At 47.4% G+C, this 139,365-nt stretch overlaps 4 protein-coding genes, 1 long non-coding RNA gene, 13 other non-coding genes and 1 pseudogene across 25 annotated transcripts in view; 12 read left to right on the top strand and 7 right to left on the bottom strand.

Moving 5' to 3' along the window:
- POLR3GL (RNA polymerase III subunit GL) overlaps positions 1-5,962 on the top strand; it is a 21,884-nt gene extending 15,922 nt beyond the window's left edge. For 2 of the 3 annotated variants that reach the window (XM_039460216.2, XM_039460214.2), the window contains exons 2-8: positions 74-240; positions 1,086-1,215; positions 3,378-3,446; positions 4,099-4,155; positions 4,386-4,459; positions 4,592-4,705; positions 5,316-5,791. In XM_039460216.2, the coding sequence (XP_039316150.1) occupies positions 115-240; positions 1,086-1,215; positions 3,378-3,446; positions 4,099-4,155; positions 4,386-4,459; positions 4,592-4,705; positions 5,316-5,402 (657 nt within the window). In that variant the 5' untranslated portion in view covers positions 74-114 and the 3' untranslated portion in view covers positions 5,403-5,791. The other variant, XM_039460215.2, reaches the window with a different exon arrangement.
- A 16,615-nt stretch (positions 5,963-22,577) lies between these two features.
- Positions 22,578-26,749, bottom strand: TXNIP (thioredoxin interacting protein). The gene is made up of 8 exons (XM_003944377.4): positions 26,171-26,749; positions 25,553-25,625; positions 25,301-25,448; positions 25,088-25,190; positions 24,696-24,952; positions 24,433-24,589; positions 24,165-24,316; positions 22,578-24,035 (listed from the first exon to the last, which is right to left on the bottom strand). The coding sequence occupies exons 1-8, from the start codon at positions 26,418-26,420 to the stop codon at positions 24,000-24,002; spliced, it is 1,176 nt and encodes a 391-aa protein (XP_003944426.1). The 5' UTR covers positions 26,421-26,749; the 3' UTR covers positions 22,578-23,999.
- Positions 26,750-26,862: 113 nt separating this feature from the next.
- On the top strand, positions 26,863-70,798 carry LOC141582259 (uncharacterized). Of its 2 annotated transcripts, XR_012515074.1 has the most exons (4): positions 26,863-27,117; positions 43,748-43,798; positions 64,196-64,705; positions 69,809-70,798. It is a non-coding gene; the product is annotated as an uncharacterized LOC141582259 (long non-coding RNA). The 2 variants fall into 2 exon arrangements; XR_012515073.1 differs by lacking the exons at positions 26,863-27,117; positions 43,748-43,798 and having other exon boundaries at positions 60,702-64,338; positions 64,435-64,705.
- On the bottom strand, positions 49,092-53,421 carry HJV (hemojuvelin BMP co-receptor). Of its 4 annotated transcripts, none has more exons than XM_010332293.3 (4): positions 53,134-53,421; positions 51,836-51,941; positions 50,751-51,292; positions 49,092-50,311 (listed from the first exon to the last, which is right to left on the bottom strand). In XM_010332293.3, the coding sequence occupies exons 3-4, from the start codon at positions 51,066-51,068 to the stop codon at positions 49,688-49,690; spliced, it is 942 nt and encodes a 313-aa protein (XP_010330595.1). In that variant the 5' UTR covers positions 51,069-51,292; positions 51,836-51,941; positions 53,134-53,421; the 3' UTR covers positions 49,092-49,687. The 4 variants fall into 4 exon arrangements, with proteins under 4 accessions (XP_010330595.1, XP_010330593.2, XP_010330594.2 ...); XM_010332291.3 differs by having other exon boundaries at positions 51,682-51,941; positions 53,134-53,418; XM_010332292.3 differs by having other exon boundaries at positions 51,682-51,886; positions 53,134-53,418.
- Positions 65,569-65,640, top strand: TRNAE-CUC (transfer RNA glutamic acid (anticodon CUC)). Its single transcript has one exon. It is a non-coding gene; the product is annotated as a tRNA-Glu (tRNA).
- On the top strand, positions 67,402-67,473 carry TRNAG-UCC (transfer RNA glycine (anticodon UCC)). Its single transcript has one exon. It is a non-coding gene; the product is annotated as a tRNA-Gly (tRNA).
- Positions 68,342-68,413, top strand: TRNAH-GUG (transfer RNA histidin (anticodon GUG)). The gene has a single exon. It is a non-coding gene; the product is annotated as a tRNA-His (tRNA).
- On the top strand, positions 69,335-69,407 carry TRNAK-CUU (transfer RNA lysine (anticodon CUU)). The gene has a single exon. It is a non-coding gene; the product is annotated as a tRNA-Lys (tRNA).
- Positions 70,799-72,777: 1,979 nt separating the features above from the next.
- On the top strand, positions 72,778-72,941 carry LOC120360272 (U1 spliceosomal RNA). Its single transcript, XR_005576842.1, has one exon. It is a non-coding gene; the product is annotated as a U1 spliceosomal RNA (small nuclear RNA).
- A 3,036-nt stretch (positions 72,942-75,977) lies between these two features.
- On the top strand, positions 75,978-76,141 carry LOC120360274 (U1 spliceosomal RNA). The gene has a single exon (XR_005576843.1). It is a non-coding gene; the product is annotated as a U1 spliceosomal RNA (small nuclear RNA).
- A 7,628-nt stretch (positions 76,142-83,769) lies between these two features.
- Positions 83,770-89,619, bottom strand: LOC120362974 (coatomer subunit gamma-1-like; annotated as a pseudogene).
- A 140-nt stretch (positions 89,620-89,759) lies between these two features.
- Positions 89,760-89,923, top strand: LOC120362975 (U1 spliceosomal RNA). The gene has a single exon (XR_005578733.2). It is a non-coding gene; the product is annotated as a U1 spliceosomal RNA (small nuclear RNA).
- A 1,128-nt stretch (positions 89,924-91,051) lies between these two features.
- On the bottom strand, positions 91,052-91,215 carry LOC120362976 (U1 spliceosomal RNA). Its single transcript, XR_005578734.2, has one exon. It is a non-coding gene; the product is annotated as a U1 spliceosomal RNA (small nuclear RNA).
- A 6,312-nt stretch (positions 91,216-97,527) lies between these two features.
- LOC141582377 (U1 spliceosomal RNA) lies at positions 97,528-97,690 on the bottom strand. The gene has a single exon (XR_012515243.1). It is a non-coding gene; the product is annotated as a U1 spliceosomal RNA (small nuclear RNA).
- A 306-nt stretch (positions 97,691-97,996) lies between these two features.
- TRNAH-GUG (transfer RNA histidin (anticodon GUG)) lies at positions 97,997-98,068 on the bottom strand. The gene has a single exon. It is a non-coding gene; the product is annotated as a tRNA-His (tRNA).
- Positions 98,069-101,127: 3,059 nt separating this feature from the next.
- Positions 101,128-101,198, top strand: TRNAG-CCC (transfer RNA glycine (anticodon CCC)). The gene has a single exon. It is a non-coding gene; the product is annotated as a tRNA-Gly (tRNA).
- A 5,690-nt stretch (positions 101,199-106,888) lies between these two features.
- On the bottom strand, positions 106,889-138,626 carry LOC141582130 (NBPF family member NBPF8-like). 2 transcript variants are annotated; one of them, XM_074389561.1, is made up of 20 exons: positions 138,410-138,626; positions 133,368-133,638; positions 128,856-129,029; positions 127,861-128,029; positions 124,778-126,406; positions 124,468-124,677; positions 123,189-123,293; positions 122,419-122,628; positions 121,143-121,247; positions 120,371-120,580; positions 119,090-119,191; positions 117,644-117,716; positions 116,974-117,185; positions 115,091-115,195; positions 113,642-113,714; positions 112,993-113,207; positions 111,168-111,219; positions 110,219-110,382; positions 109,502-109,553; positions 106,889-108,930 (listed from the first exon to the last, which is right to left on the bottom strand). In XM_074389561.1, the coding sequence occupies exons 6-20, from the start codon at positions 124,640-124,642 to the stop codon at positions 108,687-108,689; spliced, it is 2,097 nt and encodes a 698-aa protein (XP_074245662.1). In that variant the 5' UTR covers positions 124,643-124,677; positions 124,778-126,406; positions 127,861-128,029; positions 128,856-129,029; positions 133,368-133,638; positions 138,410-138,626; the 3' UTR covers positions 106,889-108,686. The 2 variants fall into 2 exon arrangements, with proteins under 2 accessions (XP_074245662.1, XP_074245663.1); XM_074389562.1 differs by lacking the exon at positions 128,856-129,029.
- LOC141582321 (U4 spliceosomal RNA) lies at positions 111,649-111,789 on the top strand. The gene has a single exon (XR_012515190.1). It is a non-coding gene; the product is annotated as a U4 spliceosomal RNA (small nuclear RNA).
- On the top strand, positions 115,625-115,764 carry LOC141582334 (U4 spliceosomal RNA). Its single transcript, XR_012515203.1, has one exon. It is a non-coding gene; the product is annotated as a U4 spliceosomal RNA (small nuclear RNA).
- Positions 138,627-139,365: the final 739 nt, after the last annotated feature.

The raw sequence follows: 139,365 nt of genomic DNA, 5'->3' as shown, positions 1-139,365 counted from the left end.
AATGTCTTGTCTGTCCTTGGCTTCCTGTCCATTCGACTACATTTCTTTTTCTCTTTCTTTTTGTCTTTATCAGGTTTTCTCACTGGATCTCTGAATACCCAGGCCCCCTCCACTATGGCCAGCCGGGGTGGGGGCCGAGGTCGTGGCCGGGGCCAGCTGACCTTCAACATGGAGGCTGTGGGCATTGGGAAGGGGGATGCTTTGCCCCCACCCACTCTGCAGCCCTCTCCACTCTTCCCTGTGAGTCTCTTCACTCCCTTCCCCGACTCTCACGTGCCCCTGGCCGACTGCATGATTCTGGGTTCCTCCTAGACCATCATAAAGTCACTTCGGGAAGCTGAGGCGGGTGGATCACCTGAGGTCAGGAGTTCAAGACCAGCCTGGCCAAAACGGCCAAACCCCATCTCTAGTAAAAATAGGAAAATGAGCCGGGCATGGTAGTGCATGCCTGTAATCCCATCTGCTCAGGAGGCTGAGGCAGGAGAATCACTTGAACCCAGGAGGTGGAGGTTGCCGTGAGCCGAGATAGTGCCTCACCTTGCCCCTCTCTGTCTCTGTACTCCCAATGCACAGGGGATGTTTTGCAGACGAAGAAGTGTCCGCCTGCACTTCTCCCGAGCTTTCGAAATGACACGTTCCTCCCCTCATTCTCTTTTGGCCTCTGCTCAGCGGGAGTATTAGATTAAATTGGGAGGGCCGGGCGCGGTGGCTCAAGCCTGTAATCCCAGCACTTTGGGAGGCCAAGGCGGGTGGATCACAAGGTCGAGAGATCGAGACAAGCCTGGTCAACATGGTGAAACCCCGTCTCTACTAAAAATACAAAAAACTAGCTGGGCGTGGTGGCGCGTGCCTGTAATCCCAGCTACTCAGGAGGCTGAGGCAGGAGAATTGCCTGAACCCAGGAGGCGGAGGTTGCGGTGAGCCGAGATCGCGCCATTGCACTCCAGCCTGGGTAACAAGAGCGACACTCTGTCTCAAAAAATAAAATAAAATAAAATAAAATAAAATAAATTGGGAGGAGGGGTCCTCCCAGATTTGTACGAGCATTTTTCTCCCTGAACTGACTACTGCCCCCGCCTCTTTAGCCCCTGGAGTTTCGCCCAGTCCCTCTGCCCTCGGGAGAGGAAGGGGAGTATGTCCTGGCATTGAAGCAAGAGCTACGAGGAGCCATGAGACAGCTCCCCTACTTCATCCGGCCAGCTGTCCCCAAGAGAGGTCAGTTGGAATGCCAGCATCACGTTCTGAGTGTCTTCCACGGGCAGTGCCCTGTGCTCGGCACCGCTGGGGGCCAGAGAGGCACAAGAAGGGTACTGTCTAACTGGGGAGATGATAATAGTTACTTCCGTGTCTGAAATGCATTATAGTTTTCATGGTTTGTTTTGAGTCTCATAATAGTCTTGGTACTTAGTGGGTGGGTGATTAAATACTAAAATCCCATTTTACATGTATAAGTGAGGGGATGTATTTTGTAAAAATTTATATATTTTGGCCGGGCGCGGTGGCTCAAGCCTGTAATCCCAGCACTTTGGGAGGCCAAGGCGGGTGGATCACGAGGTCGAGAGATCGAGACCATCCTGGTCAACAAGGTGAAACCCCGTCTCTACTAAAAATACAAAAAATTAGCTGGGCATGGTGGCTCGTGCCTGTAATCCCAGCTACTCGGGAGGCTGAGGCAGGAGAATTGCCTGAACCCGGGAGGCAGAGGTTGCGGTGAGCCGAGATCGCGCCATTGCACTCCAGCCTGGGTAACAAGAGTGAAACTCCGTCTCAAAAGAAAAAAAAAAAAATTATATATTTTAAATTTTTTTGTAAAATAGAGATGGAGGTCTCCTTATGTTGCCTAGGCTGGTCTTGAACTTCTGAGCTCAAGAGATTATTCCGCCTTGGCCTCCCAAAAGTGCTAGGATTACAGGCATGAGTCACCACACCCAGCAAAATGTTTAACTATCTGAATATTACAGCCACCAACCAACAAGGGAAGACAGACCCTGGTTTCTTTTTTTTTTTTTTTTGAGATGCTCTTGTTACCCAGGCTGGAGTGCACTGGCACGATCTCGGCTCACTGCAACCTCTGCCTCCTGGGTTCAAGCAATTCTCTTGCCTCAGCCTCCCGAGTAGCTGGGACTACAGGCATGTGCCACCATGCCCAGCTAATTTTTGTATTTTTAGTAGGGACAGGGTTTCACCATGTTGACCCGGATGGTCTCGATCTCTTGACCTTGTGAGCCACCACGCCTGGCCCAGACCCTGGTTTCTTATTCCCTACCGCACTTTCCACTACACCATACTCTTTCTTAATACAGCCATGCCTTTGAACTAAGGGATGGAAAAAAAAAAAAAAAAAAAACCATCGTGGCCAGGTGTGGTGGCTCATGCCTGTAATCCCCACATTTTGGGAGGCTGATGCGGGTGGATCACTTGAGGCCAGGAGTTTGAGGCCAGCCTAGCCAACATGGTGAAACCCTGTCTCTACTAAAAATAAGAAAATTAGCCAGGCACAGTGCCATGTGCCTGTGGTCTCAGCTACTCAGGAAGCTGAGGCACAAGAATTGCTTGATACCTGGGAGGCGGAGCTTGCAGTGAGCTGAGATCTCGCCACTAAAAAAAAAAAATTGGCCAGACACAGTGGCTCATGCCTGCAATCCCAGCACTTTGGGAGACTGAGGCCAGTGAATCACCTGAGGTCAGAAGTTCGAGACCAGCCTGGCCAACATAGGGAAACCCTATCTCTACAGAAAATACAAAAAATTCGCCAGGTGTGGTGGCAGGCACCTGGAATCTCAGCTACTTGGGAGGCTGAGGCAGGAGAATCACTTGAACCCAGGAGGCGGAAGTTTCAGTGAGCTGAGATTGCGGCATGGCATTCCAGACCAGGAAACAGTGCAAGACTCCATCTCAAAAAAAAAAAAAAAAAAAAAAAAAAATTAGCCTGGTGTGGTGGCATGCACCTGTAATCCCAGCTACTTGGGAGGCTGAGGCAGGAGAGTCGCTTGAACCTCAGAGGCAGAGGCTGCAGTGAGCTGAGATCATACCAGTGGACTCCAGCTCAGCTGATAGTGCCAGACTCCCTCTCAAAAAAAATTTAAAAAAAAGGCTGGGCGAGGTGGCTCATGCCTGTAATCCCAGCACTTTGGGAGATGAAGGCGGGTGGATCACTCGAGGTCAGGAGTTTGAGATCAGCCTGGCCAACATGGTGAAACCCCGTCTCTAAAAAAAAAAAAAAAAAAAGAATGATAAGGTCCTCACTGAAGCTGACCCCCTGGGCTCTGGGTTTGGGGTAAGGGGACAGATAATTGCTGAGTATTGAGGTGGCTGGACTCTCAGGGGCAAACCCTGTTCTGGGTCTCTGATGAAACTTTGATCCTTCCACCCCTCAGATGTGGAGCGGTATTCAGACAAATACCAGATGTCAGGTCCGGTTGACAATGCCATCGACTGGAACCCTGGTAGGTGATGGGCCCTTTCGTTAACTGCCCTTCTTTCAAGTGCTGCAGATGCTTCAAGCCATTGCCATCAGCCCCATGTCCCCACCCCATTCCCTCATCCAGCATCTGCAAGCTAGAGCCTTAATTATGTTCCAAAACACTCTCAGATTCTACTTGGAAAAGCTATTCAACAGTTCCCACTACTCAGGAGATATCCAAGCCACAGTTTTATTATGAACAGCTTGGACCCGGCCCCTTTCTTCCTCTCCTTTGAAACCATCACCCCCTTTAAAACCAGTCATCGGCTGGGCGCGGTGGCTCACGCCTGTAATCCCAGCACTTTGGGAGGCCAAGGCGGGTGGATCACGAGGTCGAGAGATCGAGACCATCCTGGTCAACATGGTGAAACCCCGTCTCTACTAAAAATACAAAAAACTAGCTGGGCGTGGTGGCGCGTGCCTGTAATCCCAGCTACTCAGGAGGCTGAGGCAGGAGAATTGCCTGAGCCCAGGAGGCGGAGGTTGCGGTGATCCGAGATCGCGCCATTGCACTCCAGCCTGGGTAACAAGAGCGAAACTCCGTCTCAAAAACAAAAACAAAAACAAAACCAGTCATCATTTGTTGGAGACCCCAGGCAGGGTCCTATTGACATTTACATTCCCGCTATTCCCAGATTGGCGGCGTCTACCCCGGGAGCTAAAGATCCGAGTGCGGAAGCTACAGAAGGAACGTGAGTGTATCTGGAAAAAGAGGGTTCCTCCCTCAGCCTGAGAGCCAAGGCTGCTGTGGTCTCACATTCCCTCCCGGTTCCTCTAGGAACGACCCAATCCCCCAAGTGTTATTGCTAGACGCCATAGTGGCCACATGAGGGCAGCAGCGTGACATGTTCTTTGCAGGAGGATGGGGTCAAAAGCGGGCAAAATTTGCTCTCTGATGGTTCACCTTTCGATCCCCCACCAGGGATTACGATTCTTCTCCCGAAGAGGCCTCCTAAGACCTCGGAAGACAAGGAGGAGACGATACAGAAGCTAGAGGTGAGGAGGAAGCGTGCATAGAGCCCTCCCGAGCCCTGCAGCTGTTCCCTCTCTTGGCCCGCGTGTGCCTCCGTTTTCCCTCCTGTGAACTGAATCTGAGTTTCCGTTCGTTCCTCTTCATCCCCACCTGAGACCCTGGAGAAGAAGGAGGAAGAAGTCACTTCAGAGGAAGATGAGGAGAAGGAAGACGAAGAAGAGAAGGAAGAGGAGGAGGAAGAAGAATATGATGAGGAAGAGCATGAAGAGGTGAAGGGGACTCCTTCCACCTTGGCCCCCCTCACTTTACCCCCTAACCTCTGGGGATCTCAACTGTTTTTTGTTTTTTTTTTTGAGACAGAGTCTCACTCTGTCGCCAGGCGCCAGCCTGGAGTGCGATGGCGCGATCTCGGCTCACCGCAACCTCTGCCTCCCGGGTTCAAGCAATTCTCCTGCCTCAGCCTCCTGAGTAGCTGGGATTACAGGCACGCGCCACCACGCCCAGCTAATTTTTTTTGTATTTTTAGTAAAGACGGGGTTTCACCATGTTGGCCAGGATGGTCTCGATCTCTTGACCTCGTGATCCACCCGCCTCGGCCTCCCAAAGTGCTGGGATGACAGGCGTGAACCACCGCGCCCGGCCTATCTCAACTCTTTACACCAGGGATGCTCCCCTCAGAGGGCTGGCATGCCAACAGCGAGAGCTCCCCTCTGGGTTGGGGCGTCCCTCGACTTCATCTGTCCCTTCTCCAAACTACAGCTAGAAGACACGTCTCAGGCCTGGGATGTGTGACGGGGAGGAAAGGGGTCTGGTACACAGGAAGGAAGGTGAACGCCAAAAGCAGGCTTGACTTTTAATTATTTTTTTTTTCCATTTCAGGAAACTGATTACATCATGTCCTATTTTGACAATGGAGAGGACTTTGGGGGTGACAGTGATGACAATATGGATGAGGCTATCTACTGAAGAAGGACTCGGACCCCTGTATGTTTCTTGAGGATGCAGAGAGTAGCTGTCCCTGTTATTTGGTTTTCCAGACAAACAAATCATTTGGTCAGAGTTCACGTCATCTGTCCGGTCCCTGGAGATGGGCTGGAGGATGATGACAGTTTCTTTTCTCTGCCTCCCCTCCTTCCACATTTGCATCACCTCTGATATCTTGAGGAAAGTGCAAAGGACAAATATCTCAATTGCATGGAGAAAGGAGAATTGAAAGAAGAACTAGGGTTGTGAGAGCTGAGATGGCTTTACCGCTCCCCAATTTGTGTAGCTCTTTGTGGAGAGCATTAGGGACGGGAGCAGTTTGAAGGAGTAAGACTGGTTTTATATTTTTAAATAAAGTGTTTTTCTCTGTCTCTCTGTTCTAGGTGAGGCCTGGTGAGGGAGGGCTGGAGGAACGAAGGGAGTGCCTAGCTGAGCAGGGTCCGGTGTGACACGGTGAAGGGCCACAGCCCGCTTGTCCTTCGTGCCTTCCCTCCTCCCCCCACGGGGGGACACGGTCACAATCCAGCCCCCAGGAAATATCCAAGACCTCATCTGTAGGGCTGTGAAAAGTAAGTTGTAGAAGCAGCCTCTGTCCCCCGCAGAGCAGCTGGCTTCTGAGCCTCTGGTCCTCGGGCCTTGATGACATGATTGTGACTGTTCACACGTTCCCAAGGACACAGGCCCTGTCTTTGCCACACTTGACCTTGATCTTGTCCTTATTTACAAAGGATGATTACAGCTATAAAAGGGAAAAAAAAAAAAAAGAGCCGGGTATGGCGGCTCATGCCTGTCATCCCAGCACTTTGGGAGGCTGAGATGGGCGGATCACCTGAGGTCAGGAGTTCACGACCAGCCTGACCAATATGGTGAAACCCCATCTTAAAAAAAAAAAAATGAAAAAAAGGAAAGAAAAAAAAGGATTGCATCTATTTTTGTGGGGAAAGTCAAGAAAACCAGGTATGAGGAAGGAGGAGGGGCTGACTGACCCGGCATACTCCCTCTTCCCCCAGACCCTGGAGATGCCATTTTGAAAGCTATGTCTATGCAGAGGGCGCCCCCTAAATATCCTGTTCTCCAGTTACAGAAACCAGTGTGTGGCTGAGTTGCGTTTCTCTTTTGGTTCTACCCTCTGTGGAATTTAGTTAGCTTTTCTCCCTTTCTTTGGAGGAAGGGAGGTAGGCGGTGGTGTTTAACAGGAAGTAAGGAGGGTGGGGAGGAAGGGAGTGACAGGGACACGCGCAGATCTGAGAGGTGCATTCTCGCCCACACAGCGCTCCCTTGTGTGAGGTCACTTTCCGAGGCTCTGATTGGCTTCTGAGGAAGCGTTAGATGAGCTGATTGGTTCCAACCACTTGACATGCAACAGTCACGGGCAAGCTGCGTGTCCAGAATAGGAACTGAATAAGGAGGCCTGCTTCATGCTATCATAGCAACCCTACTGAGCATTTGAAAGTAAGACGGGATATGGAACAGCCTTCAAAAAATTCCCCAACTGTTCTCAGGCAGGCCGACTGAATTCCCTGCAGCATCCAGTGATTAGACTGGCAATCTGAGGTTGAATATGTCTGACCCCATTGTACAGAAGGAAGAAAGGCTGTGACTCCATTGAGAGAAAGCACTGTAAAAGCCTAGTTTGGGTGTGTCCGTGTTTACACAGAAGCAGTGGCAGGCGCCATGGCTCAAGCCTGTAAGCCCAGCAGTTTGGGAGGATGAAGCAGGAGGATTGCTTGAAGCCAGGACTTTGAAACCAGTCTAGGCAACAAAATGAGACCCTGTCTCTGCAACAAAAATATCTGAAAATCTTTAAAACAGCTGAGTGTGGTGGCACTCTTTTTTTTTTTTTTTTTTTTTTGAGACGGAGTTTCGCTCTCGTTACCCAGGCTGGAGTGCAATGGCGCGATCTCGGCTCACCGCAACCTCCGCCTCCTGGGTTCAGGCAATTCTCCTGCCTCAGCCTCCTGAGTAGCTGGGATTACAGGCACGTGGGTGGCACTCTTTAATAGTCCCAGCTACTAGGGAGGTTGAGGCAGGAGGATCCCTTGAACCCCGGAGTTGGAGGCTGCAGTGAGCTATGATTGCACCACTGTGCTCCAGCCTGGGCAACAAAGCTGTAACCTGCCTCTAAGAAAAGAAAAAAGGAGTAGAAGCAGCGAAGGAAACAGGAATAGAAACAGAACATTCCGGAGTCATTGAGCAACTTGTGATGACTGATGTGTTTTCCTTTTTTAGTCCTCCTGAGGTGTATCAAGTGGCAGGAAGGAGACGGGGGACCTGCCACTGGGGTTTCCCACAGCTGTACTTCACCCTGTGATTATAGCTGGGGGAGATCAGCAAAAACCAAAGTAAACGATACTGAAAATTTTCCTTTTGCATTGTTCCCTGCATACACACACCACGTCCTAATCTGCTCAACTAAAGGTGTCTACGTCGGGGGCACAGCCATCCCCTAAAGCCCACCAAATGTCAGCCTGGGAACTTAAAAGAGTGGGAACAAAGAAGATTCTGGAAAAGCAGCAGTAGAGGAAGATGGGCACCACGTCCCCCGGTACCCACCCAGCCTTTTCCCATGCAACCGGGGAATGAGGACAAAGGTTGGAGTACCGCTCGGGATCAGTTGCACCACTTCAAAGTGGCAGAGAGATCAGACCATTCTTGGACTCTGCCCTGTCTGCAGGTGACCTTGCTGGACAAAGCCAGGGACACGGGACCCAGCAGCTTTCCCAGATTCTGAAGCGGTTCCAGGCATGAGCTAGACTTGTTTCCATTGACCTTTCCCCTACTTTCCATAGGTACTATCGGGCAGGCCTGAAGCCCAAGGCCTGGTAAATAGGGTCACAGTTCCTATTCTTCCCTTTGGAGGACCCTCTGAGAGGTTAGGGGTGAGACCCTGCTCGGTCTGGTACTACTCGCCTGGTAGGGGTTATGTTGAACAGATTGCTGGCATGTGTACAGCCTGGGCTGCGCTGGCCCCAGGCAGGGTGGGTTCTCTAGCACCAGGAAAGGTAGTAATCCTTTCCTGGGCCATGGTGACTCCCACCTGTAATCCTACCACTTTGGGAGGCTGAGGTGGGAGGATTGCTTGAAGTGAAGAGTTCGAGACCAGCTTGGGGCAAATAGTCTTCCCTAAGTTTGTCTCTACAAAGGGGAGGGGAGGGGAGGGCAGGGCAGGGGAGGGGAGGGGAGGGCCCTATCTTTCTCTGTGCTATGTTCCATCCCTCACCCCTTGATTCTGTCCCATCTCGGGTAGGCAGCTTAAGAGGGGTCTGCAAACGGGCTCAGTGGCTCAAGTGGTTTGAGGGCGGCTAAACGGCAGAACTAGAAGCAACATGCAATTTAGATTGGGAGTGGAGGCCAAAGAAAATTGGAGGATCAGATGAATAAGGTAATTGGGCACCTATAGTTAAGGAAAAGACAGTTCTTTTCCTCAGTTCATTTTTTTTTTAAGAGACAGGGTTTCACACTATTTGTGGTCCTGGTGTCACTAGTCCATAGCTTTGCGCCCTTGGGAAAGTCATGTAAGTCTCCACGCCTCAGTATTCCTCATGTGTGAAATATAAATTTGGACCAGATTTGTCCACTAGGAGCCCTCTTAGCTCTCACATAGTAGGGCTTCTGCTGATCCGTCAGTAAGAATAAATGGCCTGAGAGCTCTGGCTGAACACATTCCATTTGGCTGGATTTCCCCACCTTATTTTCGGCCTAGGCAGACTAAAGATACCTCAGGCTTCTGGCCAGCCGTTTCCAAGAACCTGCTTCAGCTTGGGTAGCAAGATCAGCAATTCCATCAACTAGCATGAGAGGGACACCCCCTACAGCAGAGTTCAAGGTCACAACCTGCAAACCAGGACCCAAACAGGCCACCAGTGATTTCTGACTGCAGAAGGGGCTGGTGGGCAGATCCTCTTCATCTCGCCTCGTGTATCATGTCCAGCCAGAGGATGGAGAAGAGACATGAGCTCAATGGGAATAGTTCCACTAGCTAATCTGGCCAAACTAGCAGTGAACCTCTTCTCCACTGACCTTTCCCCTACTGGGATTCACATTTCCTCAAGGTCATTTGGGACCACAAAGCTGGAAATAAGTCCTAGCTTCCTGCTGTCACCTCAGAAAGACCTTTGGCTCATCTCCAGCAGGCTGTAATTTGCCTCTTTGTATCTAGGAAAGAAGGGAGGTCCCCCCTCATAACCTTAATGGGAGCCAGTGAGAAGACTCTGATTCAACTTAACTGCAGGACCTTAATGGCTACGTGCTCTCACCTTGGTTATCCAAGATGTTGTGGAAGGAACCCAGATATTCCTCAGGCCTGATCTCAACCCATGCAGGAAGGGGCTAGGTCCCCATGACCTCAGAGCGTGGGATTATTCTCCACTCTCAAACCTCTCCTCCTCCCAGGATCCTCAGCTGGGAGCTGTGCTCCCAGCCCCTTCCTAAGTGTTTCCTATCCCTGTAATCCCACATTGATCTTGCTTTACAGTAGAGAAAGGGGGAAAATAGCCAAATCCTGTCTCTAATATTCTTTGGTACGCTCAGCGCAGTGTTGATAATATTGGAACAGGAGGGAGTTAGTCAGAGCTACTTTTGTCTTACCAAAAGGGGCAGCGGGAAGAAACCTACCTAAGTCAGGGGTGCAGATTCGAGGTGTTTCCTGTCTTGGAGAGAGTAGGTGGATTGCCATCCAGACAGGGAAAGAAGCCGTGGTACTCATCCTCCTTAGGCTCTGGTATGGCCAGAGATGTAGCCACTTTGGAAAAGAAATTCCCTTGTCAAAGGAGGTCAATTTCATGTTTTTAACCTCATTTTTCTTAGGCAGAGTGATAAGAGGAAGTGAGACAACACACGTGGGCTCAGTAGGCGAAAGGGCAAGAGCTGATCAGGCCTCCTCCAAGTCTTCCATTTCCTTTTCCAAGCCTATTTCCGGGCGCCTGCACAGTCTTTCCCATCTGACCATACTTGGCTGCTCTTGGTCCCTCACCTCTCCCTTACTTGGCTTCGCTCCTGTTTCGGGTCTTGCTTTCTATCCGGAGCCTCCACACTGACACCTGTCCAGAGACATCAGGGATGTTTACTCACTTCTCAGTGGCCAGACTGGGCCAGGCCGGGAGGGGTTGGCTGAGGACCAGATGGAGAGCTTATCACTCAGACGCATACTTGTTGCGTTTCAAATTCTTTTCCTCTTTTCAACTCTTTCTCCGTGTCTTTTCTCCATGTCTCTCTTTGCATCATGCCTTTATACGGTGCTGTTTAAATTGGATTATTGCTGGGGTGATATGGTGAGGACTATTTGGAGCCACAGAATACACAGGGCACATCTTCCAGAGTGTTAATTTTACTTTTAAGATTTGCTGGGGCAAGATAAATCATTTTTATACCAAAACCAACACAAATATATTATGCAGTGTAAATCAAAATTTGCATTTTTTGAAGATAAAATAGGTACTTCAAAGACATTTCGTCGGGCGCGGTGGCTCATGCCTTAATCCCAGTACTTTGGGAGGCCGAGGCAGGCGGGATCTCGAGGTCAAGAGATCGAGACCATCCTGGCCAACATGGTGAAACCCTGTCTCTATTTAAAAAAAAAAAAAAAAAAAAAAAAAAAAAGACATTTCTGGTTTATGACAGTCTACTTTAGACTGCTCTGAGAGCCCTGGGGGAAATGGTTCACTCTCTTGTATCTTAGGGGTCCTGCAGAGGAAATACTTGAGAAACTGCTTAGAGCAGAGGTAACAAGCATAGACAAACCTAACACTAAACAGGAGTCAGGCAGACATAAAAGATCATAGCAGGTGAGTGTAATGAGCCAGAGAATGGTGAGAACTGGCAAATCAGGGCTTGCCCAGCCCCTTCAGCTCCAGCTGGTTAATGCCGGGAAAGAATGTGACTCAGTGTTACCAAACCTGACCACTTTTTAAGAGACACCAGAACTGTAGATTTTAGTGAAATTAGATTTTTAATTATTGTATTTATTTATTTATTTTGAGATGGAGTATCGCTCTGTTGCCCAGGCTGGAGTGCAGTGGTGTGATCTCCGATGACTACAGCCTCTACTTCCCCGGGTTCAAGCGATTCTCCTGCCTCAGCCTCCTTAGTTGCTGGGATTACAGGTGAGCGCCACCACGCCCGACTAATTCTTTGTATTTTTAGTGAGATGGGGTTTCACCATGTTGGCCACGCTGGTCTCAAACTCCTGACATCGTGATCCACCTGCCTTGGCCTCCCAAAGTGCTGGGATTACAGGCATGAGCCACCATGCCCGGCCGAAATCTGATTTTTTTTTCTTTTTTTGAGATGGAGTCTCGCTCTTGTTGCCCAGGCTAGAGTGCAATGGCACAATCTCGGCTCACTGCAACCTCCACCTCCTGGGTTCAAGCGATTCTCCAGCCTCAGCCTCCCAAGTGGCTGGGATTAAAGCCATCCTCCACCATGCCTGGCTAATTTTTGCATATTTAGTAGAGGTGGGATTTCATCATGTTTGCCAGGCTGGTCTCGAACTCCTGACCTCAGGTGATCCGCCCTCCTTGGCCTCCGAAAGTGCTGGGATTACAGGCATAAGCCACCTTGCCTGGCCAGAAATCTGATTTTTAAATGTTTACAGCCAATTCAAATGTTTAGGAAGGAAATACAGGTTTATTTATTTTGTTTGAGTTTCACTCTTGTTGCCCAGACTGGAGTGCAATGATAAAATCTCGGCTCACTGCAACCTCCGCCTCCTGGGTTCAAGCAATTCACCTGCCTCAACCTCCTGACTAGCTGAGATTACAGGCACGTGCCACCACGCCCAACTAATTTTATATTTTTAGTAGAGATGGGGTTGCGCCATGTTGGTCAGGCTGGTCTCGAACTCCTGACCCCATGTGATCCACCTGCCTCAGCCTCCCAAAGTGCTGAGATGACAGGCGTGAACCACCCGCCCAGCCGGAAATAGAGGTTTCTAAATGTCTGCAAGCTGGTTTGGCCTATGGGCCCCTGATTTCCTGCCTCTGTTTTAGCATTTCCTCCAGCTTTGCTTTGGTTCATCATCAGCTAAAATCAAGACAAAGGAAGAGAAACATGAATCACAGTGTGATCTCCCTTCCCTAAGTGCATTTCCCCACCAGCTTCCCATCAGTTCTGGAGCCCTTATGTCAGGGATTCTCTCCTCCACTCACGAAGCGGGGTGGAGGGGGGCAGTATCAGAGATGGTGTGGAGATAGAGGAAAGAACAAGAGGAGGGGAGGGAGCACTCTTTAGGTATGGATGGTATTCAGTTTAAAGAGAAGACCAAGGGAAGATGAAACTCCAAATAGGGAATCATCATAATTTTTGTCTTTCCTTCCTCACTTTCATTCCTCCGTCACTGTCAAAAAGATATTCTGGGCCGGGCGCGGTGGCTCACGCCTGTAATCCCAGCACTTTGGGAGGCCGAGGCGGGTGGATCACGAGGTCAAGAGATGGAGACCATCCCGGTCAACATGGTGAAACCCCGTCTCTACTAAAAATACAAAACATTAGCTGGGCATGGTGGCGCGTGCCTGTAATCCCAGTTACTCAGGAGGCTGAGGCAGGAGAATTGCCTGAACCCAGGAGGCGGAGGTTGCGGTGAGCCGAGATTGCGCCATTGCACTCCAGCCTGGGTGACAAGAGGGAAACTCCGTCTCAAAAAAAAAAAAAAAAAAAAAGATATTCTGAACTTGCTAAGGATCGACCTCCCCGGTGACCTAACTTTCCCCCACCAGAGACAGCAGATCTGGTCTTGTCATACTTGGTCACCATTTCCAACCTCCCTGACCTTCACGATCATTTCTTCTTCTTTCCAAAAGTCTATGAAGCACAGGCCTGGGCTTCTATTCTGTTCCCAAGAGTTGGGGGCAGTGGGATGCATGAGGTCGCAGGAGAGTTTGGAGGTTTCCTGCGGGACAGCTTGAGGAAGCAGAACCGCGGAGAAGCCTCTGAGTGTCTGAGTACCACAGGCAGAATGACACCTATCTCCAAGGGAAGCAAAAGAGCCATGGGTCCCTGCCCAGCCACCCTCTTCTGATCTACAGGGCTCTGAAGGTAAAACAGAAACCAGAGTTTCCTCAAAGCTGGAAGGTAAGGCAAGCATGAAAGGGAATAAGGAGGCCGGCTGTGGTGGCTTACGCCTGTAATCCAAGCACTTTGGAGGCCAAGGCAGGTGGATCACCTGAGGTCGGGAGTTCAAGACCAGCCTGACCAACATGGTGAAACTGCGTCTTAAAAAATAAAATAAAGAAAGGGAATAAAGAGACAGGGGAGCAGGAGACAAAGGATTAGCCTTGAGTCTGGCTAGATGGAGGAAGTCAGAATCAGACAGGAGAAGTGGAGAGGGAGGGATCTTTTTTTTTTTTCTTTTCTTTTTTTTTTTCTTTTGAGGTGGAATCTTGCTCTGTAGCCCAGGCTGGAGTGCAATGGCACAATCTTGGCTCACTGCAACCTCCACCTCCCAGATTCAAGTGATTCTCCTGCCTCTGCTCCTGAGTAGCTGGGATTACAGGAGCACGCCACCACACCCGGCTAATTTTTTGTATTTTTAGTAGAGACAAGGTTTCACCATGTTGGTCAGGCTGATCTCAAACTCCTGACTTCGTGATCTGCCTGCCTCGGCCTCAAGAGGGAGGGATCTTTAGCCACAGAACCATATAAGGGAGGCACAAATGTTGGCCAGGCGCGGTGGCTCAATGCCTGTAATCCCAGCACTCTGGGTGGCTGAGGCAGGCGGATCACCTGAGGTCAGGAGTTCGAGGCCAGCCTGGCCAACATAGTGAAACTCCATCTCTACTAAAAATACAAAAATAGCTGGGCGTGGTGGCAGGGGCCTGTAATCCCAGCTGCTCAGGAGGCTGAGGCAGGAGAATTGCTTGAACCTGGGAGGTGGAGATGCAGTGAGCCGAGATGGTGCCATTGCACTCCAGCCTGGGCGACAAAGCGAGACTTTGTCTCTCTAAAAAAAAAAAAAAAAAAATGGGCAGCACAGTTCCCATGCCCCTGAGTATCCCCTCCCCTCTCAGCAACTGAAATCCATGCTCTAGCCATCTGTCCAAGAGGTTAAAAATATCGAGGCTGGGAACCCAGCCAGACATTTCCAAGAACCTGTTTACTGACCATTTGATTGACTTTAATTGTCAGCAACTTCATAGCCCAACAAGGACTCAGAATGGACCTTGCCTGACATCTCAGGACTCAGGGCACATGGAATTCACGATCTCGTCCATTTGTTTTCCCTGTCTTCTTTCTCTCATCACTCTGTTGCCTGGAGATGACCGATCGGTTGATAGTCAGAGTCTGTTCATTCTTTTCTCCTTACACAACGGGCCGAGACTGGGGAAGGGTCAAAGGGAGAGGTCAAGACAGAACAGGAATAGCCTAAACAGGCTAAACTGGACGTCATCCGTGGGCGCACCTCCACCGACCTTTGTGCTACTCAGTCCAGTCCACCTCACGGAAAAAAATCAAATGGGAGGCAATACCTGAAATAAAAAGTCCGAAAGTCCTGTAGCATCACATTGTACATGGAGCGCATCTCTGTTCCTCGGTTTAGCACTCCAAATGGTGGGAAGCTTTTCTTTGGAGTTGTATACTGAAAAGTTAAGAAAGCTCAAATAGGCCAGACGTGGTGGCTCATGCCTGTAATCCAAGCACTTTGGAGGCTAAGGTGGGCGGATCACCTGAGGTCGGGAGTTCAAGACCAGCCTGACCAACACGGTGAAACCCCGTCTTTAAAAAAAAAAGAAAGCTCAGCCGGGCGCGGTGGCTCAAGCCTGTAATCCCAGCACTTTGGGAGGCCGAGGCGGGTGGATAACAAGGTCAGGAGATCGAGACCATCCTGGTCAACATGGTGAAACCCCGTCTCTACCAAAAATACAAAAAATTAGCTGGGCATGGTGGCGCGTGCCTGTAATCCCAGCTTCTAAGGAGGCTGAGGCAAGAGAATTGCCTGAACCCAGGAGGTGGAGGTTGCGGTGAGCCGAGATCGCGCCATTGCACTCCAGCCTGGGTAACAAGAGCGAAAACTCCGTCTCAAAAAAAAAAAAGAAAGAAAGCTCAAATAATTTTTAGAAGGTTACGGGGTTCAATCCAGAGGCCTGTGAAGCACACTGGAGTGTGAAAAAGAAAACCCTGAGGCCAAGTGGGTGCTGCGGCTCACTCCGGTAATCCCAGCACTTTGGGAGGCCGAGGCAGGCAGATAATTTGAGCTGAGCTATCTGGAGTTCTAGACCAGCCTGGGAAATATGGCAAAACCTCATCTCTGCTAAAAATAAAACAATTTAGCCAGTCGTGGTGGTATGTGCCTGTAATCTCAGCTACTTGGGAGGCTGAGGCATGAGAACTGCTTGAACCCGGGAGGAGGAGGTTGCTGAGATCGCCTTACTCCACCCTAGCCTGGTGACGAACTGACACTCTGTCTCAAAAAAAAAAAAAAAAAAAAAAGAATGAATTATTCAAGGGGGTGATGAGGGATATGTCTCTTTTATTTTAGATAACAATCACTTATGTGGCATTGTTCTTTTTACATATATGTATTTTTTTAAATCAACTTTATTTTTAAACTTTTTTTTTTTTTTTTGAGACAGAGTTTCGCTCTTGTTACCCAGGCTGGAGTGCAATGGCGCGATCTCGGCTCACCGCAACCTCCGCCTCCTGGGTTCAGGCAATTCTCCTGCCTCAGCCTCCTGAGTAGCTGGGATTACAGGCACGCACCACCATGCCCAGCTAATTTTTGTATTTTTAGTAGAGATGGGGTTTCACCATGTTGACCAGGATGGTCTCGATCTCTCGACCTCGTGATCCACCCGCCTCGGCCTCCCAAAGTGCTGGGATGACAGGCTTGAGCCACCGTGCCCGGCTATTTTTTAAATTTTTAAATATTTTTTTGAGACAGAGTCTCGCTCCATCACCAGGCGCCAGGCTGGAGTGCAATGGCACGATCTCGGCTCACTGCAACCTCCGCTTCCTGGTTTCAAGGAATTCTCCTGCCTCAGCCTCCCGAGTAGCTGGGACTACAGGCATGTGCCACCACGCCCAGCTAATTTTTGTATTTTTAGTAGAGACGGGGTTTCACCGTGTTGGCCAGGATGGTTTCCATCTCTTGACCTCGTGATCCACCCGCCTCGGCCTCCCGAAGTGCTAGGATTACAGGCGTGAGCCACCGCGCCCGCCCAACTTTTTACATATATTTAAAAAATCCTCACAGTCTTCTGAGGTAGGCATTATTATTATCTCTCGTTTTATAAATGAACAAATTGTGGCACAGAGAGGTTAGACAAGTTGCCCAAGCTCACACAGGTGGTTAAATGGCAAAATAAAGATTTTAATTTAGAGAGTTAGGCTTCAGGGTCCACATGCTTAACTACTATACTATACTATATTATACTCTGCTATTTTTTTACTATTTTTTCTTTTTTCTTTCTTTCTTGTCTTCTTCTTCTTTTTTTTTTTTTTTTTTTTTTTTTGAGACAGAGTCTCGCTCTATCACCCAGGTGCTGGAGTGCAGTGGCACAACCTCTGCATACTGCAACCTCCCTCTCTCGGTTTCAAGCAATTCTCCTGCCTCAGCCTCCCAAGTAGCTGGGACTATAGGCGCGCACCACCTCAACTGGCAATTTTTTTTTTTTTTTTTTTTTTTTTGTATTTTTAGTAGAGATGGGGTTTCACCATGTTAGCCAGACTGGTCTTAAACTCCTGACCTCAGATGATCCACCCACTTCAGCTCCCAAAATGCTGGGATTACAGGCATGAGTCACCTCGCCCAACCTATTTTTTCCTTTTTTTTTTTTTTTTTTGAGACGGAGTTTCACTCTTGTTACCCAGGCTGGAGTGCAATGGCGCCATCTCGGCTCACTGCAACCTCCGCCTCCTGGGTTCAGGCAATTCTCCTGCCTCAGCCTCCTGAGTAGCTGGGATTACAGGCACGCACCACCATGCCCAGCTAATTTTTTGTATTTTTAGTAGAGACAGGGTTTCACCATGTTGACCAGGATGGTCTCGATCTCTCGACCTCGTGATCCACCCGCCCCGGCCTCCCAAAGTGCTGGGATTACAGGCTTGAGCCACCGCGCCCGGCCCTATTTTTTCTTAATAGTATAGGAAGGCTATCTTTGAACTTTTTTGAGGTTCTAGACTTTCCTATTGAGCCAGGAGCAGCTGCAGCCATGGATCTTTAGCTATCTCTGAAAAGGAGTTTTTCAGCTGACAAAATGGAGGTGGATATGAGGTCGTAACAGAGAAGAGACAAAAATCTTCCCATCTCCCATACCCGAACTACTGAGGCCAGGGTGCCTGGGGCAGGGATCATTGGAAGGTCAGTAAAATATTTTCTTTATTCACCTTGTAGCCCAAGAAAATAATTATAAGAGGGAAGAGTCTGTTGAAATTGGGCCAAGTTTGTGTGTGCCTGTGGTCCCAGCTATATGGGAGGCTGAGTAGGGGAAATCTCTTGAGGTTATGAGCAAATTCTGCATACAAGGATTGAGGCTCCAAAGTGCTGGGACTGCAGGTGGGAGCCACTGGCCCAGCCCATTTTTCTCGTTAATTTTATTTTCTTGCTCTTTTCTCTCTTTATGTAGTTTTCTTTTTCACTTCCCTCAGATCTCCCTGAACCAGACTGAAGCACTGAATAAATGATACGCTGAACCATATCTCCTCTAATGGCTATACATGTAGGTCGTTTAAAAATTAAAAGGCAAGGACTGGGTGCGGTGGCTCATGCCTGTAATCCCAGCACTTTGGGAGGCCAAGGCAGGTGGATCACCCCAGGTCGGAAGTTCAAGACCAGCCCGGCCAGCATGGTGAACCCTGTCTCTAGTAAAAAAATACAAAAATCGGCCGTCGCGGTGGCTCAAGCCTGTAATCCCAGCACTTTGGGAGGCCGAGGCGGGTGGATCACGAGGTCAAGAGATCGAGACCATCCTGGTCAACATGGTGAAACCCCGTCTCTACTAAAAATACAAAAAATTAGCTGGGCATGGTGGCACGTGCCTGCGATCCCAGCTACTCAGGAGGCTGAGGCAGGAGAATTGCCTGAACCCAGGAGGCGGAGGTTGTGGTGAGCCGAGATCGCGCCATTGTACTCCAGCCTGGGTAACAAGAGCGAAACTCCGTCTCAAAATAAATAAATAAATAAATACAAAAATTAGCCGGGCGTGGTGGCAGGCACCTGTAATCCCACCTGCTCAGAAGCTGAGGCAGGAGAATCGCTTGAACCTGGGAGGTAAAGGTTGCAGTGAGCCAAGATTACACCGCTGCACTCCAGCCTGGGCAACAGAGTGAGAATCCATCTAAAAACAAAAAAAAAAAAAAAAAAAGGAAAAGGCATGTGGTAAGAGGATAGGCAAAGAAGACCCAAAATATTCACCCTCTTCAGTGGGGAAACAGCTAGGCCACTATCCAAGGAGGTGTATTGAAGCAAGCCTGTATGCAGAAAATGTCCTGGCGTGAGGTAGAAATTGTATACAGAAGGCAAAAAGAAGTAAGAGTGGAGTTTTTTGCGCTGTAAGAGAGGGATAGGTTTCCTCTGGGGGAACAGCTCTAGCTGCCTACTCGCTCAGATTTTGACGTGGTGTTCAATCTGGCAGTCACTAGTCACACAAAGCTGAAGTTTAATTGAATTAAACAAAATTTAAAAATCAGTTACAGGCACAGTGACTCACACTGTAATCCCAGCCCTTTGGGAGGCGGAGGCGGGCGGATCACCTGAGGTCAGGTGTTTGAGACCAGCCTGGCCAACGTGGTGAAAACTGTTTCTACTAAAAACACAAAAATTAGCTGGGCATGGTGGCAGGCACCTGTTATCCTGGCTACTCGGGAGGCTGAGACAGGAGAATCACTTGAACCAGAGAGGCGGAGGTTGCGGTGAGCCGAGATCGCGCCATTGCACTCCAGCCTGGGTAACAAGAGTGAGACTTTGTCTCAAAAAAAAAAAAAAAGAAAAATACAAAAATTAGTTGGGCATGGTGGCATGCACCTGTAATCCCAGCTACTAGGGGGCTGAGGTGGGAAAATCACTCGAGCCCAAGCGGTGGAGGCTGCAGTGAGCAGAGATCATACCACTGCGTTCTTGCCTGGGCACTCCAGCCTGGCGACAGAGCAAGACTCCGTCTCAAAAAGAAAATTAAAAAAATTTGTGCACAGAACTTTGGGAGGCTGAAGCAGGCAGGTTGCTTGAGCCTAGGAGTTCAAGACCAGCCTGGGCCACATGGTAAAACCCTGTCTCTACAAAAAATTAGCTGGGCATGGTGGCGTGAGCCTGTAGTCCTAGCTACTTGGAAGACGGAGGTAGGAGAATCACCTGGCCTTGGAAGGTCGAAGCTGCAGTGAGCCAAGATTGTGCCACTGCACTCCAGCCTGGGAGATAGAATTAGACCCTCTCTCTCACACACACACAAAAGAAAGAAACAGAAAAAAAGTTCAGTTTATCAGTAATAGTAGCCACATTTCAGAGCTCTATAGCCACATGTGGCTAGTAGCTACTGCATCGAATATTTCCATAATCATAGAAAGTTCTATTTGGACAGCTGGATAAAGGATATTAAGGGTATCTGGAGGGGATGCCATGTTCTGGCCCTTCCAGGATCAGATCTCGAAGAGGCCTTGAGTGTAAACCATCCTTCTCACACTGGGTACCGGTAGCCCAGCTGTGCACGCAAACAGCCAGGCTCACGCACTCCATGGTCTCTCTGTCCTGCCATCTGGGCTGCTCTCGTCTTTGCTTCACCCCTCTGGTCCCTGGAAAACAAGCTGCAGGAAAAACTTTTCCATCAACTTTGACCTACTTTCTTGGTCCCACATTTGAAGGGGAGGAGCCGCTAAATTCTTGAACAGGTGAGAAAGGGGCGGAGAGTTCAGGTGGGGCGGAGAGTTCAGGTGAAAGTCACCCTGGCAATAGGGAAAACTAAAGACTCACTTCGGTAATGAAAGAGAGGCAAAGAGAGGGAAGAGAGTGCTAAGAAAAATGAAAGATAAACAAAAAATGAACATTGAAATAGAAAAGGATCTTTTTTAATTTTCTGAGACGGAGTCTCGCTCTGTCACCTAGGCTAGAGGGCAGTGGTGCGATCTCAGCTCACTGCAGCCTCTGCCTCCCGAGTTCAAGTGATTCTCTTACCTCAGCTTCCCAAGCACCTGGGATTACAGGTGCTGCCACCATGCCTGTCTAATTTTTTTTTGTATTTTTAGTACAGATGGGGTTTCACCATGTTGGCCAGGCTAGTCTCCACCTCCTGACCTCCGGTGATCTGCCCGCCTCAGCCTCCCGAAGTGTTGGGATTACAGGCGTGAGTCAGTGCGCCAGGTTGGAAAAGGATCTTTTAAATCTCACTTTCTGTTAAATTCACGTTGATTTTAGTTCATTATTTAGTTAGTTAGTTTTGAGGAAAAGTCTGTCACCCAAGCTGGAGTGCAAATGGCGTAGTCATAGCTCAATGTAATTTAGAACTCCTGGGCTTGAATGATCCTCTTGCCTCAACCTCCTGAGTAGCTACGACTACAACATCCCACACTGATTTCATCCCACACTGAATTTCCAGGAGCCTATTTGGAATTAATTTGCCCTTAGAAAGGCCAATTCCCAAATAAGGGCCAGGACCAGATCTGTGCAAAGATTTAAATTAGCCATCCCAGGGTTTCTCACCTGTCAGTCTTTTAGGAATGAAAATCATGGCCCAGTGCGATGGCTCATGCCTGTAATCCCAGCACTTTGAAACCCCGTCTCTACTAAAAATACAAAAATTAGGTGGGTGTGGTGGCTTATGCCTGTAATCCCAGCTACTAGAGAGGCTGAGGCAGGAGAATTGCTTGAATCCGGGAGGCGGAGGTTGCAGTGAGCTGAGATGGGGCCACTTCACTGCAGCCTGGGAGATAGAGTGAGACTCTATCCCCCAAAAAAGGAATGAAAATCACACCAATTAAAGGTGGGATCTCTACTACTATTACCCTATAAGGAATAGGAACCACTACACCATCTAAGGGATGAGGGTGGGGTTGAATGGTTAGCAAACATTTACTGAGTTATGTGCTTGCATAGAAACTGTGAAAATAAAAAAATGGTTAGCTGCCTCCAAAGAATACTCATAACTCTATAACCTCTTAAGTCCTGAATAGTTATACTTGTTAGTATATAAATCAGGTTTACACTGGGAAAAAACCTCATGATAAAACCAAATTATAAAAAAGGGATCTTCAGCTGGGTGCGGTGTCGCAAGCCTGTATTCTCAACACTTCGGGAGGTCAGGGCAAGTAGATTACTTGAGCCCCGAAGTTTGAGGACAGCCTAGACAACACAGCAAAACCCCAACTCTGCAAAAAATATAAAAACTAGCTGAGGGTAGCGGTGTGTGTCTGTAGCCCAGCTATGTGGGAGGCTGAGGTGGGAGGATCACTTGAGCCCAGGTCAAGGCTGCCGTGAGCTGAGATCATGCCACTACACTCCAGCGTGGGTGAGAGTGAGCCGGTCTCAACAACAACAAAACAAAACAAAAAAGGATGGAAGAACCTCCCCCCATTTATTGCAAATTCCCTCATAAACATAATTTTCCCTGTATTTCAAGCACTCATGAACTCCAAAACAGAAGGAATTTAGTAATCGTTAGCTAGGGATTTGGAAAACGAGACAACAAAATCCCAGTATAGTTCTTTAGTGAATCTGAAAGAAACATGCCTCAAACTGTTACCTTCTTTACTCCTCTAGCCCCGACTCTGCCAACATTACTTAGGGTCCACAGGGAAAGTATTTTCTCCACAAGGTTTTCGTTAGCGTGGGGTGTTTTTTTTTTTTTTTTTTTTTAAAGAGATAGGGTCTCGCTATGTTGCCCAGGCTGGAGTAGAGTGGCTATTCACAGGCAGAATGCCATTACTGATCAGCACGGGAGTTTTGACCTGCTCTCGTTTCCGACCTGGTCTGGTTCACCCCTCCTTAGGCAACCTGGTGGTCGCCTGCTCCCAGGAGGTCACCATACTGATGCCGAACTTAGTGCGGACACCCGATCGGCACAGCACACTGCAGCCCAGAACTCCTGGGCTCAAGCGATCCTCCCACCTCAGCCTCCTGAGTAGCTGGGACTACAGGCACGCGCCATCCCGCCTGGCTAGTGTGGCTTGTTAAGCAGAGAAAAGCTCCTTTAAGCACACCTTCTTCCCAAAAGCTTCTCCAAAGCCAGCTCACAAACACTATTTTTTTCTTTTTGGCCATTAAAAAAACTTTATTTTTATTTTTTACAAAGAATACCCCCAGTCTTCGGTAAAAATATACCTGGTTAAGTACAAAAAATAGTCTTTACCATACAAAAAGATACACAATACAAAAACATGAAACCACCTTCAGCCCACACTTTCTGGCTGTATGAACTCTCAGACAAGGGTGGAGCTCAGTGCTCTGACACAGGACAGTGAACAAAGTGCTATAGCTGAGAGTGACTGGCCAAGTGCTGGCAGCTGTAGCAAGAGAGGGGCCAGTATCCCTATCTCCCCACACTGGGCAGGGAAGGGGTCCGAAGGGCTTTCGTGAAGACCTGCCCTCTCGTTTCTCGCGGCAGTATTTGGAGGTTCTGATCACAGTGATGAGGCATCTTGATCGAGAGGTCCTCCTTGGGTCTGGAGAGGTCACAGCGGGCAAGGCTCACAGCAGCAACCCTTTCACGTAATGTGAGTGTCCGAATGATAAAATCCTGTACATTGGGGCAATCTCAAAGTAGTTGACCCTTTTTTTTGTTCTGCCCCCGCCCCCACCCCCGTCTTTGGGCTTTTACCCCTGGAGACATAGAACAGTTTCAGCTTACATTTAAGATGGCAGAGGGGGACAACCAAAAATCTGACAGAACTAAAGTGCTAAGAACATCACCTTAGAATCAATTCCAAGGACTTGCACGAAGAGGAAAACATCCTCCCACATGAAAACATTCGCAACAGGAGAACACAGTGCAGGAGTTAAAATGGCTTTTAAGACTTTTGGTGGGACAGTTCCGACTGCTTTAAAAGCCAGGTTAAAAGTGCACTCTAAGCAAAAACGACCCTAGAGCAGCTAGCTTCCTTTCAAATCACAGGGAAAGGTCTCTCCAATGTCTGTCAAAACAGCCCTGGAAGGTTTTTCTTTTTTTTTTTCTACAAGTGCGGAATAGGGAACGCTGATTTTAAGAACCTCCTTTTTCCAAAAGTTTTGGCCACAATTCTTTTCATCTCCCTAGTTTGCTAAATTGGCTCTTCTCCCCAGTTCAAGGTCCAAAGTTGTTATCACAATTAGAAAAGCCTCCAAAAACCCTTGAAAAGCTTATGCCAGGAGGCCATTTCTACCTGACCCTAAACTTCTGAAAAGGCCTCAATGTTGAAGATCTGAGAAAATGGATGGGCCTGAGTTTTTCTAGTTGTTTTTAAACCCATCCAGCAAACACCACGTATCACAACATCGGCGCTGGCTGAGGATGGGTGCGCATCCAGGCCCAGGAGATTGCCTGCTGACCGCCCCTACGTTGGGGAGTCAGAGGCTGAGGTGCAGCCCCACTCCACTGCAGAGACCGTTGAGTCTCTGAAAAAATGAGAGTCCAGGAAGAGAGGCAGAAAGAAACAAGTAGGTAAAGCTGCTTCTTTTCTTCCACATGCTCACTGCACGTTGTTGTTGAGGACGCAGGGATCCACCTGAAGGAAGAAACAGACTATTTCAGTTCAGGTAAGAATTAGAACCAACCCAGTTTAGCGATCCTGCTAAGTCAACTTCTCTTAGAGAGGCTTAGGACAAATTGAACAGAAAGGATGACAATTTCTCACCTCAGTATATGTAGGTGGTGGCATGAACTTGAACTCAGGGGCATACATAAAGATAGGGCTGTCTTGAGAGCCATCCACGTCATCTAGCAGAGGAGTGGTAGGGCTCTCCAATCGGTGATCTTCAGGAATGATATCCATATAGCAAGGAGGAGCTAGAAAAAAAATATATATGGCCACATAAGAAGCCTGCCCAAGAAATGCTAGAGCATCACAATTTTACAAACCCAGGTAGACCAGAGGGGAAGAAAAGACATGGGGTCTGGCTCACCTTCTGGGGTATCAGGGATGTTCAGGTCTACCCAACTCATCTCAGAGCTGGTTCGGCTGGCCATGCTGGATGTTCTGCTGCTTAGACCTGATCTGCTGCCAATTACCAGGGGCAGGTCAAGGATGACCTTCTTGGATCCAGGAACGCTAACATAGATCTAGAAAGGCAGATGGAAGTTTGTTAGATCAGAGATCTGGAGAAAACAAAACTGTGTGGTGACAGAGGAACAATTTCTCCGCAGAAGCCACCCTGCATCTACTCACCAGTAAGGAATATTCAACTCGAAGGATGTTGCAGCCCAGGATAGAAGGCCTGATCTTCTGCACCCGAAGGCTCTTGCCACGCCATGATGCGCAGGTCCCTGAGATGATATGATTGCCTCTGACTGAGGACAACTTCTGAGTCAGCACCTTGGTCTGGCCATTGGCAAGGTAAGTGTGGCGGGCCACGATGGCAGCTTTGGGGACCACAATTCGGGAACATGTATTCTCAAAGTCAGCATGGATGGAAATCTCATCACCTAGCAATGAGAAAGATGAAAACTTGTTAACTGATACTCGGTCCAGTTAATGACATTTCTTCTACCCCAGTCCCATGCCCTTGGCCCTAAACCCAGTTCTTGCTAAGATATCTACCACCAGCACTAGCGATTTACCTTCACAGAATCCTTTTCTGTCAATTCGAGCCGAGACAGACACCCGTCCATCGGGAATGAACATGCAGGAAACTTTCTTTTCCTTTTTAGCGGACACAGGTGCCTATGCAGAAGGGGACAAGAGACGTTTTGAGATGCTTCAATCTAATGCCCAAGACATCTGATTCATCCTCCCCGTGACCAGAAGAATACACTCTTTAAAATGAATCTCACCATTAAATCAGGGGTATTGACATCCACCAGATCCACTACTTCAAAGTTTTTCTTTGTCTCTTGAGTTGGCTGGCTGGGGCGGTCAAGAAAAGCCTTCACCCAGTAGTCTACACACCCGTATTTTCCTTTGTAGGATGTTCCCAGAGGCCTGTGTCAAGAAAATGAAAAATTTTAAATGCTCTCCAAGAAACAGTAAGGAAGGCAAGATAATTTAGACAGAGACGTTCAAAGATGCATTTAGCCGATACTCACCCCTGAGGAAGCTCAAAGCCGAACTTGTACTCATATTTGTTTCCAGGTCTCATGATCACCATCTCATTCTCACCTGCAGGGAAAGAAAATCGAGTGACCATTAGGCTTCCTGTTACACTTAAAATGCATCTGTGTGATAAGGAATGACTGGGTGGCATGCAGTGTACTGAAGTACCCCCAATTTCACCCTATATATATGTATTTTTTAAATCATCCCATATTGTTCTTAAAGAGAGATTCTGATGTATTTTGTAGGGCAGCAAGTTGCAAAGCCCTGCAATGCTTAATGATTCACCCAGGGCTGTTACTCTTAACATCTCAAACAGAGGTAGGCAAAGAATAAGCAACGTATGTATACATAAGACTTTACCCAAGGCAACGCCCCTCTGAATCACCTTGAAGACACAGCACCATAAAAAATTGTACAAATCACCCAGTTTTAGGGGTGGGGTGGGGTGGGGGGGAGAATGCAAATTGAAACAGATGCTAGGAAGCAACAACACGTCATTCAAACCACTCAAAACGGAGCAACTCAAAACATTGCATATGGGTTTATGTGTATTCCTTTCTATTCCCTTAGCAGCTTTCCACCCTCCAACAATGAACCGGGGCGCTTACCTGTTGGCTGGTCTTCCAGAAGAAGCGTGTCTTCATAGCGCAGGTACTCCGAGGTCTGTTTGCACTGCTGGGAGCCCTGCATCCAGAGCACTTTAGCCACTCCGCAAGCCAGGATCCTAACGGCTTTGACACGAGTGACTTCGCACACCTCCACGATGACCCGGCCAGCCACCTTCTCACCGCTGCCGTACACCTTCTCAGGGTCGTTAAAGACCACCTCCAAAGACTTGATCTTCTTGAACATCACCATGATGGGACTGAGTCGACTTAAGAGTCAGGAACGAGCGTGGAATAAAAATTCTTAAAAAGTCCCAGATCGAGAAACCTCCTTTCCAGTAAATTATTTCACTCTTCCAAAGGAATGAAGGTATTCTTAAGCAGTTCGAGCTCAAATTTAAAGATTCAGACAGTTGAATTTTAACCACTAGGTTTTCGAAAAGGCGTCCAAAAATTTCACGCCGCTGGTTACACTAAAGGATTTCAGGGGAAAAGCCTTCTTTGCCCCCCGCAATTGCCGGAGAAGAGATCCGAGCTCTACAACAACTCCTCCAAAGAGCAAGGAGCTTAGTTTCGAGCAAGAGCCGGAAACGGCTCTATATAGTAGCCTGGGCCAGCGGAGCCACGCGCGCGCTGGCCCGGAGGCTCGTGCTGCCCTCGTGCACATCCCTCCCATTGGCTGCCCAGTCCCTGTTTACCGGGAGCCCGACCAATCAGTGAGCTCGCCGAGGCGCGTGGACACGGTGTGCTCCTGGCGGAGAAAATGGTTGTTGGGCTCCGCAGCCGCGCAAGGAGGGGGAAGGAGAGGAAGGAGGGAAGGGAGGGGGCTGCGGGGCGTCCTCCCGCGAGCCCACCGGAAGGAGGAGCCCACTGACCCTGAAACCTCGCCAGGGCGACGGGCGATCGGAGGGCGGGTGTGGCCGCTTCTGGTCTGGGACCCGTGTTACGAGGTAAAAGGCGTCTGTGCTTGCGAGGGAATGTCATGCCTGGTCTTGGCCAGCGAGATGTCTTCAGAGCCTGCCGTTTGTTTATTCCTGACTCATAAATAGCAAGTCCGTGAAAAACAATTCCGTGGTTCCGAAAGTACTCTTAGGTTGGGGGCTGTGGAGCGTGGGGAACGCTTGGTGTTACTGTTCGGGAACAGCCCTTTGGCCCTCTCTTGCCCCGCATCCTTATTAAATTTAAAAGAGCACCACCACCTCTGAAGGCAAGGCGCGCATTCAGCCTCATCGGGCCTGTGGGACTGATGCCGTCCGGGTTCCAGCCCTTGGGCTAGGGCTGAGGCGGCGTGCCGGTGCCGTTCGTCACCCCCGTGTACCCTCTTTCTGTTCGTTCTGTTCTCTGGAACGGAAATAGGGCGGGCGTGTTTACATCCTGAGGCTTATCCCGTCATCTGTTCAATTTCTACCTGCAGAGCCCGGGAACGTTTTGTCTGTATTCCCCGTTTACCTCGTTACCCCTTTAGTGAGGTGTGCCCAGGCGCTGACTATGTGCCACTCCATCCCTGCTTCTGGGGGAAAAGAAAAACGGGGAAGAATGGATGCTTCACTCTTTGTCACTTTCTTCCAGAGTTACGTTCACCTTTTCCTGTCTCCATCCCTTCTCCCAACTCGCTGAATCAAATGTACATCCAGAAGGCTGGTTAAAAGCAAGAAAGTCCTCTAGTTTAGATCCAGATTTTCAGTAAAGAGAGGACCACACAAATTGTGTGAGGGAACAATTTTTAAAAAATCATTTCAAAGTTTTTGTTCCCTAAGTGGCTTAGGAATCAGTAAGAAGGGAAAGAGAAGATCCGTCACCAGAGCACGATAAATTCAAGCCAGAAGGGACCCTACCCTGCCTCCTCATTCTTTGTTGGTTTCTTTTGGCTAGCTGTCAGATGGGTTTTTCCCTGCTGGCTGTGAGAAGCCTTAGGAGTTGAGTACTAAGAAGTTACTTCTAAATGTAATAAGAAAAACTTGTATGCAGAGGTTCAGGGATTAGAATCACTTTTCTTTGATTCACAGACCCTTCCCCTATCTGTGCTGGTGTATCAGGATTATTATTTCATTCTTTGTGCTGGAAAGAGGAGGATAATGACCCAAGATTAAGATGGGGAAGTGACTAAGAAGCATTCAAGTATATTGAAACCCTACCGAATCAGCAAAAAAAAAAAAAGAAAAAGAAAAAGAAATCTGCCGGGCGCGGTGGCTCAAGCCTGTAATCCCAGCACTTTGGGAGGCCGAGGCGGGTGGATCACGAGGTCGAGAGATCGAGACCATCCTGGTCAACATGGTGAAACCCCGTCTCTACTATAAATACAAAAAAAATTAGCTGGGCATGGTGGCGCATGCCTGTAATCCCAGCTACTCAGGAGGCTGAGGCAGGAGAAATGCCTGAACCCAAGAGGCGGAGGTTGCGGTGAGCCGAGATCGCGCCATTGCACTCCAGCCTGGGTAACAAGAGCGAAACTCCGTCTCAAAAAAAAAAAAAAAAAAAAGAAAGAAAGAAAAGAAATCTATTCATTGCTGTTAAGGAGCCTTCTTCCTTCCTCCGACTAGCTGGATTGACACCCTAAGGCTAACAAGTTACAACTCAACCCCAATATTAAGCAAGCTCAAGAATAAACATCATGAGTCTCTTGGAAAACACGCACACACACGCATTAAACCCCAGGAACATGTTGATCCTTAGGGTGAGTTTGAGGCGGCACCCTGCTCTGGAAAGTTAAGCAACTAGGCTTGAGGTGTTTTCAGTTGGTTAACAATATTGATTGAGTTGCTGAGAGCAGAGGAGGTGGGACTCTAACTGAAGTAATTTTAAAAGTTCAAAACTGGCTGGGCACGGTGGCTCGTACCTGTAATCTCATCACTTTGGGAGGCCGAGTCGGGTGGATCCCCTGAGGTCAGGAGTTTGAAGCCAGCCTGACCAACATGGAGAAACCCTGTCTCTACTAAAAATACAAAATTAGCTGGGTGTGGTGGCGCATGCCTGTAATCTCAGTTACTTGGGAGGCTGAGGCAGGAGAATCACTTGAACCCAGGAGGCAGAGGTTGTGGTGAGCTGAGATTGCGCCATTGCGTTCCAGCCTGGGCAACAAGAGGTAAACTGCATCTCAAAAGAAGAAAAAAAAAAGTTCAAAACTCTGGCTACTGGGAGAATGCTTAGTTTGATGGGTGTGAAAGTATGCATAAATATGAAACATCAAAATGCTGACAAATATATGAATCAATATTGTTAAATCTTAACTACATAAAATTTGAGGGGATAGGAAAGATGGCTAGTCGTGGATCAGGGTGGTGGTAATATAGGACATCTTAGAGAAAAGGGAACATTGATATTTATTTGGACACATCTATAAAGTACTGAATTGTCGAGTTTTTAAAAATCCTATGTCAGTTCTCTCATTCTTAGTTTCCCTCTTGGGCTCTAGTTTCCTCATTTCTTCCCATTTGCAGAGCTCAGTACAGACTGCTTTGCTCCGTGTTATGCCAGGGTTCCTTTAAATGCCAAAAAATTATTTAGCTTTGGCAGCAGCTGCTGCCTCCCAGGCCTGTAGCCAAAGCATGTTCTGAAGCGGAGCCCTCCTGGACACAGTTGTTTACAACCTTTCACCTTGTAACCTGGTATTTTGATAAAAATCTGCCCCCTGATTCTCCTTTCCCAGTTCCTAGGTGTAAGAAGAAACAAATTTTGTAAACTCTTGTCCTGAAATCAGGGTATAAAAACACTTGCGAGGTTTGGGAAAAGGGGGGGCCAAGGAGGAACAGAAAAGTAGGGCACAGTTCAAGAGTTTTGCAAGTGAGGTCATCTTGATCTGCCCCTCCTTTACTGTCTTCAGTCCTGGTGCCAATAGGAAACCAAGTGGCGATTGTTGTTTGTTTGCCTTACTGCAGGTGATAGAATAAAGCCAGCACTTCCTTGCCAGTCGGAGACAAAACAGTTTGCATTTCTCTGTTGTTTAACCTCTGGCCTGACAAACATTTAGAACTTGAAGACTTGTTGTTCTTAATGCGAAACGAAGCCCTTTCTTGGTCCTTGTCTTCACTCTGTCACCTTTAGTCCCTTTTACCCTTACCCATTTCCCCTTTTTTTTCAAGACAGGGTCTCACTCTGTCACTCAGGTTGGAATGCAGTGGCATTTGGCTCACGGAAACCTCTGCATTCCAGGCTCAAGCGATCCTCCCACCTCAGTCTCCGGAGTAGCTGGGACTACAGGTGCACTCTACCACGCCTAGGTAATTTTTGTATTTTTAGTAGAAATGGGGTTTTGCCATGTTAGCCAGGCTGATCTCAAACTGCTGCTCAAACAGCCTGCCTATCTCGGCCTCTCAAGTCATAGATAAATAAGAATCAGTTAACAATTGTAGGCCAGGTGTGGTGGCTCATGCCTGTAATCCCAGTACTTTGGGAGGCTGTAATGGGAGGATCACTTGAGGATCACTTGAGGCCAGAAATACAAGACCACCTTGGGCGTTTTAGTGAGACCCCATCTCTATTAAAAAAAAAAATTGGGCCGGGCGCAGTGGCTCACGCCTGTAATCCCAGCACATTGGGAGGCCGAGGTGGGTGGATCACCTGAGGTTGGGAGTTTGCGACCAGTCTGACCAACATGGAGAAACCCCGTGTCTATGAAAAATACAAAATTAGCCAGGTGTGGTGGCACATGCCTGTAATCCCAGCTATTCAGCAGGCTGAGGCAGGAGAACCGCTTGAACCCGGGAGGCGAAGGTTTCGGTGAGCTGAGATTGCACCATTGCACTCCAGCCTGGGCAACAGGAGCGAAACTCCATCTCAAAACATAAGAAAATTGTATAGCATGTTAGAGTTCTGAGTGACTTTTTTTTTTTTTTTTTTTGAGACGGACTTTCGCTCTTGTTACCCAGGCTGGAGTACAATGGCACGGTCTCGGCTCACTGCAACCTCCGCCTCCCGGGTTCAGGCAATTTTCCTGCCTCAGCCTCCTGAGTAGCTGGGATTACAGGCACATACCACCATGCCCAGCTAATTTTTGTATTTTTAGTAGAGACGGGGTTTCACCATGTTGACTAGGACGGTCTCGATCTCTTGACCTCGTGATCCACCCGCCTCGGCCTCCCAAAGTGCTGGGATTACAGGCATGAGCCACCGCGCCCGGCCTCCGAGTGACTTTTTAAGTAATTACCATTTATCGAGCACCTATAATAAACTAAGTCCTTTATATAATTATGTCAGTGATATTTATAAGGTCATCTGTCATGTTCTAGAAAGTGTTTGAGGTTAGATTGTTTCACTTAATTCTCACAATAACCTTATGACTCAGTGTTGGTTTAGTCAGGCCCAGAAGTGAAGTAATTTGCCTGAGGCCATGGATTTTGTAAGTGGAGCAAGATCTTGAACCCAGGTTTGACTGAAGTATGCACTCCGCTGGGTGTCGTGCCTCGCAGTGCTTTGACACACAAAGTCCCGTTTGATTCTCACAACAGTCTTATAAAGGATTTGGCCCAAGACTCAAGAGAATTTTAGAGTTAAAGGGGGGTCTAGCAGCCTTTTTAAAAATACTAGTACTTATTTTAACCCTTACGTCCCAGGGTTAAGTGACTTGCCCTGGGACGTAAGCTAGTATCTGTGGAGCCACGCTCCAAACCCAGGATTCTCTTTATTTATTTTTCTGTTGCTCAGACTGGAGTGCAGTGGCACAACTATAGCTCAGGAGCTGGAACTACTAGGTATGCACACCATACCTGGCTAACCTTTTTTTTTTTTTTTTTTTTTTTTTTTTTTTTTTTTTAGACAGAGTCTTACTCTGTCACCAGGCTGGAGTGCAGTGGCAGGTTCATGTCTCACTGTAGCCTTAAGCTCCCAGGCTGAGGTGATCCTTCCACCTTGGCCTCCTGGGTAGCTGGGACTAACAGGCACATGCCGGGCTAATTTTTGAATATTTTGGTAGAGATGGAGTCTTGCCATGTTGCTGAGGTTGGTCTGGAACTCCTGGGCTCAAGCGATCCACCCACCTTAGCCTCACGATTATAGACATGAGCCACCATACCCAACTTGGTTTTTTAATTTAGTTTTAACTTTTGAAAATATCTCAGCTGGAAGTCCACATTTTGTGTTTACGAGATCTATTTTTCTACCATGATAAGCAAGGGATAGAGATCTCAGTATTGCCCAAATTCATGGCAAGATGGGAGAGGGGCTGAATTAACTTTGTTCAGAGGTATTGCAGGCTCATTTAAGATAGTTTTTTTTTTTTTTTTTCGTTTTCTGAAGGCCCTTACGGTAACTTCCTAAAGATAGTTCTTTATGTTTGTTTGTTTGTTTTTTGAGACTGAGTCTCGCTCTGTCACCCATGCTGGAGAGCAGTGGCATGATTTCATCTTGGCTCACTGCAACCTCCACCTCCCAGGTTCAAGTGATTCTCTCACCTCAGCCTCTCAAGGAGCTGGTATTACAGGTGCACACCACCATGTCTAACTAATTTTTGTATTTTTAGTAAGCCCGAGTTCACCCTGTTGGCCAGGCTGGTCCCGAACTCCTGGTCTCAAGTGATCTGCTCGCCTTGGCCTCCCAAAGTGCTGGGATTATAGGCGTGAGCCACTGTGCCAGCCTTCTTCATTTTCTTAAAAAAAATTAACTTTATTTACTTATTTTTGAGACAAAGTCTTACTCTGTCACTGAGGCTATAGTGCAGTGACGTGATGTTGGCTCACTGCAACCTCTACTTCCCAGGTTTAAGTGATTCTCCTGCCTCAGCCTCCCTAGTAGCTGGGATTATAGCTACTGTGCCTGGTTTATTTTTTGGTATTTTTAGTAGAGTTAGGGCTTTACTGTGTTGGCCAGGCAGATCTTGAACTCCTGACCTCAGGTGATCCATCCACCTTGGCCTCCCAAAATGCTGAGATTACAGGTTTGAGCCACCTCGCCCGGCCTTACTTATTTTTTTAATATAGAGACTCACTCTGCCGCCCAGGCTGGAGTGCAATGGCACAATCTCGGGTCACTGCAGCCTCTGCCTCCCGGGCTCAAATGATTCTGCCTCCAGAGTAGCTGGGATTACAGGCACTGAACAGGCTGGTCTTGAACTCCTGACCTCAAGTGATCCGCCCACCTCAGCATCCCAAAGTGCTGGGATGGTGTGAGTGAGCCACTGCAGTGCTGGCCCATAGTTCTTAAAGTTGCCTTTATGCATGGTAAAGAAAATGTTACTTTCCCTTCTCATACTATCACAGTATTTTTCTTCTTCTTTCTTTCTTTCTTTCTTTCTTTCTTTATTTTTGAGATAATCTCACTCTGTCATCCAGGCTGGAGAGCAGTGGTAAGATCTTGGCTCACTGCAGTCTCTGCCTCCTGGGTTCAAGCGATTCTCCTGCCTTAGCCTCCTGAGTAGCTGGAATTACAGGTGCCTGCCACCACGCCCGACTAATTTTTGTATTTTTGGTAGCGATGGGATTTCACCCTGTTGGCCAGGCTGGTCTCAAACTCCTGACCTCAAGTGATCCACCCGTGTTGGCTTCCCAAAGTGCTGGAATTACAGGCGAGAACCACCACGCCTGGACAGTGTTCTTTTACTGTCAAATTTCTTTTTTTTTTTTTTTTTTGAGATGGAGTATCACTCTTGTTACCCAGGCTGGAGTGCAATGGTGTGATCCTGGCTCACCTCAACCTCCGTCTCCTGGGTTCAAGCAGTTCTCCTGCCTCAGCCTCCCGAGTAGCTGGGACTACAGGCGTGCGCCGCCATGCCCAGCTAATTTTTGTATTTTTGGTAGAGACGGCATTTCACCATGTTGACCAGGGTGGTCTCGATCTCTTGACCTCGTGATCCACCCATCTCGGCCTCCCAAAGTGCTGGGATTATAGGCGCCCGGCCTACTGTCAAATTCTTAAGAGAATAACCTGTATCAGCTTTCTCCGTGGATTGAACTTGTCCCTTTGTAGTTTGCCTTCTGGTCTCTCTGAAACGATTTTCCTTAAGGTCTCTAGAGGAAATCAGAGTAGTTTTTCTTTCCTCCCCTCCCCGCCCCTGTTCTGCCCTGGCCTGCCCAGATGGATTCTAGCTCTGTCACCCAGGCTGGAGTGCAGTGGCAGGATCTTGGCTCACTGCAACCTCTGCCTCCGGGTTCAAGCGATTCTCCTGCCTCAGCTTCCCAAGTAGCTGGGGTTACAGGCACCTGCTATCATGCCCAGCTCATTTTTGTATTTCCAGTAGAGACAGGGTTTCACCATACTGTCTGGGCTGGTCTCGACTCCTGACCTCAGGCGATCAGCCTGCCTCGGTCTCCCAATGTCCTGGGATTACAGGCGTGAGCCACAGCACCCAACCACTCAGAATAGTCTTTACAGGCTTTATTCTTTTTGACTTCTATGTAATTTGAAAACTACCATCTTTTAAAATTTTTAGCACTTATCTTGACTTTTGGACTTCATCTTTTTTTTTTTTTTTTGAGACAGAGTTTCGCTCTCCTTACCCAGGCTGGAGTGCAATGGCGCGATCTCGGCTCACTGCAACCTCCGCCTCCTGGGTTCAGGCAATTCTCCTGCCTCAGCCTCCTGAGTAGCTGGGATTATAGGCACATGCCACCATGCCCAGCTAATTTTTTGTATTTTTAGTAGAGACGGGGTTTCACCATGTTGACCAGGATGGTCTCGATCTCTCGACCTCGTGATCCACCCGCCTCGGCCTCCCAAAGTGCTGGGATTACAGGCGTGAGCCACCGCGCCCGGCCCTTTTTCTCCTTTTTTTTCTACGCCCTGAAAACTCTTTTTAAGGGTTTCTCCTTTTCTTTCTTTAAGTTTTGCTTCTCACTTTGACCGTCTGTACATCACTCTGTGTAAATGACTTTAAGTCTATACATACCTTTAGCCTGTCTCCAGAGTTCCAGGTGGTATCTCAAATTCAGCTTGTCTAGTAATGAATTCATAGTCTTTCCCTGGTGTTCAAACCCATTTCTTTTCTTTATTTTTCTTTCTTTTTGAGACAAGGTCTTGCTCTGTCACACAATTGGGAGTGCAGGAGTGGAATCATAGAGTACTACAGCCTTGAACTCCTGGGCTCAAGGGATCCTCCTGCCTCAGCCTCTCAAGTAGCCAGGACCACAGGTGTGTGCCACCATGCCCAGCTAATTGTTTAATTTTTGGTAGAGATGGGATCTCAGTTTGTTGCCCAGACTGGTCTCAAAATCCTGGACTCGAGCGATCATTCCATCTTGGCCTCCCAAAGTCCTAGTATTATAGGTATGAGCCATGGCACCCAGGCCCCTTGTTTGTTTTAATGGAACTATTATACATTCCCCTAGTTATAAAGGCTTAAATGAACATCCAGAGATTGCCCTTAATTCCTTCCTCTCTGTCACGCCCCACATCCAGTCAACTGCGAAATTCTCTAGAGGCCGTCTTTCCAGTGTTTCTAGCCTCTATCTCTTTCTTATTTTACTGCCACCATTCTGGTTCATGTTCCTGTTACTTTTGCCTCGATTACTTTAATAGCTTTTAACTGATTTTCCTGCTGTAATCTATACAACATCACTAAATTAATCTCACAAAATTGAGTTCCTGTGTGTTCCTATAATACTGCAAAATGCATTGCTTACTGAATCACATTTAAATGCTTCAACCTGCCATTTAAAGTCTTTGTGAAGTGTCCTAAACCAGACTTCTCATTTCATTTCCCGCTGCTTCCTCATACATGTACCCTATACTTCAGCCAAATTGAGGACTCAGTGTTCCGTTAGTATTTCTTCCTCTTTGTGTCTCTGCTTACGTTTTTCCTCATATCTGGAATGCCTGCCCTTCCCCATCTCTGCTGCTTGAAATTTTACCCACTCTTCTGTAGACAGCCAAATAATTTTTCCTCTATTAAAACTTTCTGCCGGGCGCGGTGGCTCAAGCCTGTAATCCCAGCACTTTGGGAGGCCGAGGCAGGTGGATCACGAGGTCAAGAGATCAAGACCATCCTGGTCAACATGGTGAAACCCCATCTCTACTAAAAATACAAAAAATTAGCTGGGCATGGTGGCGTGTGCCTGTAATCCCAGCTACTCAGGAGGCTGAGGCAGGAGAATTGCCTGAACCCAGGAGGCGGAGGTTGCGGTGAGCCGAGATGGCGCCGTTGCACTCCAGCCTGGGTAACAAGAGCGAAACTCCATCTCAAAAAACAAAACAAAACAAAAAAAAAAACTTTCTTGGTTGGGCGCCGTGGCTCGTGCCTGTAATCCCAGCACTTTGGGAGGCTGAGGCGGGTGGATCGCCTGAAGTCAGGAGTTTGAGACCAGTCTGGCCAACAAGGCAAAACCCCATCTCTACTAAAAATACAAAAATTAGCCGGGCATGGTGGTGGGTTCCTGTAATTCCAGCTACTTGGGAGGCTGAGAAAATTGAGGCCGGGTGCCTGTAATCCCAGCATTTTGGGAGGCCCGGGCAGGTGGATCGCATGAGCTCACAAGTTCAAGACCAGCCTGGACAACATGGGGAAACCCCTTCTCTACTAAAAATACAAAAAATTAGCCAAGTGGGATGGTGTACGCCTGTAGTCCCAGCTACTCAGGAGGCTGAGGTGGGAGGATGGCTTGAACCGCCATCTCAAAAAAAAAAAAAAAAAAATTGATAGATTTGGGTATGTCTCTAGCTAGAATATACCACTAATTCAGATCCTAGTATTAGTTCTTATTACTGTTAGACTGGACACCTCAACCGAAGTTTCTTACGCTAAACTGTGTTGTATTTGTTCTTGCTCACAGCCTCTGGCCCAAGAATGTATCAGAGCAGGGATGGTAAGGAGGCGAGAGGTGATGGTTTGTTTTTCTGTGAGAAGAAAATTGGACTGCATTGTTGTTTATGAGGGAGACGGGACATTGTGTGCTTAACCCAACTTCCCCTTTTCTGAGAAATTCTTTCTTACTCAATTCAGAAATACAATTGACTCAGCTCTGCCACCTAGTGGGCAGTTTAATATACTGTCGAAAGTCTGAGTCCAAGAATTGTCTCAAAACAAGAGATTTTCTAAGAGCAGTAACAACCCAGAGCACTCTCCTGAGTGGCAAAGTTGATTCTTGATCATGAGAAGGAGCAGATGAAGGAAATTTGGTGTTCTTAACTGAGGGGAAGAAACTATTAATTAAAACGTTTTTCTGTTTTTTGTTTTTTGTTTTTTTTTTTTTTTTGAGACGGAGTTTTTCTATCTTGTTACCCAGGCTGGAGTGCAATGATGTGATCTCGGCTCACCACAACCTGCCTCAGCCTCTTGAGTAGCTGGGATTACAGGCACGTGCCACCATGCCCAGCTACTTTTTTGTATTTTTAGCAGAGACGGGGTTTCACCATGTTGACCAGAATGGTCTTGATCTCTTGACCTCGTGATCCACCCGCCTCGGCCTCCCAAAGTTCTGGGATTACAGGCGTGAGCCACCGCACCCGGTTAGTTTTTTTTTTTTTTTTTTTTTTAATCCAGACTGACAATTAATAATATGTTCTTTTCTAAGAAATTTGTTTTCTAAGGATTTTTTTTTTTTTGGGGGGGGGGATGGGGTTTCACCATGTTGGTCAGACTGATCTTGAACTCCTGACCTCAGGTAATCCACCAGCCTCGGTCTCCCAAAGTGCTGGGATTATAGGCGTGAGCTACCGAACCCGGCGTCTAAGAAAAATTTTTAAAAAACATTTATTCTTCTAGATCCATCAATGCCTTTTGAAAAAATAAATTATTTTATTATTATTATTATTTTTTGACATGGAGTTTTGCTCTTGTTGCCCAGGCTGGAGTGTGATGGCTCACTGCAACCTTGGCCTCCTGGATTCAAGCAATTCTCCTGCCTAAGCCTCCTGAGTTGCTGGGATTATAGGCATGTGCCACCATACCCAGCTAATTTTTTGTTTTGTTTTGTATTTTTTGCAGAGAAGGGGTTTTGCCATATTGCCAGGCTGGTCTTGAACTCTTGAGCTCAAGCTCAGCCTGCCAAAGTACTGGGATTACAGGCATGGGCCACTGCACCTGGCCTTTAATTATTTTTAATTATTTTATTGAGACATGGTCTCGCTGTGTCACCCAGGCTGGAGTGTAGTCGTGCAGTCATAGCTCACTGCAGCCTCGACCTCCTGGGCTCAAGTGATCCTCCCACTTCAGCCTCCCAAGTAGTTGGGACTACAGGGTTGTGCCACCACACCCAGCTGTTTGTTTGTTTTTTTGTAGAGACAGGTATCTCACCCTGTTGCCCAGGCTGGTCTCAAACTCCTGGGCTCAAGCAGTCTTCCTACCTTCGCCTCCCAAGTACTGGGATTACAGGTATGAGACACTGCTCCCAGCCAGCCTACTTTTTTGAAAATATGACTTAGTCTCTCAAAGGTAGAAGTGTTATATCAAAGACTATGTGAAACCCTTCATGTTAAAAATATTGGTTCTGTGCTGGGCGTGGTAGCTCATGCCTGTAATCCTAACACTTCGGGAAGCCAATGTAGGTGGATTGCTTGAGCCCAGGAGTTTTCGATCCGCCTGGGCAATATGGGAAAAACCCAGATTACAAAAACAAAAACATTAGAAGGGAGTGGTGGCTCATACCAGTAGTCCTAGCTACTTAGGAGACTGAGGCAGGAGGATTTCTTGAGCCTGGGAGGTCAAGGCTACAGTGAACTGAGATTGAGCCACTGCACTCCAGCCTGGGTGACAAAGTAAGACCCTGTCTCAAAAAAAAAAAAAAAAAAAGGGTTCTTTGAACCAATAGCAATGAATGATTCCAAAATAGCCCTGTATTGGAGGTAGAATCTAGTTCTCCTTCCTGGTTTCTTTTTCAGTTTCTCAAAGTCCACCCACCATTTATACAACTTTTTTTTTTTTTTTTTTTTTTTTTTTTTTTTTTTTTTTTGGAGACGGAGTTTCGCTCTTGTTACCCAGGCTGGAGTGCAATGGCGCGATCTCGGCTCACCGCAACCTCCGCCTCCTGGGTTCAGGCAATTCTCCTGCCTCAGCCTCCTGAGTAGCTGGGATTACAGGCACGTGCCACCATGCCCAGCTAATTTTTTGTATTTTTAGTAGAGACGGGGTTTCACCATGTTGACCAGGACGGTCTTGATCTCTCGACCTCGTGATCCACCCGCCTCGGCCTCCCAAAGTGCTGGGATTACAGGCTTGAGCCACCGCGCCCGGCCTATACAACTTTTATCTCAGGAAACATATGCAACTTACTTCTGTTAATTGTTGGAAAAATGATGAGTAATTTGGTTTGGGAGTACACAGAAAAATTGAGGAAGGCCTTTTATTTCCTAGTTTACTGCCTCTTTTCCCTTCCTTAGTGCTGGTATGGTTTCCTGGCACTGATTTGGGAACTGTAATTACTGGGGACCATGGCTGTTATCTCCGTTTCCTTGAGAAGAAATGTGGGAAGGAACTTGCCGTGAAGTACGTAGGGTGGAGTAGAGTGGAGAGGGAGGTGTTGGGTTGATCTGAGAAGTGGTTGAGATGGCCACAAATTAAGAATTTAAGGGGCCGGGCGCGGTGGCTCAAGCCTGTAATCCCAGCACTTTGGGAGGCTGAGGCGGGTGGATCACGAGGTCAAGAGATCGAGACCATCCTGGTCAACATGGTGAAACCCCGTCTCTACTAAAAATACAAAAAATTAGCTTGGCGTGGTGGCGCGTGCCTGTAATCCCAGCTACTCAGGAGGCTGAGGCAGGAGAATTGCCTGAACCCGGGAGGCGGAGGTTGCGGTGAGCCGAGAGCGCCATTGCACTCCAGCCTGGGTAACAAGAGTGAAACTCCGTCTCAAAAAAAAAAAAAAAAAAAAAGTTAAGGGAAAAAAGCTCTGGCCAAGGTGGAAATGCTCCCTTTTCTTTTTTTTCTTTTTTTTTTTTTGAGACGAAGTCTTCCTTTGTTGCCCAGGCTGGAGTGCAGTGGCGCGATCTCGGCTCACAGAAACCTCCGTCTCCCCTGTTCAAGTGATTCTCCTGCTTCAGCCTCTCAAGTAGCTGGGATTACAGGCGCCAGCCACCACACCTGGCTAATTTTTGTATTTTTAGTAGAGACAGGGTTTCGCCATGTTGGCCAGGCCGGTCTTAAACTCCAGACCTCAGGTGATCCACCCACCTTGGCCTCCCGAAACGCTGGGATTATAGGCGTGAACTACTTTGCTTCATCAGAAATGTTCCTCTTTTTAATCAATATAATGTAACATCATGTAGTTAAAAATCACATATTAAATGATTTCGCAAAAACCAGTAGTCCTCAAGCCCAAGCCCCTTTTTCTTTTCTTTTTTTTTTTTTTTTTTTGAGACAGGATCTCACTCTGTCACTCAGACTGGAGTGCAGTGGGGCAGTCTCAGCTCACTGCAACCTCCACTTCCCAGCTTCAAGCAATTCTCCCGCCTCAGCCTCCCAAATAGCTGGTATTACAGGGCCACACCACCACCCCCGCCTAATTTTTGTATTTTTAGTAGAGATGAGGTTTCACCATGTTAGCCAGGCTGTTCTTGAACTCCTGGCCCAAGTGATCCGTCCCCACTTAGCCTCCCAAAGTGCTGGGATTACAGGTGTGAACCACCAAACCTGGCCCATCCCCCCCTTTTTTGAGACAGGATCTCACTTTATCGCCCAGGCCAGAGTGTAGTGGCATGATCATGGCTCACTGCAGCCTCGATTTTCCAGGCTCAGGTGATCCTCCTGACTTAGCCTCCCAAGTATCTGGGACTCCAGGCATGCACCACCACACCCAGCTAATTTTTATGTTTTTTGTAGAGACAGGGTTTTGCTATGTTGCTCAGGTTGGTCTTGAACTTCTGGGCTCAAGGAATCTACCTACCTAAGCCTCTTAAATCCACGTCTAGGATTACAGGCATGAGCCACTGCAGCCTGCCTCTTTCAGCTTTCTTTTTTTGGTCTGGTATGTATTTTATATTTCTTTTCTTTACTTTTCTTTTCTTTTTTTGAGACAGAATCTTGCTCTGTTGCCCAGGCTGGAGTGCAGTGGTGTAATCTTGGGATCTTGGCTTGCTGCAACCTCCACCCGCCAGGTTCGAGTGATTCTCCTGCCTCAACCTCCTGAGTAGCTGGAACTACAGGTGCACACCACCATGCCTGGCTAATTTTTGTTGAGTAGTGATGGGGTTTCCCCAGGTTGGCTGGGCTGGTCTGGAACTCCTGGCCTCAGGTTATCCACCCATCTCGGCCTCCTAAAGTGCTGGGATTATAGGTGTGAGGCACCGCACCTGGCCTACTTCATGCCCTTTGTAAGCCATTCTTCCTTCTGACTGCCCATCTTTTAAATAACCATTGATCTCCTTGTCTCGGTATATATTTGCTAACATTGTGTGTGTGTGTGTGTGTGTGTGTGTGTGTGTGTGTGTGTGTGTATTTTTCTTTTTGAGGGAGGAGGCCTCGGCGGGCAGATTCCTTGAGGTTAGGAGTTTGAGACCAGCCTGGCCAACGTAGTGAAACCCATCTCTACTAAAAATACAAAAGTTAGCTGGGTGTGGTAGTGCTCGCCTGTAGTCCCAGCTAGCTACTCAGGAGACTGAGGCAGGAGAATCGCTTGAACCTGGGAGGCAGAGGTGGCAGTGAGCTGAGATTGCGCCACTGCGCTCCAGCCTGGGTGACAGTGTGAGACTGTGTCTCAAAAAATAGAAAAAGAAGGACTAAAGTTAACTACTGTCTTCTGGTTAATGGTAATTGAAATTTTAACTCCTTTTTTTTTTTTTTTTTTGAGACGGAGTTTCGCTCTTGTTACCCAGGCTGGAGTGCAATGGCGCCATCTCGGCTCACCGCAACCTCCGCCTCCTGGGTTCAGGCAATTCTCCTGCCTCAGCCTCCTGAGTAGCTGGGATTACAGGCACACGCCACCATGCCCAGCTAGTTTTTTTTTGTATTTTTAATAGAGACGGGGTTTCACCATGTTGACCAGGATGGTCTCGATCTCTTGACCTCGTGATCCACCCGCCTCGGCCTCCCAAAGTGCTGGGATTACAGGCTTGAGCCACCACGCCCGGCCAAAATTTTAACTCTTACATCATGCTATATCCCCACCTTTCCTTGCCCCTTACCTCATCCGCTCAACACAAAGTTACAGCGTCGTTCTGGCTGAATCAGTAGTCAGTGTTTACAGTAATAGTATTACCGTGTAAATGATATCCATTGAGGAACCAAGTAGCATATATTGATTGTTTCATGTCTTGAACAACCCTTTGTTTATTGTTAAATTATAATTTATTTAAAATTTGGCCTTGTTTACTGTGTACCTATCTTCAGTTCATTTCCTAAACGTCCGTTCTGGCAAATGCCTATTAATATTTTCTCTCAAAGGGTCAACATGTCAGATAATCTTAAAGACATTAATTTTTCTTTTCCTGGAAACTTGCCTCATTGTCTGCCAAGGCGCGTGTTACTCACTAGCACCACCTGCTGACTCTTGGTGAAGTGGAAAGACACAATTACGGGGTCACAGGGTTGATGTTCTGAACTGGAAATTCTCCTCTCTGTGGTCTCCGACTGTCAGAATGCCGTTCTGGAGGAAGGAATGTGCTCCTTGTGATAGGAAAGGGAAGACGAAATCACTAAATCTGCTCTTTCCTTTGCTCTGTATCCCCTTCTTTTGCATGTTTCCTAGAAGAAGGAAAGTCTCTGTTGTAATCTACCTTGTCACGCTCTGGTCATCTTGAGCCTTTTGCCTGATCCACCAAGGAAAGAGAGAAAGATGTGCTACCCATTAAAAAAAAACCCACAGCTTTATTGAAGTGTACTTCACATATGATAAATTGAACATATTTAACGTCTGTCATTTCATGGGTTTCGACATATATATAATATACATATATATACATGGGTGTATATATATATAAACACCTATAATATACATAGACACCCACAATATATATATAACGTGTTATATATATTATATACATAATGTGAGTGTGTATATAATGTATATTATATCATGGGAATATATATTTATATATGTGTATTTTACCTTTTAATGAACCTTTTAGTGAACGCTTACCTTTTATCGAGCTGCCAAACTGTTTTACAGAGTGGTTGTACCATTTTACATTCCCACCAACAGCGTGTGAAAGCTCCCCATCTTCCTCACATTTGGTATTTGATTCGTCAGTCTTTTTCATTTTATATACCCATGAAACCACTGCCACAATCAGGATCATGGTCATGTCTGTCACCCCCAAGAGTTCCTTCATGCCCCTCTGGGTTTTCGTTTTTGAGACAGAGTGTCACTGAGTTGCCTAGGCTGGAGTCCAGTGGCATGATCTCGGCTTTCTGCAACCTTCACCTCCCGAGTTCAAGCAATCCTCATACCTCAGCCTCCTGAGTAGGTGGGATTACAGGCTTGTGCTACCATGCCAGGTAGAGACAGGGCATTTTAGTGGAGACAGGGTTTTGAGTAGGGATGGAGCTTTTTATTAGAGACAGGGTTTTGCCATGTTGGCCACACTGGTCTCAAACTCCTGGCCTCAAGTGATCCACCCTCCTCGGCCTCCCAAAATGCTGGAATTACAGGTGTGAGCCACCACACCTGGCCTATTTCATGCTCTTTTGTAAGCCATCCCTCCTTTACTCTGCCCATCCCTTAAGCAACCACTGAGTGCCTTTTCTCACTACATATTTGCTAATTTTATGTATTCTTTTTTATACAGTTGATGATCTGCTGAAGATTTTTAATAATTTTATGTGAACGGAAGCAAATGGTACGTACTATTTTTTTGCGGGGGATAGCTTTTTCACGTGCATTATTTTGAGATTTATCCATGTTGTGTGATTCAGAAATTTATTTCATTTTATTGCTGTGTAGTTTTCTATTCTGTGAATTTACTGCAGTTGGTATGTCCATTCACCATTTCGACACTGAGTTGTTTCCAGTTTGGGGTTATTACAGATAAAACTGTTATAAACATTTGTATATAAGTTTTTGTGCAGCACATGTTATCATTTTTCTTGGGTCAGTACCTAAGAGTGGAACGTCTAGTTTGTATGGTAAGTATACACTTACCTTTTAATGAACGGCCAAACTGTTTTACAAAGTGGTTGTACCATTTTACATTCCCACCAACAGCATGTGAAAGCTCCCCCACATTTGGTGTTTGACTAATCAGTCTTTTTCATTTTAACCATTGCAATGGGTGTGTAGTACTTTTTCATTGTTTTGATTTGTATTTACCCAATGACTAATGATGTTGAGCATCTTTTCATACGTTTATCTTGAGCTACCAATTTAAAAATACTCCATTAATACTAGGGCTAGTTTTGCTGGGCATGGTGGCTCATGCCTATAATCCCAGCACTTTGGGAGGTTGAGGCAGGCAGATCACTTGAGGCCGGGAGTTCAAGACCATACTGGCCAACATGGTGAAATCCCATCTCTCCCAAAAATACAGAAATTAGTCAGGCATGGTGGTGGGCACCTATAATCCCAGCTATTCGGGAGGCCAAGGCAGGAGGATCACTTGAACCCGGGAGGTGGAGGCTGCAGGGAGCCAAGATCATGCCTGTGTACTCTAGCCCTGGGCAACAGAGCAAGACTTGCTTCAAAAAAAAAAAAAAAGAAAGAAAAAGTAATAAGGCTCGTACTATGTCAGGACAAAGGAAGAGTGTGACATGACAGGTGTCATCGAAGAATTTCACTTACCAGTTGGCTGTGGAATTCTTCTCAATTAACTTGAAATGCCCACACCTGAGGGATAAAGTTACTCTTTTGAGTTACGAGAACCAACACAAAGAGTGTTTCTTTAAAAGGATATTTTGAGTGACAATACCTGTATTTTCTGTGAAGCAAGAGATGCCTCGAATGTGTCTCTTCCAGTTTTTTCCATCGGAACGCACTATTTTCTCCATTGGCTAAAGGTTACTTAGGAAAGCATAGAAACAGTGCTTTGAGGGAATGGCAGAACGGCTGTGGTTCTTAGAAGAGGTGGAGAGGAGGGAACAGAGGATAAGAATTGCAGGAGAAGCCGGGCGCGGTGGCTCAAGCCTGTAATCCCAGCACTTTGGGAGGCCGAGGCGGGTGGATCACGAGGTCAAGAGATCGAGACCATCCCGGTCAACATGGTGAAACCCCGTCTCTACTAAAAATACAAAACATTAGCTGGGCATGGTGGCGTGTGCCTGTAATCCCAGCTACTCAGGAGGCTGAGGCAGGAGAATTGCCTGAACCCGGGAGGCGGAGGTTGCGGTGAGCCGAGATGGCGCCATTGCACTCCAGCCTGGGTAACAAGAGCGAAACTCCGTCTCAAAAAAAAAAAAGAATTGCAGGAGAAATTTGAGATGGCAGACCAGATAGGACACCTTGCCTGGTAAGTACTGGCCAAAGTTGTCCCTCGATATCCAAAGGGGATTGGTTCTAGGACCACCAACACCCTGCAAATACCAAAATCTGAGGATGCTTAAGTCCCTTAGATGAGATGGCATAGTATAGTATTTGCGTATAACCTACGTACATCCTTCCAAATACTTTTTTTCTTTTTTTTGAGACAGTCTCACTCTGTCACCCAGGCACTGGCTAGATCTCAGCTCGCTGCAGCCTCTACCTCCTGGGTTCAAGCGATTCTCGTGCCTCAGCCTCCCAAGCAACTGGGACTACAGGCTGTTGCTACCACACCCAGAAAATTTTTGTATTTTCAGTAGAGACAGGATTTTCCCATGTTGGCCAGATTGATCTCGAACTCCTGGCCTCAAGTGATCTGCCCACCTTGGCCTCTCAAAAGTGCTGGGATTACAGGCATGAGCCACTGCACCCAGCCCGGTATACTTTAAATCATATCTAGGTTACTTGTAATGCATAATACAATGTAAATGCAATATGAAAAGTTGTTTTTTTGAGACGAAGTCTCACGCTGTTGCCAGGCTTGAATGCAGTGGCATGATCTCAGCTCACTGTAACCTCTGCCTCCCAGGTTCAAGTGATTCTCCTGCCTCGGCCCCCCAAGTAGTTGGGACTAGAGGTGCGTGCCACCATGCCCAGGTACTTTTTTTTGTATTTTTTGTAGAGATGTGTTTTCACCATGTTGGCCAGGCTGGTCTCCAACTCCTGATCTCAGGTGATCCACCCGCCTTGGCCTCCCAAAGTACTGGGATTACAGGTGTGAGCCACTGCACCCGGCATAAAAAGTTATTATACTGTATTTGTATTTGTATTTTTTATTGTTGTGTTGTTATTTTTTTTTCCCAACTATTTTCAATGCCTGGTTGATTGAATCTGTGGATGCAGAATTAGTAGATACAAAGGGCCCTACTGTAATATTTCTTCAGGGGAGTATTACCAGGTGGCGGGGACTAGGAGGAGAGGTGGAAGGTACTGGTGAGTACATGACTGGGGCAGAGACAGCAGGCCCTCGGTTATGGAGTATCCGATGGGGTAGGTTGAGAGCAGAAACGGGTAAGATACTAAATGCAAAGTTTGTTCAGAGCAGCATTTTTTTTTTCTTTTTTTTGAGATGGAGTCTTGCCCTGTCACCCAGGCTGGAGTGCAATGGCACAATCGTGGCTCACTGCATCCTCCACCTCCTGGGTTCAAGCAATTCTCCTGCCTCAGCCTCCTGAATAGATGGGATTACAGGCGTCCACCACCACACCTGGCTAATTTTTTGTATCTTTAGTAGAGACAGGGCTTCATCATGTTGGCCAGGCTGGTCTTGAACTCCTTTTTTTTTTTTTTTTTTTTTTTTTGAGACGGAGTTTCGCTCTTGTTACCCAGGCTGGAGTGCAATGGCGCAATCTCGGCTCACCGCAACCTCCGCCTCCTGGGCTCAGGCAATTCTCCTGCCTCAGCCTCCTGAGTAGCTGGGATTACAGGCACGCACCACCATGCCCAGCTAATTTTTTGTATTTTTAGTAGAGACGGGGTTTCACCATGTTGACCAGGTTGGTCTCGATCTCTCGACCTTGTGATCCACCCGCCTTGGCCTCCTAAAGTGCTGGGATTACAGGCTTGAGCCACCGCGCCCGGCCCCCTTTTTTTTTTTTTTTTTTGACAGCCTCACTCTGTTGCTCAGGCCGGAGTGCAGTGGCATGGTCTCCGCTCACTACAACCTCTGCCTCCTAGCCTTGGTTCAAGTAATTCTCGATTCTCATGTCTCTGCCTCCTGAGTAGCCAGGGTTACAGGATTACAGGCATGCACCATCATGCCTGGCTAATTTCTTGTATTTTTAGTAGAGATGGGGTCTTGCCATGTTGCCCAGGCTGGTCTCGAACTCCTGGCCTCAAGTGATCTGCCCACCTTGGCCTCCCAAAGTGCTGGGAGTACAGGTTTCAGCCACTGTGCCCAGCCTCAGAGTAGCTTCTCTGGTGATGTCCACCACCGCTCCCCTTTGAGAATCTTTACCAGCTCCACCACCAGAATTTTTTTTTTTTTTTTTTTTTTTTTTTTTTTTGAGACGGAGTTTCGCTCTTGTTACCCAGGCTGGAGTGCAATGGCGCGATCTCGGCTCACCGCAACCTCTGCCTCCTGGGTTCAGGCAATTCTCCTGCCTCAGCCTCCTGAGTAGCTGGGATTACAGGCATGCGCCACCATGCCCAGCTAATTTTTTTTTGTATTTTGAGTAGAGACGGGGTTTCACCATGTTGACCAGGATGGTCTTGATCTCTCGACCTCGTGATCCACCCGCCTCGGCCTCCCAAAGTGCTGGGATTACAGGCTTGAGCCATCGCGCCCGGCCCAGAATTTTTAATGGCTCTCTGCTTCCTTAACAATATAGTATAGTGATTAAAAATTGAGTTTCTGGATCCAAATGGCATAGGTTCAGTTTCTGGCTCTGCCATTTGTTAACTGTGTGACTGAAGGCAAGTTTCGTTCTATGGGATAACAATACTACCTTCCTTGGAGAGGTATGAGAATTAAATCGGTATTTTAAAAGTGCTTAAAACAGGCCGGGCATGGTGGCTCACGCCTGTAATCCCAGCACTTGGGTAGGCCAAGACAGGTGGATCATGAAGGCGGGAGTTGGAGACCAGCCTGGCCAACATAGTTAAACTCTGTCTCTACTAAAAATACAAAAATTAGCCAGGTGTGGTGGCATGTGCCTGTAGTCCTAGCTACTCGGAAGGCTGGGGCTGGAGAATCACTTGAACCTGGGAGGCAGAGGTTGCAGTGAGCTGAGACTACACCATTGCACCCCAACCTGGGTGTCAGAGTGAGACTCTGTCTCAAACAACAACAGCAACAACAAAGCATTTAAAACATTGCCTGGCAGATTTTAAGCTCCATTGTGTTAGCTATTAACCAAATTTAAGCCCCTTGCCCCCCTCTTTTTTTTTTTTTTTTTTTTAATGAGACGGAGTTTCCCTCTTGTTACCCAGGCTGGAGTGCAATGGCGAGATCTCGGCTCACCGCAACCTCCGCCTCCCGGGCTCAGGCAATTCTCCTGCCTCAGCCTCCTGAGTAGCTGGGATTACAGGCACGCGCCACCACGCCCAGCTAATTTTTTGTATTTTTAGTAGAGACGGGGTTTCACCATGTTGACCAGGATGGTCTCGATCTCTCGACCTTGTGAGCCACCCGCCTCCGCCTCCCGAAATGCTGGGATTACAGGCGTGAGCCACTGCGCCCGGCTGGCCCCTTGCCCCCTTTTTAAGGTACTTCATAATCTGGCCTCCGCCCATCTAACCTTCTGTCCCATTACTCCCTGTCTACTGCGTTTGAGTTTTGCTCGTTTCCTCAAGGAATCATGAATCTATGCCTAACTCCAGATGGTTTTCTTTGCCTGGAAGATCCCATCTTCTCTGTCACCTTTTTTTATTCTTATTACTTTAGTTCTCATCTACCATCTTCCCATCTGAACGCACCGTACTGTAGGATTTAGTGAATAATTACACACTCATCACTCTTTCAAGTGAATTGGTTTTGTCTCTCCAATAGCCTGTAAACTCCCTGAGATAGAAACAGTATCTGATAACTTCCAAGCCTTCTTTCAATGGAGTGAACACATTGCATTTATTCCATTTCAAGCATCTGTAAAGAGATTCAACATAGGCAACAGAGGACCATGTGAAGAATTTGTAGCTTTAATAATAGATTAGTTAGGGGGTAGGGATGATATCTCTGTCCTTCCTGTGCCATTCTTCGAAAGCGGAGACTCCCTTCACCAAAGATCTAGACAACACCAACTTCATTTCTGAACCAAGAAAGCAGAACATACCTTACCCACATATATTCATCAAATAGACTTCTTTCCCTAATCATTTCTTTTTTGAGTTTCTTGTGGATGATGATCATGTCTTCTGCTTTCAGCTCTTGCCTCTGAAAACTCTCAACCCTTAAATCTTTACTGATAGTTAGAACTTTCATGACCTCTAAGCTTATAAGGATGATATCTGCAGTAAATGGCTTAGAACAATTTATTTACTATACATGGGGCTGGAAAAATTAGTGAAGAGCCCCACAGAGGTCTGGAATGCAGAAACCTTGCCCAGAATCCTTACTCTGTGATCGTTTCAACCCTGGACTGCAGCCTCATCTGACTGGATAATATCATTGTTTCATGGGTCTCCTACGCCCTGCTTCCTTTAACGATTCTTTACATTGTTCTCTGCCAGTCTCTATCCCCAAATCATTTCCAAACTAGTAATAGGACTGATGGCCTCTTTACTGAATGCAAAGCCACAGAACAAGGAGCCCAGAAAGGAGTGGGGCTAGGAGGGTGACTGAGGAAAGAGGAACCCCAGCATCTGAGGGGAAGAGATGCAGCTTCTCTAAGTCTGGCAGGAAGGCTCGGGCGTCCTCCAGCGCCGCCTGAGCTGCCACGGTAAAGTTGGGATCCCCAGAAATTAAAACATCAAAGACACAGGAATGGAAGTACGCGTCTTCCACTGGAAGCCCTTCCTTGCACAGCCGTCTGGCAGTATCAATGGTTATAGCTCCCCGACGATTGCGCTCTGATCGAGAGAGTCGCTGACTTGGAGGACACCCCCCAACACAGAGCTGCAGGTCCTGTTCAGCTGAGAAGGCCCTGGCCACGTCCTCTGCTACCTTGATGGAGAAGGAGAGCTGCCCAGCTGTCTGCCGAATGATTACAGTTGTGCCAATATAGGCAGCCTGGATCTCCACGTGGTTCCCAGGGTTAGCAGTTTGAATCGACAAACTGGATCCCCCAGGTCGGTCACCTCCATTGATAGAACCATCTTCAAAGGCCGCGGGAAGATTATCCACCTCTGCCTGGTAGACTTTCTGATCAATGCATTCCTGCATGTTCTTGAATATGATGGTGAGCTGTGAGGGCAAGAGGGAAAACAGTTCATTTGGGTTCCCTGCATCTTCCCGCCAGTCAGACCTCATGCACAGTTAGGGATCTGATCCAAACAGAGATGCAGGACTCCTGTGGCCCTCAGTCCTTGGTCCCTTCTATTTATGTTCCAGTATTGCCTCATCCCTACTTAACCTCTCTCTACTTAATCTGGGCAACTTCCTAGGAGAGGGTCAAGTTTCCCTTCCGAAACTCCTCGGGTCGGCGCTCTCCGGCTGTTTCGTGCATTTGAGTGAAATTCCCATCAAGGGGAAATGATTTACAGCTCCCAGTGTTTGGTGGAAGGGAATGATTCAAGATGGGGGAGTGGTTGAGGAAGAAGAAGGAATTAGTGGGGATGGGGAGGAAGTGGTACCCCTCGAAGAATCTCAGGAGGTGGAGCAGAGGGAAGAGTGAGTGCCTGACCTTCCGGATGGCGGTGGCGTTGGCCCCCAGCGCCACGGGGGAGCTGGTGGCTTGGACAAAGAGGAAGTCGTTATCCAGTAGGGGCCAAGCTCCTTGGACACGGCATGTGTGAAAGTGGTGGTGGAAGCTGCGCACGTGGGGGTCCCCGAAGGAAGCACAATGCAGGAACCCCGGGGGACGGCCGTGCAGCCGAGAAAACCGGCCTTCGTAGTCGCAGGGGTCCGGGGCAGGGAGGCCGGGGCCGGCGCCTGGCAGGGCGGGGCCCCGCGGCGGGGGAGGCGCTGTAGGGCCCTGGCGCGAGCAGTTGTGCTGGATCATCAGGTCTTCGATGCCGTGCACCGCCGAGTGGAAGGCGAGGTCCCCGCGGCAGGTGCGGGCGGTCCGCCGAGTGCAGAGCGCGTAGGAGCGGAGGGCTCGGCAGAGGCCGCCGGAGGCCACCCCTCCAGCCCGGCCGCCGCCTCCTGATGCACCCCCACCTCTAAGGCTCAGAGTGGATGATACGTACTCAGCATTGCAGCGGAGGATCTTGCATTGACAGTGAGCTAAAGACAGGACAGGATTGTGAGACGGTCCTCAGACCTCTGCTCTCTCGCAGTGTGGTTTGCTCCTAACTCTTCCAGATCTCATCAGGGAATTCCAGTCTTCCTAAAACCCAACTAAGGGCCTTCCCCAGCGCTCAACCTCCAAATCCCTAGTTCTCTCCGCTGTCTTACTAAAAATGTGTTGGAAGAAAAGGGCATCTCTTCTGCCTGTCGACCAAGGGCTTCCCCAGTGCCCTTCCCCAAACTGAATGGGACATAAAATACACCTATTTGAGAGCAGGGTGAGTGACTGGACTCTCAGCTCCTCGCTCACTCATGCTCACATGCCCACCCCTACGTAGCAGCCTGCCCTCTAGATTTCCCCAAACCCTTCCCTGGCCCTTCCTTACCATGTCCACAAAGGAGCAGCAGGAGAGTGAGAACGCTTAGAGTTGGGGGACTGCCATGGGGCGACCCGGCACTAGGGGACTGGCCTGGCTCCCCCATAACTATCCGGCCAGGTTCCCCAGGCGCCCGGTTCTTGCCAGCTGATGACCCTCCTACCTAGTGAATTTTGACCGGAAGTCCTGTAAGTGACTGAAAAAAGAAAGTTGGCTGGACATGGAGAGAGAGGAGAGTTGAAGATTGGTCAGGACGATGTGAAGCGAATCTGGGGAGATAGAGAACAAGATGAGCAGACTGGAATTTGGCAGATCGGGGCTCCTCAAACTGTAAGTGTGGCAGCTAAGCCTCTTTGCCCTGCTCCTGTGGCCACTTTTAGGGCCCTTGTGCAATAGCCCTAGGTGGGGGTGGAGGGAAGGTTGAGTGAACTCGGGGGGGCAGAGTCCACTGTGTTGCTCCATCCTGAGCTACCAAACAGCAGGTATGTCAAAGATGGAGGCATCATGGGGATTGATCAGACACCAGTAATCCCAGTGGGTACACTAATGAAATTAGGACCTGAAAATATTTCAGAAGTATACATCTTATTTGTCCTTCTCGGTTAGGAGGAGATGCCTTCCAGGAGCCGTACATTTCTTTTTCTTCTTTGTGTCAGAAGGACACAAGAAGGAGTAAGGGTGGCATACCCATCCCCTCCAGAACATCAATATTCAAATGCAAAGGAACCAATCTCTTTCATCAGCTCTAGAGAGCTGCAGTTTTAATCCCCCTCTCTCATAGAATAATGGAATGCAAACCAAACATGCAAAGTAATACTTGTTTTTTCTAAGTCAACCGTTCTTGTATTTTCCCAGACTTCACTGAAGAACCTCTCTGTTAATCTCTCCTTTTCAAATTCTGAAGTTCTGGGTCTTTTTATGAGAACAGGGGTTAGGGAGGAGCTAAATCCCTCCTGCCTAACTCGCCTGCCCTGTGGGTAAGGATATGATTGGGGGAAGAGTCCTGCAAGAGGGAGAATAGAATGGAGGGACTGGAGTTGTGGGGAGAAATCGTTTCCAAGGAGCAGCCCCCACCCTTGGAATCTCAATGCAAAGGGCATTGCTAAGTGGGGACGCGCGATAGAAGTGTGTCAGTGACTCATCATCCGAGGTCATACTTGGCCCTGGTAAGAAAACTGCAGAATCGAGGGTGTGGGGAACTCCTAAAACTTCATCAAAAGTCTTGAGGCAATAAGGTAAAGCGAGGGCTAAGACTGCCACAGGAGAGACAGAGAATTAAACTTCAAATGGCTAGAGGCCAGAGGAAATGAGACGGAAGGAGAAATGGTGATTGGGGCACCTTGGTAGGAAGAGATCCCAGCATTTGGACAAGAGACATCCTAGTAGGTGTTTGTAGTTTTATAACAGTCTAACTTCAGTATAAAAGCTTATTAAGGGAATTGCAATTTCATTTTGACTTACTGTTTCCAGAGGTCAGACATTACTCTGCTATCCAGTTCTCCAGCCGTGCATGCCCACCCTGTGGGTCAGCTCCAGCCAGGGGGTTCTCTGTCTCTTTCTCCTGTCTTCCCCCGGGTCCCCAGGCCGGCTGCTGTCCCACTGAGGCCAGGGAGCCAGAGAAGGTTTGGTGTTGGGGGAAGGGGGAGTATACGGCGGGCCAGAGTGCTGGACAGCTGAGCAGGGTGGGAGGTGGCTACTGAGTTGACGGTTTTAAAAATAGCCAAGTCCAAAATTCCAGGAACGTTGGTGGGGGTAGGCTGTGGGAGCGGGGAGGGTAGGAGAATTAGAAAGAATATGGCGTATTGGGTGCCAAGTTGGGGAGGGAAGAGAAAAACATGACGGACAAGTTGGATATCCAATTCCAGCTTGTGTGACTAGTCACCGCCTACTCCAGGCAGCCCTCCAGCATTCTCAATAATGATGAGCTCCTGGCCTTTAAAAATTACAGTGGGCAAATGGATACCTTTCATTTACCGTCTTCATCCCTGATACGATGAATATTACATTTAGTTTCTACAGATAGTATCTAGGAGATAGCTGACTTTAAATAAGATCCATAGCAGAGGCAGTTCCCAGCCCCTCCCCTGTCTTTGCAGAGTATTTCAGGAGGACGAAAAGAACCAGCTGTCCGGAGAAGAAATCCGAGCTGTGAGTTGCTTAGGATGAGGGCTCGTTCAGTCTATCTAGCTCAGGTCGTTGCAGCTGTCTGTCCTCCTACCTACTCCATTTTCATTAGTTCAGTTCGTAAAGCAATTCCTCTTCCCTCTCCCTCATCAATACACACAAAAATAAAAGCTCCTGAGTTGCTAGGAGAGAAGGCTGACAAAGGCAAAGAGGTGAAGAAAAAACGGAAATAGAATTTTTAGAAGGGGAGAAAGAGTTGGAGAAACAAAAAGATTCACAAATCTTTTCTAGGCCGGGCGCGGTGGCTCAAGCCTGTCATCCCAGCACTTTGGGAGGCCGAGGCGGGTGGATCACGAGGTCGAGAGATCGAGACCATCCTGGTCAACATGGTGAAACCCCGTCTCTACTAAAAAAATACAAAAAATTAGCTGGGCATGGTGGCGCGTGCCTGTAATCCCAGCTACTCAGGAGGCTGAGGCAGGAGAATTGCCTGAACCCAGGAGGCGGAGGTTGCGGTGAGCCGAGATCGCGCCATTGCACTCCAGCCTGGGTAACGAGAGCGAAACTCCGTCTCAAAAAAAAAAAAAAAAAAAAAAAAAAAAGTTTTCTTTCTTTAGAGTTTCCCTCCCTTCCTTCCTCTCTTTCTTTTGTGTCTCGTCTGTCTCACTATGTTGACCAGGCTGGTCTTGAACTCCTCGCTTCAATCAATCCTTCCATCTTGGCCTCCCAGAGTGATGGGATTATACATGTAAACCACCATGCCTGGTCTCTGAAACATACTTTTGTGGAATAACATAATCTTGTGACTTTAAAATATTGCAGAATCCCAACACTTTGGGAGGCTGAGGCAGGAGGGTCGCTTGAGCCCAAGAGTTTGAGGCTGCAGTGAGCTATGGTAGCACCACTGCATTCCAGCCTGGGCAACAGAGTGAGGCCCCCTGCCTTAAAAAAAATAATAATAAGATATTGCAACCAAGGGATTTAGCTGTGTCATGTTTTTGCAGCCATAGGCATATCTGAGATCATCAATCTTTTAGTACTTGCCAAATGAAATGTAAAAAGGACCAATTCCAAATAGTGTCACTGTATTAGGGTTCAACAGAGGGACAGAACTAATAGGATCTATCTCTGTCTCTATCTCCAACTCTGTATCTCTATCTATCTGTCTATCTATCTATCTATCTATATCATCTATCTATCTAAATCAGGTGTCCCCAAACTTTTTTTTTTTTTCTTGAGACGGAGTTTCGCTCTTGTTACCCAGGCTGGAGTGCAATGGCGTGATCTCAGCTCACCGCAACCTCCGCCTCCTGGGTTCAGGCAATTCTCCTGCCTCAGCCTCCTGAGTAGCTGGGATTACAGGCACGCACCACCATGCCCAGCTATTTTTTTTTGTATTTTTAGTAGAGACGGGGTTTCACCATGTTGACCAAGATGGTCTCGATCTCTTGACCTTGTGATCCACCCGCCTCGGCCTCCCAAAGTGCTGGGATTACAGGCTTGAGCCACCGCGTCCGGCCGTCCCCAAACTTTTTACACAGGGGGCCAGTTCACTGTACCTCAGACCGTTGGAGGGCCGCCACATACTGTGCTCCTCTCACTGACCACCAATGAAAGAGATGCCCCTTCCTGAAGTGCAGCGGGGGGCCGGATCAATGGCCTCAGGGGGCCGCAGTTTGGGGACGCCTGATCTAGATAGTTGGCTATAGATATGTAGATATATCTACATCGAGATAGCTAGATATAGATATATATATAAAGGGGAGTTTATTAAGTATTAACCTACATGATCTCAAGGTCCCACAGCAGGCTGTCTGCAAGCTTGAGGAGCAAAGAGAGCCAGTCTCAGTCTCAAAACAGAAGAACATGGAGTCTGATGTTTGCGAGCAGGAAGCGTCCAGTACGGGAGCAAGATGTAGGCTGGGAGGCCAGGCCAGTCTCTCCTTTCACATTTTTCTGCCTGCTTTTTATTCTAGCTGTACTGGCAGCATCTTAGATTCTGGTCACCCGGATTAAGGGTATATCTGCCTTTCCTACCCACTGACTCAAATGTTAACCTCTTGGCAACACCATCATGGACACACTGAGAATCAATGCTTTGTATCCTCCAATCCAATCAAGTTGACACTCAGTATTAACTATCACAGTTACTAAGGCATCTTTACCGGTTGGCTCTATTTTAATACAGAATCTAGAGGCCCACATAGCACTATTCTCAGGTATATGTATGACATATACGTTTTTTTTTTCTTCAACCATTAGAGACCATATCACAAGCAGTTTCATTACAGAAATGTAAAATGCTTTTAACCAAACTATTCAAGTGACTTTAAAACATAATAATTTGATTATGACAGCCCAAGTGGGATGTACTATAATGCCAAAAAAAATGCAGAATATTTTAAAATAGTCATATTATGGTGATAGTGTTGGTGGTGTTATTCTGAGATTATTTTAGGTATATCATGAGATAAAACAAAGGATTAATAATGTTGGTGCTGGTCGGGCGCAGTGGCTCACGCCTGTAATCCCAGCACTTTGGGAGGCCGAGGCGGGTGGATCACGAGGTCGAGATATCGAGACCATCCTGAGATGGAGACCATCCTGGTCAACATGGTGAAACCCTGTCTCTACTAAAAAATACAAAACACTAGCTGGGCATGGTGGTGAGTGCCTGTAATCCCAGCTACTCAGGAGGCTGAGGCAGGAGAATTGCCTGAACCCAGGAGGTTGAGGTTGCGGTGAGCCGAGATCGCGCCATTGCACTCCAGCCTGGGTAACGAGTGAAACTCCGCCTCAAAAAAAATAATAATAAAATAAAACAAGTAACACATTTTCGAACACACCAAATCCTGAAGGAATTTACCAACAAATACTGATTTTTTTTTTTTTTTTTTTGAGACAGAGTCTTGCTGTGTTGCCCAGGCTAGAGCGCAGTGGTGTGGTCTCAGCTCACTGCAGCCTCCACTCCCTGGGCTCAAGGATCCTCCCACATCAGCCTCCCATGTAGTTGGGAACACAGGTGTGCACCACACCACCAGCCTAAAAAAAAAAAAAAAAAGCAGTTGGAGGCCAGGTATGATGGCTCATGTCTATAATCCTAGTGCTTTGTGAGGCCAAAGTGGGAGGATCACTTGAGGCACGGAGACCGGGCTGGGCAACATAGTGAGACCCCCTGTCTCTATAAAATATTTAAAAAATAGCCTGGTATGCTGAGGCAGGAGGATTGCTGGAGCCCAGGAGTTTGAGGCTGCAGTGAGCTGTGATTGCACCACTGCACTCCAGCATGGTCAACAGAGTGAGCCCCTGCCTCAAAAAAAACAAAATCAGTTGGGTATATTTGGGTAGGTCTACTACTGGGTTTTCCATATTGTTTCACTGATCTGTATATTTATCCCTCTGCCAATTCCACGCAGTCTTTAATTTATTTAATTCATTTTCTTTTTTTATTTTTTTGAGACAGAGTCTCACTCTGTCACCTAGGATGGAGTACAGTGGCATGATCTTGGCTCACTGCAAACTCCACCCTCCAGGCAGCCTCAAGCGGTTCTCCTGCCTTAACCTCCTGAGTAGCTGGGATTACAAGCGTGCACCACCACATCTGGCTAATTTTTGTATTTTTAGTAGAGACGGGGTTTTGCTATGTTGGCCAGGCTGGTCTTGAACTCCTGACGTCAAGTGATCTGCCCGTCTCAGCCTCCCAGGTGCTGGGATTACAGGCGTGAGCCACTGCACCAAGCCTCATTTAATACTTGCTACTCAGGAGGCTGAGGTGGGAGGATCACTTGAGCCTGGGAGGTGGAGATTGCAGTGAGCTGAGATCTCGACACTGCATTCCAACCTGGGTGACAGAGTGAAACCTCATTTCAAAGCCAATAATAATAATAATAATAATAATTCCAAGTCATGGCACCAAAAAAAAAAAAAAAAGGAATTCTCTTGTCTGTATCTGTCGAAAATCATAAATCATAATCTTGTCTGTATATGTCAAAAATCCTGCTAGGATTTTACCTTCTTCTTTTTTTTTTTTTGTTTGTTTTTGAGACAGACTCTCACCCACTCAGTGTTGCCCAGGCTGGAGTGCAGTAGCATGATCTCAGCACACTGCAACCTCCACCTCCCAGCCCCCTGCCTAGGCCTCCCAAAGTGCTAGGATTAGAGATGTAAGCCACCATACTTGGCCCCCTTCATTATTTTTTTATTGTGGTAAAATACACATAAAGTTCACAATTTTAACTGTTTTAAAGTGTGCAATTCAGTGGCACTTAGTACATTGAAAATGTTTTTGGCTTAGCAAGGTGGCTCAATGCCTGTAATCCCAGCACAGAGGGAGGCTGAGGCAGGAGGATCACCTGAGATCAGGAGTTCAAGACCAGCCTGGCCAACATGGTGAAACCTTATCTCTACTAAAAATACAAAAGAATTAGCCAGGCGTGGTGGTGCATGCCTGTAATCCCAGCTACTAAGGAGGCTGAGGCTGGAGAATTTCTTGAACCCGAGAGACAGAGTTTGCAGTGAGATCGTGCCACTGCACTCCAGCCCGGAGGACAAGAGTGAGACTCTGTCTCAAAAAATAAAAATAAGAAGAAAAAAAATGTGCAGCTATCAAACCATCAGCTCTATCTGGTGCCTTAACATTTTCATCACCCTGAAAGGAATTCCTGTACCGATTACCTAGTCAGTCCTTAGCCTCTGGCCATGACAAGTCTGCTTTCTGTCTCTCTAGATTTATTAATAGCTGTTTCGGACACTTTATATAAGTGGAATTATACACTGTGTGACCTTTTGTGTCTGGCTTCTTTAGCATAATGTTTTGAGACTTAAACAAGTTGTACCATGTATCAATACTTCATTCTTTCTTATGCCTGAATAATATGTCATTGTATTTACGTGCCACGGTTTATTGAGCCCTTCATCTATTAATGGAATTTGGATTGTTTCCACGTTTTCACTATTATAAATAGTGCTGCTCTCAACATGCATGTACAAGTACTTTTTGAGAACCTGTTTTCAGTTCTTTGGGGTATATACCTAAGAGTGAAATTACTGAGTCATGTTCTATATTTAGTTCTATGTTTAGCTTATTGAGGAACTGCCAAATTGTTTTTCACAGCAGGTGTGCCATTTTACATTCCCACCAGCAATACGAGAGGATTCAAATTTCTCCTTACCCTAACATTTGTTATTTTCCATTTAAAAAATTGTAGCTGTCTGGTGGTGAAATGGTATCTTACTGGGATTTTATTTGGATTTCCCTAATGGCTAATGACATTGAGCATCTTTTTTGTTTGTTTGTTTTTGTTTTTGAGATAGAGTCTCATTCTATCCCTCAAGCTGCAGTGCAGTGGCATGATCTTGGCCATTGCAACCTCTGCCTCCCGGGTTCAAGCAATTCTTCTGCCTCAGTCTCTGGAGTAGCTGGGACTACAGGCAGGCACCACCACACCCGGCTAGGTTTTGTATTTTTAGTATAGTTTCACCAAGTTGGCCAGGCTGGTCTTGAACTCCTGACCTCAGGTGATCCGCCAGCCTTGGCCTCCAAAACTGCTTGGATTACAGGCATGAGCCACCGCACCCGTCTGACATTGAGTGTTGTTGTTCTTTTTTTTTTTAAACATATTTATTGTCCATTTGAATATCTTGAATAGACATTGGGGAAATGTCTTTTCAAGTACTTGGCTTATTTTTTTGTTGGGTTGTCTTTTTTTGTTGAATCATACTCCCTTCATTTTTAAAGGATGTTTTCACCGGATATAGGAATCTGAGTTGACAGTCTCTGCCCACAGCAGTTGAACAATTTTGTGCCACTTTTCCTCTGGCCTCCATAGCTTCTGATGAGAAAGTGGCTTTCTAACTTGGTTGAACGTGGGGGAAAGCCAACCAACCACACAAAAAATTAAAACCAAAAAGAGAGCAAAATCTGCTTTTATTCAAATTGCTTTCCCCTCACTGCATTAAATATTTTTTATTTGTCTTTAGCTTTTAGCAGTTTGACTCGATGTGTGTCTTAGTTTATTTAGTGTTGCTGTAAAGGAACACCCGAGACTGGGTAATTTATAAAGAAAAACGGTTTATTTGGGCCATGATTCTGATGTCTGGAAGTTCAAGATTGGGCATCTGTATTTGGTGAGGGCCTCAGATTGCTCCCAATCATAGTGGAAGGTGAAGAGAAGCTGGTTTGTGCAGAGATCAATGGCAAGAGAAGAGGAAAGACAAGAGGTTAGGTGCATGCTCTTTTTAACCAGCCCTTGTGGGAACTAAGAGTGAAAACTCATTTGCCCCTGAGGGAGAGTATTAATCTATTCATGAGGCATCCACCCTGATGACCCGAACACCTCCCATTTGGCCCCACCTCCAATACTGGGGATCAAATTTTAGCATAAGGCTCAGAGGGAACAAACATGCAAACTATTGCAGTGTGCCTTGGCCTGAATTAGTTTGGGTTTACCCTGTTAGGAGTTCGTTCAGCCTCTTGAATCTGTAGGTTTATCCCTGGTCCAAATTTGGAGAGTTTTCAGCTGCTGTTTCCTTCGGTACTTTCTTACCTTGTTCTCTTCCTCTTCTTCCAGGAATTTGCTGACGCAAATGTTAAACCTTTGGTTATAGTCTCACAAGTCCCTGAGGCCTATGCTCATTTTTCCCCCAGTCTATTTTGTTTGTTTTTCAGATTGTTTTTTTTTTTTTTTTTAAACAGGGTCTCACTCTGTTGTCCAGGCTGGACTGTACTGGCACAATCTCCACTCATTACAACCTCTGCCTCCCAGGTTCAAGTGATTCTTGTGCCTCAGCCTCCCGAATAACTGGGATTACAGGTGTGTGCCACCACGCCCAGTTAATTATTTTGCTTTTTTTTTTTTTTTTTTTTTTTTTTAAGATGGAGTTTTGCTCCTGTTCCCAAGGCTGGAGTGCAATGGCATGATCTTGGCTCACTGCAACCTCCGCCTCTTGGGTTCAAGCGATTCTCCTGCCTCAGGCTCCCGAGTAGCTGGGATTACGGGCATGCGCCACCACGCCCAACTAATTTTGTATTTTTAGTAGAGACGGGGTTTCTCCATGTTGGTCAGGTTGGTCTCGAACTCCTGACCTCATGATCCGCCCGCCTTGGCCTCCCAAAGTGCTGGGATTACCGGTGTGAGCCAACGTTCCTGGCCTGCATTTTTAGTAGAGATGGAGTTTCACCATATTGGCTAGGCTGGTCTTGAACTCCTGGCCTCAAGTCATCTGCTTGCTTCAGCCTCCCAAAGTGCTGGGATTACAGGTGTGAGCCACTGTGCCTGGTCCAGACTGAGTACTTGCTACTGTTCTTTTAGTTCACTGATTCTTTCCTCAGGGGATAGCCTCATTACCACTCACTGAGTTTGGGTGAAAGTTCTGACTCTTTGTTAAGTTTCTTCTGATATCACCCCAACAGTAAAGGGGATGACTCCTAATAGACTTGCTGGTGGTGAATGTCTAGGCACCTCATTACGTCTTTACTGGAATAGGAGAGGACAAGTCACAGTTTGTTTTTGTGGCATTTGGCTGGAAGAGAGCAAATACCGTCTAAGATTTTTCTGTTTTGCTAGACTGCCTCATGCCTGATCCTTTGGCTGTGGAGAACAGGCTTTTGTTAGGGATTGTCTTGGCTGCTCCTATTGGCATTTCCAGGTTGCTGCTGCTTCAGCTCCAAGTATGGGGTATTTGACAAAAAGAGAGTCCACAGAAATCAGCATTGTGTCCTGCCTTTGTTTCTGGGGCTCCTAGCTGGTCTGCCTCCTCTCCACATTTCAGTCTTCTTAGGGTTTTATAAGTGACGTCCAAGGAAGAGGAATAGGGAGGATCACATCTACTCACTCCTTCCTGATCCATTCTCTTTTATTCACTTGCTTATTTGGTTTTCCACTACCTTTCTCTCTTGAAATGTTTTGTTGTTGTTTGGAGACAGAGTCTTGCTCTGTTGCTAGGCTGGAGTGCAGTGGCTCGATCTCGGCTCACCCTATCCTCCACCTCTGGGGTTCAAGCGATTATCATGCCTCAGCCTCCCAGGTAGCTGGGATTATAGATGTGAGCCACCACGCCCAGCCTACGTGTATTTTTATATTTTCAGTACCTGTTCTGGCACATGATCTGTAAATGTTTTTAAAAAGGAAAATAGGCGGGGCGCGGTGGCTCATGCCTGTAATCCCAGCACTTTGGGAGGCTGAGACAGGCAGATCACCTGAGGTCAGGAGTTCAAGACCAGCCTGACCAACATAGCAAAACCCTGTCTCTATTAAAAATACAAAAATTAGGGCTGGGCGCGGTGGCTCATGCCTGTAATCCCAGCACTTTGGGAGGCCAAGGCGGGTTGATCACCTGAGGTTGAGAGTTTGAGACCATCCTGACCAACATGGAGAAACTCCGTCTATACTGAAATACAAAATTAGCCAGGCGCGGTGGCACATGCCTATAATCCTGGCTACTCAGGAGGCTGAGGCAGGAGAATTGCTTGAACTCAGGAGGTGGAGGTTGCGGTGAGCCAAGATTGTGCCACTGCACTCCAGCCTTTGTGTGTGAGAGAGAAGCTCTGTCTCCAGGAAAAAAAAAAAAAAAAAAAAAAAAAAAAAACCACCACCACCAACAACAAAATTAGCTGGGCTGGTGGCGCGTTCCTGAAGTCCCAGCTACTTGGGAGCCTGAGGCAGGAGAATTGCTTGAACTTGGGAAGCAGAAGTTGCAGTGAGCTGAGTGAGCCAACTGCACTCCAGCCTGGGCGACAGAGCGAGACTCTGTCTCAAAAAAAAAAAAAAAAGGAAAAATAGAACTGAATGAAGTGAATGAATCACATTGCTTCCTCACCCACCTTTAGGTGTGTAGTGCTGGAAAGAGGAGGATGCTTAATCCTGTCGTCGTGCTTTGACGAGATTCCTCCTGATGCTTTGATGTTGAGAAAGGTGGCTAGCTCCCTCCCAAAGCTCATATTGTCCTTCCTCGGTTCTCTCTTACAGAAACTTACCAGCAGGTGGCAGAATAATTGATGAAAAGTAGTGTTGTCCAAAACAGAAGTACGTAGAAAAATAAATTCTGCTACCTCACAGTCACCCTGGGTAAGATCCCGAGATGTTATTCTGAAGGTTAGATGCTTTTTGTTTTTCAGCTTTGGGCCACAGGTAGCTGTCCAGTGAAAACAGCCAAAGTAAAAGGAAGAGAAGGGTCTGTTAGTTTCCTTCGTGTCTTGACAACAGGGCTCTTGTTGTCTTTGTGAAATAAATGTCCAGCATTTAGTTACTCATTTTGCTAATTCGTTGGATTTAAACCCATAGAAAGGTGGAAACTGAGTAAGTGGAAGACTTCAACAACGTTTACGTCTTGAATAATGTTTCTTGAACAAGGTTTTAACATTGATACTTAAAAAGCAAAGCAAGACAAGGCTCGGTGGCTTATGCCTATAATCCCAGCACTTTGGGAGGCCGAGGTGGGAGGATTGCTGGAGCCCAGGAGTTTGGGACCAGCCTGGGCAACATAGTGAGGGCTAGTGTCTCCACCATCACATACACAAAATTAGTTGGGTGTGGTGGCCAGAACCTGTAGTCCCAGCTACTCAGGAGGCTGAGGTAGGAGCTCACCACTGCACTACAGTCTGGGCAACAAAGTGGGACCGTGTCTCAAAACAGCAACAACGAGAATCCCCCCAAACTTCGTATCTCACCATCTATATTTTTTTCTGTCAGGCCCTGCTGATATACACACATCATTGATGATTCAGTCTTTCAAATTCATTATCAAAAGTATTTTTTGATGTAAGAGTGTGTTTGGGGGAGGTGGGGTCGCTTTTTTTTCTTTCTTTCTTTCTTTTTTCTTTTTTATTACCTCCAGTAATGGCTATAAGCAGGTGGGGTTGTTTTTAAAAATTTCTGCTTAAGGCTGGGTGCCGTGACTCATGACTGTAATCCCAGCACTTTGGGAGAGGCCAAGGTGAGTGAATCAAGAGGTCAGGAGTTTGAGACCAGCCTGGCCATCATGGTGAAACCTTGTAGCTACTAAAATTACAAAAATTAGCCAGGTGTGGTGGCACCTGCCTGTAATTCCAGCTGCTCAGGAGGCTGAGGCAGGAGAATCACTTGAACCCAGGAGGCAGAGGTTGTGGTGAGCTGAGATTGTGCCACTGCACTGCAGCCTGGGCAACAGAGCGAGACTCCATCTCAAAAAAAAAAAAAAAGAGAGAAGAAAAAATTTCTGCTTGAACTCATGGGCACAGAATTAATCACTTGGGGTCATCTGACCAAAAAAGACTTGAGGGGAGGCTTTTGATTGTTTCATTTTTTTCCTCAACCGTTTATTTTTTTAAACTTCAGGCTTACAGAAAAGCTGAAAGTACAATAGTGAATACAATTCACTAACATTTTTCTTTCTTTTCTTTCTTTTTGTATTTTTGGTACAGACAGGATTTCATCCTGTTGTCTAGACTGGTTTCAAACTCCTGAGCTCAAAACAATCCACCTGCCTCAGCCTCCCAAAGTGCCGATATTACAAGCTTGAACCACTGTATCCAGCCCGCCTTTGCTTGCTTTTCTTGGTCATAAGGTAATTTGCAACACATTAATGCACGCACCTCAGTTTTCTTTCTCTTCACTACCCCTTTTTTTTCCCTTGTAATTTTTATTTTTTTTTCTGAGACAGAGTTTTGGTATTGTTACCCAGGCTGGAGTGAAATGGCTCGATCTTGGCTCTCTGCAACCTCCACCTTCTGGGGTCAAGCGATTCTCCTGCCTCAGCCTCCGAGTAAATGAGACGACAGGCCGGCGCCACCACAGCTGGCTAATCGGTATTTTTAGTAGAGACAGGGTTTCACTATGTTGACCCGGCTGGTCTTGACTACTCAGGTGATCCACGTGCCTCAGACTCCCAAAGTGCTGAAAAATTGGATGAGCTTCTCTTAGTCTTCTGCTAGGTGAGTTAAGTTCAGATCCTGCTGAGCACCAAGTACCTACCTGTAGGCTGAGTGATTCACCTGTCTATCATATTTGTTTTAACTGTTTGGTCTACATTCACACGATATGAAAAAAAGGTAGAGAGGCCCAGGGTCCCCTGATGTTACTCACATGACGTCTTCTATATTCCTTAAGGAAATGTTCTAGCTGTTTTTGGCAAAGATGCAGCTGAGTCTCTACTCTTCTACTGATCACAGTTCAGGAAATCACTGCAACTACAAGGAGGTGGGCTGCTTCTCTGTCTCTTCCTCTTCTCGGCGGACATTTGTCTCTGGTCTTGGGGACTGTAATCACGTGTACTCGATGTTCCCTCGGCTCTGAGAGCCAGGCTGGAGAATTCTTTCACAGTGTTTTCTACTCCAGGAAAGAAATACGAGGAAGAAGTCCCAACGTAGGAAAGGCCGAGTATTCAAGAATCTCAGGATCTAGGCAGTGAAAAATAATATGAAAAAGAATAAGTGGAAATAAACATTTGGAATCATGTAATTTTTTTTTTTTTTTTTTTTTTTTTCTTTGAGGAAGGGTCTGGCCCTATCATCAGACTGGAGTGCAGTGGCGCCGAAACAGCTCACTGCGCTCTTGCCTACCGGGCTTAAGGGATTGGGCCTCCCTTAAGGTGGGACTACAGGCACAAGCCACCACACCTGGCTAATGTTTTCGTACTTTTGGTAGAGACAGGGTTTTGCCACATTACCCAGGCTGGTCTTGAACACCTGGACTCAAGCAATCTGGCCACTTTGGCCTCTCGAGGTATAGGGATTACAGGCATGAACCACCGCACCTAGTAGAATCATACAGCCTTAACAGGGATGTGCCAACAACTTCCCTGGTGGTCTAGTGGTTAGGATTCGGCGCTCTCACCGCCGCGGCCCGGGTTCGATTCCCGGTCAGGGAATGAGTGTTATTTTGTTTTGCTTTCTCTTAGGATCTTTTAAACAAACGTTGTTATGTTATTCAGTCTCCCGATCCCACTGAAAACTGAAACACAGAAAATGTAGGAAAAACACAGATAAAGAAATTGCTCACAATTCTGTCACCCAAAGGCCACTCTTAATATCTAGGTTTTGAAACAAAGTGGAAGTATGCTGTACATGCTCTTTTATCACCAGCTAGTTTTGTTGTTGTTGAGACCGAGTTTTGCTCTTGTTGGCCAGGCTGGAGTGTGATGGCATGACCTGGCTTCCTGCAACCTCTGCCTCCCGGTTTCAAGCAATTCTCCTGCCTCAGCCTCCCAGGTGGCTGGGATTACAGGCATGTGCTACCACGCCCTTCTAATTTTGCATTTTTAGTAGAGATCGGTTTTTACTATGGTAGTCAGGTTAGTCTCAAACTCCTGACCTCAGGTGATCCACCCGCCTCTGCCTTCTAAAGTGCTAGGGTTACAGGCGTGAGCCACCACGCTTGGCCAACACCAGCTATTTTTAAGATTAACAATATATTTCTAACACTTTGCAGTGGAGATTGTCCTTCAGCAACATATTTTCTTTCAATTTAGTTATTGAATTTTCCAAAAGGTAATATACTTACATGATGTAGGGTTCAAATATGCAAAAGGGCAGAACTGATAAAGGTGACTTTCACCTTTAAATCTATTTTCCCTCTAATGAGGTAACCACTGTTGTTTCTTAATTACAATGTCAGAGATGTTTTATGCAAATGTAAGTACAAGCATATATAAATACGTGTATATAAACATTCTTTCCCCCTTGTACAAATGAAAGTAATTTATACACACTTTCTGTACTTTGCCCTTTTCCATTTAACAGTATATTTTAGAAATACTTAGAGATTAGACTTGAAGAACTTCCTTATTCTTTCTTCTGGCACTTGGCATTCTTTGTATGTTTTACATAATTAGTTTAGCCAGCTTCTTTCTATAGATATTTAGGTTATTTCTCACCCTTTGCTACTAGAAAAAAAAAAATGCCGTCATGAATGGTTTTGTACATATGTCATTTTGCACATGTGTGGAATAAATGCCCAGGAATTGGCATGCTGGTTCAAAGGCATGTGCTTTAATTCGACCATTGGATTTCAGGGGCTCCCTTCAAACGATGGCAGAAGAAACTAGAATTGACTTTTCTTAAACCTGTGAAACAAGATACTACTCCAGAGTTGTCAATAGGAGAAATTCTAGAGTTTCCTTTTATTTTCCTCCTGTGGGTTTTTCCTGTAGTGTAAATATCTCTTAGTGTAGAAATAAACGGAAAAGGCTGGGCGCGGTGGCTCAAGCCTGTAATCCCAGCGCTTTGGGAGGCCGAGGCGGGTGGATCACGAGGTCAAGAGATCGAGACCATCCTGGTCAACACGGTGAAACCCCGTCTCTACTAAAAATACAAAAAATTAGCTGGGCATGGTGGCGCGTGCCTATAATCCCAGCTACTCAGGAGGCTGAGGCAGGAGAATTGCCTGAACTCAGGAGGCGGAGGTTGCGGTGAGCCGAGATCGTGCCATTGCACTCCAGCCTGGGTAACGAGAGCGAAACTCCGTCTCAAAAAAAAAAAAAAAAAAAAAAGAAATAAACGGAAAGCCCAAAGCTGACTATGTAGTTTTTTTGTCTTTTTTTTTTTTTTTTTTTTTTGCCTTCCTTATCTAGACTGCCCAGCAGGAGACTATGTAGTTCTCATAAGTCAATGAAGCAAACCGCTTTTCAGGTGCGTTGGTGGTATAGTGGTGAGCATAGCTGCCTTCCAAGCAGTTGACCCGGGTTCGATTCCCGGCCAACGCAGCACGACGTTTTCTTCCCAGTTTTTGACTGAGTAGGCCTGGAAACCGAGCAAAGCAGAGAACAAAGGCGGAAATGTATTTCAAGACACTTTTGTGTTTTGAGTCTTCTGCACCAGTATGTGGCCTCTCCCTCCCATAGCAAACATTCGTATTTTGGTAACTGCGCGTGCGAGCCAAGCCCTTCTGATGGGTGCGGTGGCTGGCGTTTCATGAGTTAACGGTAACTGTTAAGTGTCTGAAATAGAGGCTGTTTGGGTTTGTTTTTCTCAGTCTGAGGAGGTGGCTCTGATATATTGACGAGTCAAGATGAAGTCAGCACAGGCGCCGACAATGCCATAGAGAGTACACAGCGCTGCTTGTCCTTGCGAGGAAAGCGAGACATCAGGACCGGGCTCTCATCCCCTCCCCAGCTCACCAGCTCCGTTTTTCCTCCGGTTCCACTATTCTGGGAAAATTCACCTCAATTCCACCGCACAGGCTGCAGATACAATCTGGAAAATCCTTCCAGCCTGCCCCTCGCGTTCCTGAGCGAAGCGGCTTGATTCTTTGGAGGGGGAAGGGGCGAGAGGCGAGGCGCGAGGCTACGTGGTCCCCGGTCCTGGGTTGCAGCTGATGCTTTCTGCCCTCTAGCCAGGACCTGGGCGCGCCGCTGCCCGGCCGAGCGGGTGGTGCCACCACTGGCATTGAGGGATTTAGAGTCTTAAGAACCCGATTCGGGTGTCGGAGCTTCCAGGTTGCAGAGTGGAAAAGTTTGGAATTCTGATCGATGTGGACCTTACGGACTGGTCAAATAAAAGCAGCACGAAGCAGCCATTCCTATTTCAAGAGGCATTAAAGTCAGCGGCAGTGCGCCGCCTCGTCGGTGGCTCGCCGTGATCGTATAGTGGTTAGTACTCTGCGTTGTGGCCGCAGCAACCTCGGTTCGAATCCGAGTCACGGCATGTGGTGGTAACTTGCTTAGGTGGCCTTCTTTTACTTTATTTTTTAATTTAACAGTTTTAACAAGCTTGCAATTATGCCTTTGCTTACGGCATTCCCGCGGGAGTGCGGTCAGCAAATTCGGTGAGTAACAATAGCTCCAGGCCGACGTGGTGGCTCGCTCTTGTAATCCCAGCAGCTTTGGTAGATGGAGGCGGGAGAATCCCTGGAGCCCAGGAGTTTGCGACCAGCCTGAAAAGCCTCCCCACAGCCTTAGAAGAAAAAAAAAAAAAAAATTAAGATGGTGGCGGGTCCTTTTGATCCCAGCTACTCAGGGAAGCTGAGGTGGGAGCATCGCTTGAATCCGGGAAGTGGAGGCTGCAGTGAACTGTGATCGTGCCACTGCGCTCCAGCCTGGGCAACACAGCGGGACCCTGTCTCAAACTGCAGTAGTTCCAACTGGCTGTCACTGCTGCTCGCCCACCAAGACGCTAAGCAGCCCAGGCGGGATGCGGTCCACGGAGCTGGGACTACGGCCTTCCCTTGAGCAGAGGAAAGAACCCTTCCCTGCTCACTCTGGAACTCAGTGCCTCTTCCAGGATGGAGAACTCAAAAGCTTTGCAGAGAGGTCTTTGCGCATCTTACCTGAGTCTGCAGTGGGTGAGGAGGTGCCCTCCATGGAAGGAATCCGCGGAAACACCGAGGTTTCGGGAAGGACTCACGATTCCTGACTCCTCTGCGAGCCTTCCTGGTTCTCTGCAGCCCCCATCGCTCTCTAAACCTTGGGTTCTTCCGTGGAAAAAAAGCTATTACGAAAAGATTATTGCTGTGACCACCAATCCTAAATCCTGAAACTTCTTTCACACAAAATAATCTGCAAGTGGATCATACCCCCTGTCTATTAGAGGAAAGTGGTGTCCTTTAGGAAGCGCTCTGCAGTCAGTGCCCGGCTAGCTCAGTCGGTAGAGCATGAGACTCTTAATCTCAGGGTCGTGGGTTCGAGCCCCACGTTGGGCGCTACAGTTTTATTTAACCCTCTCAAGAACTTCTCATAGGAACAAGAACTTCTAAATCGCCACGGCGGCTACTGTCCTTTTAAACATTGGTAACTGATTTCCACAGATCGTCTCCATTCACCCCAAATTCATCAGGAAAACAGGAATCTGGGGATTCCAGTCTCTGTAGTGACCAGGTGTTTCTAATCCACGACGGGTTTCTCAACTGGGCAAAGGCAGACAAGCCGAGCACCTTTCAGAGTCGGAAACCGCTCCGACACTGTCAGGGAGAACAGCCTTAGGACGGATCCAGATGGAAATACTTGTTCTCTTGTTCCCATTTTGAATGAGGTTTTAAAGGGCCTTCTTAGCGAACTAAAATGTTCTCAGCTAGGTGCTAAGGAGCATCTGTTTGCTTTTCAGGTTTTGAAGCCTTCATCAGCCGCAAAGAAGGTCAGGAAAAAGAGGACAGGACTATAGAACAGAAGTTGAGGTTGAGGAGAGAAGCTGAAGAGCGAAGAAAAGGAGGAGCAGCGACAAATGGTACCGCCAGAGTGGGGCGTTTACAGCTGCAGCCTCACTTCAGTACAGGCTGCCACTCCAGAGTGCTAGGCCCACCACTTTGAATTAGTTATTGATTCACTGGAGAGCTTTGTTCTGTCCCTGAAAGCCTGGAGTTGTTCGCCTTACATTTGTTCCTGCTAAATTATCTTTAACTGTTGGTTTGGCTGGTGTGGGTTAAGTTGGTTTGCCAGGTGGGTGGAAGCCAAGATTGGCACCATTCAAGAGATTTCCCCACAGCAATGTGGAATGTGAACATTCCTTTTTTTTTTTGAGACGGAGTTTCACTCTTGTTACCCAGGCTGGAGTGCAATGGCGCGATCTCGGCTCATCGCAACCTCCGCCTCCTGGGTTCAAGCAATTCTGCTGCCTTAGCCTCCTGGGTAGCTGAGATTACAGGCACGTGCCACCATGCCCAGCTAATTTTTTGTATCTTTAGTAGAGACAGGGTTTCACCATGTTGACCAGGATGGTCTCGATCTCTCGACCTCGTGATCCACCCGCCTCGGCCTCCCAAAGTGCTGGGATTACAAGCTTGAGCCACCGCGCCCGGCCAGTCCAGCTTTTTTTTGATGGAATCTCCCTCTGTAGCCCAGGCTGGAGTGCAGTGGCGCCATCTCAGCTCACGGCAACCTCCGCCTCCCGAGTCCCAGTTCAAGCAATTCTCCTGCCTCAGCCTCCTGAGTAGCTGGAAATACAGGTATGAGCCACCATGCCCAGCTAGTTTTTGTATTTTTTGGTAGAAACAGGGATTCATCATGTTGGCCAGGCTGGTCTTGAACCCCTGACCTCAGGTGATCCACCCACCTCGGCCTCCCAAAGTGCTAGGATTACAGGCGTGAGCCGCCTCACCCAGGCCTTTTTTTTTTTTTTTTTTTTTTTTTGAGACAGAGTTCCGCTCTTGTTGTCCAGGCTAGAATGCAATGACATGATCTTGGTTCACCGCAAACTCCGCCTCCTGGGTTCAAGTGAGTCTCCTGCTTCAGCCTCCTGAGTAGCTGGGATTACAGGCATGTGCCACCAAGCTGGGCTAATTTTTGTATTTTTAGTAGAGATGGGGTTTCTCCATGTCAGGCTGATCTTGACCTCCCGACTGATCTCGAACTGCTGCAGCCTCCCGAGTAGCTGGGATTACAGGTGATCCGTCCGCTTTGGCCTCCCAAAGTGCTGGGATTACAGGTGTAAGCCACCACACCTGGCCCATACTTCACTATTGAAACAAACTTTTTTGTGTACAGAAGAAAATTTTTTTAAATGGACAGTTAATAGTGTCAGAGATAGTGAAAATATGAAACCAGTACTGCTTACAAGAAAGGAGCACTTGGTTGGGCGTGGTGGCTCAAGCCTGTAATGCCAGCACTTTGAGAGGCTGAGGCGGGCAGATCACCTGAGGTCAGGAGCTTGAGACCAGTCTGGGCAATGTGGTGAAACCCAGTGTCTACCAAAAATGCAAAAATTAGCTGGGCATGGTGGCAGGTGCCTGTAATCCCAGCTACTTGGGAGGCCAAGGTAGGAGAATTGCTTAAACCTAGGAGACGGAGGTTGCACAGAGATCGTGCCACTGCATTCCAGTCTGGTTGACAGAGCAAGACACTGAGAAAGAAAGGAGAGCGAGCGAGAAGAGAAGAGAAGAGAAGAGAAGAGAAGAGAAGAGAAGAGAGAAGAGAAGAGAAGAGAAGAGAAGAGAAGGAAAAAGGAAAGAAAGAAAAAGAAAGAAAAGAAAGTCCAAGGTCCAAACACGATTAGCATGCATTTCAGAAAGAGGATAGAAAATATCAGTACAATAATTTGAAAACACTTTTCATACCAGTAGATTGAAACTACCGTGAATTAAAGTATTGAATAATGATTTTGAACTTTCAAGAAGAGACGAGACATCCCTGCCAGCCTTAATGTTCAATGCTTTTGAGGGGAGCGGAGGAGTGTTTTTGGGTTTTTTTTGAGACAGTGTCACCTTTTGTCACCCAGACTGGAGTGCAGTGGCCTTTAAAGCGTGTTTATTTTTTTGAGATGGACTCTCACTCTGTCGCCCAGGCTGGAGTGCAATGGCACGATCTTGGCTCACTGCAACCTCCACCTCCCAGGTTCAAGCGATTCTCCTACCTCAGCCTCCCTTGTAGCTGGGATTACAGCCATGAGCCACCAAGCCCGGCTAATTTTTGTATTTTTAGTAGAGACGGTGTTTATCCGTGTTGACCAGGCTGATCTCGAACTCCTGACCACGTGATCCGCCCGCCTCGGCCTCCCAAAGTGCTGAAATTACAAGCGTGGGCCACCGCGCCCGGCCTCTTTAATGCGTTTAACAGATATACACATAGTGCCACAACACAAAGATAACCAGGTTTGAAAGGAACTGGTTTCCTTTGTAATCCTAAACATTCTACTCTGCTCTTTGAAAGCCATTATTTGAAGAAGGGTGCACGGCCTTCCAGCCGGCTGCCAAAGGTGATCTCCACTGGACACAGATTAAGTACCCGCTTCTCGGTGGGAGACAGGAGGGAAAGGAGGGAGAGGCCGACGTCACTTCCCCGCCGGCTTCATTAGCTGAGTGGCGGAGGAGCAGGCGGGCCTGGGAAGGCGCTGACGATGACGTCACGGAGGGGGCGGCCTCTATGCAGATGAGGCGGCGCAGGGGCTGCTGCTCGGCCACCCGCTGCTTGCCGCCGTGGGAGTCCCCGCGTGGGAGCGAGTCCAGGACCGCGGGTCGGCCCCGAGGGTCCCAGCTGTGTGTCCGGGCTCGGAGGGCCGGGGGTGCGGCGCCCGCGGCAAGTGACCGTGCGTGTAAAGGGTGAGGCGCGTGAGGCCTTGTCGGGGCGGAGGCGCGTGTCCTCATACTTACCTGGCAGGGGAGATACCATGATCACGAAGGTGGTTTTCCCAGGGCGAGGCTTATCCATTGCACTCCGGATGTGCTGACCCCTGCGATTTCCCCAAATGTGGGAAACTCGACTGCATAATTTGTGGTAGTGGGGGACTGCGTTCGCGCTTTCCCCTGGTTTTTCCGTGTCTGAAAAATAGAACTCACTCGCCTTTAGAGATGTTTAACTCGTATTAGCAGTAGCGTATTATGGGAGTGTCCTTGACACCACAAAGTTTTTTAAGGCGCTTTTTCTGTTGGAAGACTTTAAATTCTGGGAATTTCTCTACTAGTTTACAATTCTAACAACTGGATTATTTCAGCAAAGTAATTTTTCAATAGATCCTGTGTCTGGTGCTTCAGAGCTTACCCCAAAAGTCACTGCACGTATTTTATCACTTCATGAAGCTGGGTTTTTACAACTGCACATTCCTGGAAATCTGAAACTCCCAATAACTGAAAACAAAATCCCAGTTTTCACTTGTGGTGAACCATCAATTTCTGGGTTGAAATCTTGGTTTGTTCACAATGCGATTTTTAAAACGTTACTGAACTTTCTGTATCTCAATTTCTTTGTCTATAAAAAGAGAAAAAAGTGCTTCCCTTGGCCAGGTGCGGTGGCTCACACCTGTAATTGCAGCACTTTGGGAGGATGAGGCGGGCAGATCACCTGAAGTTAGGAGTTTGAAACCAGCCTGGCCAACATGGTGAAACCCCATCTCTACTAAAAATACAAAAATTAGCCTGTAATTCCAACTACTTGGGAGGCTGAGGCAGGAAGAATTGCTTGAACCCAGAGGCGGAGGTTGCAGCGAGCCAAGATTGTGCACTCCAGCCTGGATGACAAAGCAAGAATAAAATTATAATAAATAAACAGTGCTTCCCTCGTGGATTAATCTAACATTTGTGGATCCAAAAGCATGTGAGACAGGTCTCAATAACTTAAAAAGTTTAATTTGCAAGGTTAAGGAGGCACCCACGACAGAGCGTCAGGAGGTCCTGGCAACATGTGTCCAAGGCAGTTGGGTACAGCTTGCTTTTCATTTTAGGGAGACAGAATACATCGATCAATACATGTATAATTTACAATACTTCAATCTGGAAGGGCAGGACAATTCCGAGGGTGGGGGGCTTCCAGATCATACGCAGATTTAACATTTTTCTCATTGGCCATTGGTTGAAGGAGTTATAATTCCAGAAGGGAACTTCTGGGTTAGATAGGGGGTTGTAGAGACCAAGGTTTTATCATGCAGATGAAGCCTCCAGGTAGCAGGCTTCAGAGACAATAGATTGTAAATGTTTCTTATCAGACTTAAGGTCTGTGTTGATATTAATGCTGGTTGCCTTTTCCTGAGTTCCAAAAGGAAAGAGGGTATATAAGGCCTGTCCAACTGCTCCTTCCCAGCATGGCCTGAACTAGTTTTTCAGGTTAACTTTGGAATGCCTTTGACCTAGAGGAGGGGTCCACTCAGATGGTTGGGTGGGGGGGGTGCTTAGAATTTTATTTTTGCTTTACACACTTGATGAGAAATACTCATAAAGCATTTGAGCACCTAATAAATGTTTATTAAACATTAGCTGCTATAACTGAGCACCTAATAAATGTTTATTAAACATTAGCTGTCATAATTATTTTCAATGGCATCATCATCACTGCTTTCATATTTTACCTCAGCCTTTTAAACAACTGCTTATCTTTTTATGGTATGGACGAACCAGTGTATATTTAAATGGCCCTCAGGCTAATGAACACAAAATGTGTCAAATGCTTATTCTTATAATTATTCAGAGGCCAGGCGCAGTGGCTCATGCCGGTAATCCCATCACTTTGGGAGGCTGAGGCAGACGGATCACCTGAGATCAGGAGTTTGAGACCAGCCTGGCCAACATGGTGAAAGCCCAACTCTACTAAAAAGACAGAAATTAGCCAGGCATGGTTGTGGGTACCTGTACTCCCAGGTACTTGGGAAGCTGAGGTAGGAAAATCACTTGAACCCAGGAAGTAGAGGTTGCAGTGAGCCGAGATTGTGCCACTGCACTCCAGCCTGGGTGACAGAATGAGACTCCCTCTAAAACAAAAAACAAAAAACAAAAAAAACCATAATAATAATTATTGTTCAGAGAACATCCTTCTACAAACATCCTTCATTATTTGTGCAAGGATTTCTTAAAACAAACTTCTAGAAGTGGACTTCCTTGTCAAAGTATTTGTGTCTTTACAATTTTTCCAATTGATCCTTGACTTCTTTTTTTTTTTTTTTTTTGAGACAGAGTTTCGCTCTTGTTACCCAGGCTGGAGTGCAATGGCGCGATCTCGACTCACCGCAACCTCCGCCTCCTGGATTCAGGCAATTCTCCTGCCTCAGCCTCCTGAGTAGCTGGGATGACAGGCACGCGCCACCATGCCCAGCTAATTTTTTGTATTTTTACATATTTTTATCGGATATTGTACATGAAAAAAAAAAAAAACAAAACCTTCAAGATTCATGAAATTAGACAACTGTCTTTGTAACACTTATAGTGGTAAAACCAGTCAGGGTGGCTCGTTTGCAGTCATCTGAGCAGCCTCTCCAGTTTCATAGATAGGTTTCTCTCTGACACTGAACGCCTTCCATCACAGAGATAACCAGGTTTGAAAGGTACCGGTTTTCTCTGTAATCCTCAACGTTCTAGTCTGCTCATTAAAAGACATTATCTGAAGATGCGTGCACGAGCCTCCAGCTGGCCGCCACAAGGGTCCTCCGCAGGACACAGGTCAATTACCCGCCTCTTTGGTGGAGACCAGATTCGGGGTCTCGGCGCACCTCCCCGAAGGACACGGGCTGCAGGGAAAGGAGGGAGAGGCCGACGTCACTTCCCCGCCGGCTCCGGCCGCGGGTCGCTCGGCTGAGTGGCGGAGGAGCGGGCGGGCCTGGGAAGGCGCTGACGATGACGTCACGGAGGGGGCGGCCTCTATGCAGATGGGGCGGCGCAGGGGCTGCTGCTCGGCCACCTGCTGCTTGCCGCCGTGGGAGTTCCCCGCGTGGGAGCGAGTCCGGGACCGCGGGTCGGCCCCGAGGGTCCCAACTGTGTGTCCGGGCTCGGAGGGCCGGGGGTGCGGCGCCCGCGGCAAGTGACCGTGCGTGTCAAGGGTGAGGCGCGTGAGGCCTTGTCGGGGCGGAGGCGCGTGTCCTCATACTTACCTGGCAGGGGAGATACCATGATCACGAAGGTGGTTTTCCCAGGGCGAGGCTTATCCATTGCACTCCGGATGTGCTGACCCCTGCGATTTCCCCAAATGTGGGAAACTCGACTGCATAATTTGTGGTAGTGGGGGACTGCGTTCGCGCTTTCCCCTGGCCTTTCGTCGTTAAAGAAGAGAGGGTTTGCTTTTGTTAGAGAAAGTTCGTGTTTTTGCTGTTTCTGCTTGAGTATCTTGAGCCAAAATGAACTAAATCCACGGAGAGATTTTGTTTTTTTCCTTGGTTTCCCGGTGTTTTTCTACATGACAGTATCTAAGAAGCAAGTTTTCTCATTTTTCGCTAGAATGCGGTGTTTGCTGCTGTCTCGCTTCTTTTCGTCTCTGGCAGAGCTGAGTTCTGGGCCGCGCTGTTTATGCAGAGATTGCTCTGCGGACCTGAAGGCCAGCCGTGAGGTTGGTCAGCCCTCTAGCCTAGATAACAGAGAATAACAAGATCCTGTGCCTTATTACTGTTTCACTACTTATGCTTTATTATTTATTTATTTAGAGACAGTCTGGCATGATCAGTTCACTGCAAGTTCAGCTCCGACATTCAAGCCGTTTTCCTGCCTCAGCCTCCAAGAGTAGCTGCGATCATAGGTGCATGCCACCGTGTCCAGCTAATTTTTTTATTTTTAGTAGGGTGGCGGTTTCACCATATTTGCCAGGCTGGTCTCAAACTCCTGAATTCGAATGATACGCCTGTCTCAGCCTCCCAAAGGGCTGGGATTACAGGCATGAGCCACCTCGCCCAGCATATTTATGCTTTAAATGGGACGTTTCATGAGGGAAAAATTTTCTTGTTGAATTTCTAACATGAAAAAATAATAGATTTAGCTGTAAATTAAATTAATGGTCTTGATAGTTTGGTACAACAAAAGAAAGTTGATAGAGAGGAATCTGATGCTTTTGAACAATTTTAATAATGTAAATATTTAATATATAAAGACATCAGAAAGTTCATTACATTTTTTAAAAATCAGTGTGATTCGGCTGGGTGTGGTGGCTGACGCCTGTAATCCAAGCACTTTGGAGGCCAAGGCGGGTGGATCACCTGAGGTTGGGAGATCCAGACCAGCCTGACCAACGAGGTGAAACCCCGTCTTAAAAAAAAAAAAAAAAAAAAAAAAATCAGTGTGACTCTTTTGACAAATTAGAATGGTTTAATAATCTTGGTTATACTGGGTGTGGTGGCTCACACCTGTAATCCCAGCACTTTTGGAGGTCGAGCCAGGGGGATCACGAGGTCAGCAGTTTGAGACACCAGCCTGGCCAACATGGTGAAACCCCATCTCTACTAAAAATGCAAAATTTGCCGGCCATGGTGGTGTGCACCTGTAATCTCAGCTACTTGGGAGGCTGAGGCAGCAGCATTGCTTGAACCCAGGAGGCAGAGGTTGCAGTGAGTAAAAATTACATACTATATTTTATTTCAGATTTTATTATAAGGTAGAAAATAGTGGTAGTATAATAGTCTGGTACATACAAGACTTAGGTTTATTTTGGCCTGAAAATCTTAAGGCTGGGTGTGGTGGCTCATACCCATAATCCCAGCTCTTTGGGAGGCCAAGATGGGCAGATCATAGGAGGCCAGGAGTTCGAGACCCAGCCCGACCAACATGGTGAAACCACGACTCTACTAAAATACAAAAATTAGCAGGGCATGGTGGTGCGTACCTGTAGTCCCAGCTACTCCGGAGGCTGAGACACAAGAATTACTTGAACCCGGGAGGCAGGTTTGCAGTTAGCCAGGATCATGCCATTGCATTTCAGCCTGGGTGACAGAGGGAAACTCTGTTTCAAAAAAAAAAAAAAAGAAAGAAAAGAAGGTTTTAATTAAATAATTAAATTGAACTTCCTAAATTTCTTGTGCTGGTTGTACTGGTCAAAAAAGCAAACATTACTGCCAATATCTATTTAAATGTATAAACAGTTAGACCTGGCTCCGTGGCTCACGCCTGTATCCGAGCACTTTGGGAGGCCGAGGCGGGTGGATCACTTGAGGTCAGAAGTTTTGAGACCAGCCTGGCCAATGTGGTGAAACCCTGTCTCTACCAAAAATACAAAAAATTACCCAGTCATGGTGGTGGGCGCCTGTAGTCCCAGCTACTCAGAAGGCTGAGGCAGGAGAATTGCTTGAACCAGGGAGGCAGAGGTTGCAGTGAGCCAGGATCACGACGCTGCCCTCCAGCCTGAGCAAGAGCAAGACTTGGTCTCAAAAAAAAAAAAAAAAAAAAGGTATAAAAAATTAAAATAATATGTTCAGAAAATTAAATATATAACAATGAAAAGGAGGCCTAGCATCCATGTCAACTACATTTCGCTCCTAACCCTTCCTACCCTGTGGTGGTGTCTTTTAGGCTAACTGCTTTCCCTTACTTCTGCACATAGGCCAAGCTGTCTATCAGAGGGATTTAGTTTATAGTTTAACTTTAAGGCACAGATGATGATAATCCCTTCCCGGCTGGGCACAGTGGCTCACGCCCGTAATCCCAACACTTTGAGAGGCTGAGGTGGGTGGATCACGAGGTCAAGAGACTGAGACCATCCTGACCAACATGGTGAAACCCTGTCTGTACTAAAAATACAAAAATTATCTGGGCATGGTGGCACACGCCTCTAGTCCCAGTTACTTGGGAGGCTGAGGCAGGAGAATTGCTTGACCCTGGGAGGGGGAGGTTGCAGTGAGCCAAGATTGAGCCATTGCACTCCAGCCTGGTGACAGAGTGAGATTCCGTCTAAAAAAAAAAAAAAAAAAAAACCCTTCCTGAAACTAACTTCTGAGAAGATAAAGAGGTTGTATACACAAGAAACAGTGTTAGTTGAAGATTTATAAGAGCATTGTGACCTGGCAAAGGACAAAGAATTTTCACCACCCCCTTGGGCTCTCACTGCAGCCCTTAAGCCTGTCATTATCTGACCCCTTCACCTCAACCTCCTTCTTCCTCCTTCCCTAACATACAAGGGGCCTGAAATCCGTATTAACTTCAGTTGGTTCTTTAGGATATTAGTTCACCATCTGCTCAGTTTGGCGGCTCTCTGGAATATAGTCACCTTCCCTGCCCCACACTTTGTCTCTCGACTTGCTGGCTGTAATGCAGCAAGAGATACGAGCTTTGGACTCACTTATAAATTAAGTAGGTAATATCTTTAGAAGGGAGTTAATTTTTTTTTTTTTTTTTTTTTTTTTTTGAGACAGAGTTTCGCTCTTGTTACCCAGGCTGGAGTGCAATGGTGCGATCTCGGCTCACCGCGACCTCCGCCTCCTGGGCTCAGGCAATTCTCCTGCCTCAGCCTCCTGAGTAGCTGGGATGACAGGCACGCGCCACCATGCCCAGCTAATTTTTTGTATTTTTAGTGGAGACGGGGTTTCACCATGATGACCAGGATGATCTCGATCTCTTGACCTCGTGATCCACCCGCCTCAGCCTCCCAAAGTGCTGGGATTACAGGCTTGAGCCACCGCGCCCGGCTAGAAGGGAATTAATTTTTATGATTCTATAAATCAGAAGACTCAATCACTCCACTTAGGGTGCCTGGGTAAATATTTTTAGATATCATCTAATATGTAACACTATCATTATTATTATATGTCAGCTCAATTTATAATTTCAAGATATATAGTTAATTTAAAAATTCATGACCAATATGAAATGGAGTTGATAATTTTGATTGCCTTTGGTTGTCTCTTACTTCATTAATTCGCTTGGAGATTGCCGTTGCTTGCTGGGTTCAGATAGATTTCTGTATGTTTTAGGTATGCCACTGGTGCTGTGGGTATTCTCATGTGTTCTCGGTTTTTTTTTTTTTTTTTTTGAGACGGAGTTTCGCTCTTGTTACCCAGGCTGGAGTGCAATGGCGCGATCTCGGCTCACCGCAACCTCCGCCTCCTGGGTTCAAGCAATTCTCCTGCCTCAGCCTCCTGAGTAGCTGGGATTACAGGCACGCACCACCATGCCCAGCTAATTTTTAGTATTTTTAGTAGAGACGGGGTTTCACCATGTTGACCGGGATGGTCTCGATCTCTCGACCTCGTGATCCACCCGCCTCGGCCTCCCAAAGTGCTGGGATTACAGGCTTGAGCCACCGTGCCCGGCTTTTTTTTTTTTTTTTAAATACGGGGTGTCACCGTCTTTAAAAAAAATGTTGGTCAGGCTGGTCTTGAACTCTGGACTTCAGGTGATCCAACCGCCTTGGCCTCCAAAGTGCTTGGATTACAGGCGTGAGCCACCACACCCGGCCATGTGTTCTCTTAACTCTTGGGAATTTTGTAAATGTTCACTCAAGTCATTTTTTTTTTTTTTGAGACGGAGTTTCGCTCTTGTTACCCAGGCTGGAGTGCAATGGCGCGATCTCGGCTCACCGCAACCTCCGCCTCCTGGGTTCAGGCAATTCTCCTGCCTCAGCCTCCTGAGTAGCTGGGATTACAGGCACGCACCACCATGCCCAGCTAATTTTTTGTATTTTTAGTAGAGATGGGGTTTCACCATGTTGACCAGGATGGTCTCGATCTCTTGACCTCGTGATCCACCCGTCTCGGCCTCCCAAAGTGCTGGGATTACAGGTTTGAGCCACCGCGCCCGTCCCTTTGTTGTTTTTAATATTTTGACATTTTAAAATAATATGCCTTGGTATTCTGCACCTCCTGGCTTCTCAAATGCTCTCAAATGCTCTCAAACGGCCACCTTCGTTCTTTGTTACATACTGAAGTTTTTATTTGCTACTAGCTTTTTAATCAGAGCTACCATCAAAAGCCAACTTTGCAATGATAGAATGTCATGAAAACAATAAACTTGACTGTTTTTTGTTTTGAGATGGAGTCTCACTCTGTCGCCCAGTCTGGAGTGCAGTGGCGCGATCTCGACTCACTGCAACCTCCACCTCCTGGGTTCATGCAATACTCCTGCCTCAGCCTCCTGAGTAGCTGGGATTACAGGTGTGTGCCACCATGGCCGGCTAATTTTTTTTTGTATTTTTAGTAGAGACGGGGTTTCACCATGTTGGTCAGGCTGGTCTCAAACTCCTGACCTTGTGATCCACCCACCTGGACCTCCCAAAGTGCTGGGATTACAGGCAGGAGCCACTGCACCCAGCTAAACTTGACTTTGAAAAAAAGACCCACATTCCCAAATTTTGGCAGAATGAGAGCACTGGAATCTCCTACTTATTTCTGGCAGAAGTATAAATAATTCAAAAACTTTGGAAAGTTGGTTGGCAGTATCCTGCAATGACAAAGCACCAGGTAGGCACTGGTGGTTTCACTTTATGTAGTATGCCTTTTTGAACATTCAAACTTAGCTTTTCATTTGTGACGAACTCCTGTAAGTTCTTAACCCTGAAGAAAAGAAGTGATCTGCTCCCGCTGACCCATTCAGGTGCTCCAAGTGACCGGGGACTCTGCAGAGGTAACAGGGACACTACTCACCATGCAAAGGCAGCCTCACAGGGCACTCTCCATCGGGAGAACATCTTTATGAACCCCCTTTCCTGCTCTTCTGGGATGGTATATGTGGGACGGGTCCCCCGTGGCATATGCACTCTGTGGCCACCTAGTGGTTAGAAACAGTGGGAGCCACTGAGAGAGAGAGAAATGACTCCGGTGACATCTGTAGGATGACTTCATAAACAGCACACTGTGACCAAAACACATCTCGGGCCTTGGTCATCTTTGAAAAGCTCTGAATTATGGGAAATGAAGCTTCAAATTCTGAGCAGGTTGTGAAAAAACAAGCGCCTTTAGAAACACCAGCTGGGTTTCTGTGTGACACTTATGAATCGTCCTCTTGTAAATATCCAAGAAACTGGATCCGCCTAACCAGAAAAAGTCATGAGCAGAATGGAGAAAATGGGGATCTTTCTGAAATGCCTAAAATAATGTATTAGTGTGGACAATCAGAAATATTTGGTTTTAGGCCGGGCATGGTGGCCCACGCCTGTAATTCCAGCACTTCTGGAGGGCGAGGTGGGTGGATCATTTGAGGTCAGGAGTCCAGACCAGCCTGGCAACATGGTGAAACCCCATCTCTACTAAAAATACAAAAATTAACCAGGCAGTGGTGGCGTGTGCCCGTAATCCTAGCTACCTGAGAGGCTGAGGCAGGACAATCACTTGAGCCTGGGAGGCGAAGGCTGCAGTGAGCCAAGATCACATCACTGCCCTCCAGGCTAGATGACACAGTGAGACACCATCTCAAAAAAAAAAAAAAAAAAAAAACAAAGAAAAAAAATTGGTTTTAGAACCAGACAAATTGAATGGGAGACTTACTTCCAATGATACCTAGAAATTTCTAAAAGAAATTCTGAGAAAATTGCCTCCATTGGGGAGTAAACCGAAGGCGGTCAGCAGACTTTTTCTGACCTGAAAAATACTGAGGAGGCTTTGCCTCTTTCGCCTCCACCAGCTCCTTCTCCTCCGGCCCCTACACCTGCACAGTCTCCCTCACCTGAGCCCTCCTGTCCTCTTGCCTCTTCTTCCATCACCGTCACCTGAGGAGAGTCCCCAGGGCCGTGGCCCCTTCCCTGAAACTTCTGTTCTGACAGCCCCTTTCAAGGTAATTCACACACGAAGAGGGGAGCCTACCACTGTGTATTCCACTTCACCATAATGTGAATTAAGAATATTATATAAGACTTCCCTGGTCTAAATGTAAATACATTTTCCCCTTCTGTTTCTAAAGCAGGCGCCAAGATCCTATAGGGTTTCGGAAAAAATTTGACTTAACTGTTGAAACCTTTGAGCCCATATATTCTGACCTGCATCAATTAATTCACGTGCGGGTGTAAGAAGGCAAGACCACTAAACTGGATACAAAAGGCAAAATGGAAGGATTTTCAAAAACAGGCTGCAGAAGAACATGAAAGGGTCTGCATTTTGGCCAAATACCTCCGTGTTGCCCTTCCCCACGTCCTTCCTAAAAATGTAGATTGGGGGATAATTCAGCAATGTACTGAAAGCCAGACAAATCTGTCTTTCTTTCTTAAAATGGTTTGAGAGCCAGGTGTGGTGGCTCATGCCTGTAATCTCAGCATTTTGGGAGGCCGAGTTGGGTGGATCACTTGAGGTCAGGAGTTCAAGACCAGCCTGGTCAACATGGTGAAACCCCATAGCTACTAAAAATACAAAAATTTGCCGGGTGGCTGAAGCAAAAGAATCGCTTAAACCCAGGAGGGAGAGGTTGCAGTGAGCCGAGACCCTGCCACTGCAATCCAGTCTGGGAGATGGAGTGAGACTCTGTCTCAAAAAAAAAAAAAAAAAAAAAAAAAACCTCGGCCGGGCGCGGTGGCTCAAGCCTGTAATCCCAGCACTTTGGGAGGCCGAGGCGGGTGGATCACGAGGTCGAGAGATCGAGACCATCCTGGTCATCATGGTGAAACCCCGTCTCTACTAAAAATACAAAAGCTTGAACCCAGGAGGCGGAGGTTGCGGTGAGCCGAGATCGCGCCATTGCACTCCAGCCTGGGTAACAAGAGCGAAACTCCGTCTCAAAAAAAAAAAAAAAAAAAAAAGAAATCAAAAAAGAAAAAGAAAAACCAAACAAAAACACATTATCTAAACAGTTTGAGTGGTTTGAGAACCCGTGTCTTTACTGGGGCAGGGTCCCACTCTGCCTTCCAGGTTGGAATGCAATGGCAGGATCATGGCCCGGCCCAGCCTCGATCTCTCGAGCTCAAGTGATCCTCCCACCTCAGCCTTTGCCGTAGCTGCTGTGACCACAGGTGTGCGCCACCACGCCTGGCTACATTTTTGGTTTTGTTTTTTTTTGTAGAGACGAGGATTCTCTCCTCTCTCGTCTGTTACCCAGGCTTGTCTTGAACTCCTGGGCACAAGCGATTTTCTTGTCCGAGCCTCCCAAAATGCTGGGATGACAGATGTGAGCCACCGCACTCGACAGAGAATTCTTTCTTTTTTATTTTTTTCAATAAATACATGCTGATTTATTACAGGTATAAGATGGTCTCTTGGGGGATAAATTCAAGAAAAGTTGAGAATGTTTTTATTTGTTTATGATGTCCCTTTCCAGGAAGGAAGGACAGCAAGATTTAGGACAAGCTGAAATCATCCCCTATTAAAAAAAAAAAAAAGTCACCCCCAAGTAGTCCCGGACAAGGAGGCAGAATAAAAGCTATATATCTGCAATGATTCCTAATTGTTTTTGAACACAGAAGCTTGGGAAGGGGTTTCCGGCAGTTTCCTGAGGAAGGCACGACTTCCAGATAGTGTCGGGGAAGGGTCCTGTGCAGGCTGGCCCCTCAGCCCATAGATGCCAAAATGATGTCTACTACAGCTCCTCCAAACTTCTGGCTGTCGCCTGCGTTGTCACTGTGTCCAAAAGCAGCAGCTGAGAGTGCACCAGGATGTCACGACCACCCTGGAACACACCAGCCAGGAGCAACATGTGGGTGTTCTTGTCATCCAGCAGCTTGTCTGACCTCTCACAAGGGTGCATTCCCGAGAACTTCACCATGTTATCCACAGCCTCTCCGAGTGTCTTGATGGTAGACAAGGTGAACATTTCCTCCTTCCCAAATTCATCCCCTACCTCACCCTAGGCTGCTTCGAAGTTCAGTTGCATGACCTTTTGAACGTGATCAGCGACAGTAACTTCAGCTCTTCCAGCACATACTCATCCTCGCAGCCTTCATCGTCGGTCTCCCCAGTGTGGGAGCACAGTCCTTGACAGTGAGCTTCAGCATGCAGCTGAATGTGCAGGCCACAGCCGGGGCGTCTCCTTTGGGCTGTGCCGACAGCGTGTAGCAGGTCCCAGGCTGGTTGGAGGGCAAGCTCTGGGCAGGCACGTAACAGAGCCCCTCACAGGCTCAGTGGGCTCATCTGCACTGCGGCATTCTCTGGGGTCTGGTCACTGAGTGTGTTCGTGCAGTCACACAAACACCGTGTGGTCGGTGAAGATGTGCTTGGTGCAGCCGATGACATACTTGGTCTCTGACTCGGTGAGGGCCACGGACTCAAGCGAGGACTTGAAGAGGGGCCCAGGTCCCTGGAACTCTGGCACTGCTGCCAACTGCTCCTGGAAGATCTCCTGTAGCTGCCCCTTTCTCAGGGTGTCTGACTGCGGTGACGGGGGTGCCTTCCATTCTCTGCTCTGCCACGGGCGCTGTGGCCAGGGGCACAGACTTGAGGTCAAAAGGTTTTTCTGATGGTTCTAGAGTGTACTGATGCTGAGCCCTCTCCAGACCAGGGACAGACACAGTCAGACCATTTAGGACATAGCCCACATTGAGGGCCTTCTGCTTTGCTCCAGGACTTTTGGACAAGGTGGCTCGGTCCCTTATTTCATTGTCATCATCCATCACATACCTCTGCAGCAACACCACGATACTGGGTAACATCTCTTCATTCTGGCCTCCAGACTTGGCCGGAGCACTCTCAGCACCTGCCCGGACCTCCTCATGCTCCACTTGGTGCTTTGAGGGTTGGTGGTCTTGGGCCCCTCCAGGCCCAGGAGATGCAGAATACGGGTGACCAGCTCTGGGACCTGGCAGTCCTCAATGAACTCGCACAGATGTGACAGCCCCGTCTCCTTGCCCTCCCAGTTCTCAGTGATGCTGACGACGCCGTCCCCAGTGACGCGCTTGTACTCACAGCCACCCTCTTCCCACAGCACGGTGAGCAGGGAGTTCATGAGGGTGGCGTGTTTGCGAGAATACTTCTGACACGGGGCACTGACGGCCTGGACAACCACCACGTTGAGTTCATCCGAGATCTCTGACGCGAAGGAGGACGCCTGCTTCATAAGGCGGTCGACGCTGCTCTCACTGCCTGTCTTAAGGAGGGTGGTGGTGGCCAGCGTGGCAGTGCTGTGGTGTGAATCTGTGACCAGGTTCTCCAGATCCAGACTGCAGGCTGTCACAGCTGACGGCTGCTTCATGGCAACCTTACTGGGGGTGCGAACAGCCGCACAATGGAGAGTAGGCTTGGGTGAGCTGCGGAACAGCCGGAGCACTGGCACGGCCGGGGCAGCTCCTTGGCACTGCAGCCTGGCAGGTTGACGATGGCCGACGCAGCTTCGCCCACCACCATCCCATGCCTGTTGCACAAGCAGCGCTGGATGAAGTCAAACTGGACTGTCACGGCTGCCATCCTCCTCCTCCAGCTGCTTGCTGGCCACCTGGATCATCACGCAGTAGGCAAAGGAAGACTTAAGGCCATGCCGGTGACCTTGCTGATCGTCTTATTGACCGCCAGCTGGTCATTCTTACACACCAGGGCTGGTACAGGAGCCCTAGTATGTGGTGCTGGACCATGATGTTATCACTGGATGCCACCTCCTGAGCCTCATTCACCCAGCACTTGACCACGTCAAAGCTGTATTTCAGCAGATGCAAGGAAGACACAGGGCAGAGCTGCAGACATGGGCACCTTGCCTACAATGGCCTGTTTCATGCAGCGCTCAGTAGCCGGCAGCATGGTGCTGTCGGTGATCTGGCAGAGGGCTCGCACAGCTGGGCCGTGATAGTTGTCTCCTTTCCCAGTCACGTCTTTTATTAGCTGCTGGTGACAATGATGACATCCTCTGCGATGCGAGACATCTCCTTGATGGTCAAGTAGCACATCCGACAGAGTGTGAGATCATTGGACTGAAAGAGCTTGGTCATGGCAAAGAAGGCTTCGGTCGCCTCCGTGGGTCTCCAGATGCTCCCCACGGCTTATGAGATAAAGGATCTCGGTGAGGATGTGGGCACATTTCCGAGGGTCGATGGGAGTTTCATTAAATGCACGGGCCTCTTGGAGGATGGCTCTGTTCTCAAGGTGCTGGAGTGGGTTGGAGCCTCCACTTGAGTCCTCGTCCTTCTTGTGGCATTTCTTCAATGTGGTAGAGCCAGTGGGATGCAGCAGCAATGCAATGCTTGCGGGGTGCGGCTCAGAGAGGCGGGCAACAGTGGTTCTGCAGGGACCCCCGATGGAGGATTCTTTAAACAGTACCTGAAATGGCCGACACTAGCCTTTAAGAGCACCAGAATGATTCCCTTATAAATTGTGCTTTTCTCAGTGGCTTAAATACTTAGTTACCTTAGTGAAAGACACTAGCTCAGGCCAGGCACAGTCGTTTATACCTGCAATCCCAACACTGAGGGACACCGGACACTGAGGTGGGTGGGTCCCCGAAGCCTAGGAGTTTGACACCAACCTGGGCAACACGATGAAACCCTGTCTCTACAAAAAGAAAAAAGCAAAAGAAAAAGAAGAAAAACAAATTAGCAAGGTAGTAGAAATGTAATGCACGCAAGAATGATAATCATGAAGACAATCTGTATTCCAGAAGAGTAGGGAGCCTGTCCATTAGGAAGCCAACCGAAACCTCAAATCCCAGTTCACCAGTTCACACCCCAGGGTGCGGCGTCACACGCCGGTAGTCCCGGCTACTCGGGAGAATGAGTAACAGGATGGCTTGAGTTCGTGAGGTCAAGGCAGAAGTCAACCCTGGTCATGCTACTGCAGTCCAGCCTAGGTGACAGTGAGACCCCGTCTCAAAAACAAACACGCAAAATGCACAGAAACAAACAGCAACAACTTCAGAGTGTCACCTCAGTCTGACATGACTGTTGAACACCACTGTGCTGTTGGGAAATTAAAAGGAACACACTCCCTCCTGCTGTCAACCTGCCCTCCTGCTCTAGCGTGTCTGACCCATGGGCTAAAATGCCCAAGAGCTGATGTACTCAAATGATAATACACTTTCCTGTTCTGCACCTGCATTTATGTTGTCTGGAGGAGATCACCATCCAGTTCCTATAAATGTCTGAGGGCATGGAGTGAAGAAGGGCAGTGTCTTTTAGGATATCTGAACACAGATATGGCTCTGAAGAAACCCAACACTGGGCGAGTTCCTCAAACTTTTCACTAGGCCCGACCACCACTCTATTTTAGATAGAGATTCTATTGGGGCAAAACCTGAGAATTATCTGCCTGGCCATCAGGAAGATAATCCGTTGCATTTTTGTGGGGAGAACACTTCTGCTTGAAGGGAGCGTTTCTTCCCAGGATTACAAATCTTTCTGTAACCTTAGGGAACATTGCTGATGAAAACCAGGCATGGTGGCTCTGGCCTGTTATCCCAGTGACTCGGGGGCTGAGGTGGGGGAATCACTTCAGCCCAGGAGTTCGAGGCTGCAGTGAGCTGTGATGGTGCCGTTGCACTCCAGCCTGGGCCACAGAGTCAGATGCTGTCTCTGAAAGAAAAAGAAAAAGAGAGGAAAATATCGCTGATAAAACTGTGGCCTCTTTTGCAGCCCAGCAGAGAGCTATTCACTGGCTAAGGTTGTACTAGATAATCGTGTCGCTTTAGTGATATATTCCGCTGAGCAGGGAGATGTACGTGGTGGCAGACACCTTCTGTTGCACATACGTAAATAATTCCCATGAAGTAGAACCTTCTCTTGGAAAAGTCAGAAAGAAGCCAGTTGGCTACAAGAACTCCCTGAAGAGGAACTGGGATTTGATGTTTTCCCTGCCGTTTTCAGCTGCTGCCTAATGGAGAGCGTCCCTTCCTGTTCTGGCACACAGATTCTCTTCGTGATTATCATCGTTGTGTGCGTTAGATTTCTACTACTCAAGTTGTTAATGTTAGGTGTTTCTCATTGCTAACTTGTAAGAAACTAAATTCGTGATACTCTGAAGACTAGAGACGTTTCAACAAGTGACAGCAACTATGGAATTGACCGAGATCTCTCTCTCTCTCTCTCTTTTTTCCATTCCGTGATGACACCAATTCAGCTGCTGGGCGCTGTTAAAACTTCATCAGCGAGGACGCCTTTCCTCCGCAGCCCCCGGTGCGGGACAGGACTAGCTGGGAATGAGCCTTTCTGGCAAGGAGAAACGCCTTGGCCCCGCTTCGGATCGTCAGCACTTTCAAGAAGTTTTCATCTAAAGGGAGAATGAGGAAAGAGGAGAAATTCTGTGTGAGGAATGAGCCTGTCCAAATTCTCAGGCCCACAGAGGGATGACGCTGAGACAGCAGCGGCGCTGCGCTTTCTTTTAGTACAATACCGTATTTGAAAACAAAAACGACCCGAACTACAAGGGTCACGAAATTGGACAGTTCTCTTGACGACGCTACTGCTGGTAAAATCAGGAAGGACGGCTGGTGCGCAGCCATCTGAGCAGCCCCTGGTTTCACAGACACGGCTTCTCTGACAGCCAAGGGCTTCCCATTTTAAGCGCCATGCCAGCTCGCAAAGAGAACCGTGTTCGAAAGGACCCGGTGTTCTCTGATCCGAAACGTTCTAGTCTGCAAATTAAAAGCCATTCTTTGAGGATGGTGCACAGGCCTCCAGCTGGGCGCCACAGGGCAGAGGTCGAGCAGGCGCTTCTTTGGGGGAGACCAGCTGCGGGGTCTCGGCGCACCGGCCCAGAGGACAAGGGCGGGAGGGAAAGGAGGGAGGGAGAGGCCGACGTCACTTCCCCGCCGGCTCCGGCCGCGGTCGCTCGGCTGAGTGGCGGAGGAGCGGGCGGGCCTGGGAAGGCGCTGACGATGACGTCACGGAGGGGGCGGCCTCTATGCAGATGAGGCGGCGCAGGGGCTGCTGCTCGGCCACCCGCTGCTTCCCGCCGTGGGAGTTCCCCGCGTGGGAGCGAGTCCGGGACCACGGGTCGGCCCCGAGGGTCCCAGCTGTGTGTCCGGGCTCGGAGGGCTGGGGGTGCGGCGCCCGCGGCAAGTGACCGTGCGTGTAAAGGGCGAGGCGCGTGAGGCCTTGTCGGGGCGGAGGCGTGTGTCCTCATACTTACCTGGCAGGGGAGATACCATGATCACGAAGGTGGTTTTCCCAGGGCGAGGCTTATCCATTGCACTCCGGATGTGCTGACCCCTGCGATTTCCCCAAATGTGGGAAACTCGACTGCATAATTTGTGGTAGTGGGGGACTGCGTTCGCGCTTTCCCCTGGCCTTTAACAGTAAGAAAGACAGTGAAGCGTTTGTTTCTGGGTACGAAGCTTTAATTTTTCTCTCGAAAAGGTTGTCGACGGTCTGTTTTTCATCTCTTGTGAAAAAGCTAATTTCAGGGTATTGTCAAGACCAAACACGGTTCAGGAAGTCACAGCAGCTGGAAACTTAACTCTGAACTCTTATGGCGTTTTTTTTTTTTGAGACAGAGTCCCACTTTGTCACCTAGGCTGGAGGGCAGTGGCACAATCAGCTCACTGCAAACTCCACCTCCCAGGTTCTCATGCCGTAGCTGGAATTACAGGCACAGACCACCACGCCTGGTTCATTTTTATATTTTTAGTAGAGGTGGGGTTTTGCCACGTTGCCCAGGCTGGTCTGGAACTCAGGCGATCCAGGACCCACCTTGGCCTTGGGAGGTGCTGGGATTACAGGTGTGAGCCACCACACCTGGTCGTAACGACCTTTCCCCTGGACTTTTAGGCACTCTTAAAAATTCCTGAGAGATGGCTGCTTTCCTCCCCTGTCCCCAACGTGGGACAGGACTATCCAGGAATGAGCCTTTCTGGCAGAGAGGGACACCCTGACTAAGCTTTCAAGAAGAAAAATAATTAAAAAAATGTTTTTAACCTGAGGAATCAGCTTTCCCAAAGGCAGACAGAAGCCCACGTCTTTGTCAGAACCTCGGTATGTTTGATGGGCCTGGAAACCAATATCCAAGCAGTTCTTAGCCACGGGATTGGTGGGCTGCTTTTTATTCAGAAGCTTCTCCATCAGGAATCCGGAGCATACGTTAGCGGTCCCGGGACGAGGGACATTATTCTTAAACATTCTCAAAACCTAGTTGCTTTTGGTTTTGGTTTTGTATTTGAGCAAGGCAATGTCTGCCGCTGGGGTTGAAAGTAAATGGCTCGTCTTCATCCAACTGCATCAGTCCTCAGGGTACACGGCTTCCACTCGCGGTGTCCTTGAACACGACGTGGGCGTCCTGTGCGTTGCAGCCAGGCCTCTTTGGAGCCGGGTGGTCACCACTCGCTACTTTCCTTTTCCAAAACAGCGAAGCACAAAACGCTGAAACGAACAACCACTACCTGCTCGCATTTACTATCTTTTGATACTAGAAAAACCCCAGGGGAAAGCGCGAACGCAGTCCCCCACTACTACAAATTATGCAGTCGAGTTTCCCACATTTGGGGAAATCGCAGGGGTCAGCACATCCGGAGTGCAATGGATAAGCCTCGCCCTGGGAAAACCACCTTCGTGATCATGGTATCTCCCCTGCCAGGTAAGTATGAGAATACGCGCCTCCGCCCCGACAAGACTTCACGCGCCTCACCCTTTACACGCACGGTCACTTGCCGCGGGCGCCGCACCCCCGGCCCTCCGAGCCCGGACACACAGCTGGGACCCTCGGGGCCGATCCGCGGTCCCGGACTCGCTCCCACGCGGGGAACTCCCACGGTGGGAAGCAGCAGGTGGCCGAGCAGCAGCCCCTGCGCCGCCTCATCTGCATAGAGGCCGCCCCCTCCGTGACGTCATCGTCAGCGCCTTCCCAGGCCCGCCCGCTCCTCCGCCACTCAGCCGAGCGACCGCGGCCGGAGCCGGCGGGGAAGTGACGTCGGCCTCTCCCTCCCCCCGCCCCGTCTGTTCTCTCCCAGGGAGGCGGGGCCGCACCGTCCGTGACCGAGCGCGCTGTCGGCGGCCGGCGGAGCCTGCGCGCCCTTCTTCAAATAATGGCTTTTGATTCGCAGCCTGGAACGTGTAGGATCGCAGTGTAAACCGGTTCTTTTCACATACGGTTAAGCTGGAGATGCAGCATTCCGCTTGAAATGGAAAGTCCTCCAATATCACAGAGAACCGTGTCGTTTCAACAAGCAACCAGCCAACCACGAGCACAGAAGAAAACCGCTGCAAACCCTACCGCCTTCGCCTTGATCTGATGTGTGTTTCCCTTTAGAGCATTCCTTTAGAACAGTGTCTCTGTGATCGGAGTTGAGGAATTCCATTTTTGTTTCTGTCTTACTGTCTTCAGTTAAGTTCATGCACTATTAAATGAAGTATTAGTAAAATAAAAAGAGTCTAAGCTCAATTTTACAAAAAACATATTTATGTATGGCCTTTATTGATTTTTCTTCTGCGGGGGCGGGCAGGGGACAGTCTAGCTGGAACATACATTCTTCTCTCTGCAGATACACCAGAAGAACACGACTCCATCGGCGTCGCCCCAATGTTAACAAAAGTGATTTTGAACTTAAGGTGATCAGAAATAGTACATATCTGTACTTTTTCTCTACTGGTGGTATGGTCTATGCTAAGCATGTATGATTTAAAAAATTTGGATATTGACAAAAAAGCCCTGACCCAGAGCTTGGGTCTCCTCCGGGCCTGCACCTGACTCCCAACTCCCCGCCTCCTGCCTCCAAGCGCAGCTCTTGGCTCAGGGATGGGCAGTGCCCACCCAGCGTAGAACCGCAGCAGCCGCAGCCCCCGCAGGCTGGGGCAGACACTAGCAGGAGACAGAACACAAGGCGTGCGCGGTGGGAAGCACGAGAGACGTCAATTTCCCACCAGGCGAGAAGGTCTTTGGAGACAAGACAGAAGGACGCACCCCTTCCAGGAACAAGGCGGCTGCTCCTGAGGCCTGGCTTCGCACGGAGGCTCCTGGGTCCCTGGGCGCTGTCTCTACCCGCTGCACCCAGAGCCGCTTCACACATCTCAGCCGGCTTCCTCGTCCGCCTCTGCCTCCTCTTCCTCCCCAGCTGCCTTTGGGACAGCAAGGCCTCCAGCCCGCGGCAAAGACCTAGCCTCCTCTCCAGCCCTTGGAGAGGGAGTTGTACGCACGCCTACTAACCCTAGGAGGACAGAGACCCTGAGGTGGAAAGACCCCCCCTCCTTCCCCCTTGCTGCTTCTCTCGGCACAGCTGGTCCAGGGGGCTGGCTGAGGCCCGGTTCTCCCTGCTCCTGCTAGAGGGCCTGGGTCGCGTGGCTCAGGGAGCTGGCCATCGGGCATCTCCCCCACTGCGCCTCAGGGAACGGGAGGCGTTACCCTGTAGGACCCACTCTTACCCATGAGAGACGCTCGGGAAAAGCTCCCGCGGAAGCCGGGGCTCTGCAGCTTAACCACTTCGGGGCGAAGCCGGCGTCGGCCCTTCCTTCCTTCGGAGAGCCTTGGGGAGAGGAGAAATGCTCCAGGACAACAGGCGTTGCAGCATCTCAACAGAGTCCAGAGGAAAGGAGGGCGCCGCGCCGTCTTCCTGGAAGAAGGCGACCCGAGGGGAGGCCCGCGGGCGGCCGCCGGGAGGCTGGCGGAGCGGGAGGGCCCTTTCTCCACCGGAGCTATCCAGCCAGCTTTCCGCGTCCCACCCGGGACTCCTCTTCCTCTCTCTCCTCCTACTGCAGCTCTTCGGTCCTGGTATACCTTCAATGCCGATCTTCCTTTTGTGCCGGGGAACGTCTCACGCTCGCCACAAGTTACTCATTTCCTTGGTTGTTCTGAACTTTAAATAAGGTAATGTACGTTACCTTATGCATTTTTCCTTGTTAAAAATAGACAGTACTGATTATTCAGACTAAGTTACTGATGAAAATAACAAATGGCAATTATTGAGCATTTATGGCGCGCTTACATACATGGTGAATTGAATATGCTAAAGGAACTGGAGAAAATATTTTAAGCTGAAGGGATTTGAGAAAACAGCAGAAGCAGGAAGGTCACTGTCACCCTCCCCCTGCCCTTCTTCCCTGAAGCCGATCACAAGGTTCTCATGTGAGAGGTGCCTTCTCTGTACCCAGAGGAAATGTGTATCCTTGAGTCTGAAGTCTCAGGAATACAGAGAAGAGCCTGAACACAGAGGCCTGGCCACATTTTCCCCAGTTTGTTACTGTTAGATCATACTTTTTAATCTTATCATAGTTCTCCATGACTATTCTCTCTTCATAAAACCTACTGCTAAAAAAACCCCTGAGGTTTAGTTGTTTCCACGGGCCTTCATTTCCTTTTGAAGGCGCTCCTGTCATGTGAAACTTACGTTAAATAAATACCTATGTTCTTCTCTTGTTAGTCTGTCTTTTGCTGTAAGGGTCTCAGCAATGAACCTAGCTGATCAACTCCCAGTTCCTCCCAGATAGAAATACTTCTAAAGCTCATTTCCTGAAGCTCCTTGAGGGTCAAACCTGCTGGAGACTGAGGAGCGTTCCTGGGATCTCCCAGCCCAGGAGATCACTGCTGGTGAGAGGATTGCTGCAGTCTCCCTGGGAGGGTGCAGGGCCACTGGAAAGTATCACTGCTGTGACTTCAATACAACTGGTTTTCATCACATCTCTCTGTGCAGTGTTGCAGGCAAAACACAAGAGCTAACACGAACGTGAGTAACACATACGCACTCATCACCTGTGCCTGACATGCAAAGTGCCACACGTGAGGCACAGCTGATGAGTGTGCATATGTTCGCTCATTTGGTGCTTACCTCAGGCTGAGGTCACATCACCACCTTCATCTTCCATATGAGAAAACAGACGCACAGAGATGCTAATTAACCTGCCCAGAGTCACTTAGCCAGCAAAGGAGGATTTGAACGCAGGAATTTGAAGTGAAGGCAGCCTAGCTCCAGAAGACATTCTCAGAACAACTGCGTTTCTACTGCTCCTAACAAAACCACCCTCACAAAACTCATGACAGTGAGAAAAACCTGACATAGGAAAACTATGACTGTGAAAGAAATCTGTCTTAAGTGACTGCATCTTGCTTCTAACCTCCAAGCTGCCCTTGTCCATTGCTGAGCATAGGCCAGGCTAATCATGGGAGGAATTTAGTTTCAAGTCTGAGTGTGAAAAAAAGATGATAGCCCCTTCCTGAGACAAACCTCTTCCTTTCTTGGGGATCAGACATCCTTAGCAGAGCTAACAAATTAGGCTCAGGACACCAACCAGAAGCCACAAGAGTCCTAAGCTGCCCAGTTGTGCCTGTAGATGACATCATTAGTGTCAAACTAATGGTGTTGAAGGTGTTTTTCAGACCTTGCCTTGTGATGGACTAGCTGGCACACACAGACCGGTAAACCGGCTTCTCTGGTCCTGTGGCCTCCACCCGGGGCTGACTCAGTGCAGTAAGCAAGCTCTGACTGTCATTTCATCCCCAACCCCACCAATCAGCTTTCCCCATTCCCTAGCCCCTTGCCTGCAAAACTATCCAAAAACAAAACAAAACAAAACACAAAAAATAAAACCCTAGCCTCTGAATTTTGGGGGAGGCAGATTTGAGTAATAATGAACCCTGTCCTGGTCACTTAGCTGCCTCTGCGTTTATTAAATTCTTTCTCTACTGCAGAAAGCCTGCTGTTCTCTGCTCAGTCGGCTTTTCTGGGCAATGAGCAAGATAAACCTACCAGGCAGTTATGCTAATAAAAGAGAGACACAAAAGGCAAGCATGCTTGAAGAGAAATGTAAGTCTGTGTATTTCTTTTGAAGAAATGAAAAAGAAGGCGGAATGCTATGACAGGCAGTACACTGTCTAAATATTTTCACAATTCTCCTGCCTCCCCCACATCCTTCTTCTCCCAACATCTGCCCCCAGAAACCTTCAACTTAAACCCGATTCCTGCCAGGACTGGGTTTGTCCTTCCCTTCACATTTTCCTCTCACCTGCCCCACACCCTTTCTTCCATTTCTAATCTGGTCTTTCACTTCCAGGTCATTGAGGATTTTCCATTTAAAAATATTTTTAAAAACCGTAAAGCAGTAGATAACCGGCCATCCATATTCAACCCCTGGAATTAATTGCTGTTAACATACCTACGTACTTTTCTTTTCTTTTTTTTTTTTTTTTTTTTTTTTGAGACGGAGTTTCGCTCCTGTTACCCAGGCTGGAGCGCGATGGCGCGATCTCGGCTCACCACAACCTCCGCCTCCTGGGTTCAGGCAATTCTCCTGCCTCAGCCTCCTGAGTAGCTGGGATTACAGGCACGCGCCACCATGCCCAGCTAATTTTTTGTATTTTTAGTAGAGACGGGGTTTCACCATGTTGACCACGATGGTCTCGATCTCTTGACCTCGTGATCCACCCGCCTCGGCCTCCCAAAGTGCTGGGATTACGGGCTTGAGCCACCACGCCCGGCCATACCTACGTACTTTTCTTCCAAATCATTTTTAAGCTATTGTCTTTAAAAAAAAAATTATACGTGCTAAGCATAGACTATACTAACAGTCCATAAAATGTAGAAATACGTGCAATTTTTGATTAGCTTAAATTCAAGAATAACTTTTCCTAATAGTAGTGCAGCATTGATAGAGTCGTGTTCTTCAGCTATATCTACGGAGAGAAGAATGTGTATTGCAGCTAGACTGTCCCCTCCAGGTCAAACAAAAGAAAAAAACAATAGAGAAGGATATATATATGTTATATGTAACACATATATTCTCAGAATATATATATATAAGCATATATATGTGCTCCCATAAAATTAAGCTTAGACTCTATTTTCCAAATATTCCATTTTACAGTGCATGAACTTAACTGCAGACAAAGAGACAGAAACAGAAAAGAAGGAATTCCTGAACTCCCTATCACAGTTAGACACTTTTCTAAAGGAATCTTCTAAGGCTAAACATACAATAAATTAAGTAAAAGACATTAAGATTTGGAGGGGTTTCTTATGACTTTTTACAATCACATTCATTAAGGTGTGAGTTGAATTTGGTACAATGCATCCATTTCAAGTCTGATGACATGTCTATTACTCCAAAAGGTCCTCTTGTGCCCTTGGCAGTCAGTCCCCCGCTTCCTTGACCCCAGCAATCAATGATGTAGTTTCTGTTACTACACAGATTAGTTTTACCTGGTCTAGAAATTCACCTTGATGGCGCCACACAGGATGCACTGTTCTCATCAGTCAGGATAACGTTTTTGAGATTATTCATGCGAACTCATGTTTCTGTAAAGCGTCTCATTTTGTTGCTGGGTGGTTCGGGTAGTTGGGGTAGATGGCAGCGCATTCTGCCGACAGGTGAGACTGCCGTTGTGACCTGCAGGCCTCCGTGAATATGAGGAAGGGCACCTGGGCGCGGGGAGAGCCGCCCGTTCCCCTCCACAGAGTAGTCGTGTCATGTCCACCACGGAATGGGGACACCGAGAGCCCTAGAGCCCGCTTTCATCGCAAACCACGGACTCCATCTGTGTACAGTTTCTACCTGGTTCTGTGAGGTGAGAACACATTCCCCCAGCACAGAAATCCTATAAAGGGCTGTGGGGGCTGCGGTTAGAAGCAGAGGCTGTGTGAAAGGCAACTCCAGAGGCTGCGGAAAAACGCGAAGATTTTCACAGAGCGTGAGAACCCAGGAGGCTGGAGACCGTGGACCGACCTCTGCCCAGAGCAGCCCCACGTAGAAAGGGAAGAGCTCTGAGGCCTCCGCGCTCGGCAGCTTTTGTTAAACAACCTCACCAAGGCCGAGGCTTCCAACTTTTCCAGCAGTAAGGACAGCAACGCGTTACTTCCTATTTTATAGTCTCCGGCCTACGAGGAGAACACTTGGGATCCCGCACAGGGTGTAACCCGGTAGAAACTGAGAGTAGCCTATCGCGTACAATCTGCTGTCTACACTGCAAGAATCCAGGGGAAAGCGCCAACACAGGCACCACTACCACAAATTATGCAGGCGCGGTTCCCACATTTGGGGAAAATCGCAGGCGTCAGCACATCAGGATCCACTTGGTGAGGCTCATCCTGGGAAAACCGCATTCGTGACCATAGTGTCTCCCCTGCCAGGTGAGATTTTCTGCGCCTCCGCCCCGCCACAGCCTCTTACGCCTCCCCCTTTACAAACGCGGTCACTTGCCCTGCGCGCCCCCTCCCGCCTCGCCCAGACACGCAGCTGGGGCTCCCACGTCAGAGCAGCGGTGCTGAACTCGCGCCCACAGCCCGGGAGCGCCTTCGTGGCGAAGCAGCAGCCCGGGCGCCGCCTCGTCTACACAGAGGTCGCCCTATCCGTGACTGCTTGAGGTCTCTTTTCCTTCCCCTGAAGTCCCCTGACGCGCTTGGTTAGAGGAACAAAAGGGAGCTGGTGACCCGACGAACGTCACTGCCGTGACTCGGATTCGAACCGAGGTTGCTGCGGCCACAACGCAGAGTACTAACCACTATACGATCACGGCGAGCCACAGGCCAAGCGGCGACGCCTGGGCTTGCGCTGGGAAGTTTGACGACAGGAGATTTCAGTTGTTAGGCGGCTTCGTTCCCAGACAGCCGCAGGCTGCTCGCGCTTTTCTCCCTTTCCTGCCCGCTCAGCTTTCCCCTCCTCCCTCGCCATCCTCACGGGTGACAAGAACAATTCTCGTCTCCTCCGCCGCAGCCTGCGCCCCCTGCCCCGCCTCTCCCGGGAGCCCCGCTGTCCCCGTCCACACCTCCTCTGTCCTCTCCCCCTCTCCCAATTCCTGCTTCTCAGCCTTTCTCTCTCCCGCCCCACCGACCCAAGCCGAGTGGAGCCAGGGGAGCCCCAGCCGGTAGCGGGTCGGGTGCAGGCGGGGCCAAGAAGGGGAAGAGCCACCGCGGGGTCCCGGGCGTTCTGCTTCCCGCGGGGCCCAGGCGGCTCAGGCCCAGGGAGCCGCGGACCCGGGCGTTTCCTGGGACTCCGGCTCTGACGCCGGCCGGGAACAGGACAGGGCGAAGGCCGCAGGGCTGCCCTTCTAGCTTCAGCATCACCCACTGCACGGGTCTCAACATTGCGGCAAGACGCTGCCTCCAGCTTTCCGAGGCTCTGGGGCCCGCACGAGCGTTCTGCAGAAGGCGCGGCTCCGCCAGCGCGGCCTGGGCGCCGGCTCTGCACGGGGACGCCGGACTGCAAGCTGAGCGTGTGCGCGGCTCGGTCGATTGCTGTGCTTGCTTCCAGCTCTGGAGGTGGACGAGTCCGGACCCGGGATTGTCTCTTGCATTTAAAAAATGCTGAAACCGCTGGCAGCTTCCTTCTGTCCAGCGCATCCTCTCACGGAAAGGCAGAGCGAGACCAACTTTACCCTCCGCTCCTCTATGTCTCCCGTAGGTAAATCAGGGTCCACTAGGATTCTGGGAACACCCATATCCTTCGAAGACTAGAATCATCATTGTTAACCTCTGAATATTTTTTGACAAAGATCTCTCTCTCTCTCTCTCTCTTTCTCTCTCTTTCTTTGACGGAGTCTCACTGTGTCGCCAGGCTGGAGTGCAGTGGTGTAATCTCAGCTCACTGGAACCTCCTAGTCCCTGGTTCAAACTATCCCGCCTCAGCCTCCGGAGTTTCGTATTTTTAGCAGAGAGGTTTCATGTTGGCCAGGGTGATCTCGATCTCCTGACCTCGTGATTCGCCAGCCTCCACCTCACAAAGTGCTGGGATTACAGGCATGAGCAACCACACTCAGCTCTCTCTCTCTCTCTCTCTCTCTCTCTTTCTTTTTAAACTGTCATTCATTTAGCCCTTTCCATATGCTTTTGAAGTTAAATTGGCTCTAAGATTTTACCATTACATATAATGCTCTAGTCATTCTTGCACAGGTGTCTGTGGCCAGTTTGTATTTCTGAGGGACAGAGGAGCAATCACGGTACAAAGAGCAAGCACTCCATCACGGCGTTCACACGGGTTTTACGTCATTCCATTCTCTCTCCTCTGATGGCTTATTAGCTGCAACTCTCTTGGGTGATGTTAGTAATTACCTTAGGGCTTATAGCCTGGGTTTTCTAACTTACCGCAGTCTACCTCCAGGTGATACTAAACCTCCCCTTAACAAGGAATTTCAGAAACACAACAGGAAAACAGAAAATTTACCCAGACAAACCTGTCTAGTAAGAAAGGCAGAAAGAGACTTAAAAACAAAGCGAAAACACAGAAATGATACAATGAGGTGGTTGGAATGAGACTATCTGTGACGGTGATCTCTAACATAACATTAATCACTGCTAAGTATCATGGATCTAAATCTTTCAGGTTGGATAGAAAAGGAAATGCTGGCTTTAACAGTTTAATGGACAGGAAAGGGTTAAATATTAAAAGCCCTGCACGTTCTCCTTAGCAAACTAATGAAGAAACAGAAAACCAAATACCGCGCGTTCTCGTTGATAAGTGGGAGCTGAATGACGAGCACACACGGACACATGGAGCTGAGGGGTGGGGACAACACACACCGGGGCCTGCAGAGGGTGGGGGCTGGGAGGAGGGCGAGCATCGGGAAGAGCAGCTAATGGATGCTGGGCTCAGTACCTGGGCGCTGGGATGATCTGTGCAGCAAATCGCCAGGGCACACGTTTCCTTTTGTTACACACCTGCACGTCCTGCACATGTTCCCCGATCTTAAAGTAAAAATTGTAAAGAAAACATTTAAAACACAAAGAAAACACACACCCAACAAAAAGAGCGGTGGAAATCTGAACCAGGCTTACTGTAAAAAGAGAGAGTGAAAACAGGGATATCAGACAAAGCAAACAGCAAAAGAACGCTTTACGTTAGTTAGAGGAACAAGATCCCAGCACCTACCTAGAATCGATCGGAATACAGCTGTCTTTCCCTAAACTGGCCTCCTTGTGTGAGCGGCGAGGGTGAGACGAAGGAAAGAAATCCTGGAGTGAAGCGCCCATTTCTTCGCTCCTGTTTTGGTCTCTGTAAGGCATAAGAAGGTAAACGCAAGATCTGATCCGGGGTGTTTTTCCGGAATTGGAGAGGTCTACGCGGAGAGAAGCTCAAATATCAAGCAGGTCTCCTGGATTTTCCCAGGCACAGTCCCAGGAGTCCCGCTTCCCAGTCCGAGGTCCCTGGGTTCTGAAGGTCGTTTTGGGGAAAGTGCTGATGTTCATCTCAAGAACGGGAGGAAAGGGTCTGGGAGGCACCAAGCCACGGGACGGCAAGGACAGGATATCAAGAAGCGAGGCAGGAACTTTCCACAGGCGCCCACTGGATACGGGACCAGAGACAAGACACTGGGCGCATTTCTGATGTTTTCCCACAGAGGATTGTTACCCGGTTGTACAGAGCCCACTTCAGAATAAGGCTTTATGAAGTCAGCTGTTTTAATGCAAAGCCTTAACCTTGTGGTATTGCCCGATACAAATCTCCAACGCGAGCCTTCGCTCTGGGTGTCTTTGTCGTGAGTGATATCTTCCAAAGAGCACACGGGGAAAATCTTGACTCCTTTTCCCATGGCCGTAGCTCACCTGTTTCCAAGGAAAGGCCAGAGGGTTCGTCCAGCTGGCATTGGTGGTTCAGTGGTAGAATTCTTGCCTCCCACGCAGGAGACCCGGGTTCGATTCCCGGCCAATGCAGTTCCCTGTGGTTTTTACATTTCCTTACCATAACCGTCTGTCCCTTAGATAGGTCACAGCGTCATAGAAGCTGTCAGGGTCTGGCAGACACACGCAGAGAGGGAAAACGGGGCCCCGGGAGAGGGGAGGGGAGGGGTGTGGGGAGGAACCCACCTGCAGATGAGGGGAGCTGCGGAGAGGGGCCTCGGACCTTTCTGTCCACAAAGACCCCAGTCCTTGGTCATCTTGGCAAAACTATCATCGGGCCCCGACTGGAGAGCAGCACGGCCCCAGAACTCATTTCTGTCACCCCTGTTGGTTTTACACCCCGCCAGGCAAATCTTCTGTCCAGGGGATTCTATTTCATGCTTCTCTTTAAGCAGCGCGGTGCGGAGGTCATGACGATCATCAGCTCTGCAGGTCTGGGGAGGAAACCTGCAAAAGGAGAGCCCCGCGATCGTCTGGTTTGTCCTCCCCCGTTTCCATCTCCTCGTTTCCTCAGGGAAGCTCACCTGGGCCCAGGACGTCACATGGCAGCTGCCTCCCTGGCGGATTCAGAGCCGCTGACAAATCTCTTCTGTGAAGCGGTGGGAGCCGCGGTTGGTCCGTAGCCACGGAGTCAGAAGCAAGAGCAGAACGGAGAACACTTGTCTCCATCGTGCTCTCTTTCCTACCTGCGAACATCAGCCTTCACACACCGGTTCACACCCGCCTTGGGCTCCATGGGAGGGTCGCCGTTTTTCCCAGTTCCCGGAAGCTGTGTTTCCTTCTTGCTTCTACACTTCTTTCCAGGGCTGAGTTTCGGAGCTGGTTAGCAGTCCAGACTAGTTCAACGCCCTGGTTCAAAACCATGTGTCTGGGCTTGCTCCTAATGTTTGCCTCTTAGACCAGAGTTAAAACGTGTTCCCTCGGCTTCTACTTTCTAGAGAGAATTGGTATCATTTCTTCCTTAACTGTTTGATAGTGAAACCGTCTACACCTGGTGCTTTATTCATGGTTGCTTCAATTTGATTAACAGGTAGAGATCTATTTAGGTTATCTGTTTCTGCTTGTGTTAGTTTGGGTAGACTGTGTCTTTCAAGTACTTGGTCCAATTTATCCAAGTCCTCATATTTGCGAGCAGAGAATTGTTGATAATCTTCATCTGTTTTCCCTTTAATGTCCGTAAGATCAGTAGTGAGGACCTTCTTTTATTTTTCTTATGAGTAATTTGTATCTTCTCTCATGGTTTCTTGGTTCACCACCTAGATGTCTATCAATATCATTGATGATTTTAAAGAACTTGCTTTTGGTTTTGTTGATTTTTCTCTATTGATTTCTGGTTTTCCATTTCCTTGATTTCTCCTCTAATTTTATAGCTTCTTGTCTTCCATTCACTTTAAATTTAATTTGCTCTTGTTTTTTGAGTTTCCTGAAGTGTAAGTTTGAATTATTGATTATAGATCTTTTATCTTTGCTAACATATGCAGTCAATATTATGACGTTCTAAGCACCAATTTTGCTGCACCTGGACATTTTTTACAAGTTGTATGTTCATTTTTACTTAGCTCAAAATATGTCATTGGTCCCGAGACATTTTCTTGACCCATGTGTGATTAGAAGTGTGTGGCCTGGTCTCCAGTTTGGGGTTTTCCAGCCATCTGTCTGTTACTGATTTCTACTTCAGTTCCACACTTTGACTGGAGGGCATACTCGGTGTGAGTTCTATCCCATTAAATGTGTCGAAGTGTGTTTTATGGGCCGGAATGCGGTGGATCCTGGTGAACGTTCCATGTGACCCTAAAAAGAATATGTATTCTGCTCTTGTTGGAGGAAATTATCTAAAAAGTTGGTCGGACCCAGGTGACTGATGGTGGCATTCAGTTCCACTGTATCTTTACTGATTTCCTGCCTCCGCGATGTGTCCATTACTGATGCTGACGTCTCCCATGGTCATAGCCAATCTGTCTATTTGTCCTTGAAGTTCTCCCAGTTTTTGCTTCTTGTATTTAGATGCTCTGTTGTTAGGTGCATACTTATTAAGGATTGTCCTATCTTCCTGAAGAAGTGACCTCTTTATCATTGTGTAATGATTCTCTTTATCTCCATGATTTTTCTCCCTCTGAAATTGGCTCTGTCTCAAATTAATTTAGATACTCTCGATTTTTTATTTTCTTTTTTTCTTTCTTTCTTCTTTCCTTTTTTTTTTTTTTTTTTTTTTGAGACGGAGTTTCGCTCTTGTTACCCAGGCTGGAGTGCAATGGCACGATCTCGGCTCACCGCAACCTCCGCCTCCTGGGTTCAGGCAATTCTCCTGCCTCAGCCTCCTGAGTAGCTGGGATTACAGGCACACGCCACCATGCCCAGCTGATTTTTTGTATTTTTAGTAGAGACGGGGTTTCACCATGTTGACCAGGATTGTCTCGATCTCTCGACCTCGTGATCCACCCGCCTCGGCCTCCCAATGTGCTGGGATTACAGGCTTGAGCCACCGCGCCCAGCCCTTCTTTCTTTCTTTTGTTTTTCAAACTCAGTTTCGCTCTTGTTCCCCAGGCTGGAGTGCAATGGTGTGATCTCGACTCAGTGCAACATCTGTCTCCCAGGTTCAAATGATTCTTCTGCCTCATCCTCCCTAGTAGCTGGGATTAAAGGCATGCACTACCATGGCCAGCTAAGTATGTATTTTTAGTAGAGACAGGGTTTCTCCATGTTGGTCAGGCTTGTCCTGAACTCAAGTGATCCACCGGCCTCGGCCTGCCAACGTGCTGGGATTACAGGCTCACACGGTGCCCGGATGCCACTCCAGTTTTCTTTTGATTACGGTGAGTATGGTATACCTTTCCCCATCCCTTCACTTCAAATATCTCTGTGTCTTCTTACTGAAAGTAGGTTTCTTGTAGACAACATGTTTCTTGTGGACAACATACAGGTGAACCCCATTTTCCATTCTGCCAGTCTCTTTTAATTGGTGTGCTCATTCAGTGCAATCAGGAACTTGAGATGGTTTCAATCAATCACGTGAGTTGTTGTGGATCCTTTCCTTTAATGAGGAAAAACCATGATGTGGGGACAAAGTTTTCGTGTTCAGAAGAGATTGGCCTCATCCTTAAGGAAATTATGTTGATTGGGATTTCTCTTAACCTCCTTTAGCTGTGTTACCATTATTAAAATTAAGAGGCATTTGTTTGGATTTACTGGTAATAATAATAATTTTAAATAGATGTGTGAATTTCTATTGATTTTTGATCCCTATCCTGTATCACTGCTGGACCTTCATGTGTGTACTTGAAAACAATACGTGTACAAATATCGCATTGGTTTGAAGATTTTAGTGGTGACAATGACCGAATCAGTTATTAGTACTGTATCCAGAAACCAATCTTGGAAATAGGAAATTATGCTCTTTTCAAATAGCTTAAAAGAAGGTCGCATGTGGCGGCCGATGCCTGTAATCCCAGCATTTTGTGAGGCTATGGTGGGCAGATCACCTGAGGCCAGGAGTTTGATGCCAGCCTGGCCAACATGTCCAAACCCTGTCTCCACTAAAAATACAAAAATTAGCTGGCCGTGGTGGTGCATGCCTGTAATTCCAGCTACTCAGGAGGCTGAGGCAGGAGAATCACTTGAACCTGAGAGGTGGGGATAGAGGTTGCAGTGAGCTGAGATCCTGCCACTGCACTGAAACCTGGTCAACAGAGGGAGATGCTGTGTCAAAATGAAGAAATAAATAACATAGCTGAAAAAAATTACTGTGCGTTTATTGTCACTTTTCCTTATTCTATGGTGTTTAAAGAAAAGGAAATTATTTATCCTCATACTAAATTTCCAAAACTGTGCTTTGTATTTACCGTTTTGTTAAATGATGGGGAGAAAAGTTAATTGTCTTATTTGATAAGTTTGCCATAGGCCCTGTCACATTTTTGATGCTTTTGCTCACGGTTCTGTCATTAGAATGCTAGCAACTAGGTACGTGCAAGGAGTAACCTCACCACGTTCACGCAACGGTTTGAACTCCTGCAGGCAGTAACTAGTGAAGAGTGTTCTGTGTTTTGTCTGAGAAACGGAACGCTCTCTTCATCAGAATGTATTTCATTTTAGTGTGCTTCCTCACCCCTCCCTACTTCCTCTTTTGCCACACAGTTAAGTTTCTTCCCTGCTATATAAACCCTGAACTTTAGTTGATCAGGGAGATCACTTTGAGACTGATCTCCCATCTCCTCAGCTGCAGCACCTGATTAAAGCCTTCTTCCTTGGCAATACTCAATGTCTCAGTGATTGCCTTTGTGTTGAGAAGCAGGATCTAGACAGAACCCCTGGGGTTTCAGTAGCATTCATGTACACTTTTAAAACCACAATTAAGGCCAGACGCGGTGGCTCAAGCCTGTAATCCCAGCACTTTGGGAGGCCGAGGCGGGTGGATCACGAGGTCGAGATCAAGACCATCCTGGTGAACATGGTGAAACCCCGTCTCTACTAAAAATACAAAACATTAGCTGGGCATGGTGGCGCCTGCCTGTAATCCCAGCTACTCAGGAGGCTGAGGCAGGAGAATTGCTTGAACCCAGGAGGCGGAGGTTGCGGTGAGCCGAGATCGCGCCATTGCACTCCAGCCTGGGTAACAAGAGCGAAACTCCGTCTCAAAAAAACAAACAAACAAACAAAAAACCCCCACAATTAATGGGTCATGGTATATTGAGAAATTGGAATAGCATCAACTTGGCCAAGTTCTCAGAAAGCACACTGTGCTTAAATGTCAGGGCCCTGCCTCCTGACCTCCACAGTTTATGGTTAACTTTGAGTCACAGCAGGTGAGCATGGCCTTTTGTGAGTGTTTTATAGAAATGCAAACCATGGCTGATTACTTTTTGTTTTAAATCCAACAAATCTTCATTTCTGGTAGGAAAATGTTGCCCAAACCAACGAAACAAACACAGGAGTATACAAAGAAGAAAATGAGAGATTCCCTGTCTCCCAATCCCACTTGATAGGTGGCAGTCATTACATATTACACGGAAGAGGGGGAAAGGCACCCAGGAAGTCCCAATTCCCGTTCTGACAATCATCTGGCCTCCTTGGGCAAAAGAAAAAGAGCGAAGGCAAAAAGAATATAACACTACTGTTGGCAGAAATCTCCTCTCGGTACAGGAAACTCTGGTAAACTGAGAGAGTGTGTTCCGTGAGGGAGGCCTCAACAGCTCTTCTCTGGCCCTAAGACCAGAGTGGATTTTGCCTCATTTTACGATGTGTAAATGAAATGTTGATCCAAGGTGAGGGCAAACGGACACAAGAACAGAAAACCAAACACCACGTTTTCACTCGTAAGAGAATGCTGAACAACGAGAACACAAGGACACGGGAGGGAAACATCACAAACTGAGGTCTGTTGAGGGTGGGGGGCGAGGGAGGGATAGCAGGGGATGGGGAGATTGAGAAAAAATAGCATTAGGACAAATACCTAATGTACGTGATGGAGTGGTAGAGGCATTAAACCACCATGGCGTGTGGAGACCTATGTAGCAATCCTGCAAGATCTGCACACGCACCCCGGGACTTAAAGTCAAATAAAGAGAAAAAGAAAAGAAAAAGAAGATACACCCTGGGATGCGGTGTGTTCCCAGGAATTTCAAATATTTAAACAATGGTTCAATGATCACTTGACAGTTACACTATAAACAAGAGTAAGATCCAGAGTTCAACATCATTACTTTGAGAAGATAAATTTTAATGTCATTTTCAATCTTTAAAATCTTTGGTTTTATTTTCAGAAAAAATCATCAATCTTAGAAAGATCACTGCAAAAAGAAAGGATTATAGTCCATTTGCTTTTTCAAATAATAAACTTGGACATATGTTCATATGGATGTCAACAGTCAACAGTCAATGTAGTGTGACATATTAAGAACTGACTTTCATATAATAGGTAAGTTTAGAGAGATTACATTTTGTGAGAAAATGTTTTATAAATTTTAATGGGGTGTGTTTATTTAAATCTAATTTCTATTCTGTTTTGGGAAATAGTTATCTGTTTCTTTTAGTGTATTCTCCTTCCTGTCCACATATGTGGAATCTACCTATTCTCTTCTCTTTTCAAATAGTTTAAAAGACTCAAAGAGAATGGCCCGGACTTTGCATGTCCTTAGTCTAATAGACATTTCCCTGGCTGCTCACTTAAATAGATATTAGCAGCTAACTAAGAAAACTACGTCTCTTGTCAGCCAGAAATTAACAAAGGCTTCAAAATCAGTGAATTCTCTGTTTTGCTATGGCCTTATGTGCTGACAGTCTTACCTTAAGAGAAACAATTTTAATAGTATAGATTAAAATTAACTTTGGCAAAAATGAAAATGCAGGCAGGGAATTTTTTTTTCAGCAACAGAAACTAGGAAAAGCAAAGATACAGTAAAAATGAAAAATTTCCAGTATAAAGATATAAATATAATAATTGATAGCGCCAGGGATGACTAATGAAAAAAAAATGTTTAGGGGATGATCATTTGAACACAGCATACAAATACTTTTAAAAACCATTTTTAGAATTACTTCGGTATAAATAAGGTGTCTCTGAAAGGTACAGATCTGGTATCACGATAATGGTGGTAGACAAATGGTGGAACAGTTCTGGTACCATGATCATGGGGATAGACAAATGGTGGTACAGTCCTGGTATCACGATCATGGCGATAGACAAGTGGTAAAACAGTCCTGGTACCATGATCATGGTGATAGACAAATGGTGGAACAGTCCCGCCTGTATCATGATCACGGTGATAGACAAATGGTGGAACAGTCCTGGTATCACGATCGTGGTGACAGACAAATGTGGAACAGTCCTGGTACCATGATCATGGTGGTAGACAAGTGGAAAAACAGTCCTGGTATAATGATCATGGTGATAGAGAAATGGTGGAACAGTCCTTGTATCACGATTATGGTGATAGACAAATGGTGGAACAGTCCTGGTACCATGATCATGATGGTAGACAGATGGTGGAACAGTCCCGGTACCATGATCATGGTGGTAGACAGATGGTGCAAGAGTCCTGGCATCACGATCACGGTGGGAGACACACAGGACCTTCTCTGCCTGCAGATGGCTGAGGTAGCATTGACCCTGCAGTGTTCCCGCAAAAACACTTAGGCTGAAGTTAATCATGAGGACATTTTCAGACAACTTCAGAGTATAAACCATCGACGCAGACAGCTGACCTGTCTACAGACAAGCCCATGTCACCACCATCAAGGACAACAACAAAAAGGTGAGGAGACACTCTGGGTTCAAAAGAACTAAAGAAATGGAGCTACATTATCTTTCGACTCTTTTTCAACCCAAAAAGTCTCTTCTCTTTCAGTTGTGTGATCTGGGGTGACACGGGCTGTCTGAAGGAGACAGGTCCGTCGTGCTGCTCACTGGTCTACATTCTGCAGTTGTCTGGAGATTACCTCAGGCTATGAAACTCAGGCTAAGCGTTTCAGCAAGAACATGGCATTGTTCACAATCTGCACCGGCAGAGTTCCAGGTGACGTGTTGTCTTAGTGTGGGAATGTGACCCCTATCCGGGAGACCAGGTGGAGCCTTATCACCGTCATAGTAAGAAACCTACTGTCCATGTCCAAAGTCAAGCAAACATGCTCTTCCACAAGTAAAAAAATGGCGTATGTGTAATCCTGGCATATGTAATAAAACTCAGGATAAGCTGTATACGTTGAATACAATACATCTAGTGAGTACCAGAAGACTTCGGGCTCTTCTGCTTCCACCAGCTCCACGCTGAGCCTAGAAAAGGAGGAAAAAACAAAGAATAAGTCAGGGAAAATAAGACACCGCAGAGCCCCAACTAGATTTCATGGGTAGCACAAGAAAGTGGTTAATAAAGAAAAAACATAGATCCATTAATGACATAAAAAAGTACTGCTTTATGTTGGGATGGGCAAGAATAGGGTAAAAAAGAATGAAAGAGAGAGAGAAAGAGAGAAAGAGAGACAGAGAGACAGAGAGACAGAGAGAGAGAGAGAGAGAGAGAGAGAAAGTAAGCTCAGTGAACCATCCAGGTGACACGCTGATGAGGGAGTAAAAGGACACTCTGAGTGAGTACCCTCAGGACACACAGCAGACACTGATCATAAAAACAAGTATGCTCAACCTACGGCACTTAGTACATGATAAGGGGAGGAAGAAATGGAAACCTGAATATCTACTGCAACGAAAACCAACAGCAATGTTAGTAGGAGTAGTTCAGGCTTCGTTGAAAACATGGTGTCGATATTGTCAGCCCACTCCCTTCTCCCTGGACCTGGCGTCTCCAGGTGTTAACAATAATTAGCTGTTCACAATTGCTCAGAGTTACCTGGGGCACAGTGGGCCTTGGTCCTCTTCTTTGTCGTCGTCATTTTTAATCTCTGCAATAAATTCAGACAGGGACAGACAAAATAAGCCAATTCCCCTACACCCATAACAGTCCACTGTCTAATCCCTGCACAGGGACCTCAGGCTCCTCAGCATGAGGACAGGACAATGTGAGAGACAGACTTCAGGAGGTCCCAAGGCCAATCATGATAGAGATTCCTTGGTTTGTGTCTCAGAACCAATGGTGAAGTGTCCCTATTCTGGTAGACCATTAACCTTTGATCCCAAGTGTGTACAAACAGTTACACCAAGTTTGTACAAACAGGGAAGAACCTCCCAGACATGCTTGGGGAACAAAACTCATGAGGAACTTGGTAGCTGGCAAGAGACATTGAATTCAGATGGACAGACAACTTGTGGGCATGGGCTGCATAGCTTGGTGTGAGTGTGCAACACCTGCCTTGGGTTTCAATGTCCTGACAGTCGGTCCAGGGTGCGACGGGCATGGCCTGAGACTAGAGAGAGAGCAAAGCTCACTGACCCACCCCAAGTCCGTGCCTCAGACTGAATCCAGAGTGACTGAAATCTACACTGATGTACAGGGTCAGCCCACAGTGATGACAACCCTCAGCCCGGCCAGGGGAGCAACGCCCAAAGACTATGGGGTCTATCTGGGACACAAAATGGAGCTTTACCGCCTTCACAATGGAGTACTCACTGTCTACGTCACGAGCCAAGTCGACTTGCTGCTCCTCTAATGAGTGCAAGTTGCTCCTGTAAGGCTCATTGAAGGCAGATGTGCCAGGAGGAACTGAGAGAGTCGAATAACCTTCATCCCAGGACTCCTGGGGGGCTTCCTCCTCCACAGACTCCTGCGGATTCCTGATGGGCCAGAAAGGACAGAGTGACAGAAGATTAAACCAACAGAGATTAGACAACAGAGTATCCCAGTTGATCTGACGGAAGTCAGAATGGAGGGGTCCCAGAAAGCAAAGGCATTTTCCCTTTAAGAGAAAAAAAAACTATCCTTCTAAATGCAAGGTGGAGGGTGACTACCCTGGGGACAGAGCACAAATGAGCAGCAGGTGCTCAGTGTATTTGCACAGATGAGCCACTGCAGGCCACCCAGACTCCCTGTAAACTCTCATCATGAACTGCAGCACAAGAACCAACACGGGGCTTCAACTACTTCGCATCAGTTGTGTTGAATTTTACATGCAGCGTTCAAGTGAACAGAGCTCCTGGGGCATTTCAGACACCCAGATCTTGGGTATTAAGGGCCTCCCTTTTCCAGTATTTTGATATCACATGTATAGTTTTTGAATTTCTTCTCTTCACAAATCCTAGCAAACATGCTAACAACAAATAGGCAGAAAGCATGTATGTGTCTCTCCCTGGAATTAAACACAGGGGAGAGAACAGGCGACAGCAGGACGTCCCGTTTGCTGAGTTCACCTGGCTCATCTGATCGCAGGCTCCTATCTTGGGAGGACTAAGAAATTAAAACCTATAAAAGTGCCACGAATCACCCACAACATTGTCAATAGGACAATTTGTAGCTGGGTGAATGGAAGAAAGAGTTCTAGTGATCACTTCCTCGGTTTCCCTGGATCTACAGTCTCCAGGTGTCACTACTGAACTAACAGGCCACAACTCCACAGCATTACCTGGGGGCCGCGGGCCCTTTTTCTTCCTCTTCCTCATCATCACCTTGACGTTCTGTAAATAAATTCAGAGAAGCAGGTCACATTAAGCAAATCACACTTCACATATGACCAAATCAGTGTTTAGTCACAGCACAAGCACAGAAATGCTCTCAGGGCAAGAATACAAATTCTGACAGGAAGATTCCAGGGTGCCCTCGATGAAGCCTGGTAAGGAGATGAGCCTGCTTTCCAGATGCACAGGCCAAAATCTCCCTCTTCGGGTACACCATAATGCCATATTCTCTCCCTGAGTCTATGCAAAGTTAAACCAAATTTTTTCCCAGAAAGTCTCCAAAAATTAGTCAAACTCTTTTCTGGCAGTGTGGCTGCAATACCGACTTATCTCACCAGGTAGCAAGGGCATTGAATGGCCAGAGGCATCTAGACATGAAACTGGACAATATGTAAACTCTAACCACACCTGATTGAAAAAGAATCTGTGAGCTTTGCGCAGTGGCAGTATCGTAGCCAATGAGTTTTAGCTGAGATGAGATTATCGCTCATGGAAAACTTTCCCCAATACCCCGCCATGATGACAAGCAACAGAGTTGCCATTGACAATTTTTGACAGTCTCTAGGGAGAAGGAATAAAAAAAGACAAAACAAAAACAAACAAAAAAGAATCTGCGGGCCGGGCACGGTGGCTCACGCCTGGAATCCCAGCGCTCTGAAAGGCCGAGGTGAGCACTTCACGAGGTCAGGAGATCGGGACCATCCCGGCTGACACGGTGAAAGCCTGTCTCTACTAAAAATACAAAGAAATTAGCTGGGCACGGTGGCACGCGCCTACAGTCTCAGCAACTCGGGAGGCTGAGGCAGCACAATCGTCTGAACCCAGGAGGCAGAGGTTGCAGTGACCTGAGATCGTGGAACTGAACTCCAGCCTGAATGACAGAGGGAGACTGCATCACAAAGAAAAGAAAAAACAAAATCCGTGATTTCAAAGGACAAGACAGGGGGAAAATTTAAGGTCAGGAGTTCAAGACCATCCCGGCCAATATGGTGAAACCTCGTCTCTACCAAAAATACAAAAATTAGCTAGATGTAGTGGTGAGCACCTGTGGGCCCAGCTACTCAGGAGGCAGAGGCAGGAGAATCACCAGACTCCACAAAGTGGAGATTGCAGTAAGCCAAGACGGCGCCACTGCACTCCAGCCTGGGTGACAAAAAAAGACTCCAACTCAACAACAACAAACAATATGTGAGGCTACCAAGAAAAATCAGACCGGCCATTGCACGGATGGGGCGGAGAGCCGGGGTGAGCCTTCCTTTATGGAAACATACCAGCAAGGTAAAGAGGAAATGTTTTCATCCTGGTTTCAAGGTGACTGTGCAGCTAAGCAAGCTGACTTAAAAGAGATCAAGACTAAAGCTCGGAGCAGTGAAACCTGGGGAACAATAACTCCAAATAAATAGGCAAGGCTCCCAGTTTCCTTAACAAGAAATAGAAACTCCATGAACATCGTTCAGGGACAGATGACATCATTACAGGTGATGAGATACCAAATCAAAGCTCAGAGACTTCACAGACACCTACTGTACACTTCCTGCACTCAGGTGACCATGAGTTTGTCACACTGGCCTGGGGTCTGGTAACTTGACACGTGGGCCTGGGAGACAAACTCATGGCATGAACTGAGGAAGAGATAAAAATTCCCTGATAATTGTGTTTAGTATCCCATCACATGTATTTATTCAAACCGATTTGTGTGTATAGAGCCTGTCTTCAGAGTTGATCTTCCTCAGCCTAGACAGAGGTACCAAAAACAAGGAATGTGGAGGTCACCTGAAAGAATGATCAGAGCATCCTCCACTACATCACGAGATGACGGACTCTCTTCAACCAGTGCAGAGTCGACGCTGTCTTCCTCAAATGTGATTTCATTGGTGTCTCCGCGAGGCTGGCTGGAGTTAGTCAGGCCATAGCTACTTGAAGGAGTGATGGCACATTCCTCCAGTGAGTCTTCAGGGACTCTCTTGACTTTAACCTTCTGCACCTCCCTGATGAGCCAGATGAAATAGAGATGACAGAAGATTAAACAAAGAAGTATTGGACAGGAGGAATAAGACAGGGGTCACAGAAGGCAAATGGGAGGTTCCCTTTGAGAGGAAACAGGCAATCCTCCTCTCTGCCACAGAGCATGGCTGCCATGGGAACAAGACAGAAAGACAGCAGCTGGTATTCATCACACTGGGCAGAAAGGAGCTGAGAAGAACAGAGACTTGGTTATCCCTGTATACTTCACACACGGCACTCACCACGTACAAAGAACCACACCAGCTGCCACACCGTGTGTCTGAGTTGGGTTGAACTGAATGTATTGTGGCCAAGGGAATGCAGGCTTTTGGCCCATGGGAGACGCCAGAGAGGGTGTGATTGCACACCTTTTCCATACTTTACCACCCACTACTTGCTCCCGATTCTTCAGTGTTACCTGGGGGCACGTGACTCCGGTATTTTCTCAGCCTCCACAACATGAACATCTTCATCCTCATCTGCATCATTTTCTGCAAGTACAGATGTGTTCGTTCAGATATTTCCCATTTCACACTCTGCAAGCACGGTCAGCCCCATGTGCACAGGGACATGAACGTCTGTGTGTGGGTCCCTGTTCTACTGAAATCTCTCATGATTTCTCTTTAACAAAATGCCCTGGCACGGTTTCCTGATCCACCAGGCAATGCATTTCTGATCCGGAGGCTCACCGTCGAGGTGAGGCCAAATGTTCAAAAGACCTCTGCTCCCACATCACTGGAGGCTGGTGCGGCCTCTCTCTGGACTTTGGCAGCTGTCTCCCCCATCCTGACACAGATCTGATGCCCAGGGACATGCTCGCCTTCCTGTCACAGTTCACATTTACAACCTGTTTCTTTCTCTTAGGAGAGGACAAACAAACTTGTCCCACAATTCTCTGCACATCAGGTGACTTCACAGGCCCTCCCAGTGGCTTCTGCTATGTTATTCTGGGACGTTCTCTCCACAGGGAGTGCTCCAGTCTGAACCGCTTCCTAACACCCAATGCCCACACATCAAGTGCTGTCTCCAACACCACACAGCGAGGGGCTTCATCTCATCTGGAGAAGCGGTCATAAGTGTTTGCACATTTGAATGCTTCGGACACTGCAAGGTGTCTGCCTTTCCAGATGGAGAGAGAGAAATTTGCCTGACTTTGCAGATGAAGAGACAGAAAGTCGGGAAGGAGAAATCAATTGCTCACCGACAGTTACTAAAGACACTGCTGAAGATACAGCCTGGGAACCTTCCTTCTGAATCCAGAGCTCTTTCCACTCCGACAACCGCCCTCCTGTCACAGCCTCCTTTCTGTCCTCTGCAACTGGACAGATGCCGCCTCTTGTTCCAAAGACCACCTCCCATCACATTATGGACGGAGCAGAGTCCTCTTTAAGCTCCCACGGCGGGTACCGTGTACTATCACCGGAGTTCCCCCAGGACCCCAGAACAGAGCCTTCCCTACCGGACCTCAGCGGAAACCTCAACTGAACGGCAGTTCACGAGCCTCAGACATTTAGACCCACAGCCTAGATGCTACGTGTCTGCAGGATCTTCTGTGCTACAGAGAGGATTCCTGTCAACATGATTTAGCCTCTTGCTGAGAAAAACAGGTGGTTCTGTGCCTGTGCCAGGAATCCGTAGCTGAGATTTCACCCTGAGTCCCACACCCGCCTTACTGCAGACGTGGAAAAGTGGCTACATACTTTGGCCTCTCTCATCCATTTTTAACAACATGTTAAGATACCCATTTATATTTGCCTAGAAGTATCAGAAAAATGAAATAAATTCTGATGAAGAGAGCGTTCAGTTTCTCAGACAAAACACAGAACACTCTTCAGCACACTCGTGATGGTGAACCTATAGAACTTACCTTCTGTCTTCAGCTGGCAGCCCAGGTCGCAGGCCGCCTGGCTCATAAAAAGTTTATTTTGGTTGTCTTCGTATTTCTGGTCCTCCTCATGATCTTTTCGATCTTCTGCAAACAAATTCAGAAAAGCAGGTCACGTGAAGAACATCACACTTCACATGTGACAAATCAGTGTTAAGTCACAGCACAAGCACAGAATTGTTCCCAGGGCAAGAATACAAATTCTGACAGGAAGATTCCAGGGTGCCCTCAATGAAGCCTGGTGAGTAGATGAGCCTGCTTTCCAGATGCACGGGCCAAAATCTCCCTCTATGGGTAGATCATAATGCCATATTCTCCCCCGGAGTCTATGCAAAGTTAAACAAAATTTTTTCCCAGAAATTCTCCAAAAATTAGTCAAACTCTTTTCTGCCAGTGTTGCTGCAATACTGACTTATCTCACCAGGTAGCAAGGGCATTGAATGGTCAGAGGCATCTAGACATGAAACTGGACGGATATGTAAATTCTAAACATAGTTGTTTGAAAAAAAATCTGTGAGCTTTGCTCAGTGGCAGCATCATAGCCAATGAGGTTTATCTGAGATGAGGTTATCGCTAATTCAGAACTTTCCCCAATACGCCCCGTGATGACATGCAATAGAGTCGGCATTGATAATTTGTGACAGTCTCTAGAAAGAAGGAATAAAAAAAGACAAAACAAAAACAAAAACAAACAAAAAAGAATTTGTCAGCTGGGCATGGTGGCTCATGCCTGTAATAACAGCACTCTGAAAGGCCGAGGTGAACACTTCACAAGGTCAGGAGATCGGGATCATCCTGGCTAACACAGTGAAAGCCTGTCTCTACTAAAAATATAAAGATATTAGCTGGGTGTGATGGCACACGCCTACAGTCTCAGCTCCTCGGGAGGCAGAGGCAGCAGAATCGTCTGAACCCAGGACACAGAGGTTGCAGTGACCTGAGACCGTGCAACTGAACTCTAGCCTGAATACCAGAGGGATCCTACATCTCAAAGAAAAGAATAAACAAAACCTGTGATTTGAAAGGACAAGGCAGGTGAAAAATTTAAGGTCAGGGGTTCAAGACCAGCCTGGCCAATATGGTGAACCTTGTCTCTACTAAAAATACAAAAATTAGCTACATGTGGTGGTGGGCACCTGTGGTCCCAGTTACTCAGAAGGAAGGGGTAGGAGAATCACTGGAGTCTGTGAAGTGGAGATTGCAGTAAGCCAAGATAATGCCACTGCACTCCAGCCTGGGTGACAAGAAAGACTCCATCTCAATAACAACAAACAATATGTGATGCTATGAACAAAAATCAGATCGGCCATTGCATTGAGGCGGTGGAGAGCCAGGGGTGAGCCTTGCTTTATGGAAACACATCAGCAAGATAAAGAGGAGATGTTTACATCCTGGTTTCAGGGTGACTGTGCAGCTAACCAAGCTGACCTTAAAGAGATCAAGACTGAAGCTCAGAGCAGTGAAACCTGGGGAACAATATCTCCAAATAAATAGGCAAGGCTCCCAGTTTCCTTAGAAAGAAATAGAAACTCCATAGACATTGTGCAGGGACAGATGACATAATTATAGGTGATGAGAGATACCAAATCAAAGCTAGAAGACCTGACAGATACCTACTGTACACCTCCTGCACTCAGGTGACCATGAGTTTGTCACACTGGCGTGGGGTCTGGTAACTTGATACTTGGGCCTGGGAGACAATGCATGGCATGAACTGAGTAAGAGATAAAAATTCCCTGATATCTGTGTTTAGTATCCCATCACATGTATTTATTCAAACCGATTTGTGTGTATAGAGCCTGTCTTCAGAGTTGCTCTTCCCCACCCTAGACAGAGATACCAGAGACAAGGAATGTAGAGGTCACCTGAAAGAATGCTTAGAGCATCCTCCGCTACATCATGAGATGATTCGCTCTCTACAACCAGCGCATAGTTGATGTTTTCTTCCTCAAATGTGATTTTGGTGTCACCGTGAGGCTGGCTGGAGTCAGTAGGGCCATAGTTATCTGAACGAGTGACAACACATTCCTCCAGTGGGTCCTCAGGGACTTTCTTGATTTCAACCTTCTGGACCTCCCTGATGAGCCAGATGGGACAGAGATGACAGAAAGTAAACAAAAGGGGAGTGGACACCAGGGAGTCCTGGCTGTTTTTCACAGAAGGAATAAGACAGTTGTCGCAGAAAGAAAATGGGAGGTTTCTTTTGACAGGAAACAGTCAATCCTCCCCTCTGCAACAGAGCATGGCTGCCATGGGAACTGAAGAGAAAGAAAGAACTGGTATTCATCACCCTGGGCAGAAAAGAGCTAAGAGGAAAGGAGACTCAGTTATCCCGGCAGAATTCAGACACGGCACTCAGCACATACAAAGAACCACAACAGCTGCCACGCCCTGTGTCTGAGTTGGGTTGAACTGAACGTATTGTGGCCAAGGGAATGGAGGCTTTTGGCCCACGGTAGACACCAGAGAGGGTGAGATTCTAGAACTTTTCCATACTTTACCACCCACTACTTGCTCCTGATTCTTCAGTGTTACCTGGGGGCAGGTGACTCTGGTATTTTCTCAGCCGCCACAACATGAACATCTTCATCCACATCTTTGTCATTTTCTGCAAGTACAGATGTGTTCGTTCAGATATTTCCCACTTCACACTCTGCAAGCACAGTCAGCCCAATGTGCACAGGGACATGAACATCTGTGTGTGGGTCCCTGTTCTACTGAAAGCTCTCATGATTTCTCTTTAAGAAAATGCTCTGGCATAGTTTCCTGATCCACCGGACAATGCATTTCTGATCCGGAGAATGACCATCAAGATAAGGACAAATGTTGAAAAGACCTTCTGCTCCCACATCACCGGAGGCTTGTGTGGCCTCTCTCTGGACTTTGGCAGCTGTCTCCCCCATCCTGACACAGATCTGATGCCCAGGGACACGCTTGCCTTCCTGTCACAGTTCACATTTACAACCCGTTTCTTTCTCTTAGGAGAGGACAAACAAACTTGTCCCACAATTCTCTGCACATCAGGTAACTTCACAGGCCCTCCCAGTGGCTTCTGCTGTTATTCTGGGACATTCTCTCCACAGGGAGTGCTCCAGTCTGAACCGCTTCCTAACACCCAATGCCCGCACATCAAGTGCTGTCTCCAACACCACACAGCGAGGGGCTTCATCTCATCTGGATAAGCGGTCGTAAGTGTTTGCACGTTTGAATGCTTCGGACACTGCAAGGTGTCTGCCTTTGCAGATGGAGAGAGAGAAATTTGCCTGACTTTGCAGATGAAGAGACAGAAAGTCAGGAAGGAGAAATCAATTGCTCACCGACAGTTACTAAAGACACTGCTGAAGATACAGCCTGGGAACCTTCCTTCTGAATCCAGAGCTCTTTCCACTCCAATAACCGCCCTCCTGTCACAGCCTCCTTTCTGTCCTCTGCAACTGGACAGATGCCGCCTCTTGTTCCAAAGACCACCTCCCATCACATTATGGACGGAGCAGAGTCCTCTTTAAGCTCCCACGGCGGGTACCGTGTACTATCACCGGAGTTCCCCCAGGCCCCCAGAACAGAGCCCTCCCTACCGGACCTCAGCGGAAACCTCAACTGAATCGCACTTCACGAGCCTCAGACATTTAGACCAACTTACTAGATGCTACTTGTCTGCAGGATTTTCTGTGCTACAGAGAGGATTCCTGTCAACAAGATTTAGCCTGTTGCAGAGAAAAACAGGTGGTTCTGTGCCTGTGTCAGGAATCGATAGCTGAGATTTTACCGAGTCCCACACCCGCCATACTGCAGACGTGGAAAAGTGGCTAATTACGTTCGCCTCTCTCATCCGTTTTTAAGAAAATGTTAAGATATTAATTTATATTTGCCTAGAAGTATGGGAAAAATGAAATAAATTCTGATGAAGAGAGTGTTCAGTTTCTCAGAGTAAAGACAGGACATCGTTCAGCACTTCCGTGATGATGAACCAATAGAACTTACCTTCTGTCTTCAGCCAGCAGCCCGGGTAGTAGGCCGCTTGACTAATACGTTTATTTTTGCTGTCTCTGTATGTCTGTTCTTCATCATGATCTTTTTGATCACCTGTAAACAAATTCAGGAGAACAGGTCACATTGAACAAATCTCACTTCACACAAGACCAAATCAGTGTCCGGTCATAGCACAAGGACGTAAAATATTCTCAATGGAAGAATCTGATATTACGATGGGAATGTTCTAACGGGCCCTAGATTAAGTCGCCTGAGAAGTAGATGAGCCTGCTTTTCAGATCCATGGGACAAAATCTCTCTCATCTTGTCGATCTCAATGACATATCCTCTGACTTAAGTCAGTGCAAACAATCAAAACTTTTTCCCCCAAATCTTAAAAACTTGCCCTAATCACTTTCCAGAAGGGTTGCTGCAGTACTGATCTATCTCATCATATATCGCTGTCAATGAATGGGTAGAGAAATTTATATACAAGCCTGGACCAATGGATGAATTTTAACAACATTTACTTAAAACGGAATCTGTGGAGCCGGCACGGTGGCTCATGCCTGGAATCCAAGCACTTTAGGAGGCACAGGAGGGCATATCCCTTGACCTCAGGAGTTCAAGACCAGCCTGGCCAGTATGGAGAAACCCCACCTCTACTGAAAATACAAAAATTAGCCAGGTGCGGTGGTGCCGACCAGGGATCCCAGCTAATTGGGAGGCTGAGGCACCAGTACCAGGGTACTCCCTGCTCTTGATGGAGCCACTTACACATAGCACAGGTTCTATTAGGAGCAGGGTCCCCGTTACACTCCTCACAGCAGGTACCGTGAGCTATCACCGTGTTTCCCCCAGGGTCCCCAGAACACAGCTCTGCCTACTGGGCCTCAGCAGAAACTAGAACTGAATGGAAGTTCAGCAGCCTCAGACATTTAGATCAACAGACTAGATGCTACTTCTCTGCAGGATCTTATACGGTACAGAGAGGATTCCTGTCAACATGGATATAGCCTCTTGCTGAGAAAAACAGGTGGTTCTGTGCCTATGTCAGAAATCAATAGCTGCGATTGTAACCCCAGTCCCACACCACCTTACTGCAGACGTGGAAAAGTTGCTAAACACTTTGGCCTCTGTCTTCCATCTTTACCAAAATGTTAAAAGACCCATTTCTATTTTCTACAAGTATGGGAAAGATGAAATTAATTTTGATGAAGAGAGCGGTTAGTTTCTCAAGACAAGACAGGACATCATTCATCCCTTTTGTGGAGGTGAACCTACGGAACTTACTGTAGGTCTTCGGCTGGTAGTTCACGGAGTAGTTCACCTGACTCCTAAGACATCTATTTTTGCTGACTCCGACATTCAGTTGATTATCTTCCTGCTGAGAGCAGGATTTCTCGATGCCTTCTGAAATGTTCACCTCTGTGTTTTTTCCGGAAGTAGGCCTGCCAGATACCACCTTGTTGATGTTTGGGGCAGAACACAGAAAGCCAGGGACTGGGGAGAAGAAATCCAAACAAATGATGGGTTAGAATCTGGTGACGTGAAATTGCTTTCATCAGGACTGAGGGATGTCACTGACAGCCTTGCCTATTGATTTGAAGATGTTCTTTCCCCGAATTACTCTTCTCATCTCCACTCTTGATCTCCTTAAAGTCAACTTGTCTCAGCTACTCATTTACCTTGAAGCCAGGACATAAACATTTCTACCTTTATCTTGCTTATAAGTTCTAAAGGATCTTATATGGTACAGAGAAGATTCCTGTAAACATGATTTAGCCTCTTGCAGAGAAAAGCAGGCGATTTGGTGCCTGTGTTAGGAATCAATAGCTGGCATGTTAACCCTAGTCACACACCTGTCTTACTGCAGATGTGGAAAAGTTGCTAAATAGTTTGGCCTCTGTGTTGCATCTTTAACAAAATGTTAAAATACCCATTGCTACTTTTCTAGAAGCATGGGAAGAATTAAATTAACTCTGAAGAAGAGAGTGCATCATTTCTCAGAGGCAAGACAGGACATTGTTCAGCACTTCTGTGATGGTGAACCTATAGAACTTACCTTCCGTCTTCAGTCGGCAGCCCAGGTAGTAGGCCACTTGACTCATAAGAAGTTTATTTTTGCTGTCTCTGCGTTTCTGTTCTTCATCATGATCTTTTCGATCTTCTGTAAACAAATTCAGAAGAGCAGGTCACATTAAGCAAATCACACAAGACCAAATCAGTGTCCAGTCATAGCACAAGGACTTAAAATATTCTCAGTGTAAGAATGTGTTATTCTGACAGGAATGTTCTAATAAGCCCTACACTAAGTCGCCCTAGAAGTAGATGAGCCTGCTTTTCAGATCCATGGGACAAAATCTCCCTCTTCTGGTAGATCTTAATCACGTATCCTCTGACCTAAGTCAGTGCAAATAATTAAAACTTTTTCCCCAAAATCTTCAAAAATTGCCCTAACTGCTTTCCAGAAGCAGTGCTGCAATACCGAGTTATCTCATCATATATCATAGTCAATGAATGGTTAGAGAAATTTATATAGGAGACTGGACCGAGGGACACATTCTAACAACCTTTACTTAAAAAAGAATCCATGGAGCCCGCCCGGTGTCTCACACCTGGAATCCCAGCACTTTAGCAGGCCCAGGCAGGCAGATCACCTGACCTCAGGAGTTCAAGACCAGCCTGGCCAACATGGTGAAATTCCACCTCTACTAACAAAACAAAAATTAGCCATTTGCGGTGGTGCCGACCAGGGATCCCAGCTACTTGGGAGGCTGAGGCACCAGTACCAGGGTACTCCCTCCTCTTGATGGTGCCACTTACACATAGCACAGGTTCTATTAGGAGCAGGGTCCCCGTTACACTCCTCACAGCAGGTACTGTGAGCTATCACCGTGTTTCCCCCAGGGTCCCCAGAACACAGCTCTGCCTACTGGGCCTCAGCAGAAACTAGAACTGAATGGAAGTTCAGCAGCCTCAGACATTTAGATCAACAGACTAGACGCTACTTCTCTGCAGGATCTTATACTGTACAGAGAGGATTCCTGTCAACATGGATTTAGCCTCTTGCTGAGAAAAACAGGTGGTTCTGTGCCTGTGTCAGAAATCCATAGCTAGGATTGTGACCCCAGGCCCACACCCACCTTACTGCAGACGTGGAAAAGTTGCTAAATACGTTGGCTTCCGTCTTCCATCTTTAACAAAATGTTAAAATACCCATTTCTATTTTCTACAAGTATGGGCAGAAGAAATTACTTTTGATGAAGTCAGCAGTTACTTACTCAAGACAACACAGGACACCACTGATCACTTTCGCGGGGGTCACCGACGGAACTTACTGTATGTCCTCTCCCGGCAGTTCAGGACGTAGGCCACCTGGCTCATAAGAAGTCCATTTTTGCTGGCTCCGACATTCGGTTTGATTTCTTCCTGCTGGGGGCAGGATTTCTCAAGGCTTTCTGCAACGTTGACCTCTGTGTATTTTCTGGAAGGAGGCCTGTCAGATGCCACCATGTTGACGTTTCGGGCAGAGCACAGAAAGCCAGGGACTGGGGAGAAGAAACCCAAACACACGATGGGTTAGAAACTGGTGACGTCAAGTTGGTTTAATCGGGACTGAGGGGCGTCACCGACGGCCTTGCCTATTGATTTGAAGATGTCGTTTCCCCGCTTTTACTCTTCTTACCTCCTCTCTCGACCTCCTTCAAACAACTTGTCTTAGCTACTCAGTCACCCTGAAACCTGGAAATAAACCCTTCTGCCTTTATCTTGCTTGTAAGTTCTGCAGGATCTTATATGGTAGACAGGATTCCTGTCAACATGATTTAGCCTCTTGATGAGAAAAACAGGTGGTTCTGTGCCTGTGTCAGGAACCATTAGCTGCGATATTAACCTTAGTCCCACACCCGCCTTACTGCAGACGTGGAAAAGTTGCTAAATACTTTGGCCTCTGTCTTCCATCTTTAACAAAATGTTCAAATACCCACTGCTATTTTCCTAGATGTATGGGAAGAATTAAATTAACTTTGAAGAAGAGAGTGTATCATTTTTCAGAGGCAAGACAGGACACTGTTCAGCACTTCTGTGATGGTGAACCTATAGAACTTACCTTCCGTCTTCAGCCGGCAGCCCAGGTAGTAGGCCACTTGACTCATAATAAGTTTATTTTTGTTGTCTCTGTATTTCTGTTCTTCATTGTGATCTTTTCGATCTTCTGTAAACAAATTCAGAAAAGCAGGTTACATTGGGCAAATTGCACTTCACACAAGACCAAATCAGTGTTCGGTCAAAGCACAAGAACTTAAAATATTCTCAGTGTAAGTATGTGCTATTCTGACAGGAATGTTCTAACGGGACCTAGACTAAGTCGCCCTAGAAGTACATGAGGCTGCTTTTCAGATCCACGGGACAAAATCTCCCTCATCTGGTAGATCTTAATCACGTATCCTCTGACCTAAGTCAGTGCAAATAATTAAAACTTTCCCCCCTACATCTTCAAAAATTGCTCTAAATACTTTCCAGAAGTATTGCTGCAATACTGATTTATCTCATCATATATCACTGTCAATGAATGGTTAGAGAAATTTATATAGAAGACTAGACCGATGAATGAATTCTAACAACCTTTACTTAAAAAAGAATCTGTGAAGCAGGCGAGATGGCTCATGCCTGAAATCCCAGCACTTTAGGAAGCCCAAGCAGGCAGATCACTTGACCTCAGGAGTTCAAGACCAGCCTGGCCAACATGGTGGAACTCTGCCACTACTAAATATAGAAAAATAAGCCATTTGCAGTGGTGCCCACCAGGGATCCCAGCTAATTGGGAGGCTGAGGCACCAGTACCAGGGTACTCTCTGCTCTTCATGGTGCCACATACACATACCACAGATTCTATTAGGAGCAGGGTCCCCTTCAAGCTCCTCACAGTGGCTACTGTGTGCTATCACTGGGTTTCCACCAGTGTCTCCAGAACACAGCTTTGCCTACTGGGCCTCAGCAGAAACCGGAACTAAATGGAAGTTCAGTTGCCTCAGACATTTAGACCAACAGACTGGATGCTACTTGTCTACAGGATCTTATACAGTACAGAGAGAATTCCTGTAAACATGATTTAGCCTTTTCCAAAACAGGTGGTTTTGTGCCTGTGTCAGAAATCAATAGCTGGGATTGTAACCCCAGTCCCTCAACCACCTTACTGCAGATATGGAACAGTGGCTAAATACTTTGACCTATGTCTTCCATCTTTAACTAAATGTTAAAATACCCGTTGCTACTTTCTACAAGTATAGGAAGAATGAAATTAATTTTGATGAAGAGAACGATTCGTTTCTAGAGACAAGACAGGACATCACTCATCAGTTTCACGGTGGTTAACCTATAGAACTTACTGTATGTCTTCAGCTGGTAGTTACGGAAGTAGGCCACCTGGCTCATAAGAAGTCTATATTTGCTGTCTCTGAAATTTGGTTTGGTCTCTTCCTGCTGGGAGTAGGAATTCTCGATGGTATCAGGAAAGTTCACCTCTGTGGCTTTCCTCGAACACGTTCTGCCGGATGCCATCATGCTGACGTTTGGGGCACCACAGGCAGAGCCAGTGACTAGGGAGAAGAAACCCAAACACAGGATGGATTAAAAACTGGAAACCAAATAGGTTTCATCAGGACTGGGGGGTGTCAAGAACTCAAATTCCTCACTTACTGTTCTGAAAACTTGATCCCTCCTCACAGCACTTTAGGGACCTTAACTGCCAAAACAAGGTTCGCAATGCTTCAGCTGGGAGCTGACGGCGCTGCCTGTAGCTCAGACTCCGACAAGAGTGTGGGAGATAGTGGCCTGTGTACCAGGTAACCGTCTGCTGTTGCAACAACAGAATTAGAAGCTGGGCGTGTCATGGAATCTTAGGAGCCCTTCATTCCAATTGCCCAGGGTTTGCTAAAACACAGGCCTCCTGGTCTCACCTGAGGTCACAACCGACGGGGGCCGTTCCTCTATCAGTCACTCTCAGTATTTGTGTACCCTTGTGACAATGCCACAGTCCCATCTCATTCCCAATACATCTCAGCATGTGCCTCATTTTTCATCTCTTGTGTGTATAAAATCGTCAAGGCAGAAACAGTTTCCCAACATGTGATATTTTCTTAATGCTCGTCAGGAAGTCAGTCACGCCTCCTTCTCATATGTGAAAACAGAATTGAAGGCTTTTCCACAAGTTTAACACATCATCCCATTACACTGCCGTGACAGCCTCTGACTCTTCTGCAGTTTTCACTGTATCCACTAGAAAGTGAATGAGGAATTCATTTTTTTTTTAATGTTTTATTTCCTGGCTCAATATTCTTCTTGCTGCATCCCATGGTTATGCTGATTTATATTTTCTTACTGGCAGATATCACTACACTGATATTTGTGGCAGAAGAGACTTTTCATTACACTTAAGACCAGTTTGATGCTCCTATATCCAAAGCTTCCTCTATGTGGGATGATTTGTTTTTTAATGTGACTGAACACTACCTCTCATTCTTGTCACTTATGGATGTCAATTTAGTCCCGGAAGAGCTCTTTTCAAGGTGTCAAGTCATCAAAATCATTTCTATAGAGATCTCCTGAAAGCATATGTGACCATCTACTTTGGGAAGTCTGGTAAACCTGATATGATTTTGTTGTTTTCATTTCGTTTTTCCATATATTGAAAATAACAGGGCCATGGGCGGTCCTTAAGGAAGACTGTGTGAAAGATATTTTTCTGAGTTGGTCTAACGCCGTTGATGTGTGGCTGCATCCCACTAACCAAACATGGTAAGATCAAGGTGATGGTCAGGGGTGGTTGGTGGTCCTCCGGGTTGCTGTGCAATAGAAGGTGGATTGGAGATGACAGGAACGAGTAGGGAAGAGTGATCCCCTGAACCACCTCCTCACTTTCTCAGCTTTCATCGCCACCCAGGTTTTGTGAGCCTGGGACTTGGGAGATTGTTCTGTAGCCCAGGTCTCCTATGATTGGCTGCTTCCTGGGCTTGCCTGAGTTGAGGGTGCAATGGGTGTGACCCTGGGCTGCCCAGCATTCATGTGGAAGTGAAGCAAAGAGGATTCGATCGATCATTGGAAAGCGTGCCTCTCTACAGCCCCCATCATCCTCCAGCAACACTGTGAGCATACTGCTTTCAGATACATCAAAGGCTTTATGTATATGCATGTTCTGGTGTCTGGGAGGCCTGACATTCTGTGGCAGAAGGAAAATCTGTCAGGTTTCTTCATTATAAAAATGATGAAACTGCAGGTTCACCAAGTTATGTGGCTTAATTCAGGTCACACAGGGAAGACTTTTGAGCACTGCCAATAAAAGCAATCACAACAATTATTCCATAGCTATTCATAGGATCCATGTCATTCAGTAAATATTCATATAATTATTCAGTAATTATTTGTTGATCAATTTGTACCAGGCATTTTGCTCAAAACTGTGCACATATTTGGACAGCATATCTGCATCAGAATCCTCAAGATAATGCTGTTATCCTAAGAATCAGGTAAGAAACCTGAACAAGAGGGATAGCAAATCATGAATTTGGCCATATTTCCATTTTTTGTTTTCTGTGATGCTGGACGAATGACCACAATGAGTCACTGGAAGAGTATTCATTCCTGTATCATCTTCCAGGACAGAGGTGTGCCCTCCTAGTATATTGGGATCAAACTTCAGAAGTGCCTGCAACGTTGCTTTAACAGCATGGAAAATCACCTCTATTTTCCATGGAATTAGACCCGGAATTTCCCTGGACCTTTGGAACATACAAGAGAATTAGGAGACAGGTCTTCCCTTGACCGTATTTAATTCTCTCTTCTATGGAATGCCAATGATTCTAAGACTTTTGCTTTATTTTCTTTTTTTTATTTTTAGACAGAGTCTTGCTGTCACCAGGCTGAAATGCAGTGATGCAATCTCGGTTCACTGCAACTTCTGTCTCTCGGGTTCAAGCGATTCTCCTGTCTCAGTCTCCCGAGTAGCTGGGACTACAGGCATGTGCCATCACGCCCGGCTAATTGTTTTTTTTTTTTTTTTTTTTTCAGACGGAGTTTCGCTCTTGTCACACAGGCTGGAGTGCAATGGCGTGATCTTGGCTCACCGCAACCTCCGCCTCCTGGGTTCAGGCAATTCTCCTGCCTCAGCCTCCTGAGTAGCTGGGATGACAGGCACGCGCCACCATGCCCAGCTAATTTTTTGTATTTTTAGTAGAGACGGGGTTTCACCATGTTGACCAGGATGGTCTCAATCTCTTGACCTTGTGATCCGCCCGCCTCGGCCTCCCAAAGTGCTGGGATTACAGGCGTGAGCCACTGCGCCCGGCCTATTGTTGTGTTTTTGTAGAGATAGGGTTTCATCATGTTGGCCAGGATGATCTCGATATCTTGATCTCATGATCCGCACACCTCGGCCTCCCAAAGTGCTGGGACTACAGGCGGGAGCCACCATACCCGGCCGACTTTTACCTTCTCATATCCACAATATATGTTTTATGAAGAAGATTTTACTAATGGCTCTATTTAGAAAGAATAAATATGAGCTATAGTTTAGGGTTTATTCCTGGGACTTACTATTTTTATGATTTCTATTTTGAGATTAAATTCTCAGGTAAGTAGAAAAATACTTATTGCTTATGAAAGCAAACTAGTTATTGGTTTGAGTTTTTGACACAGAAGCGCACACTTTTGACTTTATCTTTGTCTGTCCCCATCAGTGCCGCTCACTGTCTCCCAGTAGGACCTGGCCACGCCCCTGCACTTACCCTCGTCCTGCTCAACCGTCTCCATGCACTGTCCAATTCCATCCGTGATTCAGGCTCCTCCCAAGGCTCCCTGGGTCTTGGGACATCAGACACACTCCAGGCACAAAAGCAGCCCATACTGTAAAGCAGGCAGCTGTGTTCCTGCTTCCCTGAAGTTGGCAGTGATGTCCTAGGACAGGAGGAAACACTTCCCCTTGTTAGCGGGTCTCTTCTTCGTGTCTCAGGGCCTCTGATCTACTGAACACAACTGTCCTGAATGTGAACAAACTTGCTAAATTTCTGGTTTCTTGCTAGGTGGCTAGAACACTTTATAAGACTTCCTTACTTATCCATGTTTGCTGAAGTTTGAATTCTTACCAGTATGATTCCTTTTCTTGTAAGGGGTAGCTTAGGGAAGATTAGCCCTATTGCCATGCAAAGAGAGGTAAAGTGAATTTCTACTCAAAGCAATCTTGAATTTGAAACTAGGTCTTCCACTGTTTCAAAGCTGGCCTGTAGGTCCAACTGTGCACATATGTGAACATCACATCTTCATCAGAATCCTCAGGTATGTGTCCTCAAGGGCTTGTGTATCTGCTATACTCAGTATAAAGTTATTTCTCATTATGGTAAATTATAATTAACTTACCAGGATATAATTCATTATCAAGATAAAGTTATTTATCATTATGGCAAGGACAAATTTAGAAGACTTATTAAATTTACTTCTTTATTTCCCCAGCTGGAAACAGTCTATAGCTACTGATATCATCACTGTCCTCTGAATACCTTGGCTGTGTTAACTGCTTTGACTCAACATGAAGCTCTGATGTTGGTGTACTGTACCTCGAGATGCTGAAATATGGCTGAAGTCCAGGGTCACTGGCCCAGGACATCCACTGCAGTCATCTCATGAGGCATGGGCCACTCGTTCCAATGAACCCACCATCACTACACTTCTCATGAATCTATCAATCTAGGTGTGCATGTTATGCCCTTTATAAAAGGAACCTTACACCGAAAGGTAAGGTGCAAAACCATGAGAATCCCAGGAGATCACATAGGAACAGAGCTCGGGAACGTGGGTTCCATGATGACTTCTTAGATACACACCCAAAAGCACAATCCACGAATGAAAAAAATCAAGTTGAGCTTCCTGAAAATGAAAAACTTCTGCTCTGTGAAAGACACTGTGAAGATAATGGAAAAAGCAAGTCAAAGACTGGCAGAAAATATATACAAAATAATCTGATAAAACACTGCTGTCCAAAATATAAGAAGAATTCTGAGAACTAAGCAACACAAGGCAAAAAAATAATAACAATAGGTGAGAGATCTGAGCACATCACCAATAAAATATGCAGATGACGCATAAGCATATAGAAAATGCTCAAAATCGTTGGTCACTAGGGAATTGCACATTAAAACAACGAGCCATCACTGTAAACCTATTAGAATGGCTAAAATGCAAAAAGGTAAACACATAAAATGCTGTCAAAGATGAGGAGCAGCCAGAACTCTCCATAGCTAGTGAAAATCAAAATGGTACAGTCACTTGGGAAAACTGAAGTTCACTCAAAATCCTGCACATAAGTACTTACAGCAATTTTATTCATCATTGTCAAGGCTTGGAAGAACCAAGATGTCTTTCACAACGTGAATGAATAAACAAACTGTGTTGTAGCCATACAATGAAATCTAATTCAGTGATTTTTTAAAAATGAGCCATCAAGGCCGGGCGCGGTGGCTCAAGCCTGTAATCCCAGCACTTTGGGAGGCCGAGGCGGGTGGATCACAAGGTCAAGAGATCGAGACCATCCTGGTCAACATGGTGAAACCCCCGTCTCTACTAAAAAAATACAAAAAAAATAGCTGGGCATGGTGGTGCGTGCCTGTCATCCCAGCTACTCAGGAGGCTGAGGCAGGAGAATTGCCTGAACCCAGGAGGCGGAGGTTGCGGTGAGCCGAGATCGCGCCATTGCACTCCAGCCCGGGTAACAAGAGCGAAACTCCCTCAAAAAAAAAAAAAAAAAAAAAAAGAAAAAGTTAAAGGCCGGGCGCGGTGGCTCAAGCCTGTAATCCCAGCACTTTGGGAGGCCGAGACGGGTGAATCACGAGGTCGAGAGATCAAGACCATCCTGGTCAACATGGTGAAACCCCGTCTCTACTAAAAATACAAAAAATTAGCTGGGCATGGTGGCGTGTGCCTGTAATCCCAGCTACTCAGGAGGCTGAGGCAGGAGAATTGCCTGAACCCAGGAGGCGGAGGTTGCGGTGAGCCGAGATCGCGCCATTGCACTCCAGCCTGGGTAACAAGAGCGAAACTCTGTCTCAAAAAAAAAAAAAAAAAAAAAAAAAAAAAAAAAAAAAGAGCGAAACTCCGTCTCAAAAAAAAAAAAAAAAATGAGCCATCAAGCCACAAAAAGGCATGGAGGAAGTTTAAGTCCAACATGTGAGCAAGAAGCCAGTCGGGAAACGTATATACTTTATGATTCCAACTGTAGTACATTCCTGAAAAGTCAAAAAGATAGAAACAGTGAAATGATGAGTGGTTGTCAGGGGTGAAGGAGAGGAGGCAGGAAATGGTGAAGCGCAGGGAATCTTCAGCACTGAAACTATTTTGAATGATGCTGTATTGGGGGTTTACGACATGATGTAATTGCCAAAACTCAATCTGTGAAAACTCGAAGAATGAACTCTACTGTCAACTATGAACTTTAGTTACTAATGATGTATCAATATTGGTTGATCAATTGTAACAGATGGACCACACTAATACAATGCACTAACAGGAAAATTGTGTGCTGGACGTCAGGGGAGCCTAGGAGAACTCTCTGTACTATCTACTCAATTTACCTGTAAACCTAGAACTGCTCTAAAAAATAAATTAGGAGGCAGCAGACCCAAATCAGGTTTTGGTGGCATCAGATTCTTGTGTGCTTAGTACTTGGCATGGAAGTGCACCAACCTAGAGTCAGAGCAGCTGGAGATTTCAATGCCTGTGCCTTTTGCCTCTGTTGCTAGGTGCACTCGGAATACAGACAGCAGATCAGTTAGGCGGAAGCAGCCTCAGTGATCTAGACAGCGCAGGCTTCTGGTAGGGACAGGGGCAAATCATACAGGTGGGCAGAACTTGATGAAGACTAGAAACCCCTGAGTGTGGGGAACACTCCCGTGTGAGACCCCTAAAAAGCGTGAGTCTCACTATACGGTGAGTTTGATCCCAAACACAGTTTCCTACTGGAGGCAGTCGAGCTATCCGGAATATAGGAACTGAAAGATGAATGATCAGTTTCTAATATCAACCACAATATCGTTTGGGCCTAAAACTATGCATTGCTGCTAGACCGAGTGACCCCCTGCCGGCAACCAGTTCCTGCTTTTAACCTTTTTATGACTTTAAGAATAATCCTTAAACCTTACTTACCAGACTGCCTTGCACCCTAGATAATGGTTTAACTGTCGATATTTACAAAGCAAATGCCACCATAAGGGATGGCTTTGATTCCTGACTCAGAGATTCCTGAATGGGGAAATTGAGTTGAGTTAGGAGTAGACAAAGGAGAATCCGGTTAAAAGATATTCTGATAAGCAAAACCAGAAAACCTTTTCACATCTCAGTTCTAAAACAAGATCAAACCGGAGATACCTGCAGCCAGGAGGAATAATGTCTGGATGCAAACAAGCTTTGTGATTACAGGAAATTCTGTTACCTTTTACAACCACTGATTGTGTATCTGACTTTTCAATTGTATAGGCCATGTAAGGTATACATTTACATTTCGTCTTGCAACCATTGTGTATTTGACTTCTCTACTGTATAGGCCATGTGAGGCATACATTTACATTCCTCTTACTATGAGGTAAACCAGAGCCAAGAAAGTGTATTTATTCCTGGCCTTTGAAAAATAAAATTTGCTGTTTAGGCACAGCCTATCAGCCCTCCAGACGCCTCGCTTTCTCTCTCTCTGTCTTTATTATTTTCTCAGGCGCACTCCCTCTTCCAGGTATTGGGACCCTCTTGCAGGTCGAGAGACCCCCGGGCAGACGTGCCTACCCGTCCGGACGGTCCACGACACCTGAGACTCAGCAGCTGCCCCAGGGGCACCCATAAATCAAAGGAGAAGGAGGCTGGGAGGGGCTGAGGGATACAGGATGACATTCCTGCCTGAAAGACAGAAGCAGCTCCAGAGATTTTGGTAAATAATGTGGGTTTCAGTACAGTGTGATCTATTCAAAAAAGTTTAAAAGAAAGAAAGAAAGTAAGAGAGAGAGAGAAAGAAAAAGAAAAGAGAATGATGGAAGGGAGGGAGGGAGGGAGGGAGGGAGGAAGGAAGGAAGGAAGGAAGGAAGGAGGGGAGAAAGAAAAGAGGGGAGGGAGGGGGAACAAATGAACTTACACGACGATGAGAAGATCCCGGGGAACTTACAACCCCAGTGTTTTCCATTAACAGGAACACGCTAACTAGTTATTAGAGAGAGACGCACTACTGTAAACCCATACTCTGTTTCCACGATGTACAGTTCCTTCCTCCGTTTCTGAAACATCCTGTCTCTGGCCTGCTGTTTCCAGAGACACCGAGTCCTCCCTTTGGACAAACTCTGGCACCCACAGGAATGAGATGGGCCAGTGGACCCCAGAACACCAGACCACGACCTTCCCTGCTGCTCCTTGTCCACTCCAGAAGCTGCAGGCTGCAGGAGGGGGGTCTCAGGCCCTGGGTCTGACATCATGCCTTTGCCTTGCTCACTGGGCTTCTCTCCTTGCACTGGCTCCCACTCCCCCAGGACCTGGCAGGTGACCACGTGAGAAGGACACAAACAGGCCACATCACTTTCTTTCTCACCCTCTCGATGCCTGCAGTGGTGGGTTCCATGGGGTAGTGACCTGATATTTACTCATTATGGTGCCCCTAGCCCAGAGCAGGGCCTGGCACCTAATAGCCACCTTGTGAATGCTCAGTGAAAGAAGGTGTCCACCACAAGGTCCTGAGGAACCAAGAATTCCACTGTGGCCCATCAGTTTTAAGTCCTACACAATTCTAGAATGGGAGCTGTGAAAGGCCTTCAAAAGTGGCCACTCTCTGAAACCATTATACTGGCAGCTGAGCCATGTTCCCCCATCCTGGACACATCTAGAGGGCACCGCCTAAATCCACACACATCTCCCCACCCAGCACAGTGCAGGGGCCTTAGCCTGGGAAATGCGGGTGGACGGGAGAACCATGAAAGCTGAAGAGGAGAAAGCAGGTAAAATGGAACAGCAAGGTGGAAACAGAGAGAGAAATGGGGATGGAGACGGGGGGGTGAGAGGGGAAGAGAGAGGAGAGGGACGCACATCCGGCCACTGAGGAAAAGGCCCGAAGAGAACACTGTCCTCTCCTGAAGTCAAATAACTTCCACCTGACCACGCGCTGCAGGTCGTGGTGGCACACGCTGGTCATGCTGCGATGTTTAGGGTCCACGGCATCTTCCCTTCGCATCTGAGCCATAATAGAGACAGGACTCCCTGACCTCAGGATTCTTACCTGTCGGATCTGGCAGCTCTTCACGTCAGCCCACACCGTGTGAGGCTGCTCTTGGTGCACCGAATGGGGAAGATTCCACATCAATGCCTCGGAGAGTCCACTGGAAGCCCCGGACGGCGGGAGTCGGTGGTGCCCCAGCATGGAGGCCGAGAGCACACAGCACTGAAGCTCCAGACGCCCTCAGGAGGACAGTAGAGGACAACGTGCCGGGGAGAGCCTGGGTCAGCAGGAACCGCGGCCTGGGTCTGAGCATGATTTGCCTTCATATGGGCTGTGACATAAAAGAGAGAAATCAAGGTTAGCATCGAGATTCAGCGCTTGGGCAACTTGAAGGATGGAACCGCCACTTACTGAGACTGGGAAGACGGAGAAAGGAGCAGATTGAAAGGCGGGGAACTAGAGTTGGTTGGTTTCTGTCACATGCAATCAAGTCCTGACCAGCCTGGGGAACACAGTAAGACCCTGTCTCTGAAAATAAAAAATAAACAATTAGCGGAGCACGGTGGCGCACACTTGTAGTCTCAGCTACTCTGGAGGCTGAGGCAGGAGGATTCCTTGAGCCTTGAGTTAGAGGTTACAGTGAGCTATGATGGCACCACCACACTCCAACCGGGGACGGGTGGGAAAAAAGAGTCCTGACTGATCACTTGAGTAGCCAGAGAAAGTGCTTACTTTTCACAAAGTACTGTTTGAGGCAGATCTCAGTGAACAGGAATTCCATTCTTTCTGTTAGGAGGAGAGTGTGGGTGTAGTTAGTTAATGCTGATTGAACTATCTTTGGAATCTCATCTACTGGTCTATCTGGTCTATTTATATGTGTATATTCTATTTGCTGTCTCACTGAGCTTTGCTAGTTCATGCTGCAGTAACAAAAGCCCCCAAATCTTAGCAGCTGCACATACAAAGGTTGATTTTCATTGACACTTCCTTTTATGGCAGGTTGACTGTGGCTCTGCTCTATACGAGCTATTTTACTTGTTAGATGGTGAATGCTGTGATGCTTGGAGAGTTGTTGAATGTGGTATCAGTATGTTCATTCATTCATTCATCTAACAAATATTTATTCAATATCCTGTTTCATACCAGGCAAGGTCAAGTACTGAGAATATAGTAGTGAATAAGGGATAAGATTTCTAATTTCCAAGCGCTTATACTGAAAATGAAATTAAACACATACAAAATAATCTTAACAATAATGAATACCATATTCATAAATAATAGATTTTAGTAAATATTTTAAAATAGAAATAGATATAAATTATTAAAACTAAAATGGCCAGGTGTGATGGCTCACAACTGAAACACCAACAGTTTGGGATGCCAAGGTGGGAGGATCATTTGAGCCCAGGAGTTTGAAACCAGTGTGGGCACCATAGGAAGGAAGACCCTGTATACAAAAAATAAAAAATGAGCTGGGCATGGTAATGCATGCCTGTAGTCTCAGCTACTAAGGAGGCTGAGGTAGGAGGACTGAGGTAGGAGGACTGCTTAAGCCTGAGAGCTCAAAGCTACAGTGAGCCATGATCACACCACTACACCACTGCACTCCAGCCTGGGCGACACAGCGAGACCCTGTCACAAGAAAAAAAAAATTTAAAGGAAAAAGAAACAATTTAATCAATGTAGTCCTGAAACTATTATGTAGAATACTATAGTCTACATCACATCACATCAGTCCTTTAAATGGCTTAACACTTATTTAGGTATGATCCTTAATGTTTTCCTGGTAATTAAGGACACTTAAGAACAATTAAGTAGAAAAGAGTTACTGCCTTAACAGGAAGATTGTAAACATTTTAAAAAGAAAAATAAGAGTCAAAACTGTAGCTCTGTAAGGCCCAAATAACATCTAATTCAAGTCACAATGAACATCTAGCAATCATTCTGAACACCATATAATTCACTTAATACATTTTGCCTGAACGTCCAACAGATCTGACTTACCAACACCTGAATATAGCCAAGAAATTGACAATCATTTATCAATTATCACCTATGACTCCATCTGTTCTACCCACTTTTAAAAAATCATTTATTTTATTTTATTTTGCAGAGACGGGATCTCACTGTGTTGCCCAGATTCGTCCAGAAGCAGACCCACATTAATTTCATAACTCAGATGACCGTATAGCCATTCAATTTATGGAAAAAAAGTGCCCAACAGTACAGAAGGGCAAGGATGGTCTTGTCAATACATGGTGCTGGATCAAGCAGTCACTCCATGTAGTAAAAAGTGAATCATGGCCAGGTCGGGTGGCTCACACCTGTAATCCCAGCGCTCTGGGAGGCTGAAGCAGGCACACTATTTGAGCCCAAGAGTTCGAGACCAACCTGGGAAACATGTTGAATCCTCGTCTCTACAAAAAATACAAAAATTAGCCAGACAATGGTGGCACATGCCTGTAGTCACAGCTACTCAGGAGGCTGAGGTGAGAGAATCACTTGAGCCAGGAGGTGGAGGCTGTAGTGAGCTGAGGTCATGCCACCACACTCCAGGCTGGGCAGTAGAGTGAGACCCTGTCTGAAAAATAAATGCATAAACTAAAATAAAATTACGTAAGGCTAACACAGAAAAATGTGTTCGTATTCTTAGGTTAGGCATTGATGTCTTAAACAGGACACAAAAAGCAGTCACCATAAAGGAAAAGATTGATCAAGTATAATTTTATTAAAATTAAGAAACTCAGCCTGGGTGCAGTGGCTCACACCTGTAATCCCAATACTTTGGGAAGCCAAGGCAGGTGTATCACTTAAGCTGAGGAATTCCAGACCAGCCTGTGCAATGTGGCAAAACCTCATCTCTACTAAAAATACAAAAAAGAGCTGAGCATAATGGTGCTCCCCTGTAGGTCCCAGCTACTTGGAGGCTCAGGCAGGAGGATCACCTGAGCCTTGGGAGGTCCAGGTTGCACTGAACTGTGATTCTGCCACTGCACTCAGCCTGGACAACAGAGTGAGATCCTGTCTCAAAAAAAAAAAAAAAAAAAAAAAAAAAAAAAAAAAACCATTAGAGCATCTCCATTCATGTAAAAACACCATTAAAAGAGTGAAAAGGCAAGCTACAGTTTGAAAAAAGAGAAACACAATACATACAATACATATATATTCTAGGAAGGACACATATTCACAATAAAGTATTACAAATCAACAGAAAACCAAGCATATCAATGAAAACAGGATACAAAGATTGAACAGACACTTCACAAAAGAGGACATATAAATGACAATAAAAAATACTCAATCTCAATACAAGGAAAATAAAAATGAAACCACACTGATATACTGCTGCACCTCTACTCGAATGGCAAAATAATTTTGAACTGACAAGCATCAGCAAGGATGTGGGGTAACCGGAATATTCCCTGCTAAATGGTCCAACCACTTTGTGAAAATGTTCAACAATATCTCATACTAAAGTTTTATCATTCATATACCTCTAAAACCAACAATGCCACCCCTACATATATACACCAATCTAGTAATGTTCTATTTCTCGGTCTGTGGAGGTTCACTTAGTAAAAATTCATTACCTGTACTTTTTTTTTTTTTTTTTTTTCTCTCTAAGAGACAGGGTTTCACCATGTTGGTCAGGCTGTTCTCAAACTTCTGACCTTAGGTGATCCACCTGCCTCGGCCTCCCAAAATGCTGGGATTACAGGCATGAGCCACCATGCCCAGCCTCTGCCATCCAGGCCGGAGTGCAATGGCATGATCGTGTCTCACTGCAATCTCGACCTCTTGGGCTCTGGTGATCCTCCCACTCCAGCCTCCCGGGTAGCTTAGGCCTACAGGCACACACCACCACACACAGCTAAGTTTTGTATTTTTAGTAGAGATGGGGTTTTGCCTCATTGCCCAGGCTGGTCTGGAACTGCTGGGCTCAAGTGGTCTGACCATCTTGACCTCCCTAAAGGCTGGGATTACAGGTGTGATCCACTGCTCCCAGACCACCTGCACTTTTAAAATTGTGAACTTCTTGTGTATACTTCAGCAACTTTTCGAAGATTTCTTTGACACAAAGGTCTCAGAAATCTTAAAGCTAGCATTTTAGAATACAAAAAAATAGAGCTTCAGGTTCACTGGTGAAATTTTACTAGTAAAATATAAAAACAAAAGAAAAGCAACTAACGCATAACAGCTCAGATCAGAGATTAAAAACTCCCAGCAGATCACTTTAACTTCGTCAAGCCCTGGGAGTCATTTCTTCCGCAAGGAACGGATGGACAGCACTGTAACCCCAAGAAAAGACGGCACCGCAGGAGAAGACTGACCGTCGGAAGCCGCTTTACCAGCAAGAGACAGGAGGAAAGCGAGGAAACCATTCCAAATGTCCTGCTTAACTCTTGGGTGAGAGGATGCCAAATGAGATCATCTAAGAAGCCACAGAGAGAGAGAGACAGAGAGAGAGAGAGACAGAGACAGAGACAGAGAGACAGAGAGAGACAGAGAGAGAGACAGACACAGACAGACACACACACACACACACGGAAATCACAGCAAGTCTTTGGAGCGCACACAGCAGCGCCACAATCCAACCTGCTGGAAACCCTGCGGTGAATCTGAGGCTTGCCCCGCTAGTGCTGAGGGGATTCAGTGACGGCGGCAAACGCTCCTCTCGTGCGTCCTGGACCTGGCACACCTGGCTTGCCCGCCACCAGCCTGGAGACAGCGCCAGGCGCCGAATCCCGGACGCCAAGAAAGACCCAACTTCGCACGTCAGGGGCCAGAGCGCTCTCGCCCCGCAGGTCCCCGGAGGGAACCGATTTCCGGCCTGGAAGGTGGGGCGCAGGGTCCGCGTCCCCACGGGATTTACGAGGACCTGCCCCCGAGGCTGCTCCGTCCCTGCGCCCCCTGGGAGGCCACGGGAAGACACCCCGCGAGTTTCTTGCCCCGCGCCCACGAGAGGGCGGCGGGCGCCAGCGGCGGGCGAGGAATGCAGCGCAGGGAAGGGGCCCCGGCGCCCGCCCCGCTCGCGCAGCGACACTTGCTGGGCCCCCGGACGCGCCGCGACCCTGCGGTGCCCCCACGCGGCCCGGACTCACCGGGGTCCGGCTTGGCGCCCTCAGCTGGAACCACCGGAGACGTCAACCTCCCGTGGAGACGGCCGCCGCCCGGCCGCGCCCCCGCTCCTGGCTCCGCGGGTCGCGCTTCTGGCGTTTACAAATGCCTGGCGCTCACTCAGAAGCTCCAGCGCCCGGGGACCGTGACCTCCGCCTCGCGGCACCGGCGTCTCAACCGCCGCCCAGCCCCGCCCGCAACCCGCGGGCTCCTCCAGGACGCGCTGCCGGGAGCGCACGGCGCAGGCGCGGGCCTTAAAGGGCCCTCGGCCTCCAGGGCGCAACCTCGTTAGGGCCGGCGGGGGACGGGCCGGTGAGGCAAGAACCGGGACATCCCTGTCTCCCCTCCGCCTCTCCTTCAAAGCACCAGCCCGGAATCCTGAAAAACGCTGATTTCCTGGCAACTGGAACCGCCCCTAGCAGGTTAAAGAGGCAGGAAACACACCCCCTGGGAGCCCGGGCGAACCCGCTCTTAGGACTGCAGGTGTTGCGCTGCCCCCAGGCAGGGCACCCGGTGCAGACGCGCAGGCTTCGCGAGACAGCCCCCAGATCCCCCCGAGGCGGCCTTAGGTCACTCTCAAAAACAATAATGAGCATGTCAAGGACACGTAGTTATTTTCTGATTTAAATTTAGAACAGATTTTGCAGATGGACTTCCACTGAAATAAGCCTCTCAGAGGAGAAAAACTTTTCTTTAACAACATTAAGAGATACCAAGAGATAGGAAGTCAAGCCATGCTGTCCACCAGCTAAAAACTTTAAAAACTTGACATTTTATCCAAGGCAAATGTTTGCCATTATTTAAAGTCAATTTCAATTAACAATGTCATTGCAATTGAATCCATCTTGTATAAGAAAACTAAGATATAGCCCTAATAATCTACCTCTCCCCTCCTGTATTCCATCCATCAGCAAATCCTACTGGTTTTCACCTTGCAAAT

The sequence above is a fragment of the Saimiri boliviensis genome, chromosome 19, assembly GCF_048565385.1.
Source record: "Saimiri boliviensis isolate mSaiBol1 chromosome 19, mSaiBol1.pri, whole genome shotgun sequence".
Taxonomy (NCBI): Eukaryota; Metazoa; Chordata; class Mammalia; order Primates; family Cebidae; genus Saimiri; species Saimiri boliviensis.
The sequence above is the reverse complement of the archived record's forward strand: the minus strand, read 5'-3'. Positions and strand labels throughout refer to the sequence as shown.

What these genes read in the sequence shown, in the direction of transcription:
- TXNIP (XM_003944377.4), bottom strand. Translation starts at nt 26,420, where the DNA reads ATGGTGATGTTCAAGAAGATCAAGTCTTTGGAGGTGGTCTTTAACGAC. An exon ending in TCAATACCCCTGATTTAATG is followed by an intron (nt 25,191 to 25,300) that starts GTGAGATTCATT and finishes CCTTCTGCATAG; the next exon opens with GCACCTGTGTCCGCTAAAAA. An exon ending in CAGAAAAGGATTCTGTGAAG is followed by an intron (nt 24,953 to 25,087) that starts GTAAATCGCTAG and finishes TCTCATTGCTAG; the next exon opens with GTGATGAGATTTCCATCCAT.
- HJV (XM_010332291.3), bottom strand. Translation starts at nt 51,778, where the DNA reads ATGGGGGAGCCAGGCCAGTCCCCTAGTGCCGGGTCGCCCCATGGCAGT. An exon ending in GCTGCTCCTTTGTGGACATG is followed by an intron (nt 51,293 to 51,681) that starts GTAAGGAAGGGC and finishes TCCTGTCTTTAG; the next exon opens with CTCACTGTCAATGCAAGATC. An exon ending in ACGCCACCGCCATCCGGAAG is followed by an intron (nt 50,312 to 50,750) that starts GTCAGGCACTCA and finishes TTGCCCTCACAG; the next exon opens with CTCACCATCATATTCAAGAA.
- LOC141582130 (XM_074389561.1), bottom strand. Translation starts at nt 124,642, where the DNA reads ATGATGGCATCCGGCAGAACGTGTTCGAGGAAAGCCACAGAGGTGAAC. An exon ending in CTGCTGGCTGAAGACAGAAG is followed by an intron (nt 117,717 to 119,089) that starts GTAAGTTCTATT and finishes CTGTACTTGCAG; the next exon opens with AAAATGACAAAGATGTGGAT. An exon ending in AAAGGGCCCGCGGCCCCCAG is followed by an intron (nt 110,383 to 111,167) that starts GTAATGCTGTGG and finishes CTGGCCCATCAG; the next exon opens with GAATCCGCAGGAGTCTGTGG.